Source organism: Episyrphus balteatus, chromosome 3 (assembly GCF_945859705.1).
Source record: "Episyrphus balteatus chromosome 3, idEpiBalt1.1, whole genome shotgun sequence".
Lineage (NCBI taxonomy): Eukaryota > Metazoa > Arthropoda > Insecta > Diptera > Syrphidae > Episyrphus > Episyrphus balteatus.
Window position 1 is genome coordinate 62,928,628 of NC_079136.1, and position 139,895 is coordinate 63,068,522.

General features: G+C 31.7%; 15 protein-coding genes across 20 annotated transcripts; 8 read left to right on the plus strand and 7 right to left on the minus strand.

Annotated features, from left to right (window-relative positions):
* The first annotated feature begins 936 nt into the window (after positions 1–936).
* LOC129915773 (probable oligoribonuclease) lies at positions 937–1,773 on the plus strand. The gene has a single exon (XM_055995449.1). The coding sequence runs from the start codon at positions 1,038–1,040 to the stop codon at positions 1,698–1,700; it is 663 nt and encodes a 220-aa protein (XP_055851424.1). The 5' UTR covers positions 937–1,037; the 3' UTR covers positions 1,701–1,773.
* Positions 1,774–3,396: 1,623 nt separating this feature from the next.
* LOC129915040 (uncharacterized) lies at positions 3,397–4,248 on the plus strand. Its single transcript, XM_055994495.1, has one exon. It carries the CDS (start codon positions 3,397–3,399, stop codon positions 4,246–4,248), a length of 852 nt encoding a protein of 283 aa, XP_055850470.1.
* Positions 4,249–10,227: 5,979 nt separating this feature from the next.
* LOC129915767 (gastrula zinc finger protein XlCGF46.1) lies at positions 10,228–31,912 on the plus strand. 3 transcript variants are annotated; one of them, XM_055995434.1, is made up of 5 exons: positions 10,228–10,735; positions 10,793–11,090; positions 14,140–14,307; positions 14,362–14,996; positions 31,669–31,912. In XM_055995434.1, the coding sequence occupies exons 1-4, from the start codon at positions 10,331–10,333 to the stop codon at positions 14,976–14,978; spliced, it is 1,488 nt and encodes a 495-aa protein (XP_055851409.1). In that variant the 5' UTR covers positions 10,228–10,330; the 3' UTR covers positions 14,979–14,996; positions 31,669–31,912. The 3 variants fall into 3 exon arrangements, with proteins under 3 accessions (XP_055851409.1, XP_055851410.1, XP_055851408.1); XM_055995435.1 differs by lacking the exon at positions 31,669–31,912 and adding an exon at positions 17,776–17,863; XM_055995433.1 differs by lacking the exon at positions 31,669–31,912 and adding an exon at positions 15,413–16,206.
* LOC129915774 (uncharacterized) lies at positions 17,880–18,701 on the plus strand. Its single transcript, XM_055995450.1, has 2 exons — positions 17,880–18,244; positions 18,301–18,701. Exons 1-2 carry the CDS (start codon positions 18,004–18,006, stop codon positions 18,666–18,668), a joined length of 609 nt encoding a protein of 202 aa, XP_055851425.1. The 5' UTR covers positions 17,880–18,003; the 3' UTR covers positions 18,669–18,701.
* Positions 18,744–25,244, minus strand: LOC129915776 (trafficking protein particle complex subunit 6b). Its single transcript, XM_055995452.1, has 3 exons — positions 25,089–25,244; positions 24,759–25,022; positions 18,744–18,907 (listed from the first exon to the last, which is right to left on the minus strand). The coding sequence occupies exons 1-3, from the start codon at positions 25,155–25,157 to the stop codon at positions 18,782–18,784; spliced, it is 459 nt and encodes a 152-aa protein (XP_055851427.1). The 5' UTR covers positions 25,158–25,244; the 3' UTR covers positions 18,744–18,781.
* Positions 27,498–29,771, plus strand: LOC129915763 (protein O-mannosyl-transferase TMTC4). Its single transcript, XM_055995429.1, has one exon. It carries the CDS (start codon positions 27,674–27,676, stop codon positions 29,696–29,698), a length of 2,025 nt encoding a protein of 674 aa, XP_055851404.1. The 5' UTR covers positions 27,498–27,673; the 3' UTR covers positions 29,699–29,771.
* A 333-nt stretch (positions 31,913–32,245) lies between the features above and the next one.
* Positions 32,246–39,730, minus strand: LOC129915762 (cysteine protease ATG4C). The gene is made up of 7 exons (XM_055995428.1): positions 39,584–39,730; positions 38,610–39,471; positions 36,924–37,119; positions 36,602–36,678; positions 36,247–36,534; positions 32,992–33,188; positions 32,246–32,923 (listed from the first exon to the last, which is right to left on the minus strand). The coding sequence occupies exons 2-7, from the start codon at positions 39,469–39,471 to the stop codon at positions 32,669–32,671; spliced, it is 1,875 nt and encodes a 624-aa protein (XP_055851403.1). The 5' UTR covers positions 39,584–39,730; the 3' UTR covers positions 32,246–32,668.
* A 3,430-nt stretch (positions 39,731–43,160) lies between these two features.
* On the plus strand, positions 43,161–44,386 carry LOC129915770 (COP9 signalosome complex subunit 6). The gene has a single exon (XM_055995443.1). It carries the CDS (start codon positions 43,296–43,298, stop codon positions 44,286–44,288), a length of 993 nt encoding a protein of 330 aa, XP_055851418.1. The 5' UTR covers positions 43,161–43,295; the 3' UTR covers positions 44,289–44,386.
* A 3,001-nt stretch (positions 44,387–47,387) lies between these two features.
* On the minus strand, positions 47,388–48,574 carry LOC129915772 (diphthine methyl ester synthase). Its single transcript, XM_055995447.1, has 2 exons — positions 48,299–48,574; positions 47,388–48,207 (listed from the first exon to the last, which is right to left on the minus strand). Exons 1-2 carry the CDS (start codon positions 48,431–48,433, stop codon positions 47,500–47,502), a joined length of 843 nt encoding a protein of 280 aa, XP_055851422.1. The 5' UTR covers positions 48,434–48,574; the 3' UTR covers positions 47,388–47,499.
* Positions 48,575–52,285: 3,711 nt separating this feature from the next.
* On the minus strand, positions 52,286–64,421 carry LOC129915771 (putative carbonic anhydrase 3). Of its 3 annotated transcripts, XM_055995445.1 has the most exons (8): positions 63,656–64,033; positions 60,539–60,772; positions 53,846–53,943; positions 53,423–53,513; positions 53,079–53,341; positions 52,859–53,006; positions 52,526–52,605; positions 52,286–52,447 (listed from the first exon to the last, which is right to left on the minus strand). In XM_055995445.1, the coding sequence occupies exons 2-8, from the start codon at positions 60,588–60,590 to the stop codon at positions 52,331–52,333; spliced, it is 849 nt and encodes a 282-aa protein (XP_055851420.1). In that variant the 5' UTR covers positions 60,591–60,772; positions 63,656–64,033; the 3' UTR covers positions 52,286–52,330. The 3 variants fall into 3 exon arrangements, with proteins under 3 accessions (XP_055851420.1, XP_055851419.1, XP_055851421.1); XM_055995444.1 differs by lacking the exons at positions 60,539–60,772; positions 63,656–64,033 and adding an exon at positions 64,265–64,421; XM_055995446.1 differs by lacking the exon at positions 60,539–60,772 and having other exon boundaries at positions 63,656–64,031.
* Positions 64,422–70,856: 6,435 nt separating this feature from the next.
* Positions 70,857–79,146, plus strand: LOC129915761 (ADAM 17-like protease). Of its 2 annotated transcripts, XM_055995426.1 has the most exons (14): positions 70,857–70,979; positions 71,047–71,286; positions 72,674–72,795; positions 72,857–72,995; positions 73,059–73,291; positions 73,352–73,411; positions 73,472–73,606; positions 73,751–73,889; positions 75,986–76,221; positions 76,280–76,746; positions 76,817–76,913; positions 76,973–77,078; positions 78,756–78,915; positions 78,976–79,146. In XM_055995426.1, exons 1-14 carry the CDS (start codon positions 70,901–70,903, stop codon positions 79,010–79,012), a joined length of 2,250 nt encoding a protein of 749 aa, XP_055851401.1. In that variant the 5' UTR covers positions 70,857–70,900; the 3' UTR covers positions 79,013–79,146. The 2 variants fall into 2 exon arrangements, with proteins under 2 accessions (XP_055851401.1, XP_055851402.1); XM_055995427.1 differs by lacking the exons at positions 73,751–73,889; positions 76,280–76,746; positions 76,817–76,913; ... (1 more) ...; positions 78,756–78,915; positions 78,976–79,146 and having other exon boundaries at positions 75,986–76,144.
* LOC129915777 (nucleoplasmin-like protein) lies at positions 79,138–87,077 on the minus strand. The gene is made up of 3 exons (XM_055995453.1): positions 86,885–87,077; positions 86,637–86,776; positions 79,138–79,659 (listed from the first exon to the last, which is right to left on the minus strand). Exons 1-3 carry the CDS (start codon positions 86,922–86,924, stop codon positions 79,387–79,389), a joined length of 453 nt encoding a protein of 150 aa, XP_055851428.1. The 5' UTR covers positions 86,925–87,077; the 3' UTR covers positions 79,138–79,386.
* Positions 87,078–90,609: 3,532 nt separating this feature from the next.
* LOC129915775 (nucleoplasmin-like protein) lies at positions 90,610–121,347 on the plus strand. Its single transcript, XM_055995451.1, has 3 exons — positions 90,610–90,768; positions 90,978–91,120; positions 120,215–121,347. Exons 1-3 carry the CDS (start codon positions 90,747–90,749, stop codon positions 120,524–120,526), a joined length of 477 nt encoding a protein of 158 aa, XP_055851426.1. The 5' UTR covers positions 90,610–90,746; the 3' UTR covers positions 120,527–121,347.
* Positions 98,384–103,946, minus strand: LOC129915766 (sodium-independent sulfate anion transporter). The gene is made up of 9 exons (XM_055995432.1): positions 103,647–103,946; positions 100,473–100,772; positions 100,182–100,406; positions 99,998–100,113; positions 99,596–99,899; positions 99,223–99,525; positions 99,013–99,158; positions 98,759–98,929; positions 98,384–98,690 (listed from the first exon to the last, which is right to left on the minus strand). The coding sequence occupies exons 1-9, from the start codon at positions 103,663–103,665 to the stop codon at positions 98,478–98,480; spliced, it is 1,797 nt and encodes a 598-aa protein (XP_055851407.1). The 5' UTR covers positions 103,666–103,946; the 3' UTR covers positions 98,384–98,477.
* Positions 121,348–127,950: 6,603 nt separating the features above from the next.
* Positions 127,951–138,646, minus strand: LOC129914386 (4-hydroxybutyrate coenzyme A transferase). Its single transcript, XM_055993599.1, has 5 exons — positions 138,267–138,646; positions 131,775–132,161; positions 131,293–131,697; positions 128,627–128,893; positions 127,951–128,559 (listed from the first exon to the last, which is right to left on the minus strand). Exons 1-5 carry the CDS (start codon positions 138,433–138,435, stop codon positions 128,375–128,377), a joined length of 1,413 nt encoding a protein of 470 aa, XP_055849574.1. The 5' UTR covers positions 138,436–138,646; the 3' UTR covers positions 127,951–128,374.
* Positions 138,647–139,895: the final 1,249 nt, after the last annotated feature.

Genomic DNA, 139,895 nt, shown 5'->3' on the forward strand with positions numbered 1-139,895 from the left:
CTTGCATTGACCCTTATGAAAGCTAAATTGTTACTTGGGATTTTCAGTAGTAACATCTCACATTTAATGCAAGATTATCAATTTTTTTTTCAAATATCTGACTTTCTCGCATCCTTTTTGCTTGTGAGAAATTTTGGCAGTTCAATCGAGAAATTTTCTCGATTATTTTCTTACAGACACAGTTTTATTCACATTTTTCCAGTCTGTCAAGCATTTTCATTCAGAAATGTTTCAAGGCGAGAAAATTTTGTTCATAGAAACAAACGAATGTGAGAAAATGATTTTTGTGTCGATTCACATTATTTTTGTTCCGATTTGCGTGTTTCATGCGAGAAATTTCTCGATGCGAGAGTTACAGAACGTAGGCACAGGGGTTGAACTACGGCATAGAGAGAGCAATAGTCAATACGTTAACGAATGTATGCCATAGTTCGACCCCAGAATTTTTCTATTAAGGCTTGGCCACACCGGAGGGTATGCGGTAGCGGTACGGGTAGAGTTAACGGTACTTGTATGAAAAAAATTCCAAACTGACATATCAACGTTCAGATGTGGAATTTTTTTCATACAAATATCGTTACCGCTACCCGTACCGCTACCGCCTACCCTCCGGTGTGGCCAAGCCTTTAGCTCAAGTTTTCGAGATATTCCAGTTATAAAATCTCAATAATCAATTTTTATCTACACACAAACTAGAGCTACTAGAACAAAAAACTCTAGGAAGATTTGAAATCAGAGCTGCCGAATTAGTAAAAAAAACAGTTAAGAAACTTCATAATACATAAAAAAGGTGCAATTTTGTTGACCACTGTTATTGAACAAATTTGAAACGAATTCGTTCCAATTCACAATTTTCTTATTATTATTTTTCTTATAACCTGGAACGCAATTTTTTATCTTGAACCTTGAACGCCCACCATAAATGTCGTATTTGACAAGTTTGACGTCTTTAAAAAAAACGTGCATATATTTGAAACTCTTTCAAACAGAGATTAGTTTATTAAATTATTTAATTATAAATAACTTTTCAATAACAAATGCTAAAATCAGTAATTCGCACCATATCGAAAAGTGCAAATCAAATCCCACTTGCACATCAAATTTTCAATCGAAATTCCCTCCGTTATCTAACTAAATTTGCTCCAACCACAACCACAATGGGCAAAGACACTTGGATTGTTTGGATGGATCTCGAAATGAGCGGGTTAGACGTAAGCCGGGACAAAATATTAGAACTTTCTTGCATAATAACCGATAAAGACCTTAATATAGTTGCCGAAGGTCCCAACATTGAGGTCCACCAACCCGATGAAGTATTAGAAAATATGAACGATTGGTGCATGAAGCACCATGCCGAAACAAAGCTAATTGACAAGTGTAGAAGTTCGAATATTAGTGAAGAAATGGCTCAAGAGATGTTGGTTGAATTTCTTAAAGCCAACATTCCCAAAGGCAAGTGTCCATTGGCAGGTAATTCAGTCTACATGGATAGATTGTTTATAAATCGATATATGCCGAAGGTCGACAATTATTTGCATTATAGAATAATTGATGTGTCGACTGTTAAAGAACTTTGTAGACGATGGAATCCGAGTGTTGCTGCTGGTGCACCGAAAAAGAAACTAGTTCATCGAAGTGAAGATGATATTAGAGAGAGTATTATTGAAATGAAATATTATAAGAAATTTCTTTTCAAATAATTTATATTAGATAGAATTTAGAACAATTAAAAGCATAATTGATTAAGAGAATAAACATGTTTTCTTTTGGATATTTCTTTCTTGATTTTATAAAAGATGTGGCGAACCAAATGAATGTTATTTTTTCTCTCTAGAAAATATTTGAAAAGAAACTAGGCCAAACATACGCCAGTATAACTAGTGGTCATGTGATTGCGCTGTATATCCCAAAATATTTTTCATATATTTAGCGGAGATTCATAATAAATAATTGGCATTTTTGAAAGAGTTTCATAAATAATATACCCCAAGTGCTAAAATCATGAAATTCTTTTTTTTAAGCATGCAAAACCATTAACCTACATCATATTTTAAACAATTTAATTTATATTTCAAAAATAAAGGGCGCTTTCATAAATGCATGGTTGCGCAAGTCTGACGAATGCAAAGCTTTCGTTAATGCAAATGACAAATGTCAGGTGTTCATAAATGCAAAACGCAAATATTTGCAGCGCAAATGTGCAAATGAAAAAATTCTCATGCGCAATGAATTTAAACTTAAAGAAAGAAGAAACATGACGTAAAAGATGATACAGCTTTTCTTTGTTTCTCAATTCTGTCAAAATATTAATTGGAAATTCGAAGTTCAAGTCAAAATAACAAAAATAGCCGCGAATTTCTTGGATATAATAAATTTGTAAATATTGACAGAAATGTTTTAAAAAAAGTTTTTTTTCTTAAAGGATGGAATAAGATAATATATTGTTATTTTGGAGAAGACGCTGAATTGCAACTTAAAAAATTTGACAAATGACGCAAATCAGAAAAAGTGTTCATAAATTACATGCGCAAATAGTTTTTCTGACATTAGTCTGATCGCAAATGACCGCATGTAAACAAAGCAACCATGCAATTATGAAAGCACCCAAACTGAATTTATTTTTTGATTTTGAAATTATCGATGTATTGTATTATCGATGAAGCAATCGAATTTTGTACATTAGACCACTACAAGTTAAATATCACTACTTGTTTTGTATTTACTTCTAGGTTAGTTCATGTTCATGGGACTTCAATGAAGTTCCTCAACAAATTTTTGATCTGGAGAATAATTCCCTTATAGCCTGTTTTCACTAGATCCCAAATGAGATAATTACTCACACTATCTCATTTCGAATGTCGAATTCTATAGAAAAAAAAATTGAATTTAAAATCTGAACTGACCTCATTTGAGAAATGATCTCATTTGGGCTCTAGTGAAAACAGGCTATTAAACGATTTATCAATAGGAGCGTCCCACAAAGAAAAAATTTCTTAGGGCTCAATGTCATACTTTTGTAGAACAAATTTCTCATTTAAATCCAATTTTTTTTTCTCAAATTCAACACTATACTAGATGTTTTGTTTATTCTTAGTACTATCATCTATACTCATGGTCTTCTTTCCGAGTAGACGGTGTGGCGATAGCCACTACATTTACTTTTTATTACTTGTTACTACTTTGTTTACGTTTTACTTTAAATTAATATTTCGATCGTTTCATCAAATTATTAGTTTTCAATTTTCATATTTTTCAATAATCAATTCTTGTTTATAATCAAATCAATAAAGACGTATTGAATAATTTCATAAGAAATAAAATATCTTTTATTTCCAAATTGGTGACCCCGACTTAGAATAAGTACCTACCAATCTTTAACAAGAATTCAAATATAAAATGAATGCAGAACAGGAAGCTGAACTTGCTGCTCTCCGAGAAGAAAATTCTCGACTTCTGCAGAATCAACAACAAAACGCAAGACCTCCAACACAACCAACAATCAACCGTGTGGCAGTGAAACTTCCACCGTTTTGGGCCGAACGGCCCAGCTTATGGTTTTCTCAAGCTGAGTCCCAATTTATTATCTCGGACATAACAAATGAAACCACTAAATTTCATTATGTTGTTTCACAGCTGGATACTCGTGTGGCTTCCGAAGTAGAAGATATCATAACCTCGATCCCAGAACAAAACCCCTTCACTGTTCTAAAAAAGAAGCTCATTGAACGCTTATCAGCATCAGAAGAGCAACGTGTCCGACAACTCATCAGTGATGAAGAACTTGGTGATCGAAAGCCTTCACAATTTCTTCGTCACCTTCGTTCTCTTGCTGGTCCATCAGTTCTGCAAGACAATTTGTTGCGACAACTTTGGTTGCGACGTTTACCATCGAACGTTCAAGCAATCCTTACATCGAGATCAGATCTTTCTCCTGATCAGCTGTCTGAGCTTGCTGATAAAATCGTTGAAGTTTCTTCACCACCAGTTCCTTTTGCCGTTCATGCAACATCAAATAATGAACCGAACCAAAATTCACAAGCCCTTTTCGAAGCCATTGACACTCTCACAAGACAAGTTGCAGAGCTATCTTCGAATAGAACTTTTCGAAATCGCTCTAAGGGTCGAGGAAGACAAAATTCAAGAAGCAGTTCTAAGTCTGCGAAGAGAGAAGGATGGTGTTGGTATCACTCCAGATACCAGCACAATGCACGTAAGTGTAATAAACCTTGTAGTTTTCAGGGAAACTAAAACAGCAGTCTATAATGACGGCGAATGACTGCAATGTTCCTGGAAGCCGTCTCTTTGTAACCGACCAAAATTCAAAACATCAATTCCTCATCGATACCGGATCTGACCTATCTTGCTTTCCAACCCGGCTTTTACCAAAACGACGTCCTTCCACTGATTACGATTTAAGCGCTGCAAATGATACCGTAATAAAAACATATGGATTTCTGCACCTCGATCTGAATTTGGGATTACGACGAAGTTTCATTTGGAGATTCGTTGTAGCTGACGTAAGCATTCCTATAATAGGGTCAGACTTCCTTGCCCACTATCATTTGCTACCTGACTGTCAATCGAAACGCCTAATCGACACATACACTGGACTTCAATCAACTGGAAAAACCACTTCAATTCAGCACAACAGTGTGAAAACAATTCAAATTTCATGGCCATGCACTGCTTTATTGACTGAATTTCAAGAAATTACTCGTCCTGCTGGTTTGCCTAGAGTTATTAAGCACAAAACTGTGCATCATATCCGCACAACACCAGGCCCTCCAATACAGTGTCGCCCTCGTCGATTGGCTCCAGAAAAACTAAAGATTGCCAAGAAGGAATTTGCTGACATGTTACTTGCTGGAACTATCCGACCTTCAGATAGCCCATGGTGTTCACCACTTCATCTAGCACCTAAAGGCGATAATGGTTGGCGTCCCTGTGGAGATTATCGTGCATTGAATGCCCGAACGATTCCAGATAAGTACTCTTCTCGTCATATCCATGATTTCACTTACAACATCAATGGAAGCAATGTGTTTTCAACTATTGATTTGTTGAAGGCATATCAACAAATTCCCATTAACCCTGATGAAGTATGCAAAACAGCCATTACAACTCCATTTGGTTCCTACGAGTTTATGTTTATGACTTTTGGACTGAGGAATGCTGGAAACACCTTCCAACGTTTGATGGATGAAATTCTATTTGGACTGGATTTTTGCTTCACATATGTAGACGATATTCTGGTTTATTCCAAGACCACAGAAGAACATATGAACCACTTGCGCCTAATTTTTGAACGACTTTCAAATTATGGTATGGTCATAAATCCATCAAAGTGCGTTTTTGTTGCTTCAGAAGTAAAGTTCCTTGGATACACGGTAAATTCTGAAGGAATCAAACCTCCCAAAGAACGTGTTAAGACTATTGAAGACTACCCGCTCCCGAAAACAGCAAAAGGCCTTCGTCGTTTTCTTGGAATGCTAGATTTCTACCGAAGATTCATCCCAAAAGCATCTGAGATTCAAGCTCCACTTCACAATGCCATCAGCAATCCTCAACTCAAAGGATCTCAACCAGTTCCATGGACACCAGAGTTAGAAGAAGTCTTCAAGAGTTGTAAAGCCGCTTTATCTTCCGCAACTCTTCTTGTCCATCCGCAGCAGAACTTGGTCTTTTTACTGATGCATCAAACCACTCAATTGGAGCCTGTATAATGCAGAAGATAAAAGGCAGTTGACAACCCTTGTCATTCTTTTCAAAGAAATTATCTGAGAGAGAGAACGCTTGGCCAACTTACCATCGAGAACTTCTAGCAATATATGAAGCAGTCCAACATTTTCGTCATATGTTGGAAGGTCAAGTATTTACAATTTATACTGACCACAAACCTTTGGTTCACGCTTTTAAACAAAAACGAGAAAAACTTTCACCTGTTCAACAAAATCATCTTACATTTATTGCTCAGTACTCTACCGACATTCAACATATTGGAGGAGAAGATAATATTGTTGCCGATGCTCTCTCCCGCATTGAAGCCATATCTTCCGTTGTCGATTATCAAACCCTCGCAGTTTCACAAGAAGAAGATGAAGAACTTCAAATCTTCTCGCGAACAACACCACATCCCTCATTTTAAAGAAAGTTTTGATGCCTAGAACATCGATGCATCTTTATTGTGACACATCGACAGGTAAGCCACGACCATATTTAACTAAGTCTTATCGTCGTCAGGTTTTTGAAACTCTGCACAACATGAGCCACCCAGGAGCCAAAACTTCAACAAAATTAATTGGTGACCGCTTTGTTTGGCCTTCAATGCGCAAAGATTGCCGTGTTTGGGCCCGATGTTGTATCTCTTGCCAACGCTCCAAAGTATCTCGACATGTTAAATCATCTTTAGGAAATTTCGCAACACCATCTACTCGATTTTCACATGTGCATGCCGACATAATTGGACCGTTACCACCAGTTAACTCCTACCGATATTGCCTTACAATCACCGATCGATTCACTCGGTGGTCAGAGGTATGTCCATTGCAAACTATTACAGCCGAGTCTGTCACTATGGGACTATTATCGTGTTGGATATCCCGTTTTGGATGCCCCGAAAAACTAACTGTAGATAGAGGATCTCAGTTTACCTCACATACCTTTAAAGATGTCGCAAAACAGTTTGGTATCGAACTCCGCCACACCATGGCTTGGCATCCTCAAGCGAACGGTATGATTGAACGCTTTCACCGGCAGTTAAAAGCTGCAATCATGGCTCATTCTAATGAAAATTGGATTGAAGCACTTCCACTTGTTTTGCTTGGAATAAGGTCTGCTTTCAAAGAAGATATTAAGGCAACGTCAGCAGAATTGGTTTATGGTGAACCACTGCGACTGCCAGGAGAATTTCTTGCAAAACCGACACAAAATGAAGTTATTGATCCTTCACATTTTCTTGATCGTCTTCGAAAATGCATTTCACGCCTACGACCTATACCAGCCTCAAGACATTCTCAACATGGGTCATTTGTGTTTAAAGAACTGTTGAACAACTGTAGTTATGTTTTTCTAAGGATTGGCCCCATTCGAAGATCCCTTCAACAACCATACAAAGGGCCATATGAAGTTACATCAAGAGATGAAAAGAATGTTTCTTTAAAAATCAATAATCAAATTATAAAAGTTTCAATCGATAGAGTAAAACCAGCCTTCGTCTTACAAGAAGATTTTACTAAAACATCAACATCAACATCTTTACCTCACTCAAAATTCAAAACAACTCGATCCGGAAGGCATGTACGACCACCGAACCGCTATAGATAAAACATTTTTTTTTTTTTTTCATTCCGTAGGGGAATAGTGTGGCGATAGCCACTACATTTACTTTTTATTACTTGTTACTACTTTGTTTACGTTTTACTTTAAATTAATATTTCGATCGTTTCATCAAATTATTAGTTTTCAATTTTCATATTTTTCAATAATCAATTCTTGTTTATAATCAAATCAATAAAGACGTATTGAATAATTTCATAAGAAATAAAATATCTTTTATTTCCAAAACGGCCACCTTTCTGAAAAATATTTATACCTAGTGATTTCGTAAGATTTTATTCCAAATTTTTGCTCTTATGCTGTTCTTTTAAATGTCTCTCCTAAAAATACCAGAGTTGTAAAAGATTGCAATCTTTTTTGAATGCAATCTTTAATGAGTTCAATCAAAAGATTGCATTCATTGACTTACACTTGGGACTTAGACTTCAAATTTTGCAATCACCAATCATGATTGCAATCTTTTTTTTTACCCAATCAATTGACTGCATTCAAATGATTGCAGTCTTTTGGGACTGCATGCAGTCTTTGCATTCTTTTTGCAATCTTTCCATTCCTTGGCAGTCTTTTGCATTCTCAAGTGTAAGTCAATGAATGCAATCTTTTGTTGGAATTGTGTAACTGAATGTTAAAGACTGCATTCACAAAAGATTGCATTCTTTTACAAGCCTGAAAAATACAATAGGGGTATTCACGATTCGATGCAAATGGTATTGTATCGTTGTAAAAGTGCAAAAGTGTAACATTTTCTTAAAATAAAACAACCAAACATACAGACTACAATTTTTTTTACACTTTTACACTTTTTCTATACCCCAACCCTATTGCAAAAATAAAATACAATGGTGCAAAATTTGTCTATTGTAGTTGTAGTAGTAAAAAACAAAATTTTGCATTTTTACACTTTTTTGCTGGCGGATGGAGTCGGATGCTAATGTCAATTGTTGTTGTTTTCCATAAGTTTTCATCCGTCGAGTGCGGTTGCGAGCGCATAGTTTTAATAATAGAGTTTAATAAACGACATGTTAAAATTTTTTCAATAATTTTTTTTTTCAAAAATCTGAGTTCAATTACCATTCTTTCAAAAGCCGTTCATTCAATTAACTTAATTTTAATTTTACATATATGACTAAGCTTCTAGCTTTTGAAAAATGTATATTTGAATATTGTAGGTGTTGTGTTCAAATATTTTTTTTTTGTGTTTGAAGTCAATTAATAAGAAAATTGCATCTATCGCTTGAACTATGGAAGATTGTCCCTCACTCTCATATATTTTTTTTCCTTGAATTTCCTAGACAATCTCTTGGCATCAATTAATTTATGAAATTTAAGAAAAATTTTTGAAAAAAATTTGTTTTTGTTCACAAAAATCTTCAATTAAATTTAAAAAATCAAAACGGCAACACCGGCAATTTTTAATCTATAAACTTTAAAGTATTTTTAATTATTATTTATTCTAAATTCTTAGATAACAAAAATTTAAATAAGAAACATTAGGGGTATTCACGATTCGATGCAAATGGTCTTGTTGTAAAAGTGCAAAAGTGTAACATTTTCTTAAAATAAAACAACCAAATATACAAACTACAATTTTTTTTACACTTTTACACTTTTGCAAAAATAAAATACAATGGTGCAAAATTTGATATTTGACGTTTTTGTGCTTCATTTTATAAGAAAAAAATCCTTTTTCGGCGGATTAGCAGTGGATCAACTCTGGTACAAGGATGGATTTAGGGCCAGTTGTACAAATATTTAATCCGTGGCTCAGCAATTTGTATCTTCTGAATTCGGTAGGAAAATTGATTTTTAGCACTGGTTATAGGTCCATATAGGTTGAAATTGCTAAATCCATCCTTGAACCAAAGTTGATCCACTGCTCATCCGGCGAAATCGGCGAGTTAAATTCCTGATCCGAGGCTGAAACACGTTTGTACAACTCACCTACAACCTGACTGGTTAAGCCTGGTACGCTGCTCGCGCTAAATTTTAGCTGAGATAAAATTCCCATACAAGTTATCGATAATTTGTATGGGATCCATTTTAGCTCAGATAAAATTTTTCGATAATTTGTATGGGAGCTACAACCTACAATTTAGCGCGAGCAGCGTACCAGGCTTTAAGCGATTGAAAAATCACCGTGTAGCCCGGCACAATCATCTACTCGTGAGTTCTACCACCTCCACAGGAACGCGGCTAACGTGATTGTTTTACGGAATTTTTTTTTATCAAGTCACCAAACACACCTATGGTCCGTTCTTTTATTGAACAATGTTAACTATTGTTGTTATGTCAAAAAAATCGTTGTATTTGTTTTTGTTACATTTTGTTACAAAATGTTAACTTTGATTTAGGAACGACTAAATGTTACATTTTGTTGATCTGTCAAAAGAAAAATTTTTGAGATTAATTTTATGAATGAATAAACAAGAAAAAATTAATTTGGTACTGAGATAATTCTTTTTAATTGAATTCTAAGCAAATTGAAACAAAAATATGCATTCAATAATTTCAAATATGGAAACAAACAAGAAATTCTCTTCTCACATCATCCCCTCTCTTCCCCATTTAGTTGTGTTTGACAGATTAACATTGAAACTCAAGTCCAGAAGCTGAGTTGGAAAAAGTAACAAAATGTAACTATTTGACACTTCAACACTGGATTTAGGAACGATGTTGTGACGTCACGATGTTACACTTTGTAACTTTTTTCTCATTTAGGAACGATGAAAGTTAACTATTGTTAACAATAGTTAACATTGTCGAGTAAAAGAACGCATCACTAATAAAGTGACTTTTTTTCTAGTGGTGGGTTAAATATCGATACTCAATAGAAAATATCGATAACTTTATTATATTTCCACAAAACGAACACGTCCAACCAAATACACTTGCTAAACAATGTCTAATATTTTGTTTACAAACAACACATCTAATTTTATTGTTCGTCCCTAAAAAACTTTATTATATTTATTTTTATATTGAAAACTTTTAAAAAATGACTGAATTAATGATTTGTCCTATTTGTAAAAAGCCACTTAATAATCAAAATCGTCTGATAACAGAAGATTGTGGCCATTCAAAATGTCGTCAATGTTTAATTTCCGAAGTAAATGGTTGCGAAAAATGCAAACAAAACACTACAATCCATTCAAATGAAGCAATACAAACAAATAGTAATGATGAATTGTTAAAAACTAATGAAAAACCTTTACAAAAAGCATCTAAAACTAAAAAATCAACAATTCCTTCACATATTGTAAAAACCCAAGGCGAAGACAATAAAACCATTTACCATTGCACAATCTGTGATAAACATTTCAAAAGTCGAACTCAACAATATTATCATTTATTTTGTAATAATTCATCAAATAAACCTTTTAAGTGTGATGAATGCTCTAAGGTAAGAACATTCTTTTAGTTTGTATTGATTTTTTTAAGACACAAAATGTCTCGTTAGTATTTTTCAACATCTGCCCATCTAAAATATCACAAAGCTGGACACTCGCAACAGTCTTTTGAATGCTCAGTTTGTAGTAAGCAATTTCCTAAAATTCAAATTCTAAAAAAACATGAAAAACTTCATAAAGCAATTGCTGAGCGATGCAACGAATGTGGGGTAACGTTAAGGAATAAAGAAGCATTGGATGCTCACATGAAGAGACACCAAAACATTTTGCCTTTTAAATGTAAAGATTGCGATAAAAAGTTCTCACTTCAAACATCGCTACGAATGCATCAACAAATTGTTCACATGGGTAAGTGATTGTATAAATTCATCGTAGAAAATGACCTAGTGTCTGATCCTTAATGCATCTTTAATTTTATCAACTAAAAAATGTGTGTGTTTCTAGCTTTATTTTCCCAATTTATAAAATAGGTCTCAAAAATGAAATCGTAAACTATTGACCGATAGCTAAACTGTCAAGCATTTTCAAAAACTTTGAAAATAACAACATCTTCGGTTGCAACGCTCGTCTATAATGACACTACTTTTGTTAGTTCTCTTGATAAAGCTAACCTTCTTATCAAGCAGTTTGCTGTCAATTCATCGTTCCCAAAATGTGTCATTATTCAACCCTCACTTGAGCGAGTAAATAGTTTTATGGGACTTATCTTTTTTCGCACTCGTGCAGTGGCAAGAGTTCGTAAAGATTTTGACATACACAAATCCGCTGGCCAAGATAGTATCCCTCCCATAGTTCTGAAGAGATGTTCTTCTACGCTGGCAAAACCACTGCGTAAGCTTTTTCATCTGTCCTACCCTATAGGTCTCGTTCCGTGTGGAGTGGATGGAAAACAGCATTTGTCCAGCCTGTCCCTAAAAACGGCGAATCTTCCTCACTATCGTCCTATTACACTTACGTCCCTTCTTTCCAAGGTCATGCAAACGCTGATTAATTTCCAGCTTAAGAAATATCTTGAAGAACGGAAGCTTCTTAATGACCGGCAGTATGGCTTTGTTAGCAATTGGTCCACTGGAGATTTGATGGTTTATCTCGAATCGTTTTGGAGAAAGTAAGATTATTGCGCTTGATATTTCAAAGGCATTTGATAGAGTTTGGCATCAAGCTCTCTTATCGAAAATGCTTGCATTCGGTATTGATGAATCTCTTTTTCGCTGGATTAAAAATTACCTTTGGAACCGTTCAATTCAAGCTGCATTAGGGAGATTCATACTGAAACTCACAATATAAAAGCTGGTGTGCCCCAGGGCTTTGTTTTGTCTCCGACTCTCTTCCTCATTTTCATTAATGATCTGCTCTCTGAAACTTCTAATCGATTAAATTATTGTTTCGCTGATGATAATACCCTCAGCTTTTCATATTCGTTTTTTCGAAACTCCAACGGAAAAATATGATAAGCTCATTAAATTCTGATCTCGAATGCATTGTCCAATGGGGAATAATAAACAGCGCAGAATTTAATTCTTATAAAACACAATGCTGCTTACTATCGTTAAAACGAAACCTTCCCCCTTTGCCACTATCAATGAGTGGTTCTTGCATCGAGGAAATTGATCAGCTTTCGATGCTAGGTATGTCCATTACAAACCACCTCATGTGTAATGAGCATATATTCGATGTAGCCAAAACTCTGCGAAATGCTTAGGTTTCCTCCGAAGATGTAAGAAATATTTCACCCCTTCTGATCTGGCTACAATTTATAAAGCATACATTCGTCCAAAGCTCGAGTATAATTCCCATATCTGGGCAGGTGCTCCTAAGACCCACTTGAGTTATTTGGACAGAATTCAAAATACAGCATTTAATGCTTTTATAAATAGAGCATTTAACATTCCAATGGACAAAACTGATTTTTATAATGAAATAAACATAATCAAATGTATAGCTTACAATAATGGATACAAAACAACAACAATAGACAAATTAATAAATAAAAAGAAAAAGAAAATAAACAACAACAAAATTGCAAACACAATAACAATAGAAAATCCAAAATACACATCAATAGCATATACTAACATAGTACCACAAATATTAACAAATCAATTTAAAAAACTAAACATAAACATAAGAAACAAAATTCTACTCCGGAGTCTGTAAATTAAAATGCAATGATTGCAACAAATTTTACATTGGACAAACGGGTAGAACCTTTGAAGAAAGATTTGAAGAATACAAACCCAAAAAAAACACCAGATCTACATATATGTATGCATTACATTTAATAGAACACAACCATAACTACACAGACATTGAAACTAACTTACAAACATTACATATATGCAGGAAAGGCAGAATTCTTGACGCGACGACAGAAGAATTTGAAATTTACAAATCTTACAGACAAGAACAGGACAATATACTAAACGACAAACTAACAATTAAACCAAACGCAAAACGCATGTATCATGCCACTCCTTATTTTATAATTATTATTTTTTTTAATGTTCTAATGAAATAGCAATTCAACCGTAATACTCGTACTTCAAGGAATGCCCATAACTTTACACTTGAGCCCAATTTCGGGCGTACCATCAGATACAGAGATTTTCTCTTAAGCTGTACTACTAGAATGTGGAATGCATTACCCGCCTCAGTTTTTCCCTCCCATTTTAATGTTTAGAAATTTAAAATTAATGTGCATCGGTATCGCCTTTTACATCCTTTCCTCTTTTCCTAAAGAGGAAAGGAAAACCTGAATTCCTACGAACTTTTGGTTTTTAGTTATGAATAGAGTCTAAAAAGTCCTTTCTTTTGATGTCTCATTCGATAGATTTGGAGTTTTCACCAAAATTTTCTAAAAGTCCGTTTTTTTAGACAGAGATTTTTTTTTTTAGGAATATTTTTTTTTTTCATTCAGAAGCAGATATTTTCGGATCAAAGTCCCGAAAAAGTTTTGGTTTGCAGATATGAGATCACATTGAACAGGCATATGCAATGCATTCAGTTAAAAAATATTACAAATTTGTTTTTTAAGAGTTTCGTAAATTATCCAAGGGGTAACCCTTGTCTTAAAAAACGGAATTTTAAAAAATCTTGTCCAAATCCATCGAATGAGACATCAAAAGAAAAGACTTTTTAGACTCTAGTCATAACCGAAAAAGTTTTCTCTAAATTAAGGTTTTTAGTTTGTTTTGTTTCCGTTAAGGAACTTTTATGTGGGTCTTAGGGCCAGGTATTAATACAACCTAAAGGAAAAACCTATAACAAGAACCAAAAAATAAATCTAAAAAAAATAGGTTTATTTAGACTAAGTTAGTTTTTAAGTCATAGCTTATTCTAAACTTAAATAAATAACTTCTAATGCTTTACAAAAATATATATTTTTATAATTTGTTAGGAGCCAAAAAATTCAAATGTGAAATCTGTGGAAAAGTATTCAACAGAAATTCATCCTTAAAGACCCACTCAATAAGTCATTCTGGTCAAAAAGAACACAGTTGTTCCAAATGCCCTAGATATTTTATTGATAAGAAATCTTTGATGAGGCATAGTAGAATTCACAATGGTGAGTGTTATGGAACATCAAAATCAATATTCTTACTATTTTTTGATTTTTCAGTTAAATCAAAGTATAAGTGTACTCTTTGTGACACATCAAGCATTCGAAAGGATAACATTCTTCGGCACATTCGAAACATGCATCCAAATGAAGACAAAACTTGTATGGAAGAAGTCACTGAAGAATATGAGTCTTCAGAAAATGAGAGTTCTGACAATGAGAAAGTTGTTTCCAAAAACGTTCCAGACGAAACATCACTCCTAACTACAGACTCGGGCAATCTTAATTATATACCTAAAATTATTGTAAATAGTTCTGTTATCAGATGCATTGGAAATGTTAAACCTGTAACAATTATCGATGAAAACCAATCGAAACCCAAGGCAGTCGAACAACAAACACCTGCTGCCGTAACTCATCCAATAGTTACGATACATAAAAAATTGAAAAAAGCATACGATCCACATGAGATTTATAGAAAAATTCTTTATGACGAAGATAGCACCCAGGACAATGATACTAATAGCAATGTTGAAGAAACTACAAATACAGTTAATGAACAAACGAAACAACTTGTACAGGAATCAACTGTAATTTGCAATGGACAACAATCGAATTTCTCTGAAACTCACTGGCGGAAGAATTTCAAACACAATTACCAAATTCAATTCGATTGATCTATATTTTTTTAAAAGGTAGGATAAGTTTTAAATAAAAAAATATTTTACTTATTTATAAATTTTGGAAAAGACATTATAGTTTTAGTAAAGTAATTATAACCTTTTCTCTGAACTGTTATGTCGATAAAAAAGACCTCAACTTTGATTTTTGATCCTAGGCTGCTTCTTGTACTTTTTTTTAGAGAAATACTTCTGCAATGCTGCTCATAACCCTTTGTTTTTACTTACTTTGCCATCTAATTAAGAAAAATCCACATAAGAATACTTTAACTCTCCCATCGAGCTGCTCTATGACATTTTCGCTATTAAAACCATTCACTAAATATAACTATTATTTTTTAAACATCAGTCAGCACACAAATCCTTATTCAAATTTAACACTTTGACGAGGGTGAAAACTAAGAAAAAAAATTCATGAATCAATTTCACAGATTCACGTATATTAAGACGTATATGAAAACCGTATATGAAGACCGATTTGAATAAATTGTGCTCAGTTTGTATACATGGATTACGCCTTCCAACTAATCGATTAAAACGGTGATAAGAAGCACCAGGTAAAAGATTCAGATAGGAACTTGACCACTTCCAGAAGATAAAACCATCAACCAAATCGACTATGTCTTAATTAACGCAAGGCATGCATTGATACGTCGATACTTTTCGAGAAGCGAACTTTCATTCTGACTATTCATTGCTACAGAGCTTTAATAACTTACGAAACGTATTACCGCAACTCAAGTATTTAGATTCTAAAGTTTCCTACTGACTAATTGACGATAAATAATATGGCATTTTGTCAATATCGAATATATCCGAGTGCTCCAAGGAAGAAACAAGACTATATTAAATAAGCTTATCCGGGATAAGCTTATTACCAAAATGAAAAAAAAAAATATTGTAAGGACATTTGACGTCGGCAACTTTTTATCATTAGACACTGAAGACTTTTACCTAATCGTATCTATCTTAATCTTTCGCAAGACTATCATCAGCAATTAATAAGAAAGTTCTAGAAAACAAAAATAGATAGGCTCATGCAGCGAGACAAGAGTCCTATGAATTAATAGAACTCCTTACCACTAGGAACTTAACGATATGGCAGACAGTCCCTCAGCTTAACTTGCAACACAGAATATTCGAACCCTTACTTCTCAGTCAATTTAGAGCAGCTATGACATATTCTACCTCAGAACAGAAGGCTTCCGAGATTAGAAAGTAGTTATTACTGAGTGTGGATTGAACATTTTAAAAGAATATTTTTCTAGAGGCAAATATTAGTTGTTAATAACAATGCATAGTTTCAACTGATGATCACGGTTAAAATATGCTCCCGTCCAACCTAGACTAATGTCGAATTCCTTTCAATTGAAAAATCGAATTTTCGGCGATCTCGAAGCGAATTTTTTCTGAAAATCATGTTCCATAGAAAAAAAAAATCGCCTCAAACGAAGCAGAATTCGAATTTTTTTTAATCCTTCTTTTTTGAGAGATTTACACGGATTTGCACACACACTTGGAACATTTGACATTTCTCAAACGTCAAGCTGAAAGTTTTCTTCGTGTTGTTTGTTTATTTGAGAACACCAACTTCAAAAAAAGATAAAATTTTAATTGAATGTCGTATTTTTATTGCGGAAAAATATGAAATAAATAAAAAAAAAAAACAATGTGCGATCAAAATATATTTTTTCCTGGCATAGTTCTTGTGAAAAAGTCAAATTACTGTGACTTTTCTTCTCGTAATTATCGTCAAAAAAATTTTTCTCTGTAAAACCACAGCATACGGCCAAAATAATAACCTTCTACTTCATCTTCACTCAGATCTTAATAATAACTGCAATTTCCCTTTGATTCTGATTAAAATAAATCTATATTACCGAAGAAAATAAACAAAATTATTGATCAAAGGAATCTCTGGTTTTATTTTGCAGAAATTGTTATGGTTTCAGCTTGACGTTTGTGTAAAAATTGTTGTCAAATGACACACATACAATCGCAAAAAGAATTCGGTCTGTTTTCATGTTCCTTTTTAACACCAAAAATTCGATTTTTTTTTAGGCGATTCAAAAAATTGAAAGAAATTCGACATAAGTTAGAAAAGCTATATTCAAACTTTATACACAAAGGAACTACCTGTTTATTCTGTTCTTATCCCAACGAAAAAAAAAATCCCAGTTGAATGAAAATTCAATACAGCGTGCTTAAAGAAAAAAGGCTTTTTTAACATTACCAGAAGATGCTATTAGCTAGCCCATTTTTACATTTGAACGAAAATTCGTTAAATTATTTTTAAGGTTGAATAAATTGATATTTAAAAATTTTTTTTTTTTTTAATTGATATTTTTTATAAAACAATGCAAAATGTATGTATACATGTATCACTTTTGAATATAACGACCCATACGCAGATTGTACGCTGGGAACAAAACAATCAAAATCTCATATTATCTCCTACCCTTCGGAGAGCGTATGTCGTCGAAATTGACGTCGAATTGCATATTCCAACATTTTTGTAAAAAAAATTATTAATAGAATCCCAATTTCTGTAAACTGCATTTATTTCTGAGGAAGCATTCTTTATGAATTGATTTCAAGATCAACAACAGGAAATACAAAACCTGATCTCTATCACCCTTGAACTTGAAACACTCTAAAAAAAAGTCTAAATTTAAATCAGCCATTTGCATCATACCAATTAAATTTAACATCTGAACAAAAAAAAAAAAAATAAATAAACAAATCTACCTTCGCAACATTCTCCAAATATTGCTTTTGAATAATTTATTTATAGAAATTTTTAATAACACGCGCCCCAATCGCCCCAAACACACAAAATCATCATCATCAAAACACACCTAACATAAGGGACACCAGAAGAAGAATATTTTATTTTTTATCAGAGAACCTGAACGAGAAATATCTTTTGGCAACAATCCATATGGTTTTATCGTAATTGCTTAATCGCAAACGGTAGGTGAATTTTTGTTTGCCAAATGGCTATGCCACTAGAAGCGAAACAATGTTCAAAGATTCATTTGAAGAGCAACTGCGTGTTCTAACAGACGAAAAGGATTGGGAGGGAGTTCTCAAATTGAGTGAAACTTTGCCTTTGGATAAGAAGAGTAAATATCTTTGGACATGGCCAACAGGAGAAGCTTTACAGATAATAAAATCCACCCTACATGAATTGGGAATTGGAAAACTATTGAGTGTCGGTTGTGGAACTGGATTACTTGAATGGATTATTAAAGAAAGCATAGGTAAGGGTAAAGTGATAAGTGGAAGTGTATTAAAAATATATATTTCCCGTCTAAAGGTGCGGCAGTGTATGGCCTTGAAGTAGACCGTTCATGGTGGGAAAGTAGCTACTCACCGATTAGTTACATAAAATTGAATTTCATTAATGACGTCCATATGGACCCATGTTTTCTGCAAGAATGCTGTGATACAAAAGATTGGGATTTTGGAATGGTCTTTTGCTATTTTAACAATGGAAAAGCTTTCCACGATTATCTTAGGCTTTATAAAGGATCAGTTGTGATAATTATTGGACCTGCTCCAGGAGTTGGAATACACACAGATCCGCCTCCACTTAAGGCTGATTTCTGCGATTCAGGATGGAAGATGCTAAAGTACTTTAACATATCCAAAGATGATATAATTTCATTCTATACTAAATCATAACTGAATGAGATATTCAGAATATTTTACTCAAGGTCATTCGTCTCATTTTGTGTCTGTAATTTATTGCAACAGTAGTGAAAATAACATTCGTACTTTTTTTTTTTTTTTTTTTCTTAATTTAATTTAACTTGAACATGGAATTTACAAGAAGGAATTGATTGCACTTCAGCAGTGACTGTACTGTTGATTCCTAAATTAGCCAAGGCACCTCGCACTAACCCGCAGGTGAAGGCAACAAACTGAAATTCAATAAAAAAAAAACTATTTAATTCAGAACTTGTTGAATTGTTTGGGGATAGTACGATAACTAAGGCGGTGAAAATTAATAATGAATTTTTGTAGAAGAGTCAAATACAAGCATTTTTTACTATGGGAGTGGGGTCTATCTCCTCGCGTTTAGAAGAGAGGGGTAATTTTCTAAAAAATGACTCAAAATTAAAAAAAATATTTAAAAATGACGGCAACACTTACAGTGTGAATGATACCTTTATCAAAAGCCAGAATTTCACACTTTATTTTAATTTTTAAATCAAGTTATTTCAATCAATACTTTTTGAAATAATCGATTTCAAAGTCAAAATTTGGGAAAAGAAGTTAAAAAAATTACATTAAATACAATTTTTGTAAGGATTGTGCATTTCAATACAAAATGTTCTAATAAAATAAACTGCCTAAATTGATTTCTTATCAAACGTTGAAAACCATTATGCCGTCTAGTTTTTGAGAAAAATACGTACATACATATGTACATAGTTTATTGAAAAATACGAAAACTACTTTTTTAAGAAGAAATTGTATTGCACGTGTTTTACCAATGTTATCGTTAAAGGGGGTTTAGTTCCTTTTCTGGTGAACGGGACCAGGCAAAATTTAATTTAAACACTGTTGACATTGGTGCCTGCTTGACGACTTTACATACCCTGAGCGGAGAAACGAAGTTGCGTGAGCGGGACAGAGGATCCAAAAAATAAAGTTAAAATTCTGAGAACCCGCGAAGCTGGCAAGGTACTTTTTAGATAATAAAATCTATTGACATTGGCTTCTGCCATGCGAGGTATCTAGTGTTTTTCCTGGAGATACACAAAGTACTTACCATACATAGAGTAAGGCCGTGTGTGAATTGCGTTAAATAGTTAACACCGTGTAAAATTTTTGACACTATTGAGGTAAATAAAAAAAATTTCAGCTCTATGGATTATCGTTTAAAATTTTTTCTGCCATGATACTCCTTTTTAATAAAAAAAAAAACAAAACAAAACCATCTGCAAAAAAAAATTAACTCAAATTTAACCCAGGTCCCAGAGCCCAATAAATTTTTAACAGCTGGAAATTTTTTATTCACCTCAATAGTGTCAACAATTTTACACAGTGTTAACTATTTAACGCAATTCACACACGGCCTAAATGTATAAAATATTAAAGACATTTTTAATGGTGGCACTGTAATGCCAAATTTATCGAAAAAAGTTAAAAAATTAAAAATCTGATAAAAAAGTAGTTTTCATGTTTTTTTCAATTTTCTCAAAAACTTTAAGGCATATAAACATATGGGTTTCATTGTTTGATCAGAAATCAATTGACGCAGTTTACTTCATCAATCAATTTTGTATTCAAGTTCAGTCTTAACAAAAATAGTATTCAATGTCGTCGCTTTCAAGGCAAAGTGGCATAAGTCGAAATTTGTCATTTTGAGTTTAGAGCACAGAACTGATTAAAAAAAACTCAATTTTTCTGTGTAATAAGCGCTTTCCTACTTCTTCTAGTTCCCAAGTTGTGAAAAAGTGCTGCTGTTAATTTTCACAAAAATCCCTGTAATTTTGTATATATTAATGGCATTTCTATAGTTATGCTGTTATCGTCGATAGGATTGGTTTTGTGTTTTCGAATAAAACGGAAAAACTAATAAAATGTCAAATAAAAGAGCAACCGGTAAGATTTTTTCATCATTTCGGCTTTTTTTTTCGTTTAAATTAAATTTTTCGGTAAACTAAGTCCGTTTCTGTAACTGAGTTTTTTGTATAAGCGAGAATAAGTGCATTTTTTTGTATCTTTTTCGTTATTAAATAAATAAAATTGAGTTAAAATGATATAATATTTTTATATTTTTAGTTTTGTCTTTTAATAATAATAAACGGCACTTTTTTCATAGCATCAGAAAAAAACTATTTCAAAAATAGTTCTATTTTTTCGAAAAACGGCACTCCAAACAATTTTTTTTTTTTTAATATTGCGTTTTTTATAAAAGTTAGTATATCATAGCAAAAAAAATGCAATTTTTCAGTGTATGTATATAACTTTTGAGTTTTGTTTTTTATTGACAACGAAAATCGTTTTTTAAATGTCTCTCCTGAAAATTAGCAAATTCCGACTTATGCCACTATGCCGTTAAAGCGACGATGTGTTTTTTAAAGCTTTTTTCACTATTTTTCAGCCTTATTGTGATTTACATATATCAATCGATAGTTTGGGATTTTTAAACCTAATTTATAGGAAAACTGGTCAACTATTTAATGGAATTTTGTATTTAGAATTCATTTAATAACGGTTAGGACCATTCTCTGCCTTCAAAACTTATCTTAATTAAGTAATAAGATATCGAAATTTATTATCGATTGATAGTTGCAAATCGCAATAAGGCTTTTTGACTTTGAATTCGATTATTTCAAAAACTATTCCTTGATTTGAAATTTAAAATTAATGTCGAATTCCTTTCAATTTTTTGAATCGCCTCAAAAAAATCGAATTTTTGGTGTTAAAAAGGAACATGAAAACAGATCGAATTCTTTTCGCGATTGTATGTGTGTCATTTGACAACAATTTTTACACAAACGTCAAGCTGAAACCAAAACAATTTCTGCAAAATAAAACCAGAGATTCCTTTGATTAATAATTTTGTTTATTTTCTTCGGTAATATAGATTTATTTTAATCAGAATCAAAGGGAAATTGCAGTTATTATTAAGATCTGAGTGAAGATGAAGTAGAAGGTTATTATTTTGGCCGTATGCTGTGGTTTTACAGAGAAAAATTTTTCTGACGATAATTACGAGAAGAAAAGTCACAGTAATTTGACTTTTTCACAAGAACTATGCCAGGAAAAAATATATTTTGATCGCACATTGTTTTTTTTTTTATTTATTTCATATTTTTCCGCAATAAAAATACGATATTTAATTAAAATTTTCTGTTTAGTCTAAGAGCCAGGAGCAGATTTCTTGCGTGAGAGGTAACCGATTCATATGAATGTCAGAGGTAGCGTGGGTCATGGTGATGACGAATACCTTAGTCTGCCTGCATTTATTTGGGCCGTTGTCAAGAAAAAGCGCATCAAAAGTACCATTTTTCTGAAAATCGATTTAGTGAGGGTAACCACTTAAAATTTATTGATAACCAACGCCACATACTCACTGATAACAAATATACCAATGGCAGACATTTTAAGTGTGGCCAAAGCCCCGGCAGACTGTCCCGAAAATGCGTTTTTTTTTGCGTTTTTAGACTTTGGGGTAACCACCTAAAATTAATCGCATCCTGTAGCGGTGGACTCCCTGATAACAAAAATACCCATGGCAGACATTTTGAGTGTGGCCAAACCCTCGGCAGACGGTTTTGAAAATGCAGTTTTTCTGAAAATTGATTTATTTAGGGTAACCACTTGAAATTAGTCGCAGCCTGTAGCGGTGGTCTCCCTGATAACAAAAATACCCATGGCAGACATTTTGAGTGTGGCCAAACCCTCGGCAGACGGTTTTGAAAATGCAGTTTTTCTGAAAATTGATTTATTTAGGGTAACCACTTAAAACTAGTCGCATCCTGTAGCGGTGGACTCCCTGATGACAAAAATACCCATGGCAGACATTTTGAGTGTGGCCAAACCCCCGGCAGACGCTCCCGAAAATGCAGTTTTTCTGAAAATTTATTTATTTTACTTTTTCACATAACTCGCGTATTATTGGACCTAGCAGAAACAATTGTATAGCAATCTTAAAGATAATTGAATTTCCTACAGAATATGTTAAATACGTTTTTTCGATTAAACCTTCGGTTTAAGAGTTAGGGTGGTTTTTTTGAAGCAAGTCAAAGGGTGATTTTCTTATTTTCGTCATATCTCTTTTATTTGAGCTTTTTTAAAAATTAATTTGAAGTAAAAGTTGTAGATCTTTTTATTACCTTCATTTATTACATTAACGGTTTTTCGATTTGACAGACCGTTTTCGATCTGTAGGAAAAAAACTTCAAAAAGTTTGCATTTTTTTATATAGCTTTTTCCTATATAAAAAATTGTAATCTTTTTACCCCTCCCCGCCTAAAACTATACAATTTTTTTCTTGCCTGAGTGCAACCTACACGCCTAGGTTTTTTGTTACATTTATTGCAAATTACCCTGTACTATGTAGAACCTTTTTCCTATATAAAAAATTGCAAACTTTTTGAAGTTTTTTTCCTACAGATCGAAAACGGTCTGTCAAATCGAAAAACCGTTAATGTAATAAATGAAGTTAATAAAAAGATCTACAACTTTTACTTCAAATTAATTTTTAAAAAAGCTCAAATAAAAGAGATATGACGAAAATAAGAAAATCACCCTTTGACTTGCTTCAAAAAAACCACCCTAACTCTTAAACCGAAGGTTTAATCGAAAAAACGTATTTAACATATTCTGTAGGAAATTCAATTATCTTTAAGATTGCTATACAATTGTTTCTGCTAGGTCCAATAATACGCGAGTTATGTGAAAAAGTAAAATAAATAAATTTTCAGAAAAACTGCATTTTCGGGAGCGTCTGCCGGGGGTTTGGCCACACTCAAAATGTCTGCCATGGGTATTTTTGTCATCAGGGAGTCCACCGCTACAGGATGCGACTAGTTTTAAGTGGTTACCCTAAATAAATCAATTTTCAGAAAAACTGCATTTTCAAAACCGTCTGCCGAGGGTTTGGCCACACTCAAAATGTCTGCCATGGGTATTTTTGTTATCAGGGAGACCACCGCTACAGGCTGCGACTAATTTCAAGTGGTTACCCTAAATAAATCAATTTTCAGAAAAACTGCATTTTCAAAACCGTCTGCCGAGGGTTTGGCCACACTCAAAATGTCTGCCATGGGTATTTTTGTTATCAGGGAGTCCACCGCTACAGGATGCGATTAATTTTAGGTGGTTACCCCAAAGTCTAAAAACGCAAAAAAAAACGCATTTTCGGGACAGTCTGCCGGGGCTTTGGCCACACTTAAAATGTCTGCCATTGGTATATTTGTTATCAGTGAGTATGTGGCGTTGGTTATCAATAAATTTTAAGTGGTTACCCTCACTAAATCGATTTTCAGAAAAATGGTACTTTTGATGCGCTTTTTCTTGACAACGGCCCAAATAAATGCAGGCAGACTAAGGTATTCGTCATCACCATGACCCACGCTACCTCTGACATTCATATGAATCGGTTACTTCTCACGCAAGAAATCTGCTCCCGGCTCTCGGTCTAGTTTATTTGAAGTTGATGTTCTCAAATAAACAAACAACACGAAGAAAACTTTCAGCTTGACGTTTGAGAAATGTCAAATGTTCCAAGTGTGTGTGCAAATCCGTGTAAATCTCTCAAAAAAGAAGGATTAAAAAAAATTCGAATTCTGCTTCGTTTGAGGCGATTTTTTTTTTCTATGGAACATGATTTTCAGAAAAAATTCGCTTCGAGATCGCCGAAAATTCGATTTTTCAATTGAAAGGAATTCGACATAAGTGTAAAATTCTGAATTTGAAAAGATATCTTTTAAAGTTGTAAGTGTTGCCATTAGCACAACATTTTAAACAATTTAGTAAATTGCGCAAGCCATTTAAGTGAAAAATCAGTCTGCTTTTTGGCTTTAGCAATTTACTTAATCGTTTTAAATTTTGCGCCATTGTTTTTAAATATTTTTTATTTTAATCATTTTTAGTTTTTTTTTTGAAAATTGCCCCTCCCTCCTAAATGGGGGGAGATAGACCCCTCCCTCACAAAGAAAAAAATGCTTGTATTTGACTGTTCTACAAAATTCCGTTGCTATTTTTCACTACCTTAGTTATCGTACTCTTGCCAATTGTTTTTTATGATTTTACCTTTGGTGCATGTTCCAGCTGCTTTGTACCTGGTGAGATCCGTGTGAGGAAACGAAAAGCTTTGTCTTGTAACACATAAACACCTTGATGATTTGTTCGTAGATTATCAACTTGTTTTTTGTAAATTAATGTCCAAAAATCTGTACAAATGAATTTCATTGTTTCCAATTCATCTTTGAAACGGGGCCATTCTCTGGTAAGTCGTTCGATTAGACGATAGCCAGTGGAATAGCCAATATATTCGAGGGTGGAGAAATCATTTTCCTAATAACGATAACTTAACAGTATAAAAGGATAGGATTTGGGTTTATTTGAGAAAATATAATTTACTTTATTATCCAGTAAGCAATAATTAACAATTTCTGAATGTAAGCAATCAAAAACAATTTCTTCCGACATGATTTTATTTTAATTTTCTTTTTTGTAAAAAGCAAAGAAAAGTTATCATCAAAAATGAAAACAAATATTTTTGACAAAACGTCAACACGAACGACAGCTAGTTTGACGTTTCAATAGTTTTGTTTGATTTTGCATTTTTTAGAGAAAATGTTTAAGTCCATGCCACAATAGTGCTGCTCCAAAACAAACATTTTTGTTTTCAATACAAACAAAATTTCTAGTGACAGCTGTTGCTATTTATTCGCTAGCATCGCGGTGTGATTCCGTGGAACCATCAAATTCATACGACTAGCAGTCCATGTATAATATGTCAATAGCTCTTTTTTTTGTGGCTTGCATTAGAAGAAGGACAGGTCTTATACAAATCATTTTGGCGCATTTTACCGAAATTGCATAGGACTTTCCTTCACAGGTAATCCACAAGCTAATAGCTTGTGACAAACAGCTTAGTAATGGCCTTACGGAGGTTTTCCTGCAGAGGGTTTATCTAATGCACAAACCGGACTATATAAGATGTTGAATTTATGCATACAAAAAAAGAATTACTTGAATTTTATTTCATTATTTTTGTTTTCTTTTGATTTTTTCTATTTTGCATTTTCTACTTTTTATTTTATTTTATTTATTTAGCTTTTTTTCTATTTTGTTTTTTCTCCGTTTTTATAAATACCACTGCTTTTTCTGTTGTTCTGAAATGATGAGAATATTATTTTAATTGAAAAAGAACACATTTTTTATTTTAACATGGCCCGGCCAGGAATTGATCCCACGTACCTCTGCATACCAAGCCAGTACCTTACCAGTAGACCATGCTCGAATGTTAAAGATGAGTGGAAAATAGGGAGCTAATTGAAACCTCACATTGAAATGCAATGTTTTTTTCCTGTGCGTTACAAACATTGCATATCTGCAAGATAAAAACTTTGCATACTTACAAGAACCTCTTGAAACAGGTCTTATGCACGCCTTCTGTCACTTGAAAATACAAGGCTTCTTTTAGAACGGTTCAAACAGGTCTTATAAAGGTCTTCTTTAACTGATATTTACAAGGCTTCTTCTAAACACTTCTAGATTAGATAGCCTTAGTGCCTGGCTACACGGTGATTTTTCAATCTCCTAAGCAGTGAGTTTGTAGGCAAGAAGGATGAGGAGTGAAGAAGATGCTCACGAAGGGAACTGAATTTTCTGAGGGTAGTACAGTTCCATTGCTAAATTTTTCCTCTTTTTGACGTTTGTTCCTAGAAAATGTAAAAGTGGAACGTGATTGTGCACAACAAATTGAAAAATCACTGTGTAGCCGGGCACTTAAGGAGACCTTCTTTTTTTTCGCGCTAAATTTTAGCCGAGATAAAATTCCCATACAAGTTATCGATAATTTGTATGGGATCCATTTTAGCTCTGATAAAATTTTTCGATAATTTGTATGGGAGCTAAAATTTAGCGTGAGCTGCGTACCAGGCTTAAGCCTTAAGCCTGGTACGCTGCTCGCGCTAAATTTTAGCTCCCATTCAAATTATCGAAAATTTTTAGCCGAGATAAAATGGATCCCATACAAGTTATCGATAACTTGTATGGGAATTTTATCTCAGCTAAAATTTAGCGCGAGCATCGTACCAGGCTTTAAACTAAACGTATACAAATTATAGCTTGTCGAATAGAAAAAAATGCACCCTATAGCCTGGTACGCTGCTCGCGCTAAAATTTAGCTGAGATAAAATTCCCATACAAGTTATCGATAACTTGTATGGGATCCATTTTATCTCGGCTAAAAATTTTCGATAATTTGTATGGGAGCTAAAATTTAGCGCGAGCAGCGTACCAGGCTTATAGCCTGGTACGCTGCTCGCGCTAAATTTTAGCTGAGATAAAATTCCCATACAAGTTATCGATAACTTGTATGGGATCCATTTTATCTCGGCTAAAAATTTTCGATAATTTGTATGGGAGCTAAAATTTAGCGCGAGCAGCGTACCAGGCTTATGCAAGCAAAATTGTTACTTGGGCTATCCGCAGGTTGGTTAAGCTTCTATTCTTATCGGCAGCAGCGTGTTGTTCTTGCAATAGCCTGGTACGCTGCTCGCGCTAAATTTTAGCTCCCATACAAATTATCGAAAATTTTTAGCCGAGATAAAATGGATCCCATACAAGTTATCGATAACTTGTATGGGAATTTTATCTCAGCTAAAATTTAGCGCGAACAGCGTACCAGGCTAATGCATATAAACGCCAACTGCGGGTACGGATAGCAATTTTCAACAAAAAAAACAGCTATTGATTCCTCAGAGATTTTTTCTTTGTGGGACGCGCCTAATGAATTCGACATTAACAAAATTCTAATCCAACAGTACCACAAACTGACATTTAACCGTCAAAATTTTTTCGTCCAAACCTGAAAAATTCCAAAAATTTTGTTTACCCTGGAACTTTTTCATAATAATTTATTTATGTTTACCTTTTATATTTTGTAAAATTAAAAAATCCACCCAAATTATTAAAATAAAAATTCCATCTTCAAAATGGATTGCAATTTAAAAACTTCCTCCATGGTGATTTTAATTTTTACCATCATCTCATACTATCATTCCCTTCCTGGAACATTTGTTTTCGACGATACAGTGGCCATAGTTAAAAACAAAGATGTTACAAAATCACCTATATCATTGCACTCACTACTCAATCATGATTTCTGGGGTGCTAATCTAACAGACACCGAAAGTCACAAATCCTACCGTCCACTGACAACTCTTCTATTCCATTTTGAATATAGTATTCTTCAATTAAGGAGTTATCATATGAAAACAATCAATTTGATAATGCATTTCTTGAATTGTCTTCTAGTTTTGTATTTGTTTTATAGAATAACTAGGAATAAGACAACTGCATTTATAGGAGCACTTTTATTTGCTGTGCATCCAATTCACACAGAAGCCGTGTGTGGAATTGTTGGAAGAGCAGAATTGCTTTTCTGCTTTTGCTTCTTAATATCGATTATTTTAATAGACTCAATTGATGATAATTGTTCATTGAATAGAATGAAATGTCTAGGAATAGTTGTCATCTCAGCAGTTGGTCTGCTGTGTAAGGAAAGCGCTATAACTATTCTCCCAACTTGTGTATTCTATGACCTCGTCAAAAGAGCAAAAAAGGAAGACCTAACTTGGAGTAATATCATTCGTAAAATCTATGTTATCTTTGCTTTGATAACTTCTCTACTTTTGTACCTTCGTTTATGGATTCAGAATTTTGAAAGTCCCAAATTCAATGCAATGGACAATCCAATTGCAGCCAACGAAGATCTCTTAACAAGAATTCTCTCTCAGAATTTTCTCTACTCTCTCAACTGTTGGATTCTTATTTGTCCCATTTGGCTGAGTTTTGATTGGGCTTTGGGTTCTGTAGAACTTGTTACTACTCCACAGGATATTCGTTTCTCTGGAATTGTACTTATGTATTTGATTATTGTCAAAATACTCCAAACAAAATCAAGAACATTGATAATTGGACTTGGATTTTTGATTATTCCATTTCTGCCAGCATGTGGAGTTATTAAAGTTGGTTTTGTCATAGCTGAGAGAGTCTTATATGTACCTTCGATTGGATTTTGTCTTGTAGTTGCTTGTTCATTTCAAAATCTGGCAGCAAAGATATCCGAACATAAGAAATTATTTTTCTTTGCATTTTTATCTGTGATATATCTCCTTACACTTCGGACTCGTGAAAGATCCACTGAATGGATGACAGAAGAGCTTTTATTCTCGTCAGCTCTCACAGTGTGTCCGAATAATGCAAAAGTTCATTATAACATTGCTCGTCTAGCAACTGATAAAGGAGAAAAGAAAAAAGCATTTTATCATTATCACAAAGCAATCGATCTGTATGGAAACTATGAAGCGGCATTGATGAATTTGGGTAATTTATATAGAGAAATTGGTGACTATCAAACTGCAGAATACTATATTAAGCAATCACTTGAAGTACTCGAGGAATTTCCAGCTGCTTGGATGAATTTGGGAATTGTTCAAGCAACGAGAAAGAAACACTCGGAAGCATTACAGAGTTATCGAAATGCTCTGAAATATCGTAAACACTATCCAGTGTGTTATTATAACATGGGCAATTTATTTTTAGAAATTCATGAATTCTCAGAAGCAATCAAACACTGGCAAGAGTCAGTAGCATTGAATCCTTATCAGCCTAAAGCATGGGCAAATATTTTAACGCTTTTAGACAATCAGCAACTATTTGATGATGCTTTGCGATTATCCAATCAGGCAATGAGATATCTTCCTAATGAAACATCAATAATGTTTATTAGAGCTAATGTGCTGGGGAAGATGAAAAATTATGTGGAAGCTGAAGAGTTGTATAAACGTGTGATACAAGCTGAACCGATGAATGCATTGTATCATAGCAATTTTGGAGTTCTCTATCATCGATGGGGAAATGTTGATTTAGCTACAAAGAGCTATTTAACTGCCATTAAATTAGATCCGAAATCAAAGACTGCACGAGATAATCTTAGTAAATTAAGAAAAAAATAATTAAAAAAATATATGTAGAAAAATTGTGTGTATGTATGTTTATTTTGTAAATAAAAAATTATTTATTATTATCTTATAGAGAAAAATGTTGTTTTTTTTTTTTTTTTTAATTTTGAACAAGAGCAGCAATGTGCTTAAAATGTTTCAAAAGCTAAGTTTGTAGAAGTTAGAGGACTCTTATTTGATAGTGGTTACGGCTGCATTAGCTACATCATCGACCGCAGCAGTGGACATTTTGTTTTATCTAAATAGAGCAAATATTCTAAAAAGTGCTTTAAGAAGTGCGTCGATGTCTAAACGTTTCACTCTTAAAAAAAATAATTGAAAAATCTTTTCGGTAGTTATAACTCCTATAATGAGAAAATAATGTATGGGAGAAAGAAAGATATGGAAGAAACAAAGATGTCCTATCAGAAAAGTCCTTACACATTTTCCAAATATTCTATTCTAGTATCGTGAATTTTGTTTCCCTCGGAATATTTTTTCCCCTCAGAATCTATTTTGCGATCGTGAAGTTCCCTCTGAATTTTTTTGTTCAGGGCACAAAATTGTTAAAATGACAAAAATTTCTCTGAAGATTAACTGTCGATACCAATACCAGACAGCTATAATACAAGTCTTGCTTATAAGATTTTTAATAAAATTGAATTGAATTGAAAAATAAATCAATTGTCTATCTATCTACATATCAATAAATTTCGAATGAAATTTCATGATCATTTTCTTTCCTGGGAAATTTTTATTCATGGTGACCATAGCTGACTCCGAAATATTTTCATTCGAATGGAATCAAAATTTGCCCATAAACTGGCTTGCTTGTAATTGTATTGTATATATACACAAAATTAAATATAAAGTAAAATAAAAAAAAAATTTAAGTTTTGAATGAAAATTTCTTAACGGTTTTTTAACAGTTCTTAAAATTCTTTTAAATAACTAAGCCTTGCAAAAATAACAAAAACTCACTCGTAGTGTTTTATTCAAAGGAGAATGGGCAAATTTGTATCGAACGCGGACGTTGCGTGGCCAAAAATGATTTTGTCATTTATTGATGCAGTTAAGTCATAAAAGTATTGTGCAAAAGTTTTCTCCCTGTGACGTGATGTGCCTAACAAATGGTTAAAATGAATTTTTGCATTTAACGCTTTTTATGGATTTTCTCAACTTAAAAGTGTATTTTAATTGCAAAATGCTGATGCTTTGTCATTTTTCCTGAGCATGAAGACTTTAACCTTTAATATCAGCCAAATAGAGACCAAAATATAACATTTTTAAAACTACACTTTCGAGTTTTTTGTTCAATATTTTGTTAGTTTGAATTACATGAAAACTCTCAAAAAAAGTTTCGATAATGTTGGTTTAAAAAGCTTATATTAAGAGTTCTATTGGTCGGATATTCAAGATTATGTCTTCAGGCTCAGGGAAAATGACAGAGCATCATATTTTATGTTCAAAACCAATATATTTTTCACTTTGTCCTTTTCGCATTGCACAATGCATTAACACTACGAATATTGGAATACCTTACATTCTTAGTGCTTTGCAGCAAAACTTCCATAGTAAAAGTTATTCCTAAGTTATAGTTCTTTTATTTGATACCAATTTCATTGATGGCCGCCGAACGTCCAAAATGCCCATTCTCCTTTATTCAAAAAAATTTACAAAAAAAGGCCTAAATTACTTAAAAATTATTTGTACCAAATTTCAAGAACATCCACGTACTCGTACAGTAGAACCACAGACGCACAGATTGAAGCACAGTGGTGCCTTTGGTGCATTGCACTACCATTTCTTGACAAAGTCATGAAATTTGGTACACTGAAGCATATGAGAAGGGAGAAAGCAAAAAATGTAAACGTTCAGAAGTAGAACTTTACTCATACAATTACACGTACCGCTACCGTATACTCTTTCGGTGTCATTCCTTAACTGTTAGTTGTCCAGTAATTTTTGTTTTTTTTTTTCAAAAGTCAATTTCAAGATTGTTTGCTGCTAAATATGACAATGCAGTCGAGGACAATCGAAGGGACCAAATAAGGGGAAGCCACTGCTTGATTGTATCGAGTTAACTAAATTGTATCAACTTACTTGCTGGCACCCAGGCTTCAGTAAATTGTGTGAAATCTTTAATTTTAACAAAAGCATCTACGAGTACAGGAAATCTCAAAATCATCAATAAATTTAACTACCAACGCTAAGCGCAGTAGTAGATTGTAGTGTAGTATAGTTTTAACTTTGTATTATTCTAGTTACTCTTCCAAAAATGAATACAAATTACAAGTGTATTAACATTAAAAACAAATAACGAAATTCTTTTGTTTAAATATTTGTTATATAAATATTTTATTATTTATGTATATTGTTAAACATTTTTCAGATCATTGTTTTGTTATAAGAATAATTTAATTAATTAAATTTTTTTAATGTACTGACGCCGAACATTTAGCAAAAATATGAATTATAATTAATTTATACAATTATGTAATTTTAAATAACGTTATTTGTTATTATTTTTTTTTAATATAAATGAAATGTATATAATTTATATATGTATGAACTTAGAATCTATAACATGCACATATGTAAATATTCGCAATGAAAATAAAAAGAAAAATATTTGGAAAATCGCATGTAAAAAAAAATTATTAATGTCATAAAAAAAAGGATCGCGCGGAATTGTTAAGATTAAACTTAAAAAATTAAAGAAAATATCCTTAAAGTCAAATTTTGTTTAAAAGAATGAGATGATTGAAATGAAACACTAGTTCTACACTTAACTAAGAATACTTTTTTCAAATGATTTTTTTACGAGAAAACCGTTAATAACATAAAATCAGAAATCGATGAGATTTGAGTTTTTTTTTTGAGTTTTTCTTTTGTTTCTATGACCGCACTTAACATAGGTAGGTAGATCAGTTTATATTAAGATGGGAGATAGTTGTAAACGCACACAATATAAGTTTTTTTCGATTACAGAATCACAAACTCTTCGGTTTCACCGTCATCGTCGTCGACAGCATGGTCACGGCTACCACATAGTTCGTGTTGAAGTTGAGCCAGTTGACGCTGCAATGGTTTGTAAACAGATTCATGGGGTTCGTCTTTTTCTTGGTCAACATAACTGCCCCGAGAGAATGTGAACATGGGATAATTCATTTCGGGACATTGTGAGGGACTTCCTTCGTGAGCTGTTTGAGCTGAAGCGAATCTTATTGGATGTAAGTACTGAAATAAAAAAAAAATCATAATTAAAACAAATATATTTATTATGTAGTTGAAAGCATTTTTGTTACCATTTTAACATTTTCGACAAAATTATCGAAATCTGTTTTGGTCTGGCAATAGAATCCAATGCAGCAGCTTGGATCCATTTTTGCGGTTTTCAATTTTCTTGGAGACTTGCAGTGGAAAGAATTTACACAGAAATTTTCTTGGTTTACATCAACCATTTCTTGACAGTAGTGAGGATCCAAGTGTATAAGTTTGTCCTCTGAAAGGTAAGAAAATAAGGTGTTTAATTTTTAAAATTTTATTTGAATGAAATGGAGAAGACATGAGGAAGATGAAAGCCTGCTATGTATATCTCTATATACAAGTACCAGTAGTAAACAGCTTCTATTTGATTGTGTTAAGGTTTTTCCGATTCAGATTGTTTAAGTCTTTCAGATTCAAATAAAATAACCGTCGCGGTTTATGGTTTAATTTAAATTCAACTCGAGTTTAAGAGACCAACCTGGAATTTCATTGACTTCCAAAATTAATTACTCTAGCTTACAATACCTTTTGCTTTGACATATTGAGTTGCATTCTGAAAGTTGGCACTGAGCGTGGGCCAAATTTAAAAACACTGCGATGATCTTAGTTGATAACCCAAAAGATGGAAATGTTCAATGAACGAAGGATGCATGTCAGTGAAAAAATTATGAAGATCCCAATCAATGGCATGTTTTGTCATTAAATTAACCTAATATATTCCTAAGTAGTATGAGGTCTAAAACTTTTAGAAGCTCTTCGCCAAAACCTATTAGCCATGCCATAAGAAAACCAATTATAGATTTTACTGTCTCTTCGAAAAAACACCCTTTCACCTAAATTTTTTTTATGAAAACTCTTTATTCTTGCTTTCTTTCCCAAATTCAATGTTTTTACCAAGTTTCATTAGGGTGGCCCATCATTTTTATTTTCACTCAAAAACACCCTTTTAACAATGATATTCTTATAGACACTTTAGATTCTTGTTTCTTATCGCAAAAGTAACATAGTTGCTGAATTTCAATAGGGTACCACTAGTATTACGCTAATATTACACACTTTTTCGAATATACCTATATTTTCTCTACACCTTAAAGAACACCCTTTCACTTTATTTTATTCGTAATTCCCATGGGAAAGACAACATTTTTAATAAATTTCCTAAGTGTAACTTTAATACCATTGATTTTATAGGACTTATCGAGGATTTTCCTTATTTAACAAGAAAAAAAAACACCCTTTCACCTAAAATATTTTTAAAGACTACTTAGATTCTTGGTTTCATTTTGTCCCAGTTTTTGTGGTACTGTACTAATTCCAAATTTTATCATTTAAAAAAAAAACATCCTTTCAAGATATTTTTGTAGACTCTGTTGATTCTTAGTTTTTATAACAGAAATAACTTTTTCACCAAGTTTAAAAAACTAAGAAAAAAGTATTTTTAAGAACTTTATGAATCCTTTGTCTCTGCTTTAACCTTCATCCCGAATTTCATAAATGTATCATGTTTTTCACATGGGTTTCGGTTATATTTTACCTGTTGAGGTCGAAAAACAAGCACCCTTGTTTTTAATCGGCTTTAACTTTTTTTAGAGCAATCGTATTGACTTTATTTTTATGTCATTAGATTCAGCATCAAAAAATACCTTAAACACATGTGTCATATTCCGCAAACAATTTTTTTCACTATATTTTGGACCTTCACCCCTCCCTCTTGTCCACGAAAAAAACACCCTTTCACCCCACTTTTTTTATAGACTTTTTTTTATACTTGGTTCTTATCCCAAAAGCAAACTTTTTGCCAAGTTTCCTGAGTGTAACAATTTTTTTTTTTAAACTTGTACTATAAAAGCTTTTGTGTGGACCTTAGGATGCGGTCTTAATAAAAAAAATTTTATAACAAGACAAAAAAAAATAGTTAAAGTACCTTGTAAGTCTTAATTAGCTTGTACTTATAAAATAATTTAAATTATAAAAATAAATTAATTAAACTTAACCTAAACACAGAACAAAATAAAAACTTTGTTATAAACAATATTTTAAAATAAAACACGAGCACACTTCCCTCAGTCCCATTTAATATATAAATTACCGAAAAGTCAAACCTTATCGTAATATGAAATAAATTACTATCAATTTCTCTATTTGCTCTCGAAAAATGTTTAAATTTGATGAAGCCCACACCCACTTCACCTCACAATGATGTCAAGGTCTTCTTTCAAATTTGCACTTAAACCTAAAACACATTTCACCTTGAGAATTTTCTCTAAACATGCTCGAAGGAGTTCCTCTTAAAAACAAACTATACACATCACCTTCATCTTAATTACTCATAAATTTCATTCAATCGTGATGTATACATATGTACATCATTTTAACTCAAGAACATAAACATTTTTTTTTTTTTCATTACGTATTAAATATTTTAAACAAACTAGAAGAAAATCAGATGATTTCTTATTCCCAATAATGTTTCTCGTCAAAATAAAAAACCATCACAGTTTAATTACACTTAATTACTCAACACAAAATCACGACCTAGCCAATTTTCTTTGCAACAATTTTTTTAATTTCCGTGAAGAGACTATCACGATTAATCTATTAACCAGAAATAAAAACCCCCATTCTTCTTGGAAGTATTTATTAGCAATATGTTTTGGCTATTTATGATAAACAACTATAAAACAATCTCAACATATAGGCTATAATCATATTGTAGCAGCAGCAGTGGTATGAGTCATTCCCACGCGCGCATTCTTATGGTAAATCCGTTGTCATTTTTTTTAAAGAATTTAAGTATATTCTGACCAATAAATTCATGTGAAGTAATTTTCCCAAAAAAAAAAAAAAAATACTTAATCTGGTTTGTCCCATTGATCATGAAAAAATGAAAAAAAAAATGATAATAAAAAACCTGAGTGAATTATTATTCCACTTTACACACAGCCACAAAAAACCCTCAGAAACAACAATTTAAAGAAAAATTAATTATTAATCAGCAGAAAAAAAATTGTAAACGAAAATAATAATAAATTCCAATGTGCAAACAAAAATACAAAAATGAAAAAAATAAAAAAAACAACCAAATTACATTACTCAATGTCAATATAAAGCTAAAAGCTGATTGTTATTGTTGTGTTGTTGGGTAGTCTTTGCATTAAAAATCATGTGACTAAATAAAAAAAAAGCAATGCACAATGCCCGCCCATTCCATTAAAAGAATTTAGCACTTCTCTTGGAGCATGAATTTGTTTTCTGATATGATTAGAATCTTTAGATGAATTGAGACAACTTACCTTGGAATCCAACAAAGTAAAGGGAATGTTTTGGTCTTCCACCAATAACTCCAATACAATACTCAGTACTAAGAAGGAGTTTGAGGCAATGGGCATAGGCGGGGTTAAGTTTTTCGGTTCCTAAACGCAATGGAATCAAAATGATTAGGGATTTCCAATAGACCTGCTGTTGTTGTGGAGGATGCACACCAGATGGATCCTCGGGCTGTTTTCGATTTGTCTGCCATGGAACGTATTTAGTTGTTCTGTCCGGGATGAAACATTCATCATGAATGTCTTGAATGTAAACTATACAAAAAAGAAAATTGATAAGCCTCTTTTCTCCTTATCGAGGGGAGTTTCAAATTAAACTTACTTGTGCAATCTTGCGCCACATAGATGACGATGTTATCGAAATCAGCATTTTCTTGTGCTGCATTCTTTACTGCTTGCCTAGAAACAACACAAAAATTTAAACTTGCTAAACTCATTCAACCTTACTCTGAATGAAAACTTCTCCCAAATCGAGTTCGGGAAGAGTGCTCCCAATCAAAAAGTTTATAGAAGTTTTGTCCTTTTTTTGCTTTTTCATCATTATCAACAGAAAAGGAATGCTATTCTTGGAAGTTTTCGATTGGGAGCCATTCTCCCGAACACAATTCATTCAGTATCGGGTTGATTAAAGTCTCTTTGCTTACCTAAGAAGATGAGACACAGAAGCTGGGCCATACCAGTCGCCTGGTTTCTTGCCCATTTCTTGTCCCAAGTTGACTAGAGCGTGAATAGAAAAAGGACTGTTCTTCGAAGAACTATCACCGAACCATTTGATTATCTTTCGGTGTAAGTTATCTTCATAAGTGGAATGCAGCTGCGTCTCAGGATCCCAACGCCAACCTGTATTAAACATTAAAAATCAATTCATTTTCATACACCCATGTTCCGCATTTCGATTTCACGTGAAATGAAATTTCATTTTCTACATTTCGATCGATTTCGAAAACTTCGAACTTTCAAATTTTCAATTTTTGATAGAAAAATTAAGCAGAAGATAACAGAAACTGCCAACCTGCCACGAACTTGACGTGTGGCCCAGTGGTTAAGGCATTGTATTGCTAATTCAACGTGCTCTGCACACGTGAGTTCTTTTCCTGGGGCGAAATCGGCTAACACGATAATCAATAATTCGTCGGCGGATAGCAAAAGTGTTGTTAATCCACTTTTTACCGAAAATAAGATAATGATGCAGTTTTACTAATTTGAGGGTGAATTTGAAAAACGTTTTTTGTTTAAAAAAATTTCTTCAGCAGATAATATAATTAAATGGAACATAGAACAATAAAAACAGGTAAGTAGCCTTCTGAAAATGACACCCGAGTATTCTTGATTGTTCTAAGTCCCATCATATTTTGTTTTGAGTTCACTTTTTATTTAAAGAAAGTGCGTACTTGTATAGGAATTGTTCTATGTCCAATTTTGGGTTTTAAGTTTTTAAAAATATTTAAAAACAGTATGTATTTACTAATGAAGTAAGTTTGTATGGTTTATTCAAAACAAAAGAGCAAACTTTAATAAAAAACATAACTTGAACGAGCAAAAAAATATCGCTTTCAATCAATTTAAAACTAAAAAACCGTCCCCTAGAAAATGACAGAGCAATCCTTGCTTTTTAATCAAATAATAATCAAAATCGAAGTTTTTTGGGTATCAACTATCGACTATCGTGTTAGCCTATTTCGCCCCTGTTCTCGTTATTTTTTTGGTTCAATCTAAAATGTATGTATTAATTTAATGTATTTTGTGCTGAATTAACAACAAATAAGCATCACTAAATAATGAAAATAAATAAGTTTTGATAATTTTTTGGCCAAAAATTGCAAATAATGCAACATTTCACAAACAGAAATAAATAGTGAATTCAATTCGATCAGAAAATGTAAATGAGTGAAATGCAAAACACCTAATTTTAATTTTGGGCCATTCCAAAGTAACGTAGATGACATATTGCCGCTTGTTTTCAGTATTATATCATTGAAGAAGCAATCTTTTTTTTTAAACTTGGGCTCATGATAAACTTGATGTTCTAGAAGTTTCACAAAAAACTAATAAAACTTAACCAAATTATTCCAAGATAAAGACATTCTCCGTTACTGTCTTTGTCTGTGTATAATTAAGCTACTGTTTTTTTAATTAGATTTTCCGGGAAACTTCTGGAACTTAAACTTTATTATGAGCCCTTGAGACCCACAAAGTTTTAAGAAAAAAAGATTGCTTCCTCAACAAGATATACTTTATAACAAGCGTCAAAATGTTCTAAAAGTTAAAATGGAATGGCCGTGAATTCGCAAAAAGATAGACTTAAAAAATCATTTAAAAAAAAAACTTACTTCTTCCTAGAAAATGACAGAGCAATCCTTGCGCCAGCAACATCTGTCCACTGCGCAACATACATCCCCAACCACAGTCAGAGGTATAATTTGAGCCATTCATAATTGGAAATTCTCGACGATATGTCATCCAAAGTCGACTATAAAAGTCCCTCTTGAAACCCTCAATCCCTTCCTCCCAGGGATTCTCAGCCGCTTGATTTTCAATGGCATCCATTCCGAGTTCTTGTGCTACCAAACTTTCATCAACTTGAATCTCAATCTGATGGACAGCTGTTAAGCCACCACCTTTAATTGGTTCTAAATTAGCTGTCAATTCAGCCGAACTTTCCATCGAAGTTGGTGGAGTGTATTTTCGATGGTAGCATCGACCAAGAAGCCAAACTGGCTGTTCTTTCGAAAAGTTGGAACGTATTTTACCACTCCAACCGTACTTGACATTGTGCCACATTGAGAGCAACTTTGATTCCATGCCTTTGGTTGGTGTCCGGCCAGCAGAATTACTTGGCGATGGATCGTCTTCAGGAGGAGCTGCAGCAGAAGAAGCAAATGGTGGAGTGGATATTGTTGTTGAGGGAATTGGAGCAGTTGCTTGTCCACTACTACAACCGCCAGCGTAAAATTGGCTAAAAGCGTTCATAAATCGTGAAGTTGATATTTTACGCTGGGGAGTTGAAGTTTCTGATTTGCTTCCTCCCCGATTTGTAACACTACTTGAATTGAGTGTAGCAACATCATGATGATGACCAACAATCTGTTGTGGAATTGCTGGTTGTTCTTCTTCCACTGCAGTTGTTGTTTGAGTGGGGTAAAAATTTAACTTTTCATCGGTTAACTTGGACAGTAATCCATCATAGCTCATCTACGCGAATTAGTAGGTAATAATAATAATTGTTTAAATTCATTATCCAATACTACTTTATAAGATAATAATAATTGTGAGTTGAAAAATATATATTCTTTTGTGGACTTACCGTTGAGTAATTTTGATAATGCTTATCTTTGTAATCAGTTTGCGCGATTGTTAATACAAATAGAATTCTTCTCAAAAAAGTACAATACAAAAAAAAATATAGCAAAAAGCAACTACGCCAAAAGAGAAAAATACATCTCAGCTGATTTTTTAATATATTTGACGTTTGATATAGAAGATATATCGGAAAAAATCGCATGAGAGAAATTTGAAAACTGAATAGAGGGTGTTTTAGTTTTTTTTATTTATGAGGTTTTTCATTCATTTTTGGTGAAATTTTTTTTATCGTTTTCCAAAATAATTTAAGTTAAGGCTTGACCACACTGAAGGCTTGGCCACACCGGAGGGTATGCGGTAGCGGTACGGGTAGCGGTAACGATATTTTTATGAAAAAAATTCCACATCTGAACGTTGATATGTCAGTTTGAAATTTTGTTCATACAAGTACCGTTACCTCTACCCATACCGCTACCGCATACCCTCCGGTGTGGCCAAGCCTTGAAGGGTATATGCGGTAGCGGTACGGGTAATTGTATGAAAAATATTCCACACCTAAACGTTGTTTGGAATTTTTTTCATACAATTACCCGTACCGCTACCGCATATACCCTATTCGGTGTGGTCAAGCCTTTAAGGTCCTTAAGGCTTGGCCACACCGGAGGGTATGCGGTAGAGGTACGGGTAGCGGTAACGATATTTGTATGAAAAAAATTCCACATCTGAACGTTGATATGTCAGTTTGGAATTTTTTTCATACAAGTACCGTTACCTCTACCCGTACCGCTACCGCATACCCTCCGGTGTGGCCAAGCCTTTATTGTGAGTAATGCCCACTTTTCACGAGTCGATTTTAGCCGCGCGATATGTCGGTCGATTAGGATTTTTCTATGGGGATGTCACTTAAGTCGCCTGCGACTTACGTTCACACGAGTCGAAAAGCTTCGCCGCACGGCAAAAATCGACTCGTGAAAAGTCCCCATAACATTCAACTTTCGATGCGATAAAAGTCGATGGAATCGATAAAAATATCTGTTTTGGTACCTTACCTATTGTGTATCTCTTTCCACAAAGATATTTGTTATTGTGAATTATGATTTGGATTTTAGTCGATAGCAAAATTGTAAACGAAAAGGATCCAACGATTAAACAAAAATATCGTACACAAAAGAGATTCACAATAGCCGTTTTTTATTATCACTTGATCCATATAGATCATTAATTAAAATGTATTACAACAACTACATGAGATCTTGCAAGATCACGATTCATGATCCTGATGAAAAGCAAGATCACGATTCGTGATCCTGATGAAAAGCAAGATCTCATATAGTTGTTGTAATACATTTTAATTAATGATCTATATGGATCAAGTGATAATAAAAAACGTCTAATGCCAAAGTACCTTTTTAGCTGATCGACAAAGGTCGTCTATCGACAGAGATTCACAATGGCTGCGTTCATTTGGGAACATTTTTCTACTGTTTAAAGCCTGGTACACAGCTGAAGCGAAAAGAAATTTTCCATACAAAATTTCGTTAACGAAATCCTGAACGGAAAATTTCGTTTTGCTTTTCGTTTTTCAGTACGCAGCTCTAGCGAAAAATTTGAGAGTTTTCACTCATTTGTCAATTACTTTTTACTGTCCTGTGCATTTTTCTTGACTCCAAGAGCAGTGTTGGCGGTTTTTTCACTTTTAATTCATTTATTTCTTGCTTTAAAATTTATTTTTTGTTGATTTTTCTTGATTTTAAACTAATTTTGAATTTTTTTTATTTTGACTTTGATAGAATAGGTACTCGATGATATTTTTTCGTTAGCATTTTCGTTGTCGACTTTGGAGACTTGAAAATTGTTCGTTTCGAATCAGCAGCGTACTAGGCTTAAAAGATAAAATCCATGATTTAAAATCAAAACCAATTAAAAAAGGAAATTCTTTGTTGTTTTTGTAGTTGTTTTTTAAATTTCGATAAGACATGTATAAAAGAGCTATACAAGCTATTCCGAAGCTATCTGTCAAATCTCAAAGCTACGGTAGAGCTTCGGTAAAGCTTCGTTTAAGTTTCTTATAGACCTTCTAAGCACATTCTTATAAAGGGTCAAACTTGTGTAACGTTCTCCTATTTCCATGCCCAACAACCTTCCTTAAGTTAAAGAGAAGTTGAAATATAGCTTCTGTAATACCTTTACCAAAGCTGAAATGTTAGTTAGGTCAGCTGCGTACTAGCATGAGTATCTATGTCTCCTATATATTTTTGAACAAATAAATTTGAAAATATAAGATAAAACAAAATGTGTGTATTATTCATTGTGTGAGTATTCAAGAGATATTTAAGCTTGAAGATGTGTACCGGCTTTGAATCCACAAATTGAATCGTTTATTTTCAAAACATGATAAAGCCAGAACCGGATGGAGTCGGAAGCTACTGTCAATTGTTGTTGTTTTCTTTGTATTTCCGACAAGCTTTCATCCGTCGAGTGCGGTTGCGAGCGCTGTTCCCCTCCGTTTTCATCCGACGATCCAAAAATTATAGTTCTGGCTTAAGTCCATTTTGAATATTTTTTCTTAAACCCACAAAAAGGTTAATATTATTAATTGTTATGAATTCAAATCTTGATCAGTAATTGATACATAAGGATAATATTTGCTCTGCGACCGACGAAATCAAATAAAGCAAAACAGCAAAAAAACAAGATCAAAGAGAAACGTCAAATGAGTCTCAAAATTTTCGACCGGAGACTCAGGGCCAGTTATACAAATATATAATCCGTGGTTCAGCAACTTTTATCTTCTGAAATCGGTGGTAAGGTTCCGGTTTGGCACTGGTGCAAGGTCCACACATGTAAAAATAGTCACATACATGCTTGAACCGAAGTTGACCCGCAGCTAATCCACCGAAATCGGTGGGTTAAATTACTGATCCGAAGCTGAACCACGTTTGTACAACTGCCCCTCAGTGCCAGTTGTATAATCGTGGATCAGCCTTGGTTCAGGAATTTAACCCACCGATTTTGGCGGATAAGCTGCGGGTCAACGTCGGTTCAAGCATGAATGTGTCTATTTATTCATATATGAACCTTGAACCACTGCTAAACTTCAGCCTTGCTACCGATTTCAGAAGATAAAAGTTGCTGATCCACGGATTAAATATTTGTACAACTGGCCCTCAGAGGGGTAAAAAATCTTCCTTCCCTTTTTATCAAACTTTCTTTCTCCTTTGCTCTTATGTGCATCTTGAACTTTGCGTCTTCGTGTAGAAGCAGGGGCGAACTACGGCATACGTTCGTTAACGTTTTAACTGTATTGCTCTCTCTATTTAGTAAGAAGAAAGTGATAGAGACATATAAAGCGTCAATACGTTAACGTACGTATGCCATAGTTCGACCCCAGACGTACTAGACTTTAACCGAATTCACAAGGCCTAAGTTTTACTCTCCATCTCCACTCCCAAAATTTCCTGTGCGCTCTCGGTCTAGTTGTACTCAACAATAACATGAATTGCATGAAAAATGAAACAGGCCTCTAGATATTTTGTTTGCCGTGTAAAACCTACATTGCGTTTTAACCTTAAATTCTTTATGATTTTTATTTCTGTCAAATTTTTAAAGTTTTGTGCAAAACTTTTGTTTTATCTCAAAAAATACATCAATTTTCACAAAAAATAATTTAATTTAATTTTACATCGCCCCAAATTAAATCAAATCAAACTAAGAAAATGGAAAGTATGGAAGTAGATTTTGGAGATATTCCAACAACATCAGAAAAGGCCACCAATAAAACACCATCAGCTGGTGGTGCTTCAAACATAATGGCCGGTCCTGGAACTGTCCCCTCAGTCACAATATCCTTGCATCCGTTAGTCATAATGAATATATCCGAACATTGGACTCGTATTCGTGCTCAAGCTGGCGAACATCGTCAAGTCTATGGTGCTTTGATAGGCAAACAAAAAGGCCGCAATATCGAAGTAATGAATTCCTTTGAATTGAAAACTGACGAAGTCGGTGAAGATGTCATCATCAATTTGGACTATTACAATACCAAGGAAGCTCAATACAAACAGGTATTCAGTGAATTAGATTTCATTGGTTGGTATACAACCGGCGAACAGCCCACCGAGAAGGAAATCAAAATTCAGAAACAAATTGCCGACATTAACGAGTGTCCAATTATGTTGCAACTGAATCCGGTTTCTCGGAATGTTGATCAGTTGCCATTAAAACTTTATGAATCTGTGATTGATATTGTCCAAGGTGAAGCGACTATGTTGCTTGTCCCACTCGTTTATACTTTGGCAACCGAGGAAGCTGAACGAATTGGCGTTGATCATGTTGCCAGAATGTCTACCAATGAAACGGGAGAAAAGTCAGTTGTAGCTGAGCATTTGGTAGCTCAAGATAGTGCAATTAAAATGTTGAATACTCGCATTAAAATTGTACTCAAATACATTAAAGATGTTGAAGCTGGAAAGTTAGAGCCGAATCAAGAGATTCTTAGAGAAGCATATTCGTTGAGTCATCGTTTGCCTGTGATGCAAGGCCCTGGATTTAAGGAGGAGTTTTACACACAATGCAATGATGTGGGTTTGATTACTTATTTGGGAGCTTTGACTAAAGGTTGCAATGATATGAATCATTTTGTTAATAAATTCAATGTATTGTATGATCGTCAAGGTTCAGGAAGGAGAATGCGAGGGCTTTTTTACTAAAAATGCGCTTTGGTCGAATTCTCTTGTAATCTGTTATATAAATATATGATTTACTTAGCTACTAAGCTTTCTCAATAAATTAAAAGAAAACAAAAATACATTCTCATTTTTAATTTTAATTATAATTTTATTTTTGAATGAAGAAAATCAAATATTGTTTAAAGTGTTATTATTTTTTGTTCTCTAAAAATATAATGGAACAATATTGTTTCGATGTTATGCATTTGCATCAGACATTTCATTTATTTTTAGTAGACAAGCTCAACACAAACATAATTGTTAAAAAATGAGCCAAGTTCCCATATATTCAATATAAATCTCGCTCGAAAGACAAAAGCAAGTTCTAAGTTTTGGTCTTTGAATTAATTAAATTTTGATTGTTTGGTTTAAGATTTTGCATTTTTTAAATTGTTTTGAAATTTACTCAATTAATATTTAAAACCAAATTTTAGAACTTGGTGCCCTTTAATATCTTAATACTTTTTAGCGAGACTTTTCCCTCTAGGACTCTGTGAAGAAGTCGGCCGTAAGATAATCAAAAGTGCTACCGATTTCGAGATTCGAGACTAATTTGAGTGCCTTCGATCTAATAAAACCATACTATTCACTTTGGATTAAAGTGAATTTTAAGTCAGAAATGAAGAAAATGGTTCTATGACGGGTACCGTTACTAACGGTTTAATTTTTTTTTAATTTCAAAAGTAGGAAGTATATTTCCGATATTCCAGCCGAATGGCATCTAGATTCATTAGTTTTTTTTTTTTTGTAATGTCTGTGAAAGCACGTACCACTTCTTTTTATAAATACATTTTAAATGTACTAAATTGTAATTTGTGTATGCAGAAAGTATGAAACATAAGAATATACTTATTTCAGGAAAAAAAGCACCCTAGTACTACCTACCTACGCTAGTTTCTTCTGTGAACTTTTGCCCATTAGATAAAGTGTTTTTATTTTGTGTCTTAAATTTGCAAACTGTTTTTTATTTATTTATTTGCGTTGTTGGAAAATGTTCACAAAAATAAACAATTGAAAGTGTATTTAATAAACTTTATTTCGAAAAACAGCAGCAAAAATTTCTTTCGTCGTCGAAAAAGGTGTCCGCCAAGAAAAAGGTGTCGTAAATCCATGCGAACGTAAAACAATAACACAAAACTTCAAATTCGCCTCCTAAAAGGTTCGACTTCGTATTCCATAATTAGGCCACCAGATCATAGACACCCTATTACGATTGTCAACTATCAATTGATAGTTGATAAATACTGATATTTGGTGTTTTAAAATCTAATTTGGGGGAAAACTGGTAATTTTTTAATGGAATTTTTCAATTACATTTCAAATAATAACGGTTTGCATCATTCTTTGTTTTTAACTTTTTTGCAAATTAGTTAATAAGAGATCGAAATTTATTTTTTAGCTGCGTTCCTTTGGAAATATTTATCTACTTTTTAATACTTAAAACTACTTTGATCTACTTTACTATACTGAAAAAGTAGTTCAAAGCAGCTTTAAGTACTAAAAAGTAGATAAATATTTCCAAAGGAACGCAGCTTTTATCACCTATCAATTGATAGTTGACAATCGTAATAGGGTGTCTATGATCTGGTGGGTTAAAAAAATGTATGAAGTATATGGAAGTAGGAAAAATCTATAAAACATGTAGCGAAATTTGGGTGTCAGCTTTTTCATGATGTTAGGTGCTTTTTCTTCAAATCGATAATTACTTTTGCAGTTTAATTCAAGAAAAGGAAGCAGTAAATACGTTACTTTATTCAAACGAAGTTTGGTTCCGGTTTTTGATAAATCACCGTGAGAAAAATTGGATTTATCAAGAGTAAACTCCAAGAACCCTATGAAAGATAGAATTCATTGGTTGAGAATGCATTCCCCTTATTTAAATGAGCTGGTCTGTATGTTTTCTCGATGTATACTTGATAAGAAGTCTTTGGAAAATCCTAGTGAGGAGAATTTTTGCGGTAAAAAGCCGTACAGTGATATCAAGGCTTAAAACATGTTCTCAAGACGGAATGGCTTTAAATTGAACCGCAACTTTTAAATATTTAATCCATTTCATGAGAAAGACAGCATTTGAATAGATTTCTCTCAAAATTTTTGAATGATTATAGTTTCACGTTTGTGCACATTTTGGTACATGGGATATAAAAATATAGAACGCTTATCAAGAAATTATTTTTTTCTATAAAATTTTCAAAATTGATTGTTTGCACTTGCTGTATGCTATGCGGGTCCAAACAAAAATCGTATTAAGTTGCCCCAACTCCCCTACATTCATAAGGTGTTATAAACTTCTATTACGATTGTCAATTACCAACTAAATGAACTACTAAAAGAACACCATATATAGGCTACTTCGACATATCCAAGCTAAGGCCATTAAGAAGCATTTCAACCGACCTCTAGTTCTTGGAGTTATAAAAGGACCTGGCTGTTTAGGTTGGGGATCCTATCGTCGGGGTAACTGCCCGGACAGGACATGTCTCGGATAGGAACGGATTTACTGATAATGAAACCTGTAAATGAAATTAGAATAACAAATAACATTAAGAGCAACAGATTTATGAATTGTTGCCGTTGGATTTCTTCCTTTAATTGGAAAATGGAAATTGCTTTGTGGACTGTTAAATTCTAGTCTATTGTCGAATCGAATGAATTATAGCCACTTTCCATGAGTGGCACCATTTTCATTAAAGAAACTAAACTCAGTATATTCCATGCTTTCTTCTGTTAAATAAAGAATTCAAGTCAACAAAGATGCTGCAGATATCAGCAACGCTTGTTTTGGCGCAAAACTCGAATACAATGCTTACTTTTGAAACCTAATTAAGCTCTTAAATACAATTTAAAATAGAGGTCTAAAATTGATGAATATTAGAGCAAAATTTAAATCTTTCGAACACTGACAAGGGCCTACTGTTATCATGTCCAAACACATCCTCAGACGTAATTTGACCTCAGATGTCCCTTTTATGACCTTACGATAGCCAATAACGCTCTAATAACAAATAGAATTGCTTGCAAGTTTTAAAAAGTGGACCGTAATCTAGAATAAAAAGTTATAAAAGTACTCAAAACCAAAAATTTCAATTTGCCTCCATGCGAATATAACATTCTGGCAATCTTTCTATTTTTTTTATAAAAATAATCATTATATATTTATTTCGGTGGAATTATTATAATTAATACACACTCGTCAGTTATTGTACTCTTCTAACTTGATTGTCGCATATTGTTGCAGGAATTCAACTTCCAGCGGATGCATATCCTTCGCAGGAATAACCATCGAATGCAGCGGTCCTCCCAAATCTGTACTACTCATTTGTCTCAAAGTACAAACAACAATTTGTTGATTATCATGACCAACACGAGCCAATCCAACACACAACGATTTCTCATTCAAAACTGTATTCTTCTCCAGAGCATCTTTCTTCTCAACAATTGTCAAAACTTGTGTGGCAGCTTCTTGAACACTCATAAACCTTGGTGGCAAATATTCTTTTCGTCTACGCATCAACGACTCCAAAGTTGGTTCTTTAACTTTGATATCCAACAAACAAAGCGTGTGCATATTATTCAAGCGATTTAACTTAATTTTATCATAGAAGCTATCTGGCTTCCAGGTTTCATCCCAATAAGGAATGGACACAGTCTCACCGAATTTGTACAGCTGCAAACCGCAGCAACCGATTGCATTCATGATGGATGCATTATGAATGACCTTGTAAGAGATTTTCTTCTCTTTGGCTCGCAAAATGAAATCGGTGTGTGTGGTTGCACCGAATGGATCACCAACGACGAGAAGGGCAACATCTTCTGTCTCGGCTCCAGCTAATATCTCATCGGCACCTTGTTCAACAAGATCCCGATCAGCTATTAATAATGGTCGTCCATAGAATTCTTCCTTTTAATTACAAAATGGACAAAAAAAATAATACAAAACAAAAGAATGTTTTAGTTTTTGTTTGTTCTTAATGCAAACTTGATTAACTTACCAGCTCTTCCTTTGGACAACCTAGAATTGATGTGTAAGATTCAAGAAATACTCTCTGGCATTTGCGAACTATTTCTAAGCCTTTGACTGTTATATCTTTTGGATCACCAAGACCGAGGCCAATTAAGTAAAACATTTCTCACAAAGTTAAGGACTGGAATTGGACGAGACTACAAAGAAAAAATAACCGAGAGACGAGCAGAGCGAGACCTAAAGCGACACGTGCTGTTGCGCTGTAATATAGAAGTAGATGATATTATATTTGCACTTTGTTGTTGTTTACCATTTGACATTTGTTGGCGGCATCGGATTTTTCATTTCAAGGCCACAGTAAATGACCTGTCAAATTTGAAATTTTTATTGAAGCCATCTATTGGTGAATAGTGGAAGTATTTAAACTTGTAGATTAATTTTCATTAAGGTGGATACAAAATGATGATGCAAGGAATTGGCACAACATTTAGCCACATACATTGCGAGATTGGGTGCATTCAAGAACCTAGTGACTTATGTAGTCGCTCCATGGTATAAAAAGACAAGGTATGATTATTAGAGCCGCCATCTTACAAAATGGGGTAATAAGGTTTTGACGTTTGGCATTTGGCAAAGTCAAAAGCAACAACAACTTAGAAGACAAATTTGTTTACAACAACAATTTCAATGGGCTGGGCTGTCAAAACCTTAAGTAGCCATAAGTTTTGACAGTTCTCGATACTGAGTTTTTTCTAATGACCATACCTTCTCTATTTAGACCATGTAGTCGCTCGACTCGTTTTGATTGGCTGAATACAACTAAAAAATTAGTTAAAATTTTTTTAACACTCTATGATAGTTTTAAAAGAAAGCGCATAAAAATATTGACAAACAAAAATTAAAGGTGATAAAATCGGATAACTTCAAAAATCTTAAAAATATCAAAATCTATTTTAGAGCACATTTTAACAGCCCTACTCTGGCAAACCTCACAAGTTATGAGAGCCTCACAAGCTGCGCCGAATTCGACTTTGTGAGGTTTTCGTATCACAAAACGTCTGTTCGTTGTTTTCCCGCTTCAGGGCACTCTGAACCATCTCAATCAATTGTCAAAAAAATCAGAGTTTCAAGGGTTTTATTTTACATCGAACACCTCAGAACTTTATAGTTTCATCAGCTGATTTCGGTTTTGACATTTTTTTCTTCTATTTGTTTCTTATTTCATGAATTTCGTGAAAAATCTCATATTTACTACAGAAATTTTGTATCCACAAACAACAAATCACTTTTCGCACTCCATACAATTTTTTTGTCTTAAGCCTAGTACACTGCTGAAGGGAAACAAAAAATTTTGAAGTCTCCAAAGTCAACAGCGAACATGTTAACAAAAAAATACCACCGGGTATTATATCAAAGTAAAAATAATAAAAATACAAATAAAATTATTGAAGAAAAAACATCAGAAAATAAGTTTAAAAGCAAAAACAAAACAAATTTTATTTCGTTCAAGATTTCGTTAACGAAATTTTGTATGGAAAATTTCATTTCGCATCAGCAGCGTACCAGGGGTCGAATTACGGCACATGATTAGATCATACGTTAACGTTTTGACTATTTCTGTCTCTATTTAATTATTAGAAAACGATAGGGACACATAGCAACCATTCGTTAACGAATGTATGCCGTAATTCGACCCCAGGCTTTCCAGACAAACAATTTTGGTTCTATAAAGCTTTACAGATGCAATTGTTGCTTCTGTAAAGCATTATAGAAGCAAAATTGTTAGTACGGTTTAAATGATTACAGCTGATTGGATTTTGATAACTCTGAATTCCGCGCTCTGACAAAATACCCAGAGTTGTTTAGGGTGCTTTCAGAGCGAACATCGAACACAGAGGAAATAACTCTGGTTGAAAAAGGAGCTACAAAAAACGCTTGACACCGAATTTGGAGCAACCCAGAGTGCCCTAGAGCTTACAACGAACAAACTTAAAAACTTTTGAATTTGTGATCTGCTCTGAAAGAGGTCACAACTCACAAGTTGGATTTCTGCTTGTAAGAAGTTTGTAAGAAATAAATCGTCATAAAATTGAGTTATGATCACCATGTGAGGTTTTTGTGACTTGTGAGGTTTGCCAGAATAAGAGGTAAACCACAGATAGACCAATGATATGAGTGTTAGATCTTTGCCGAAAACCACATGCTTGTGATATGCGAAACAAGACAACGAAATGCTTGGGAAAAATCTCTGTAAAAATATTCATGTATAGATCATCACACATTGCTAGCCTAATAGCCTGTTTTTTTAGAGCCCAAAATGCGATAATTTCGCAAATCGTATAGGAAATTAATTTAATTTTAAATTAGAAGCTATTCGCGAATTTATTTCATTTAGAGCCGTTTGCTGAATCAAAACTTAAGCATTTATGTTCAACATAAATCCTTATGTGACAGGTTACGCAGAGGAAAAAGTAGAGAATAAGAGGTAATGTTCAACATAAATTATTTAAGTTTTGAATCAGCAAATTGCCCTTAGGCTGTAGTGAAAACACGTTATAAAAGTAAAGTTTGTAATACCACAGAGAGGCATACAATAACAAATGAACCAAATATTATTATGAAAAAAAAAAAAAAATAGTGTTAGTTTTCTGCAGACAAATTTTATGTCCGCGGGCATCAGTTATTGCTTGCGTAAAACAGAAGACTTCTTTAAATAAACTATAGAAATAAACTAGTATTTCGCTCGTACACTAACGTGTTTGCAGAACCATAATTTTCGTTCAGCATTTTTGTATAGGAATTACGATGCTGATGCATCGTACATATGTAACTTAGCGTTTCTTAAGACAGTCTTCATAATTATCTTAAGGAGTAAAAATATCAGTATCCTTACCTTGTTATGGGTTCTTCTTATGTCTTTATTAATAGCAAATTATAACATTGCAAGTTAAGGGAAACACAAAATATCCTACAATTTTTACCAAACTATTTATTGCAAATGTTAAAACCAAAACAACTACTGGTGTTATATAATCTGGCCAAGAGTGACGGGAATGTTTTAAAAAAATAATTGAAAATAAATCAACAAAAAACAATTATTGTTTCACCTGGCAAAATAAAAAACTCATATTTCCTGTTGAAACTCAACGAATAGTCATTAAATATTTGAATAATAGATACATATTTGAACACATAAACATCCAAAATATTTGTATCACAATTATTATTTTTAAAAACATTTTTAACAACTGACACGTTTTCAAAAATGTACAAAATACAAAATATTTTGAAGAGCAATGAACTTAATACTTAAGGTCACTTTTTATCTCAAATATAAAATATTTAACATTACAACAAACAAAGTTATACTGGCTTAACATAAAGGTTGTTAGTAATGAGTAACGTGATAACTTAAAAATAATTGAACTTCCTAATTTTAGAATTTAGAGTTATTAAAATAAAACTAACTTAAAAAAAAAGGTAATCTTACAAAAACGGTTCACCAAAAGATAGACCTTTCTTAATAAGTACTAACCTATGTATAACTCTATACATTAATTTGATCATAAAAATCGTATGAGCCTTTTTTAACAAAATTAAACTTTTAACCTACCGTATTGTTATTTTATCTTTCGACGGTTCAGCACCCTGAACTGCTGAATCTTCTATATACGTATAATTGTCTTAAGTTGTTCATACTTGGCCTTTAAGATGAAATTGCAATCCATACACAACAGAGACTCAGACATAGATTTTTCTTTCATATAGCCGGCATTCATCAATTTATAAGACATTATCACGTCAAAAACGTTTTTTTTTATAAAAAATCAATTTTATATGTGTATAAATTAAAATTAAGTCGGTAACATAAGACATTTAAAAATAAAAACAAAAATTATTTATATTAAATCATTTTAATAAATTATTTTTTCGATTAACATTTTTCAGCTATACAACATTTTTTCAATAGATATAAAAAAATATACAACTATTTTCAGTACAAAACAAAATAAAAAAAACATTTAATTTACATATAAGCTGTGTAGCACTATTTTCGCATTTACTTCCTCTTAGCATTGCGTGAGAAAATTTTTCTATTGTTCAGCTGTTGCAGTGGTCTAAAATTGTTCACCAATGGCAAATCATCAGCGTCCCTTAATCTCCAAAATTGATGTAACTTAATAAAAAAAAAAAAAAATAGATCATTAATATTTGAATTACATTCTTGTATATTACGTTTTATTTTTAAACTTACCGAATTAGGTGGAATTTCTTGGATATGTTCAAAAACAAGCCATGTAACAGATTGAGAACATGGTGGAGTTGTCAAGGAACCTTTAAAACAAAGTATGATTATAAATAATTGTGTATATGAAATTTTTATCATCCTTATATTGCGATTAACAACTATCAATTTGATAGTTGACAAAAATTAAATTACACAATTAACAAAAGTTTTTTTTTTGGTTGAAAAAATCCATTAAAAAAAAAAGGTTTGAAAATACTAAATTTAAGAATTTATCAATCATCAATAAATTGATATTTGACAATCGCAATACAGGTAAATATGTTAATCTAGATAGATTACCTCTGTAGGTATAGAAATATTTGGGGTTCAAACGACTCAAAAGAGACGAAAGTTTTAAAGGTTGAGCGATTTGTGATACAGAACCGGCTTTTGTCAATGAGGGTAAAAGATCGATAATTGGTTTTAATGGATGTTCAAGGCTATTAGTCTATAAAATAGAAATTTGCATTTAATTAATATTTTGCATATACAAAGGTCTTTGAAAAGAGTAGTTACTTACATCAACTTCCTTGAAAAGAACACCCATAACAGCTATTCCGAATGGATCGTCACGAGCTTCTGCGAGAGATCCAAACTTAATGTTTTTGCATACAATGTGCATTTCTAAATCGTACTTTTGTCCACCAACAGCATGTTCAGATCCTCGGATTTGATTAGAACCCCAGTGGAAATGAACATTTTCTACCTGATAGACACCACTTAATCCACCACCAGTAATGAAAGGATGGAATCCATTTACGGTATTTTCAACATCCATTTCAACTAAAAGTTATTATTAAAACAAAAAACAAGAACAAAAAAAATATTGAAATGCTTTAAAAAATATATAAAATTTGAACTTACCTGCATTTCCATTATTAGTAACATGAACAGGTCCCTGAAGTTCGACATCAAAGTTGTGGAATGTTATAGGATATATAACCAAGGGGCTAGACTGAAACCACAATCATGTATTTAATTTATTAATTATCATCATACCTACAACATATTTGTAGTAATGCTCAGTGTACTGTTAAATATTTATGGAAATTAATAGTTAGGGCCAGTTGTACAAACATGGTTCAACCTTTTTTTTTGTCAAGTTTTTAACGCATCAATTTCGGCGAATAAGCTATGGTTAAACACTGGTTAATGCATGTTCTTTGATATTTTAACAAATATACTGCCTATTGCACAGAGAATACAAATTAATTAACCAATGTTTAAATACTTTTACATCTGGCCCCAAATACATGAACATTTATAAATGCATGAATATGAACTTACGATTTGTCTATCCAACGAAATCGGAGATTGCCTAAACCCAGAACATAATGGATTTTCTGAGATCCATTTAAGGGTATTATCATAATTAAATCCGTTTACTAAAAAAAAAATTGACAAAATTATAAAATTATTTTATTATTCAGTATAATTTGCGTGCATTTCATATGTTTTAAGATAATTAAAAGAAAAATGATGGCCCAAATGATGTTCAATACTTTTCGTCATAAAATTTCGTGGAATATTTTAAGCCTTGTTTATTCACTAAATAACAAAATTTATATCATTCGATTATCTTTTACAAAGTGAAAGTTATCCACCAATTTATAAACGTTGGGCCGTTTATGTGACAACCCCCCTTAATAGCAGGCTACAGCTTGAATCATTTCAGAAGCTTGCTTTAAACTTGGTTGTTGATAATTGATTATGTTTTTTTGACCACAGTTTATGAAGCCTGCCAACCAAACCAACCAACTTATTACTTTAAAATGTCTGCGTACTGTTAAAAATAGATTTGACGTCTTTGAAAGAAAATTTTTGTACACAAATGTTTTAGAAAAAATGTGTTGGTTAATAATTAAAAATAGTAAGAATAGCCGCTATTTCAGTTAATATCCATTTTTTAATTTGCAAAACAAAACAAATATGTACTTAATTTTTCAATTAAATTTTTTTTTTTAGGATTTGAAATTAATTTTTTCTTAACATTTTAAACTATTTTTAATTTGGTATGCAAAACAATAAATTTAATGACATACTTTATTTTCAAATCAACAATGGGCACGTTCAGGAAATATTAGGGACTAGATATATAGGCAACGTCATTTTCTGAACGGAAATTTGAGTAAATTGACTAAATTAGTTTGGATGTGATGCTATTGTCAAATTTCGAAATTTATTTAAGAATTTTACCGGTCGCATGGGTAAGACACCAAATTTCACTTAACTGTAATGAATAAATAAAATTAATTATAACCAATTTTTTAGTTGTTTTTCACACAAATAAATTTAATTTTGCTAAATTAATTCTTTAAATAAAAACAATCTGCTGTCATTTTGACAAAAAAAAACTTTCCTAAATTTTTAGGGAAAATTTTCTTGCCTAACAATCCAGTCAGCTTTCCAATAAAATTACCTAAATTGGAAGGATTTTTTTGACAGCTGACCAATCAGAGACCGAGAAATTACCTAAATATTTAGTCCCTAACGTTTCTGAACCTGCCCAATGTTTTTGTAGTTTCAAAACAAGTTTTATATATTTTTTTTTAAATTTCTTTTCAGACTTCTTAAAAAAATTATACGTATATAAAAAATACGTTACGCATACGCCACAGTAGCCCATTTTTTAAAGAAAAGATATAGGTAGCATTCCCCTTCAAAAAATTTGAATTACATATGTACACATCATATAAATATTTGAGCATAATGAACTTTAAAATATGCAATCAATTTTGTTGAATTGACTAGTTTAGATTATAGATATGCGCAGGTAGCTTCACTTAAGTTAGGCATAGATAGATGATATGTGTCGTGCTGATCTTTTGTGTACCGCAAGGAGCGATAGATTGAGTTTATGACTCACATCTGCAAGCAGCATCGCAGCATGTTGTGTGTATAAAGGATGCGCCGCTTCATACAGTCGTTATCACAATTAAACTAGAGATAAGGTCAGCAGAATTGCAATTTTTTTATGTTTTATGAAGTTTCTTATCTGTTTTGTAGTAATTTGGCATCGCTGATTTCAAATCTGCCCTCAGCTTTTTTCTAGCAACCAAGTTGGTTGATAAAGGTACCTACTAGGGAAATGCTTAATATGTAGCAAAAAATTGATAATTGAGATTTAATAACGGAAATATCTCAAAAAACGCGAGCTGATAGAAAAATTCTGATTTCAGGTTCGAAATCAACACATCCAAAACCTCTTGAAAAGTATTGTTTGCCTTCTGAAACAAAAACACAGTGAGCTAAAGAAATGCTAAGAAAGTAGCAAAAAATCGATAACTGAGCTGATTTTTCAAATATTTGTGTGCCTTTTAAACTTGACTAAATGCGATCATTCATTTAAGAATCGAATTGGCTTCTTTAACTATTATAACATAAAAGTTTTGATACACAAGCTATTACATAAATAATTGTATTCAATTAATCAATTCACAAAGTATAGGAAATCACATGCATACATGCGTATTATGTTTACAATTTATTTTAATTGAAATGCAAATTAAGTAATAGTTTATTGTTTTCACAAATGTTTGCTTTAGCTTGAGACATCATTTTTATTGTTAATGATATTCATTATTTTTTTTTTCTATTATTATAGATATATATAGATTTGAGGATTTTCCAGATCAAATAAATTAAACGGTATAGATAAAGATCTTTGATAGAAATAATAAAGCATTAAGAACATATTCTAGTGTTGTTATGAAGTATTTTGTTTTTTTGTCTGTCCTTCCCACAAAAGGGGCGGATTGGCAAACAAATCAGCAATAACAGTTCATCATGTCTACATGCCAAGCTCTTTTTTTTCCAATTTTCCAATTTTGTTCTGTGTGGAATGTGGAGTGGACAGATTTTTTCTTTTTTATATCACAAACAAAAAACATCATACATATTTCTCTCGATGCCGGCCGCTGGTGTTCTTTAATTTTTTTCCAGATATAATTGGTGGGTCAAAAAAATTTAAATTCTTTTTTTTTTTTTATTTTGTACTCCGAAAAATCGATTTCTAGACACCTCTAGAGTATACAGACCAAGTATGAGCTCTTTATATTAATGGGAAGGCCCTCCACTTCGCAATTTTCTATTTTTACATCAAGCTTCTAATAAATCGAATTTTTTGCAAATTTCTTTTGGGAAATTTCTTTACATATTCTTGTAGGAAATTAAACGCTCTACAAAAAAGGCCTCACACACTTTTTTCGTTTATCTAATCGTTTAATAGATATTTGATTTATTCCGTCACGTCTAGTTTTTAAGCTCTCATTTTTTTCGCTTTAAAGTCTCAAAAACTAATTTTGAATAAGATGCTTTTTGATATTTGGTCTAAAATATATATATTTTTCCGTATTATTTTGCTCTTTTTTATCCAAATCAGTAGTCAAAACTAGAATTTACTTCGAATCTACTTCAAAAAACATTAGTTACGTTAACCACTAAGATTTTTAGATGTCATAAATTTATATTTCGAATATCTTTTAGAAAAAAATAATTTTGTAAAAAGAATCACAACAAAAACATTGCTGTTAAAAAAGGAGCCAAGTTCTCCTATGTTGAAATTATGCTGGCACAAAAAGTACTGAGATGTAAAAGTGTACCAAGTTCTAAAGTTTGGGTTCAAATTCGTATCAATAAAATTTTGATTGTTCTCTTGACAATTTTTCTTTTAATTACCGATTTTTAAAGTTATTTCAAAAATTGCCAAGTAAACAATCAAAATTTTATTGATACGAATTTCAACCCAAACTTTAGAACTTGGTACACTTTTACATCTCAGTACTTTTTGTGCCAGCATAATTTCAACATAGGAGAACTTGGCTCCTTTTTTAACAGTAATGTTTTTGTTGTGATTTCACTACTTTTTGCAAGGTATGGCTGTAGAATTGAAAATCTCTATATTTGATGAAAATTCAGTGAAAATGGGCGGTTGCCACGCCCCCTGGCTGAAATTCTCAAATTTTAAATTTTTTCCTTTGTACAAACTACCAGCTCTACCATTCTACCAAATTTCAAGATTCTACGATAATCAGAAATGCTCTATTATATTTAATGAAAATTCAGCGGAAATGGGCGGTTGCCACGCCCCCTGGCTGAAATTCTCAAATTTTAAATTTTTTCCTTTGTACAAACTACCAGCTCTACCATTCTACCAAATTTCAAGATTCTACGATAATCAGAAGTGCTTTATTATATTTAATGAAAATTCAGCGGAAATGGGCGGATGCCACGCCCCCTGGCTGAAATTCTCAAATTCTAAATTTTTTTCTTTGTACAAACTACCAGCTCTACCATTCTATCAAATTTCAAGATTCTACGATAATCAGAAGTGCTTTATTATATTTAATGAAAATTCAGCGGAAATGGGCGGATGCCACGCCCCCTGGCTGAAATTCTCAAATTTTAAATTTTTTTCTTTGTACAAACTACCAGCTCTACCATTCTATCAAATTTCAAGATTCTACGATAATCAGAAGTGCTCTATAATATTTGGTGATAAATCAGCGGAAATGGGCGGATGCCACGCCCCCTGAATTGAAAATCTCAAATTTTCGATTTTTCCCTTTGTATACACCACAAGCCCTATCACCGTGTAAAATTTCAAGTTTCTACGTTAACGGGAAGTTCTCCATAATTTTGATGATCTGTCAGTGAGTGAGTGAGTGAGTGAGTGAGTGAGTCAGTCAGTCAGTCAGTCAGTTACGGTTTTTGCGATTTTTGAAGCCCTATATCTCAGAAACTACTCATCGTAAAAGGCTTAAATTTTGTGAGCTCAATAAATGTAGCGAGTTTGAAATTTCTAGCATCTTTGGTGTGGAAGTTAGAGGGGGGTCGAAAATGGCCTGAGTTGTTTCCTGTAAATAAGGGTGTAGTGCCAAAGTTGCTAGAGAACTTGGCTGGGCACTACCGTGCCCCTTGATAAACATATACATATGAGACGATAAATAATAGCTTTTTGAAATTGCATAAGTAGTTTTGCAATAAAAAATTTAATGGTGATGTAATTCGACGCCAAAAGTTCCAAAAAGCGCGTTTTTGACCTGTTAATATCACTGGTCAACAAAATTAAACTTTTTTTTTGTTACAGAAACCAAGGTATACTTTTCTATAGGATTTTGGTGTGCTAAGCTCGAATCCGAAGTCAAAAAAATTCTATCACATCACGTTTTTGAGATAGTCCCGTTAGAAAATCGAAAATTCCGCTTTTTACCAGTTTTCGAGATTATTTCTTAGCTTTTGGTTAGTTGTTTTAGATAAATTTGTAACGGTTTCTAGTAGAACTAAATCTTGTCTTTCTAAATCCGTTTAAATCTTTTAAAAATCTCTTTTCTTCTTTGAGAAATCTGAAGTTGAAATCAACGTGTTTGGTATATCTTATGTTTATTTACTTTTAATAGCGAATCTCGAAAAGTTCTTTGCCAATCGCTTTCAAATTTTGACACAACGTTTCGTTTACATTCCATTAAGTTCTTGTCTTGTTTTTAACAAGAAAAAAATTATATTTTTCTCACTAGTAATTATTTAGTATAACTTATCTGACACAGTCACGCTTTGATGTATCTCACCGCGATTCACCACTTTCGCAGATATAAAAACTTGCAAGATTCAAAATAGAACGTTGTGTCAAAATTTGAAAGCGATTGGCAAAGAACTTTTTGAGATTCGCTATTAAAAGTAAATAAACATAAGATATACCAAACACGTTGATTTCAACTTCAGATTTCTCAACGAAGAAAAGAAATTTTTAAAAGATTTAAACGGATTTAGAAAGACAAGATTTAGTTCTACTAGAAACCGTTACAAATTTATTTAAAACAAATAACCAAAAGCTAAGAAATAATCTCGAAAACTGGTAAAAAGCGGCATTTTCGATTTTCTAACGGGATTATCTCAAAAACGTGATGTGATAGAATTGTTCTGACTCCAGATTCGAGCTCAGCACCCAAAAAACCTATAGAAAAGTATGTCTTGATGTCTGTAACAAAAACCTTGTTGACCAGTGTATTTAAATATTTCAAAAATGTGACGTGCTTGTGAAATTTTGACTTCGGATTCGGAATCAGCACAATACAAATCCTTTAGAAAAGTATGGTTTGGTTGAAGCTCTATTTTTGTTGCCGAGTTTAACGACTGATTTTACTCATAATTTTATTTATTGCAAGATCGTTTATTTATTTGTTAGGTGGTGCTTTTCATGGGTAAGGGATGCAACAAATAATAAAATTCGCATTTCAGCCAGAAATAGACAAGAGTTTCACTCAAGTTTTTTCTGTTATTTTATTCATATATTTTGAAAACTTTTAAAATTTGATTTGCTTTAAGTATGTATCAGTTCTGGGGCGGGAGGCACGTGCCCCCCTTGGATCTGTCCTTGGCACTGATTAAAAAACGGCATGTAAAAATTCCGTAAAACCCCCAAAAGCTGGACTTGGGACGTTTTGTTTTTTACATTTTCATACATACATTTTTTTGGAATTGTGAATTTCCCGGAAAATTCTTCATCAATTTCATATTCGTTTTGTCTATTAAATATGAAGAATCTAAATTCGCACTCGTTTGCCTATCACGTCACAAAAAAGAGTTGTGTCTACAGAGGGTCAAGGCTCAAAATCCCTTTTTTGGGCCCTAAGTCCAGATTTTGGAGGTGTTATGGAATTTTTACATACCGTATAGCAATCAACAATAATGTTGGTCAAAGACAAAAAATCCAATTTTTCTACAAGAAAACTATCCAAAGCTACATGACATAATTGCTGGAGCTTAATTTGTTTTACGAATCCTTAACTTTGCAAATATTCATCGAAATCGAAGCGAAAAAAGTGATTTTCAAAGTCTTTTACTCAACAATTTTAAAACATTTACACGATCCATTGTTTACAAATTGTAGGTTTTAACTTAACAGAAATATTTTTTATACAAAATTAAAATTTAATTAAATAACACAAAGTATCACTTTTATATAACTGTTCTATAAATTACCTGCTATTGGTAAAAGGAAGAAGCCAGTTAATAAAATATTAACACCAATCATGGTTTGAATTTGAACTTCTTAACTCACACACGATACTCAAATGTTGAATTTGTCACAAGATATCAGTCATTTATAGCTGCCAAAAATCGCTCCAATTTGAATATAATAACAACAGCATTTATGTACATAGCTATCCATTGTTTATAAAATAAGAATTGTTGTTTTTTTTGTTTTTGTTTTTGCTAAGACGGACGAGATAAAAATAACTGTATAAATAATTTGATCAGTATATTTGAAACATTTGCAAACTGTTTTTTTTTATTCATATTGTTTTTAACGTGGTTAATACCATGATAAGAAATTATGTTATTTTTCAAGGTTTGAATGAGTTGTAAAAACATAAAATTTGTCAAACTTCTAATTCTAATTTGCTATTAGATAATCTACAACTTATTATTCGCTTTTTATTTGAGAAATTATTTTCTTAATTAACAATTTTTAGTTTTGTTAAAATGATAATAGATAATTGGCATATGGGTGATTCTTAGCTAAATGTGATTCTTTTCTAATTTGATATTATTTTTAAACGTTGTAAAATGAAATATTTTCCAGGATAATTGGATCCACCAAAATGAAAAATTTTGGCAAATTTAACGTGAAACCCAATAACATAAATCAGACTTAAGTGGTCCATAGACACCACACTTGTGTGCACACCGGTGTACTGAAAATGGTGTGGCATTTTGCCACACACGCCACACCAAATTGTACAAAGAAGAGATCTCAAAGAGGAAAAATGAGCAGAATTCGCAATCACAAATTGAAATTTTATTGAAAAAACTTCCGACGCTCGGCAGTCGGCACTCAACAACAATTTAAATGCAACAACATAGGAATTGTGTGCGCGCATCCCCATAGACATCACACCGATTGAGACACCGGCACAAAAAAATCAAAATGTTTTGATTTTACTCGCTCCGTGTCTGACACCGAAAATCGGTGTCCAATCCAGCCCACACACAGCACACATTTCTGCACACCGACACAAGTGTGCACACAAGTGTGGTGTCTATGGGCCGCTTTAGGCCCAATTTATTCACTCCCCATTAAATTTAAAGTCACAGTTAAAAATTGAAAATCTGTCAAATCGCATACGAATTTTAAAATGTCCCATTTCAAATGGCGACTTTTAATTTAATGGAGAGTGAATAAATTGGGCCTTAAATTTACGTAAAAAAAAATTAAAATCCCTGGGCTCTATTTCATAAAGACATTTACAAGTGGTGACAGTTTGTGAAATGGCTAGTTGACTTTAAAAAAATAACATCCTTGGCTCTTTGAAAAATAACAATTTCTACACTTATGGCGTTTTTAATTGGCAATCTGGAAGCAAAACAAAGCAATCTGAATGCGTTCAATTGGGCAAAACTGACAGTTCTGATTCTGAAAAAAGAGAATTTCTCTTCTGGTTTTAAAAACAGAATCAGAAGCAGAATCACTCACACATTCATAGATTTGTCAGATGTCACACTTGACCAATTTATACCAGCAGTGAAGTGATTTCTTGAAATTGAAATTAAAAATTATAGAAAATATAATCAAAATGGAAAATAATATTGAAAATGAAATTTGGCGCGAATCACATAAATATGGGACACATGTCGAACTCAACCAATACATTCACACTAAACTTCAGATTCTTCGGAATAAAAAAAAACTGTTCAATTGGGATTCCGATTCGAAGAACAATTCCGGATTGCCAATTAAAAACGCCATTAAGCGTTATAGTTTGGGTTAGTTAAATAATATAATCATTTTTATCAAAAAACAAAACCGACTTCCATGGACCAAAACTCGGTTTTAAGGTTTTTCTAATAGTTTCTATGGCCAGAACTGAACGAAATTGAAACGGGACCGCACTGGCATGCACCAGCTTTCCAATACAAAAAGAATTATCAAAATTGGTTCACTCAGTCCAAAGTTATAAAGTAACAAACATAAAAAAAAAAAAAAATACAGACGAATTGAATAATACCTCCTCCTTTTTGGAAGTCGGTAAAAATATTATACATACGAGTATATGTGCATTAGGGCGAGCGTTATTTAGTTTTTTTTTCGAGAATCAAGTTCCTAAGTGGAAACAATAATAAAAAAAAATCCCCTAATTTTTCCAGATTTTTATTTTGACGTTAGATGGCGGCGCCCCAAGAGTGTTAAAGTTTTTTTCTTTTTTTTAGATAAAGCCTTAAAGTAAATATTCATGAGATTCTTGTCTAAATTAAACACCGTTTTCAAAAAAAGGTATAAACCATTTTTCTAGGACTAGGGCTTTGTATATAAAATCTGTAGTACTATCATGAAGTGAAATTTTTTAGTTTGTTCGCTACCTGAGTGGTCGCGAGGGCGCTTAGATCGAATTCAATAATGGGAGTAAGGAGATGAGACATGAGATATACATTTCTGTTTGATATTTGACATAGTTTTTAGTTCGTTCATGAATGTATTCAGGGCATGAATGTATTTTTTTTGTTGGTTTATTAGAGCATGCATGTTTTATTAAAACAAGCATATTAGTAGCATGCAAAATAGATTAAAACCTAAAATTATGATGCATGTCCTGACTAAACCCATAGTCCTAGAAAAATGGTTTATACCTTTTTGAAAACGGTGTTTCATGTAGACAAGAACCCTATCAAAAAATTTGATTTTAAGGCTATATCTAAAAAAATGGCCTCATAATACAACATATACCTATTTCAAATGAGAAAAGTTAAAATTTTATAAAGTCAAAATAAAAATCTGAAAAAACAGGTGATTTTTTTTTTTTTTTGTAATTATTTAGAAACAGTTTTTCGAACTTGATCCAAAAATAACGAGTGCCCTAATGTTAATAGACATTCATTTATGATTTAGACATACATTATTTAAAACATATGTTATTTATGTACATATGTAATGTAATAACTGTGTTAATCCATCAATTTTGTTATGACTATGGCAGCTTCAAAATTGTGAAGACTTATTTGTCAAGATATATCAATAATAAATTTGTCTATAATTCTGATAATAACAAAATTGTCATGACGTCGATGTATTCAATAATTGAAAATTATTTATGTACCTACCCATCCTGTCAATATTTAACAAATTTTAAATTTTTCAGGTATAATTGCGTTCATTTTTTTCACTTTTGTAAATTTGTATAAAATAGGTTGTAAACACTTTTTACTCGCCTTCCGATTTTTTGTTTATTTGGAAAGTATTTTTAGAATTGAAAACAATTAATTTGCATTAAGCCCATTATATGCTATGCAATTTTTTTAAACTCATTTTCTGGTTAAAACATATTTAAAAACATTAAATGGAGTAACTTAACCAAATTAATTTGAAACCGGGCCAAACAACGCCAATTTGGTAGTTAAAAATATATACTTTAACCTCCATGGATTAAAAATTGATGCTATTAAGATGATTGATGTTTTAGTCAAAGGCCAAGATTTTGAGTATTAACGGAACGTTAACAAAAATTTAAAAAAACATGCATTTTTATATTATGAAATTTAAGTTAGTAAAGAACACCCTCCAATACCGTCTTCATGAAACGAATAGTTTTCGAACAAAATACAAAATGTCAAAAATTCGACAATTTTGTAAAGAATTTTTTTTATGTTTTTATGTTTTGTTTTCTTTTTTTTGGCAGGAAGAAAATAGTTAAAAATAAAACTTTGACTTACTCCCATTATCAAATGATGCAGATATCGGTCTTAATTGGGAAAAATAAGAAAAAACAACAAGATTTGATAAAATTTTGTTCAAGGTCATACGGTTTGTGGTTGTTTTCCTCCCATCTGTTTAGTTGTAAACAAAGCATTTTTTTTGTATGAAGAAGAATTTTATTACTTAGGGCCGGTTTGTTGACACTCGATTATCTTTTAATCAAGGATTTTTGTATGGAATAATTTTACAAGAACTTTGCAAATTAAATATTGCATTCAATATTCATATGCCAAATGGTTTTTGTGGTTTTTGTCTTGTCACCGTCTCAACCAAAAAAAAAAAATCAAGCTAATTATTTTTGTTTTTTAGTGACGAAAATTGTTTTTCAGGTAAACCGCACATGTGTTTATTAGATAAATATTCGCTTTCTTTTGTCAATTTGTTTAATTAATCAAATAAACTATGTCGATTGAGTTTGAAAAATTGGTCATGACGTTACGTATAGTCTGAAATTTAATTAAAAATATGATAACACTTGTTCAACTATATTTATAAAATAAAATAACGGCATTTCTTTAATAGTATTTTTTTTTAATTAAACCAATTATGTAATTTTAGAGTTTGTTGTCACTTTCATATACGCACAAAAAGCATTGTGAAGTTTTTAATATACCAATGTACATATGTATGTATGTATACATATACTTTGTTTATTCATATGTACAGTACATAAGCAAGAGTAAAATAGCCGGGTTCAAATTCTGAACTTTAAGTTCAAAGGTTCTGCTCAGGGTTGTAAAAGTATCCATTTAAAAAAATGCACTTTAAAATTATTAGAAAAAACTATATTTATTGCAACTAAAAATATTAAGCAAAGCAAAAAAATTGCATTTAAAATAAAATTTTTATTGAAAGTAAAAATATTTTGCATTAAAATAAAAATGTTATTGCAAATACAAAATTTTCTGCATTGCAAATCTATTGAAAAGAGTGCATTAAAAATGTATTTCTTTAAATATTATTAGCAATTCATTCATATTATAGTTAATTAAATGCACGACTGGGGTCGCACGTACTTGCTCTTATGGTAAAAGTAACTCTTATGTTAAAGTTTTTTACTGAACAAAATTAGAGAATATTTAAAATTTTATATTTTTAAGGAATTTCATAAATACTCGTTGTGTAAAAAAAAAATAAAATCTGTTTTTGTAATTAATAGCCCTGTTCCTTTGGGAGGTGGCAAAGTACTACTAGTAGTTTACTAGCGATTTTCAATGGAGCGCACTTTCAACGAATTCAATACAAATCGTAATAGGTACTCGGAAAGAAGAGCATGAGTAGATGATAGTACCCACATACTAGGTTAACCAAAACATCTATTATTAGTAGACACTGTTTTAAATGATCTTCTTCACAAAACCAATTATGCCGTTTGATTTCTTGCATAAAAAGGAGTTTTCAGAAAAAAAAATTTGAAAATCGTTAGAGCCGTTTTTTTTTTAATAATTTTTATATATAAAAATTTTCTTACATTTTTCAAAAAAAAAAGTTGGTATGCCATTTTTAAGAAAATATTATTTAACACATAAAACCGAAATTTCGATCAAATTCATCAACCCGTTTTCAAAAAATTGGTTTTTCAAACAAAAATGTTCAAATATTTTTTAAAAATACAAAAATTTGTTTTTTGAAAAATTTTAAAAATTATTATATAATGATTGTTTTAACGTTTCTGTATAAATTTTTTTGTCGAAATCTGTTTCGTCGTTTACGAGAAATTCATAAATCAAAAAAATAGATCTATAGCAGGTACCGATAATAAAGGTACAAAAAATATTTTTTTTATTTCCAAAGAAAGCTTTTATATGTTACACTACACACAAAAATTTTAATCAAAATCTTTAGAGCCGTTTTCGAAAAAAATTAACTTTTCTATTTCCGTTATATGACAGGTACCTACCGTTATTTTTGGTCCAAAAAAAAACTTCAGTTTGTCTTTTAGGGAATCACCCAAAACTGTTAACTACCAAGTTTAAAGAACATCGCTCCATTAGTTTATGCTGTGGCTCGAGGTACAGGCAGACAGAATTGCCGAACCCATTTTTTTGGCATTCTCCATCATTGTAACGTCATGTAAAATTGTTGTCTCGAGTTCGATTTTTTTTCCCGAATCTTAAACTTGCCCTATAGTAGGTAACCTAATGCAAAATCTAATGTTGAAAACTGGAAGAAATTCAAACAAAATCACTGGTTAGGCGATTGAAAAATCACCGTGTAGCAGGGGCGTATATGCCTTTGGGGCAAGTGGGGTGGTGCCCCTGACACGCCCGCCCAGGGCCCTGAATGGGGACAGTGCAGAGAACGAACGAGCAACGAAGCAAAAGATAAGATATTTAACAAGAATCACTTCGGACACAAGAGAGACAAATTATATTCTTCAGTGTAATGCATAATAAATTGGTAGCCAGTTACATATTATCATAAAAAAAAAATATTACTGAGGGCCCCAAAAAAATAAATTGCTTTTTTGAAAGAAAAATTATTATAAAAGCCTCAAAAAATATTAATTAATAATATTAGCGACGGAAGAATGATACATCAGGGGCTCCAAAAAAAAAAGAGTAGGGCGTATACGTACTTTTTTATTTGTTCATAAATTTTATATCAATTGGGCCCCCAAACATCAAAGGGGACTCAAAATGTAGTCTTACCGTGGAGCCCCGGTAACTCAACGTACGTCAATGTCGTGTAACCAACACATATTGAATTTCGAAAAGAGTCAATACTACACTGCGCGTCACTTGAATAGAAACAACATTTTTTCTTTAGAAATTAGCGATTGGCGCTTTGGTGAGGTAACTTAGTAGATTTTTGGTTTTGTATTTTCAAAAAGGAACTTTTAACAAACAATGTTGGAAAAACAAAAAACCCAAAACAGAAACCGTATGGCTACCAGTTGCGTTTTTTTACATTACCTCACAAAAAACAGTGTTTTTTTTGCGTCACTTGAATAGAAACAAGCTCTTAAATTTGATAAAAATAATGAAAAATCATGGACAACACTAATTTTAGTAAAGCAGTATTAAACTTTGACATTATTTGCACATTATAACCAATTATGGGTTACGAGCTACCAATAGGCACCACAGAAAATGCATAAATAGCTGCTAACATTGGAAATGCACTTGCACTATGCTAAATCGCGAAAGATATTGGAAAAGTTGCCAAATTTGGATGAGAATATTTTTAACATATCGTAAACTAGTGATTGAATAAAAAAAATAAGACAGGCGAGACCCAAATCAAGAGCAGAGAAAAAATATTTTAAAAACTAGCTGCAATTTCCTTCACTTTGCCGCTAAAATCGGTCAAAAACGTGGTGTTAGTGCGATGAAAATGTGTTGGATTGTTCCATCATGGAAGTTATAAAAGGTGCACAACATTAAAAAAGCCTCAAAATGCAAAATAACAACATTTTAAGTTCTACTAAGATTACAAAAAAGTTAACTATTTTATAGTTGCATTCGAACTGAAAAGAAGTGAGGTAAAGAGTGGTTTTTCAAAGGATAACATACCAGCTCGGATGGACCACTTTAATATTAGTCCTATTTTATTGGTTTATAAAAGAATAACTTTTATCGCATCGCCACCAAAGGCCACTAAAATGTGTTATAGTAATACGCTTTGTTTTTATGATGTGCAATAGCAAAATTGAAGCTTCACGCTTCGAAAAAAGATGCAAACTTTTACAAAGAAATAATGGTAGAAGCTCTTGGGAAGTTTAGGAACGTGGAAAAACAACAGTCTTAGAGATTGCACAAGGATAGTTCCAGAAAAAACAACGCAAAAGAAAGAAAACAGATGCATTCCGGACGAAAACGAAAGTTTATTTCACTTATTCAATCCTTAAATTGTAGAAAATGTCATTTTCTTAATTTGTAAGAAGTTACCAAACACTTTTATCACTTTCTCCAATTAGGTCCACGATTGTGTACAGTACAAGTGCATTTTCAATATAAAATTTTATTTATGCATTTTCTGTGGTGCCTAATGGTAGCTTGTAGTCCACAATTGAATATAATGTGCAAATAATGTCAATGTTTAATACTGCTTTACTAAAATTAGTGTTGTCCATGATTTTTCATCATTTTTATCTAATTTAAGAGCTTGTTTCTATTCAAGTGACGCAAAAAAAACAATGTTTTTTGTGAAGTTATGCGAAAAAACGCAACTAGTAGCCATACGGTTTCTGTTTTGGTTTTTTTTGTTTTTACAACATTGTTTGTTAAAAGTTCCTCTTTGAAAATGCAAAACCAAAAATCAACTAAGTTACCTCACCAAAGCGCCAATCGCTAATTTCTAAAGAAAAAATGTTGTTTCTATTCAAGTGACGCGCAGTGTATGTGTGTAATAGCTGACTATGCGAAACAAACTCCCAATAACTTTCTGACCTGAACGCTGCGCTGGAAGAATAACGCTTTAAGAGGACTCTCTTTTTCATCATTTGCGACGGTTCATTATTCTTGACATGTTATTACGTGAGAATATTGCGTAAAAGTGTTGTACAAAACAAAATTTAATGTACAAATTTCAACATCATTGATTTCAATTGAAACTGATACCTTCACCAACTATTTTTCAAAAACTTACTTATCTAAGAAAATTGCATTTTTTGAACTAAAACATAACATACATAATGGAGGGCTTAGAGCTGAAGTGAACCAAGTTACAAAAAGTAAATTCGGAGTTATAACGAGTTAAAGTAAATACGTTTCCATTGAATCTTATGGTGATTATTTTTTTCGAACAAATGACAATTTGAATAGAAACAAGGATCAAATAGGATCAAACTAATAAAAGACATTATTAGAGTCAAACTTTGCTAAGATTTTGGCACTAGATTTGGATTTTTTTCTTTTTTTGACTTGGTCCGTTTCAGCTGCGAAACCTCCATATTATATAATCACCAATTCTAAAAAACCAGATCAAACTAATTCTCCAGCATTTAAATCCCGGCTGCGTATAAGAAATGAGTTACTCTGGATTGAACTTCAATCATTGAAATGAAACAAATATGTATTTTCTTGACGTGTATTAAGTCTAAATAAACAACGACTGTACCTATGTTTACCAACAAATGTTTTAATTTTTTTTAAATTTAAACAGTTGAATTAAATGCTTGCTGTCAATTTAGCTTTTAATCCCATCAAATGTTTGTTTTTAATGTCTGTTGCTGTTGGATTTAATATTTGCAATGTTTAAACGCGCACGGTTTCTTAGTTATTCAGGGATCTTTTATTATTTACACATATTTTTCGAAATGTTGGTTTCAAATATACAAACAATTCAGTTGCTATAGAGAGAAAAAGAACAAAATATTCCCTCAAAACGGATTAAATATTAGTTTTATTTCAATGATGGTATGTAGGTCGTTTCAAACTGCGTATGTAGTATTAATAATCGCTATTCGAAGAAAATCAAACAATCCTACTTTTATGCCGACTTTTCACAAGTCTATTTTTCCCATGCGGCGAAGCTTTTCGACTCGTGTGAACGTAAGCTGCTGGTGACTAAATTTACAATCCCCATAGAAAAATCCTAGTCGACTCGTGCAAAGTCGGCATTAGAGTATAGCTGCGTTTCTTTGGGAACATTTATCTACGGGCTTAACTGGACAAAAAAAAAAAAAGGCATCGGGGCTTAACTTGAAATCTTTTCAGCACTGTATATTAAATGCTTCGAAAACACAAGACACAACAAAATTAAGAGTTTTCATATTCTTCGCTTTCGAGTTTTTCTTGTATTTTTCAAAGAGATACAAAAATGTATGCTATCAAAACTAGTTTAATACATTTTGTCATTCCAAACGTCAGTTTTCACGTTTGTAAACAAATTCTAAACAATTTATGAAAAAATTAGTTTGTTAGCACAGATTTTAAGCTGTTCAAAAAGTTAAGCCCAGATAAATCTCCGGGCTAAACAACTAAGCCCACGGGGCTAAGGTGTTGTTGTATTTAACATGTAAATTGCTTAGCCTCGACTGCGTTTTTGTTTGTCCAGTTATGCCCGAGGGCAATAAAAAATACACTATAATGGGAACAAAAAGTTTAGATCGCGCTAAATTTTAGCAGAGATAAAATTCCCATATTACAAGTTATTGATAGTTTGAATGGGATACAATTTAGCTCGGCTAATTTTTTTTCGATGATTTGTATGGGAGCTAAAAAATTTAGCGCGATCTGCGTACTCCCTACTAATAAATTTACTTCTATAAAGCTTTACAGGTGGTAATATAACTCCTGTAAAGCTTTTAAGAAAGGATATTGTTTATTGGGCTAGGCTTACATGTGGCAACAACAATTTCAATAGGAAAGCTGTCAAAAACTTAGGAAGCCATCTTTTTTTCTTTCATCTGACAGTTCTCGATACAGACTTTCTTCACGTGATAGTACCTTCTTTTCTTATACCATGTGTGTGGAACTTTTTCATTAGGTACCCGTACAGCTACCGCATTTCTTCATTGTGTTTTAACCCCAAGAATCTCTTTTGCTTACAACCTGGAACGCACTCAATCTGTCAGCTGTCACCGAAAAAATCAACAAACCTCCCCCACCAAAAATAAAAAATCAATACAGTTGTCAAAATTCACAAAAATGAAAACAAAGTTTTCATTTACTCTAAATAATTGCATTATTTTATTAGTTTTATTGAATTTTTCAATTCAAAAAGCATGTAAATAAACAATTTAATATCTTCTTAATATTTTCCAAATAAATTTATTTCATAAATACATCCACAGCAACGCTACAGCGAACATTGAAAAAATATGATACCCTTCACATAGACGATGTATCACATAAAGTTGTTAAAAGAGGCTCAAAGCATAGTTCAAATCCGTACAATGTTATAAAAGAAGTTGAATTTAAATCTTTGGGCAAACATTTCCGCTTAATATTACATCCGCACAAAGAAGTTTTGCATAGTAAATTTAAAGCTTATACAGTGGACGGCGATGGCAAGGAAGATATTGTTCATATGGGTAAGTACCTATTATAGTCCAAGCAGATTAGCTTAAAAAGAAGCAAATAGCTAAAATAATAAGGTAAATAGCTGAAAATTCGTAGAGACGTAAATTAAGGCATATTATTCAATATAGTAAAAGTCCTGACTTCAATCGCCAGGGTCGGATCGCCAATTTTGACAAAAAGAGGCGCCAATCTAGTTTTTTGACCATAATCTCTTATTTGCAATCCGATTGCCATGATGAGCTTATCAAATTCTCTACAAAAAAGGTTTGAATAGTTTTTTTTCATTATCTTGTAGTTTTTTTTTTTTTTGTAATATACCGGTAAGCAAAAATAATTATTTCTTGAACTTTCTGACCATGCACAGTGCGGTATTTTGTTCTTAATTTTCTGCACATTTTTCACGTCAAATAAAAGTTCAATAAACGAAGCTAAAAACAAGGCTGTTACCCTACAAAAGGTCCGGTAGATCTAAATTTTTAGGTTAGGTTGCTAGATAGAAAATCCAAATTTACACAATTTAAGCTTAATGTTGGAAAAAAGCATCACGAGATATACTTGCGGCGATGGGTAAAGATTCACACTTTTGTAATGTCATGCCTAGGCTCGGAGGTTTTCAGTTTCACCATTTAATAGCGTTTTTCGACTGCATCGGTTTCATTATGGCAGCTAGGGGCTTACAAGATTTATTAAAGTGTGATTATGCATCACCGTCGGTCGAAAAAATGCTCATGGTTATGCTCAAGCTATTGCACTTATTAGTCCAATTAGTCAGTTTTCAGAGCCCGATTTGTGAGATTAGTTTGGTATTTTCATTTAACTTGAAATGGTTTAATTGAACGTTGGAATGTGGAACAAATGTATAGTCTTAGTTTAAAAAAATAAAAAGTCACTCCTCAGTTATTTTTGCTGCAAAAACTTACTTTGCAATATTTCCACATGATGACAATGGCCAAGCAATTTATACAATCGTTAGTTGGTAACTCGTTTGCAGACTATACAAAATATGCTTCCACAGATTTTTTTTGACCGCTCGAACTTTTTATCATTCTTCAACGTTTCCATAAATTATTATTATTTAAAAAAACTAAAGACATACAAAAAAATTAACTTGAACTTTTTTGTAGATAGTAGTAGTGTAGAGTAGATTAGGCTTTATTTTATAATTTGAAATCCTTGTAATCGGATTGCAAATATAAGAGATATGATCAATAATATTATTAATTGGCGCCCCTTTTTAGCAAGTAAATTTGGTCCTGAAGGTAGAATTCAGGACTTATTTCTCCACCAATTTTTAGCTTTCACCTAATTAACTAAGCTATTTTTGCTAATTTGACTGGATTATCCTAATGAGCTCTGAGGGAGTATTAAAAATGACAAACAAATATTTTCAATCCCTAGATCATGATCATTTCTATTCGGGTCGAGTATTTGGTGAAATGGAATCAAATGTACGAGCTCACATAACTGACGGTCTAATGACCATGGTTATTCATCTTCCAGACGAAGCATATCATATTGAAGTAAATACTCTCAAAATAAATAAATGTTTTTCTACTTAAAAATAATCTTTCTCTTAAATAGCCCTCTTGGAGACATTTAAAAGACCATGACAACAACACAATGGTTGTTTACCGAGCTTCTGATGTTAAACTTGATTGGTTAAAAAAGAAAGGCGAACTTGGTGCTCCAATGACTTGTGGCTATGTTAAAGAGGGTTTAGGTATATGTCACCTTGGTGAAATATTGATGAAATCGATGTTAAAATTTTTTTCTCATTCTCAAGAATTGGAAGAAAAAGACGAAGACGAAACAGAAAATGAAATTGATCATTTTTTTCATCAAGCTGATAATGATGATGAGGAAGTTTCAAGAAAAGGTTCAAATCGTCAGAAAAGACAAGCCGATCAGTATGAATACACACCAACAAAAACACGTTGTCCGTTACTTTTAGTAGCGGATTATAGATTTTTTCAAGAAATGGGCGGTGGTAATACAAAAACTACGATTAATTACTTGGTAACTAGTTATTCCCTACGAATTTTTTAAATAGCTTGATTTATCTATTTTTTTCCTCAGATAAGCTTGATTGATCGAGTTCACAAGATTTACAACGACACTGTATGGCAAGATCGTTCGGTAAGTTCAAATTCAAATTTTTAATAAACTTATTCTTTTACAATTTCATTAATTTTTCAGGACCAAGAAGGATTCAAAGGAATGGGATTTGTCATAAAGAAAATTGTTGTTCATTCAGAACCGACAAGATTACGTGGCGGCGAGGCGCATTACAATATGATACGTGAGAAATGGGATGTTAGAAATTTACTTGAGGTAAGTTATATTTCCACAATTTTGTTTATATTTCAACCATTTCTCATCATCTTAGCGAGTGACCTCTAAAATAATTTTAACAAAAAAAAAAATCATTTATCTTATCTATTCCCAATATTTGTTTGCAATCCAATCACAATAAAGGTCTTTTCGCGGGAATACAGCCATAAAGATTTCTGTTTAGCTCATTTGTTTACAGATTTAAAATTCGAAGGCGGAATTCTTGGTTTGGCTTATGTGGGTTCGCCGAGAAGAAATTCCGTTGGTGGAATATGCACTCCAGGTCTAAACCATATAAATAATTCAATTTATTTTTTTTTTAGTTTCTTGTTTTATTTGAATGTTTTTCTTTTAAAAACACAAGCAATATTTTTTTAAATGCACGATTTTTGTGAGATTATTTTTAATCATATTGATACGTATTTTGAGTTTTAAATTGTGAAAAAAGGGTTTTCCATTATTGTTTTTTAGTTTGAATGAAAATAGTTAAGAATATTTTTTTTCCAAGACTGTTTTACACAATCAATGAGAGTATCATTTAAATGAACTTGATTTGTGCCAAAGTGGCGACTTTTGTACTTCGTAGAAGCTTGTATCGGAACGGCTAAGACTTCTTTCCCTTTACTAATACGGTCAATCTCAAGAAAGAAAAAAATCATGCCGATTGTTTAAATTTTTTTTTTTTAAATAAAAAGAGAAAAAGACAAAGATGCATACTAATTTATATAAGACGGACAAGGGCATATAAACGGACGGTAGCAATAAAAGTGAAGAGACATGAGATTTTCTCTAAGGATGATCAACAGTATTTTTGATCCAAAATAATTTTCTGTATGAAAAAATTAGGTAGTTCACTTGGATTAACCTTCCCAAAATTCAGTCCAGGTTCCATTGGAGTTGTTTTGTCGTTGCGAAATTCTAGACAACTTTATTATAGTCGGTCACGAGTGCAAAGTGTGTTACCAAATTTTATAGAAGAGCAAAACAAACTTCCTAATTTTCATTAATCAATCAGTTTACAAATTTTCATCTCATTCAGCCTAGTAAAAACTTGTTCCTCTGATGTGAAATGAATAACGTTCTTTCCGATACCGAAATTCATTTTCCTCAATTACATTTAAAAGCGTTACAAAGCCTTCGGCCGGTTCTCTTTCAAAGGGAATACCATTCGCAACCACCGCTTCCCATTTTTAAGGGATCCTAGCTTTAATTGAAGTTCTTGTAAAGTAAAACTCGCATCAGAATTTCGGGTTGAATCCATTTTTTTTAAATTATGAATAAAAAGTAAATTCCTGATTTGAGCGAAAAAACAAAACATTGATCGCACAAGAATTAAACTGGTTGAACTTAGCATTCCATCAGCCTTATACTTTTAGTTTTCGTTATTCGCTTCAATTTGAACACTATTTTTTAAATTATAAGGACGATGAGTCATTGTCATCCATTATTTCTTCGTTTACTCTGTTATGATTATCGACAATCCCATCCAAATCGGTTGTGTTCTCAATATCGTTCGCTTTTAAATCGGCACGTCAAATGATGATTCTAAAATTTTAGTATTTATCTTATTCGTCGATGATACATTACATTCTGTTTGTAATGTTTTGTAATGACACTCAATGAAAGGACTGCTTCATTTGATGGCATCGCATTGACTCTACTCCTATTCGTTACTTATTTCCATAAAAAAAAATCTTCAAATATTTGTATTCTTCTGGTTGAATTCTGATTTAAGGTGATCCGCTTGATCGCAACCATACAAGATTAATTAGAAACTCTCAATCTTCTTTGGAGCAAATCTGAGACAGTTAATATCCAAGGAAGTCAAACGTTCTTAAAATAAATCAATTCTAGCCCTCCCTGGGATAACTTCTTACTGTGATGATTGTATTGTCAATCCATTTGGAGTTCATTAAGATCTAGAAAGTGCTTTCTTCTAATGATTAGCACGTATTTATTAAGTAAAATTAGCACGCAGATTAAATGAATAACGTTCTTGACATGCACTCATGGTTCCCATATAAGATGATATTAGTTGTAAGTGGAAGTGGATAGTTTTGACCACAAATATAGTTGGAGGTGGATCAATTATGATCATTTCAAATAAAATTGAACACTAAAATTTTCGCATTCGCAACGTTTTTGTGGTACAAAGGCATGACCATACATTTTAGCAACTGCAGTGTCTGAACCACACAAAATTCTCCAACACATACAAAATAATATAATTTTTCAATTCGTTTTATTTTGATGAATTTCTTTATTTAAAATGTTACCTTCAATTTCATTTAATTTTTTCCATTATGATTTATATTTATCAATTAGCGTGAAAAATTAGAGAGAAAATAAACTTAAAAAATAAAATCCTTTAAAATCTAGAATACTTCAAAAACGGTTACACTCTCTATTTGAATTCGGGTTTGAGTAGCTCACGCAACCATTATGGCCAACGTGTTATCACCCGTGAGGCTGATTTGGTCACTGCTCATGAATTTGGTCATAATTGGGGCTCAGAACACGATCCAGATATTCCTGAATGCTCACCAAGCGCTTCACAAGGTGGAAGTTTTCTTATGTACACGTATTCTGTTAGTGGATATGATGTCAATAATAAGGTAGATAATTTTTATTTGTACTTCTTAAATAATTGTATATATACTTTTCTTATAATAGAAATTCTCACCCTGCTCCTTGCGATCAATAAGAAAAGTTTTACAAGCTAAATCGGGAAGATGTTTCTCCGAACCAGAAGAATCGTTTTGTGGAAATCTCCGAGTCGAAGGCGATGAACAATGTGACGCTGGTTTATTGGGTACAGAAGACAACGATGGTTGTTGTGATAAAATCTGTAAACTACGACGCAATCAAGGTGCCGTTTGTAGTGATAAGAATTCTCCATGCTGCCAAAACTGCCAATACATGCCATCTGGCATGAAATGTCGCGATGCACAATATGCTACATGTGAACAAGAGGCACGATGTACTGGCAATCATGCAGAATGTCCCAAATCACCGCCCATGGCGGATGGAACAATATGTCAGGAACGTGGACAATGCCGCAATGGCAAGTGTATACCATATTGTGAGACGCAAGGATTGCAGAGTTGCATGTGTGATATTATTTTGGATGCATGTAAAAGGTTGAAACTATATCAAATTTAGACTTACATATATGAATTTGTTGTTTAATTTGTTTGATTTTTTTTTAAGATGTTGCCGTATGAGTATAAATGAAACTTGCTTTCCTGTAGAACCACCAGATGTTCTACCTGATGGTACACCATGTATTCAAGGATTTTGTAATAAGGTATTTTTATGAATTTAAAAAAATTGAGACACTGACAAATAATTTAAAATTTACTTTAGGGAATGTGTGAGAAAACCATTCAAGACGTTGTCGAACGATTTTGGGATATTATTGAAGAAATCAATATTAATCGGGTCTTAAGGTTTCTAAAGGATAACATTGTCAGTAAGTATTTTTTTTTTTTCATATTTTGAAGTGGAGTTTTTCTATTGACGTATTTAATGCCTATTTATGATAAAAAAGCGAATAAGAAAATCTCAACAGTTCTGTTTCAAATTTATATTTGATTTTTTATTCAATGAACCTAATTAAAACCGATATCGGGTATCTCTTTTTTTCCTGGAGTGGTGCATTCAACATTTTTGAAAATTCCTAGCCCCTTAAAGAAATTAGTTTTGTTTTTATTTAATTTTGTTTTGGCTTAATTGAAAGAAATTTGTATGTTCCAAAAGCATTTTGAGTTGTTCCTATTCATGCAATATTATTTGAGGCAATTGGCAAATAAATTTTATGTATTTCTGGAGCAATTTGATTGAATGTTAGCAAGCTTACTAATGTCTCATTTAGAAAAAAATAACATTTCAATTTCTAAAATATGAAAAATTTGAGAAAAACAAGTTTTTCGAACAACCAAAATTTAATATGTACATATGTTAAACTGCAATAGCAAGTTTTTAAAATAATGAATGTACTAGTTTTAAAATAGGAGTTTTAAGTAATTTCTGCATCGAAAACCGTAAAAATTCGCTTACTAAATTCTGGGAGCCCTTAAATTGGTACTTACTTACGTACTTACTCTTGTAGTTCAAAAGTTATTAATTCAAATGTATTTTTTTAAGGCTAATAGTATAGGTATATCCTTTATAACTTTTAAAAAAATTGATAGCTAAAATTTGTAGATGAGTACCGCTAATAATGATTTTTGAAAAAAAAATCCCAAAAGATAGACCTTGCCCAAAAACTAATATTTGAATTTTTTTAACAAAATCGTTGGAGTCGTTTTCGAGAAAATTAAACTTAAATTTGTATAATGACAGCACCGTTATTTTTAATCCAAAAAAATTAATTCCAAAAAACCCCTCTGGAGAGTTTGTACAATTCATAACTTGTTATACAGTACATACCTACATACATATGTATATCGCAATTAACAATATTGGATATTACGAACAAACCATCCGCACCTTCGAAGGCACCGACGGGCGTCATGACGAAAACCACTTTTTTTTTACTTCTCTATATTCGTAATGTTAGTTTTTATTACTTATACTTACTTGAGGTGAACTGCGTCATAAGGCGGCATTATGGATTTGGGCCTCAACCAACAAGCTAATCCAGCCACCTTAGCTCGCTGCTTCCAGTTTTGATCGCCAAGTTCATTGAAGTGATTAAGAATGTTAGACCTGAAGCAGGGTCTTACATTCTTAATCACGAATTCAACTCGCATCGAAAATTTGCTACGTATCCAAAAAAAAAAAACAAAAAAAAAACAGAATCCGTTCGTTTTGTATGAAATTTTCCATTACAAACGGATTCTTTGATTGGTTTTTACCAATTCTCCGATACAAATGGAATTCTTGACGAGGCCAGCCGCATAATTTATGTTTCTACTTGTATTTTATAGTCAGCCTTATCCCGAGTTTCACGTGAGTTTCGACCAAAGTGAATTATACTTTTCGCCCCCAACTCACAATAGGGGAAAAGTGAAATTCAATTTTTCTGGGTGGAATTTTGTTCACGTGAAACTCACGATAGGGCTGAGTAATGATTACATTTTTAGAAATACCTATGTGAAAAATAAACATTGAATTTAATTTTTTTTTTTTGTATCTACTTTTTCAGTGACAGTTGTTGTTTTAACTTCAATATTTTGGATACCAGCTAGCTGTGTCATCTCATACTTTGATCGAAAAAAACGAAGACACGAGCTTAAAGAACTCGATTGGAGTCAAAAATTAGATCTAATACATCCAAGTGATCGCAGACGTGTAATTCATATAAGGTTTAAAAATAAATATACACATAATTTCCTTTGATAACAATTTTTTAAATATCCTTTTAGAGTCCCAAGACAGAAAATATCTGTTGCCCGAATGTGAGCGGAACTTTAGCAATAAAAAAATAATGTCTTCAACAAAAATTTACTTATTTCATCTTCAAAACATGAACCATTTTGTATTCATTAATTTGTAAAACGTTGAAAAAAAATAAAATAAAAAATAGATTTACTGTATTTTTTTGTTTCGTTACTTTATTTATATAAGTTTTTTTTTTTATATTTTGTTTTGATAAAACAAATGATTTCTAAAGGAATCACTCATCTTACCAATGCCTGTCTGTCTGTGTGTTGTGCAAAATTCTCTCGAATTAGTGTGTGTCCTTAAAATTACAAGAATGTACTCTAACCGCTTTTGACCAATTGTTTATATCCTCAATGGTCATCATCTACTAACAGGCTTGCAGCCTGTTGTCCTCACCACTTCTTCTTGGCCTTGCCATTTGTTTGTGGTGGTGCTTCATCGTCCATGTCACCGGTCTCTTCCTCCTCGTAATAGACTTCTTCGGCATCGGTTTCATTCACAATATGTTGACCATGAATGTATACTGGACCAGTACCTTGAATAAGTTTGAATGTCACTGAAGCCGATGGGAATTCTAGATTTGGCCTTAGCACGCGTGTCTCGCCAACTTTCAAAACAGCGATGGGGATTTTCAGATCTTTTTTATCTGAAACTTTTGTTTCAACCTAAAAATATGAAAGAATGAGAATTTTCGTTGTTTATTTATTCGGGAAGAGATCATTTTGTCGTCTCAAGTCGGTTTACAGTGGCGGATTTACAAATTTTTAAGGAAATTTTTGTCGCCTCTATACAATTGCCATAAACTTACATTATAAGATTGAAATCGATAAAATTAGTTATTCACCAATTTATTCAAAAAAATGAAATGCACGAAAATGCATATAAAAAAAAAAACAACAAATTCAACATCTGAAAACAAATTGAGATCCAAAACAAGTATGCAATTTGATGTTTTTTATTAAGATGCATTTTTTCATCCAAAAGCCAAACTTTGAATGAAATAAACATATAATTTATTTAAAACAAAAGTTTTAATGATATCAACAGATTAACTATTGACAGAGTTTGAGTAATCAAAACAAAAAAATGTTATACATAGTAAAACAAACATTTTTGTTGTGGTCTTACTTTACTTTTACCATTGAATAATTATATATAGAAGTGACACCGATAGTTTCTAGCGCCACAGAATTTTATTATTTTCGGCAATCAGATGTCCTAAAAAATGTCCAGAGAGAATGGGGCTTGTCCTAGAAAATTATATTTCCAAAATTTTGTTTTTAAAAAAGAAAATTTCACTAATACAAACATTAGAAAACAAATATCAAATAAAAATAAAACGTATCGACATGTCGACATCCTAAATTAGAAAAAAAAAATTAGGAAATTTTACTCACACATAAAACATAAAACAAATATCAAACAAAAATAAATCTTATCGACACATCGACATCCTATAAATGAAAAAAGAAAATATGGAAATTTTACTCACACATACAAAATTACACAAATATCAAACAAAAATATTGAAAAGTTATTTGACATTATAAATGTATCCATAGTAACTCGAAACTAAAAACAAAACATTTTTATTAACGACGAGAATTTGAACAAAATTAAATAATTATTGTTGTATATCCTAGGCACGTTATAGCTTATAGGGCATGAAAGTTACACTTATTTCAATAGTCCTATTAGCGTAGGTGACAAGGTGATTGCTCTTTACTTTTGCTCTTTGAGTTCGTATCCCCACAGAGATTGCTATTTTTTTATATTATATTTTTTTTGGCAATATTATAAAATGCGTAACAACTAGCGCCTTTTTTTGCTGAATCGAAACTCCACCTGATAACTTTACTTCATGACAAATAAATTTGTGCCAAAGAAATCTGAATAAGAAGTTTTATTCACCAAAACTTATAATTAGTAAATTTTATTTTCTACGGGCCTTACCAATAATCAAATTTAAGGCTGACTTAAATATTTAACTGAATTATATATATTTCACCCTACCAATAAACAATTTAATACTCAGGTACAAGGCTAACGCTCGGCTAAATTTAATAGTTGAGTTTCATAACGAGTGCAGCTTTTAACCTGAGTTGTTTTTATACACTAGTCCAAAAAGTTAAAGGAACAAAGCAGAATTCGTGATAGCTCCAACAAGTACCTATTCAATTTGATTTCTTCTACTAAGAAAGATTTGTAGAAAAAAAATTTCAAAATCGTTGGAACCTTATAAATAAATTAAAACAAAAAAAATCAAAAATAAAATTGGTATGCAATTTCGTAGAAATCACTATTCAACATTCAAAACTAAAATGTCAAAAAAAATTAATTTTCGGTTTTCGAAAATTTGATTTTTCAAAAAAAAAGTGTTCAATTTTTTTTATCCAAAAACTATTATTTTTCCAAATTGTCTTACTGTTTTATATTTAAACTATATAAATATTTAAACTATATAAAAATTCTTTAAAATTGAATTGGCAGTTTGGCAGAAAATCAGATTTGAAAAAAACGGTTCTACGGTAGGTTAATAATAATTTTTAAAAATTTCCATGATTGCCCAAAAACTATTTTATAATTTTTTTAAACAAAATTACTGGTACCGTTTTCGAGATATGGCAGGTATCGTTATTTCTGGTAAAAAAAATTAGTTCTAAAAACCCCTTTGGAGAGTCTCCAAAAAATACTTCATACCAAGTTTGATGTTAATCGGTAGATCCGTTTAGCTATAGACAGACAGACTGACAGATGAACAAAAAAATCTACTATTAGTATTCTCCAATGGAACAGGGCTATAGTAATGCAATGTCTGATTGTTATCTCAACTTTTTTTTTGTGAGAATGCATAGCTTGACTATATAGTATCATGACAAAATAAAGAGCATGTAAAAGCTACATTCTTCTAGTTTTAGGATATTAGAACCAAATATTTTATTTCAAATGGTGAAATAGGAAAATCATTGGAACTATCCAAAACCACATTTTCATACAATTGCGATCAAAATAGACCTTTTTACAGTTTTTTTTTTTCAAATAAACTCAAATTCTTGTGAGTTTATTTCAACATTTTATTAATTATTATCGTTTAAATTTTAGATTAAAAAAAATTAAAAACAGAGAAAAGTATCCAAAAATGGTACGAAAAGATTTTTTTTCCAAAATTTAACATTTTGTAAAAACTGCAAATTTGAACAAAGCCGTAAATCCAAAGTTCTTGTTCGCATACATAAATCATTTTAAGCAAATAATCGAGATAGTTTCGTATTGTATTAAAATATTTGAAATATGCATTAAAATACTTTAAAATAATGTATAATATGGCCATATTGTATGAACTTGATCCTTACCTACTCTTGCATATGGGGTTTAAGAAAATAGTAATTATATGCTACAGTGCATGCAGACAACATTTAAATAATGTGAACTACACCTAGATATTATTACAAAAAGCACCCTAGTCAAAATTAAATAAACTCTCTATAGTTGAAGAAAAATCTTCTTGTCGTTAATAAAAACAGAAAAACAAAATCCTTTCAAATATACATAAGAATCAAACATTCAAAAATAAATGTTCAATTCAAAATATTACAAAAATTAAAAATAAATTCAATTTGAATATTACAGAAACAAAAATAAACAAACACACTTCTAACACAAAACAAAACTAATACAAATACACCAAATATAAATAATATAGTAGTTGTGGTTACTTAGTAACCAAAAGTCCTTTTAAGGAATTTTTCGGCCATCGAATACACAATCCTAAAACGATTGTGGCGCCACTCTTGTAACGATTGTAGCGCCACCCCTCAAACAAAGCGGATGTTTTTTCCGGTGTCACTTCTATATATAATTATTCAATGCTTTTACTTGAGTAAAACAAAAAATTGGAAAATAAAGATAGGTTCGAATGGTCATTCTTCGGTTAATTTTCAATGAAAAAACTTTTTGAGCCCAGCATATTGAGAGAAATTTAATCTTCTATTTTTATTAATCACTTTTCTTGACTTTTTTCATGTTTTTTTGGACTATTTTGGTATTGAATTTTTTTTTTATTTAAAAAAAAACATTTTTCCGATATTAAATTTGATTATCTACAACATTTAAAATCAATTTATCAAAATTATGCTTTGTTTGCGAGATCTATATTGAAAAAACCGAAAAGGGGGCTTTTGCACCTCTATCTTCCATTTCGACCCTCTTATCTTTTATCTTCTCCTAATAACCCATTCAACGTTTAAACCCCTAAACGCCTTAGTAAAGACATAGTCAGGATGTGGAGTCCATTTTTTTTGCGGAAAAAAACTTACAACAACTGTCATCTGTTTACCACAGATATTTTTTTTTCTTCACCACTTATTTTTTTTATCAAAAAGAACTGTATACTAGGCTTTAGAAGATTTGTGTAGGCCTAAAAGATAACATTTGCATCAAACAGTCAAATTCGAAAAAAGTGGACTTATTTCGTTCTTAAAACTGACGATTCATTTTCTCATTATTATTATAAGGATTAGGTATATCACCCATAAAATTCAGCCCAATGTACACCTTGGGTCTTGAATAAAAAAAAAAATGATAGTAAATAAGAGAATCAAAGTATCAGGACGAGAACATTTTTACCATTGCTGTTCTTCTTGTCCTTTTGTTTATATAAATTTTTTTTATAAAAATTCAAGTTCTTTTTTTTTTGCGGCCCATACAAATTAAGATCCCACTCTTTTAGCCCCACGCACAGTGCGGCACTACTTGGACAAAAAGAAAAAAAAATATGTGCTATTTTTACAAAAGTAACGGTTACATATATAGTTACGTATATAGTCTAATAAATTGGAAAACAAAACTTTTTTCCTAGGGCAGAATAGTTTTTCGGCAAAGTCTGCTGCAACTATGCATTGGCAACAAGAAAAAATTCTTTTGTCAGCCTTGTTTGGTAAGTCCGAACGATTACTTTTCTTAACAAGTACTGGTAACGGTTAAACCAAATTTTTTTTTTGATTTATCAAGAGGGTATAATGTTTTATTATATACAATGTTTTGGTAAGTCCGAACGATTACTTTTCTTAACAAGTACGGGTAACGGTTAAACAAAATTTTTTTTTTGGGTTATCAAGAGGGTATAATGTTTTATTATATACAATGTTTTGGAAATCAATTGGAGGTTTTTAAAATTTTGTTTTTTAATTCTGAAAATAACCATTTAATTTCCTTTTTTTGGAAAAGTTCAGGAACTTTGAATAGACGTAAAAAATTAGCGGCTCAAAATATCCTGTAATTTGTACAGAAACGCATAGACTGTATGTTTGGCTATATGCCTGTGTATAAATTTACTGAACCATAAAAAATATTTTTGTTTAAATAAGTTTTTTAAATTTTTTTATTTTAATTTAATTTTTGGACAGCTGTCCCATAAGTACAATTTAAGGGGTGATTCTTGGGTTTATTCTAAGAAAAAATTGTTTTGCAGTAACACTCTATCTGCAAAGTTAATACCACGTTACGATGATTTAAGAAAACGCTTACTTTTGTATACCTTTTCTCATGTTAATGAAGATTTCTCTGTTAAAACAATTGGTAAAAACAGAGTTAATATTTTAGTTTTTAGAAAATATGTTATTGTTTTAACTGCGTTTAAGAAATTTTGATATCTTTTTTGGTTGCTCGGATATTAATTTTTAAAGTCTGTTCATTTTTTCTTGCCCATGATAATTTTTGACTGAGCCCAATTTTCTTCGAGAAATGTGTTTTATTAATTTATTTTTATGAAGGAAGCAATAAAAAACAGTACATTTTATAATACTTAGGAAAACCTGCACCAGGAAAAATCTTAAAAGGATTTGTATTTTTTTTTTATTAAGTCTTAAAAGGTTAAGAAATAAAATGCACGACTGGATCGCAGTTAAAGTTGCTTAAATTTTTAGGACTTTTTATATAGAAATTTGGGAAATTTAGGTACCTACTAGGTATAGAGGTACAAAACAAAAAAAAACTTTAAAAAAATAAAATTCGTTTTTTAAAAAAATAAAATAAAATCTGAAATCAAATTGCCCTCCAAAACAAGTATGCAGTTTTGATTGATATATTAAGATGCATTTTTAGAAAAAAAAATTTCAAAATCGTTAGAGCCGTTTTTTAAAAAACTAATTTTTTATAAATAATTTTTTGGAAAAAAAGTTTTAAAATAAAATTGGTATGCCATTTTGTAGAAATCACTAATCAACATCTAAAACCAAAATTTCAAAAAAATTCAATGTCCCGTTTTCGAAAATTTGATTTTTCAAAAAAAAAAATTATCAAATTTTTTTTAAAAATCCAAAAATTAAAAAATTTGTTTCAAAATTTTATTTTTGGCTTATATTAAAATTATATAAATGATTCTTCACAAAAAGTTTCGTTGAAATCGAATAAGCATTTTCAGAGATAATCGGATTTAAAAAAAACGGTTCTATGGTAGGTACCGTTTATAATGATTTTCAAAAAATTTGTTTTTCATTAGAAGATAGACCTTGTTCTAAAACTTACATTTGAATTTTTTAAACAAAATCTTTGTAGCCATTTTTGAGCAATTTCAACTTTACTAAAATCGGTATACCTATGACAAGTACCGTTATTCTTGGTCCAAAAAAATTAATTCCAAAAACCCCTCTGGAGAGTCTCCAAAAAATGCTACATACCAAGTTTGAAGTCAATCGGTCCATCCGTTTAGGCTGTAGCTCCTTATACAGACAGACAGACACACGGACTTCCGGGACCCACTTTTTTTGCATTCTCTACCATCGTAATGTCATGGAAAAATGTTATCTCAACTTTTTTTTTAACGAATGCACAACTTGATATATAGTACCTATATCGCAAGTAAAAAAAAATGTTTTTTTGTTGTTTGAGATAATTTTTTTTTTTAAGTGCAGTTACAAAAAATATTTAAAGTCCCTTCCTTGATTTGGTAAAAGTTAGATCTAAGCATTGCATTTATAAGTTGCCATTAGAGAGTTTTCAAATTCTGAGAGCCTTATTCATAACTACTCTTTGAATATAATACTTCAGGGTAAAAGTATAGACTATATAACCACACGATTTTTGAGGTATGTAGATATGCAGCATAATGTTATTCTACATATATTGCAAGAACTTGAGTCAGTATACATTTTTAAAGATATTCAATTAATCAAGAAACATGTTTTTTTTGCGGCATCCTTTGGACAAAAGTAGCGGCTTTTTTGCTCTAGCAACCAAACCAAACCAAAAAAAAAAAAAAAAAAACACGAACCAAACGGTACTGGCAAAAAATCAACTGCAACTGCATAAGTCAAACAAAAGGAAAATAATAACTTAGGTTATCCCTCATCAGAGAAGAATTTCCAAATTTTAAAAATATTTATGAAATCAGAAAGTCATTGGCAAAATTAAATAAAAAGTTAATACAGCAGAAAACCGTCATCGAAAATCTTTTTGATTGCTGAGGTATTAAAAAAAAAATCGGTCCCCAAATTTGTCGCCCTAGCCATCAAGCCTTCTAATAAATCCGCCACTGAGTCGGTATGTGTGGCAACTGTACTTTTTTTTCCTTCCCACCCCGACGGCACCGACGACAGACAAAAAAAAAATACTATAAACACGATGTTGGTACTAAATAACTAACCTGAACGACATTAAATTCACCCTCTTTGGCTTCAGCACCCAAACAGATTTGTTTGATGACCAGCTTTTGTTCCATTTCAAATTTGTCGGTCTCAGCAACAACAAATTGTTGAAGAGGTTCCTTTTCGCTGAGTGTAACTCCTAAATAAAATAAAAATATACATTTTTTTAAGTTTGATTGATTTACAAAAAGAAACCCGCGTGAGTTTCGTAAAAATGTGATTTAATTAAAATTTATATTTTATTTACCATAGAAGTTTTCTCCTTCTAAATTAGCTGGGGCAGACATTGTGTTGAATATATTTTTTTGTTTTTAAATTAGTTAAATAACAAATTAGTTGCACGTGTAATTCGTTTTTAAAATTGAAACGAAAGCAAATGGTAGCGAAAAAATATTCAGAGGAAAGGAAGTTTTACCGCACAAAAAATGACACTTTGCTAAAATGAAAATGAATGAATCAAAATGAATTAAAAGTGAAGGATGAACATAAAGACGGCTAGTAGCTTATGGCTAAATTTTATTGAATTCGCCTTTCTTAAAGCTGAGTTTAAATTTCTAAAGTTGTTCTGTTGTTAATTAATATCCTCTTCACACTAGACATTTTTAAGGCTCTCACACAATAATAGGTTTTTTTTTATAAACTGGACAAAAAAAAGGCATCGGTTGGACAAAAATATGAATGTTCCGAAAACAGCAGACACAACAAAAATTTAAAGTTGTCATATTTTTCGCTTTCGAGTTTTTTCTTGCATTTTTTTTTTTGTATGTTTTACAAAGAGATACAAAAATGTATTCTAGCAAATGTAGTAAAATACATTTTGTCATTCCAAATGCCAGTTTTCACGTATGTTAACAAATTCTAAACAATTTATGAAAAAAATAGTTTGGTATCACAGATTTAAAACAACTGTTCAAAAAGTTAAGCCCAAGTAAAGGCTTAACTACATTGGCTCAAAAAGTGAAAAAGTACAAAAGTGAAAATTTTCAAACACATTTTTCTATAGTTTTTCGGGATGAAAAATTAAAACAAATGATGAAGAAAGCTTATTTTTTGGTCTAATAAACAATTTGTATACTCTTTTCCACAAAACAATTGCGCTAGCCAGAAAAAAAATATTTTCACTTTTGTACTTTTTCAAAAAGTGGTGTATGTAGTTAAGCCTTAACACTTTGGCTTGCATAAGGTCCAATTTTTTTGATTCGACAAGCTATAGATTGTATAGGTTTAGTTTAAGGCTTCATTACGTAAGTGCCTGGCTACACGGTGATTTTTCAATCGCCTAAGCAGTGAGTTTGTAGGCAAGAGGGATGAGGAGTGAAGGGGGAAGATGCTCACGAAGGGAACTGAATTTTCTGAGGGTAGTACAGTTCCATTGCTAAATTTTTCCTATTTTTGACGTTTGTTCCTAGAAAATGTAAAAGTGGAACGTGATTGGGCACAACAGTGTGTAGCGCACCGCATGTGATTTTTCAATCGATTGAAAAATCACTGTGTAGCCAGGCACTAAGTCAACCATTTTAAAAAGAAAGGAGGTCTACTAAAGACTTCCTAGAAGTGTTTAGAGGAAGCCTTGTAAATTTTAGTTAAAGGCCCTTTTAATATCTTTTTGAACCGTTCCACAGTGGGTCCCGCCATAGGTCAAAAATAAAAAAAGTAAATGTCAATTTTTTAAAATCCAATGATTAAACAACGTTCTACAATCTCCCATCGAACCAAAACCAAAAAAAATTTGACGGTTACCCTTTTTTTCATTTCTTAATAGCCATTCAAAGTCGGTATATAAAAAAAGGTACAGTTTTTTAATCGCTGCAGTTATAAGGTGTGAACTTGCGATAGTGATAGCGGGTGTTAAAAATTGTGAACAGTATTAAATTGTTATGGATATTAAACGAGAAGGTTAATACTTTCTAAAAACATAAATTATATTGTTAAATAACATTAAGGCTAATTGTAATGGGGCTCGTTAGCGAAGCAATTTTAACCATTTTTATTTAGCTCAATTTTCATTAAATTAGAGATTTAGTTGGTTTGCCTTCGAGTGCCCTCTACAATTTAAGTTCTCAAATGAAGAATACCGTCCTACCTTTCGAAATAATAGCTCCGTTTTTTCCCCTTTTCGAGTAATACGAGTTTAAATGACGATACACGGAGAAAAAAAATTACAACGTAAAACTAAAAAAATTCCTTTTTGGCACTATTATTTTTATAAAAGACTGAACTAGAGGGTAAGGGTAAAGTGCTCGACTGACAAGCAGGTCCATTTCCGGCATTAACCATTTTTTTTTATATTTTCAAAACAAAAATTTTTTTGCCTTTTTTTATTTTTCTTGAAAATAACCAAAATTTTAAAAAACTGACTTGATGCATTTTTTTGCAATAATAAATCATATAAAATGATAATACAGGTGTTTCATTAAAAAAAAATGGTCATTATATTTTTGACCGCACTTTGTATGGGAGGTGACCCACTGTGCGTTCTAATGAAAGCCTCGTATTTTTAAGTGACAGAGGTTCTTTTAAGTATGCACTGTTTTTATCTTTTAAGTAAATTTTAGTTAAATGCCTTTTTAGTTTTTAAGATCTGTTTGAACCGTTCTAAGGAACCCTCGTATTTTTAAGTGACAGAAAGCCTCTATACCCGACAGACAATTTTGGTTCTATAAAGCTTTACAGGTGCAATTTTTGCTTCTGTAAAGCATTATAAAAGCAAAATTGTTAGTAGGGTAAGACCTGTTCCAAGAGGTTCTTTTAAGTATGCAATGTTTTTATCTTTTAAGTATGCAATATTTTCATCTTGTAAGTATGCAATATTTTCGTTAAAAAAACATTGCAATTCAATCAATATCAATCATCTTTGTTGTTCAAGCATGGTCTATTGGTAAAGTGCTGCGCTGGTAATTGGAGGTAAGTGGGAACGATTCCTGGACGGGCCATTTGTGAAATTAAAAAAATGTGTTCTTTTTCAATTAAAATAAAATTCGTCCGATTTCAGAACAAAAGCAAAAGCATTGAAATGGCCAAAAAAAGAAGAAAAAATTAATTAAATTAAAATTAAAAAAAAGAAAATAAAATTTTATAAAACTTTTTTTTATTCATGTATTCAACTTCTAATAATAACCTCTATAAGGCCTTATTATAACATACAATGCAAATGGTAATGTAATGTGCACCAAAATGATTTGCATATAAGACCTGCCCTACTAACAATTTTGCTTCTATAATACTTTACAGAAGCAACAATTGCATCTGTAAAGCTTTATAGAACCAAAATTGTTTGTCGGGTGTCCTTCTTCTTTACACAAGTCAAAAAATAGTTTGCATTGAACCTTATACAAGTTAAATTGCTACGTTGGAAGGTATGCGGTAGCGTTAAGGAAAGACCACACCGGAAGGTATTCGGTAGCGGTACGGGTAGCGATAACCGTACTTGTATAAAAAAAAAAATCCAAACTGACACATTAAAGGTTTAACTACAATCGCCACTTTTTGCAAAAAGTCAAACAGTGAAAATTTTCAAACTGATTTTGTGACAGTTTTTCCGAACACAAAATTAAAAATAATGATGCAGAAAGCTTATTTTTTGGTTTAAAAAACATATTTTGTAGTTTTTTCCCAAAAACAAATAGCGCTAGAAAGAAATAAAAAATTTTTACTTTTGTAAAATTCCCACTTTTTCACTTTTTAGGTCATTGTAGTTATGGCTTAAGGTTTAAATGTGGAATTTTTTAATACAAGTACCGTTAACGCTACCCATACCACTAACGCATACCTTCCAGTGAATTCAAACCTTTAATTGCGTCCCAATTCCATCAGATGCGGTTTTTTTGTTGTACAAAAAAATTCATGTCCACTTTGCATAAACTTTTTGAAAAATGTAATCTCACCATAATAAAATTGAATTCGCCCTAAATTCCACCATTTTTGTTTTAAAAAAATTTGACAACTCTCGTTCGCTCAAAAAAAGTTCATCGGTTCATCCACGAGTTTTTTTTTTGCACTTACCGGCTTGGCGGCTTTTCTTCTATACCAAGTATCCGAAGAGTTTCATATATTTGATTTTTCATCGTGTAAAATAAAGTTTTAAATCCTTAAATTTTAACACAATCATAATGGCTGAGGAATCATTTTATGGTAAATAATATAGTTTAATATTTAAATTATTAATTTGTGCATTTATTTTATTAAATAATGAAATATATATGTATTTTTTTTTTGCAAGAAAATGGCGTCGATTATTTTTTTTCTTGTATTCATTTTTGGGATAATCTTTGCATGTCAATAATATAGATTATATTTTTTCTTTACAATCTAAAATTAATTAATTTATAACTAAATTATAGGAGTAACTCTTTCCGGACAAGACAGCACAGTCGAATGGGATGTCATCTCGAATGACGAAGACTTCCCCAGAGGACAGAAGCTGATTATCAAACAAATTTTGCTTGGCGCCGAGGCGAAAGAGGATGAATACAATGTTGTTGAGGTGAGGAATTCTTTTTTCAATTAATAGTTTATAATTTGTGTACATATTTTTTTAATTTTAACTGGCGAAAAAAAAAAACAATTTATGAGTTTTGTTTTGTGACAGGAATAAATTAAAGACAAACAAACATTGACCACAAATGGAGGATGTTTTTGTCTTCTCTGTTATCGATTGGATAAAACTTATGAAATGCAATATAAATACATGCGAATGTTTATGTAAAGATACTAAGTTCAGTGGCGCAATAATTGCTTAAGCTCTCGGGTGCGTTACAACAATGATTTTAACGTTTTGCTCCTTTTATTGATTTAATTATTATCAAGGTCAATAGCAGGTAGTTCGTAGTTGTTTGGAATTGTTGAAGAATGACCTATGTATTAGGGTGGGTCAAAAAAATCGAAAATTTTTTTTTTGATTTGGTACTTCGAAAAATCGATTGCTAGACCCCTCTAGAATATACACACCAAATATGAGCTCTTTATATTAATGGGAAGGTCCTCCGCTTTGCAATTTTCCATTTTTACATCAAGCTTCTACTAAAAAAAAATAATTTTTTTATTAATTGAGTTTTTAGCAAATTTCTTTTCATATTCTTGTAGGAAATTGAACGCTCTACAAAAAATGCCTTATACACTTTTTTCGTTTATCTAACCGTTGAATAGATATTTGAGGTCCAAAAATCGAGAAAATCTTTAAAAATTCGTTTTTTGTTCTTAATTTTGTAACAAATTGAAAAATTATAATGATCAAACGCGCAAGACATATTCTTGTTGAAAATTGATTGCTCCACAAAAAAGGTCTTATTAACTTTTTTCATTTATCTAACCATTCTAAAGATATTCGAGGTCAAAGTTAAAAAAAAATATAAAAACATTTTATATTTTTAAAAAATTTCTAATTCACTGAAACTTCATTATTTTCAAATTAGCAAGATATATTCTTGTAGGGGCTTAAACGTTCTACAAAAAATTCCTTGGAATGAAGTTGATTGCTTTAACCGTTTAGAAGATATTCATATCCAAACCAATGCTCAATGATTTCAATAGTTTTCTAATGACCCGTATGCATTGCGATTTGGATACGAATATTTTCTAAACGGTTAAAGCAATCAATTTGATTCCAAGGAATTTTTTGTAGAACGTTTAAGCCCCTACAAGAATATATCTTGCTAATTTGAAAATAATGAAGTTTCAGTGAATTAGAAATTTTTTAAAAATATAAAATGTTTTTATATTTTTTTTTAACTTTGACCTCGAATATCTTTAGAATGGTTAGATTAATGAAAAAAGTTAATAAGACCTTTTTTGTGGAGTAATCAATTTTCAACAAGAATATGTCTTGCGCGTTTGATCCTTATAATTTTTCAATTTGTTACAAAATTAAGAACAAAAAACGAATTTTTAAAGATTTTCTCGATTTTTGGACCTCAAATATCTATTCAACGGTTAGATAAACGAAAAAAGTGTATAAGGCATTTTTTGTAGAGCGTTCAATTTCCTACAAGAATATGAAAAGAAATTTGCTAAAAACTCAATTAATAAAAAAATTATTTTTTTTTAGTAGAAGCTTGATGTAAAAATGGAAAATTGCAAAGCGGAGGACCTTCCCATTAATATAAAGAGCTCATATTTGGTGTGTATATTCTAGAGGGGTCTAGCAATCGATTTTTCGGAGTACCAAATCAAAAAAAAAAATTTCGACTTTTTTGACCCACCCTACTATGTATACATTTGGAATGATAATATTTTCAACGAACAAATCGTTGAGATTCAGAAAGCATTGTCGTTAGAATGTTTTCTGTTGACTAGATTTACAGAAGGTCTATACTGCCCATAATCTCGTAAAGGCCCTAACTACAAAATGTTCTATTTTGATTTTTTTTTCATTTTTATACTATGCAAATTGCTATATTAGATTTATTATTTTCCTCTATAACTCAGAAGTAAGAAAAATGTAGTTAGAGCCTTTACGAGATTATGGGCAGTATACGGTATAGACTATACCTAAAAAAAATAAATATTTTAAAGAAACATGATAATTTCCTTGTTTTTTTTATGGCTACGGATAAAAGTTGAGAACAGTCGTCAGACAGAGATAAATCTGAAATGATTTTTCTATCACTTTTGGTCATCGTAAATAAAGCTAACATAAAGGAATAAAAACTCATAAAATTGGTCACAAGATCAGTAAATAAATTTTAATAGATTAAACTATATTCTAATTCTTCAGATATAACAACGCAAAAAGTACAATAGTCGTTACTATAGTGACCGCTACTCCCATAGAACATTTTTTTTTTTCAAAAATCTCTGTTTTTCACTGTTTTGCGAAGAAAATTAGATCTAGCTCCCAAACAGATGGAGCCATTTTCACTATTTATATATCAAATTAAAGGTATTGTTTTCGCACATAATTCAGATGCTAAATTTGTTTAGTCTTACTTTAAAAAGATTTTTTGTGTTTAATTTAAATTTTCAGTACTGAGCTCAAATAAGAGCTGAAGTGCAAACTCTGTTAACAATGAAACTTTCTATGTAATAGATTGATGTAAGGTATCTGATCGTAATGCTAATGCTGCTCGTATAATTTTAATAACAATAGAAGCATTAGGGCAGAGTAAAATTGGCTTTGAAATTTAAAAATCAGGCTTACATTCAAGACAAAAAAAAAGAAAAAAAAAACGCCTACAATTTGAAAAACTTCTCCTTTTTGGAAGGTACTAAAAAAGGTTTCAAAATTAATGGTCCAAAATAGATTCTTAAATATAAAACAAGGATATCAGTAAAAAAAAATGTTAATAAGCACCAAACACTTGATGTAATAACCCAGATTACAGGAGAATTAAAGGCAATACATGATAAATCCAACTGCGGATACGGATAGCAATGCTTAAAAAAACAGATCTAATGTTTATGAATAGTAAGTTTTTCTTAGAAACGACAAAATCACAGTTTATGAAAGAACTATGGATTTAGTCCATTACTTTTACAACATGTGAAACTGCTCATTGTTCCAGAATATCAAATAAATATCTTGTAGGTATATAAGACTGATTTTGAAACTACAAAGTCAAATGGATTCTGCGCTAGTGCTTCTATTGTTATTAAAATTATACGAGAAGCATTACGATCAGATACCTTACATCAATCTATTACATAGAAAGTTTAATTGTTAACAGAGTTCGCACCTCAGCTCTTTTTTGAGATCAGCACTGAAAATTTAAATTAAACACAAAAAATCTTTTTTAAGTAAGACTAAACAAATTTAGCATATGAACTATGTGTAAAAACAATACCTTTAATTTGATATATAAATAGTGAAAATAGCTCCATCTGTTTGGGAGCTAGAGCTAATTTTCTCCGCAAAACAGTGAGTGAAAAAACAGAAATTTTTGATACTTTGAGCGCGTGTCGGCACCATTTAGACTTATCGAATGGAGCTTAAATTTTGGCTATCTAAAAATCTGCAAAGGCTGAAAATTTTATGGGGTTCCCCCGACCAAATTTCGAAAATCAATTTCTTGCGGTCACTCTATTCCTTACACTAGAATTTCAATGGAACGATAATTTAACCTGGCTTTTGATCGGTATGAAAATACGGCCAATTTCTACACAGAGTCCTGGGACAACAAAATGGATTTTACTCTCTTAGAGATATCTGACAGATTTTAATTCTTGGGTATTTTTTCGCTTGATAAGTGCATTTTTTTAAAACTAATGATTTGAATGAATATTTAAAATTTGCAATGCTGTAACGGGAAGAATGCACAAATGAACACTTCTTGACGAAAAAGAACTAAAAAAGTATATCGACTTTATTCCCTATTTCCAAAAGTGACAACCAAGTTCAGCATTTGCTTTTGCATTTCTCGACTTCCGACAATTCTGGAAGCTGATTATGAGTAAAGTTACACTTAACCTGGAAAGGAGAAAAAAATTGAAAAAAAAACGTTAAATTTTTGTAATTAATTTTTTTTTACAAAATTCCGACTTTGAGGACCATTTTTTTTTTAAGAACACCTCCTTCAGTTTACTTAATTTTAGTTTTACAGATATGAAGAAATAAAACTCTTGGCGTATGTATACATAATCTTTACAATGTATGCCGTTGTGTTGTAATTATATATTTTTTAAGAAAATTGTTTCTACCGCACCGCCTAACTGATCAAATCTTGTCCCTAACTTCCATATAATTTGTTTTACTTGCTCTATAGGGCAATTACTTGCTCTGTAGAGCAAGTATTGGTTTCGTTTCGAAAAAATGTGAGGTTTTGATAAAAACCAACATTACCAACAAAAAAAAGGTACGAAAAAGTGGGTATCGCAATTCCGTTCGTCCGTCTGTGCGTCCATCTGTACACATTTCCACGGCCTAAATGGGTGAACGGATTTTCTAAAAATTTGGTAAAGATGATTTTTATGGAAAACTTACGTTATTTAACCCCCCTTTTTTCACTTTTGACTAGTACATTGAGAGTTTCGGAGTTAGATAACTTCTACAATATGATGGTTAAAATAACGATTGTGGGCTCATTATTTTATAGATAATTATAAGTACTATAATTCATTCTTAGAGAATTACCCAGAAAAATCAAAAGTTCGTCAGATATATAAAAAAATGTCATTTTGCCCCAACCTTGCGTCACAAACCCGAACTTTAACCAACTATAAAATTTTATTTAATAAACTCAAGGAATTGTTTTGTATATCATTTTTTAGATAATTTTATTGTTAATAAGTCTTACCTTTGTCATTTTTTGTTAAAATGAATAACAATGGAGCTATTTAATAAAAACGATACCAATCTCTTTTCCAAGATGGCGGCTGTTCCCAACCTCCATCCAAGATGGCGGCTGTTCCCAACCTCCAATCATCCAAACAAATTGACTTTCATGATAAAGACAACCCCCCGAATACATTCCATGAAAAAAAAATTTGTCCCGCGAAAAATGCTATTTAATTTAGGTACTAATTTCCTTGGGCTAGTAGGAGATCGAGCTTTTTATTTCTAAAAAGAGACGCTGGACTCTGCACGTGCACACTTTCATGCTTACTCCGATACGTGTGAGCTATTGTCTTCATCTTCAATGCTTGAAGGTGCTGATGCCCAATTTTTCCCAAAAATAAGCTTTGATATAAGCCTACACTTCGACATCACTTTTAACTTGCTCTATAGAGAAATTATGAAGTGTATTGAAGGAACACCCTGCACCAAACTAATCTGTCATCTTGTTATTCCTAATGTTTTTCGGTCTGTTCTAGGATTTATTTTTTCTATATTCCGATTGGACTATTTCCTTTCTTACTTATTTTTACTTATGTTTATTGTTTTTTTTTTTTTTACTTTCTTCTGTTGTTGAAATTATATACATAATGTTATTTTTCTTTCTCTCAATGGCATATCAATTTTTTTCCCCGATTATATTCATTTTTAGTTGGTAAATACTAAGAATTTTGTACTTTCAATTCACGTTATAATATGTAAGTAAAAAGCGTTTCAATTGCAGTAAAAATCAAGTTTTAAGGAACAGCAGTTTTTTTGAAAACTTAAAAAAAAAAAACAAAGTAAAGCAGAATTTGGCCATCCAAATAAGTTTTGAAACCAATTTCACGGAATTAATCAAGTGAAATTTTAGATTCACGTGAATCGAATATCAGAATAAGTTTACAAAAAGCGTGGCAGCTTCGTAATCCACCGATTCGTTTTTTAACTGTGGAAGTTGCTGTATCAACAAAGAACATTTACGATAAGATTTTATTAACAAACTATAAATGGATTATGGTAATGATAACAAAACAAGTTTTATTTAATTCGTCACGTAATTAGAATTGCTTGTTATAAATTTCTTTGTAATAAAGAATTAAACAGGGGGGTTTTCCTCTACTTGACTTGATTTATTTTCCTAAAAGCTTCCAGTTTTTATACACAAACATTGTTCAAGTGCTTTAAATGAAAGGTAAAACCTGTCAATACACGTTGATAAGTAATATTTATTTCTTTTTATCATTTTTATGATGAAACTGATTAACCTATTATTTTAACTCTTTTTACTTTTAATAGTAATTAATTAATTAATTTTTAGATTTATTTTTAGATTATTTGTAAACCTTGCACACGCATTCTATTAAAAATTTGTACAAAACTCTTAAAATTATTATCAAAGCTCAAAAATAACTCCTTAATAAATCAATTTAGGTACCAGGAACAATTAAGATAACATTTTTTTTATAACTCCCATGCAAGGGTCATGAACAGAAAATAGTTAAAAACGTCATAGAAGTTTTAATCAGTAAACCAGTTAAATTTCCTTGGTAATAAATGTGTCTAAAGTCTTAAAGTGTGTTTTATGTGTTCAAATCTTAAAGTGTGATTACACAACATAAAATGTGTATTTCTATTCAACACAATATTTATTATAAAAATAAATTTGCTTACTTTATAGAAGTGTTTATAACTTTGCAAATAAGGTTCGTTTTAGAAAAGTGCCGATTTTACAACCCGCAAAGTTTCTATGACTGAAATTTACAAATCCCTCTTGTTTTAACTCGTTTTCTCATTGCTCATCTGTAAGATGTTAGGGAGTCATCTATTTTCGGACGTTTGTTGCTTCTATATGAAATTTGGTGTAACTTTCCAAGTGCTATATCCGTATAGCAGTACGGATTAAACATTTGAGCGGTACAGTTGAGCTCATGTGTTGGCTATCAATTTTTTATGAGGTCTTTCATGATCTTCATCTAGGCGTTTTGTAGTCATCTTAGCCGCTGTATTTCCATCTTTCTCACCATGCCATTGTCGTTTTAACAACATAGGTAATTTTTCCATATTATTTAAGTTTTTTTATTCTGAAAAGTTCTGAAAGGGTACAAAACTTGAATAGTATGGAAAAATTACCTAATAAAAAAGTCGAATTTCTTTTATCTCGGAATATTCTAAACACACCAACTTTTAAGGTAACTTCCCGAAACATCGTAGTGCATTTTTCTTACACTACGGTTCATTGAATTAGAGTCATGTAAAATTGTTTAGTACTTAGTTGGGCAAAAAAGTGATATTTGCTTTAAAACTGATGCAGCTGAGTTAAAATTTTTGAATGCATTTGGTAGCAGGGTTATTTAAGGTTGCGTAGCAAAAGAAAAAAATGATAAAACTTAAGATTTGTAGTCACGGCACATGAAAAACCGTAACTGTCACCACCTATTCTATCTGACGTTATCGTTTCGACGTTAACTTTTGGGACACCCTGTATAATGGCACATTTTTTTTTTTTTCATTTATTAAATTTATTTTTATAAAATAACTTAAATACCACCATCAACAATATTTACAGTCTTTTTTAAAGCTATTTTTTTGTTTTTTAAGGAACTTGATTTGTTGCTATTGCTGTACTATTACCATTTTGTGATCTCATTTGATCAAGAATAACTTCTTCTTTTGTTTCTGTAAACTTAAACATACTCTGAGCTTCTGGCTTTAAACGACAAACAACTCCAGCTGCACAATAATTCCATTTCCAACAAATTAATTCACAACCAATCATTGATAACTCTTCTTTCATAGAAAGAATATTCTACAGTAAAATAAAAAAAGAAATACTGTCACTCAATCATAGAAAAATGTGAAAAATATTAATCTTACCACAGCTACTGTTGAATCAATAGAAAAAATCTCCTCACCACTAATTATGACAACAGCCACACGACCAAATTGTTCATTCACAAATTTTATCACTTTGGATCGTAAGTACTCGGCCGATGAATACTTGAGATTTGAAAATACCTGTACAACAGCCACTTCAACACCGCTTATCTATGAAATACACATGGAATTGGTTGATTGGAAATGTGTTGTTAGTTTTTTTTACTTAGTTAATTTATAATTTTTTTCATTACCTTTTGAACAGAAATTGTAATTTTTGGTCTAGCACTTGCATACAAAACAAATACAAGATTCAATGCAACACCACAAAGTATTCCATATTCAAGACTCCAAAATAAACAACACAACAATGTTACCAAAAATGGTATAAAATCGATTTCTGTTTTGAAAAGAGAAATAATTTAAAAATCAAATAAAAAAAAATTTCATTCAATATTACATACTTTTAGCCTTCCAAAGATCATGTATCTTTTCAACTTCCACCATGAATATCATAGCTGCTATTATAATAGCAGCTAGTGTTGCTTTTGGAATATAGTAAAATGTTGTTGTAAGGAATGCCAATGCCATTAGGACCAAACCACCAGTTATAGCACCTCCAAGAGTTGTCTTCACCCCAGAAGCATTATTTATAGCTGTTCTGGTAAATGATCCAGTTGTTGGCATTGACGAAACAAATGATCCCATTACATTGCACAATCCAAGTGCAATCATTTCCTGAGAAGCATCAATTGTTTTTCCTTTACCTAAAACAAAATTACAAAATTAATATATTTATACGTTCTCAAGAGCAAAGAATTATTGATTGAAGCTTACTAAATGTCTTTGCAATAGCAATACTCTCCAAAATAGCAATCAACGGAATCGATCCAACCGATGAACCCAATTCAACAATCATTTCAGTAAACGAATATGCTGTTCCATTGACATTTGTACTAAATGGTGGCAATTGAAATGGTGGTAATCCAGGTGTTATTTGTCCTGATAATTTAAATGGTGTATAACCATCATGAGTCAGACAATAGGCCAAGACGGCGCCAATGATAACAGCCAATGCATTTCGAGACAGTGACACGTATTTTGTAACGAACTTGTTGAGACTCTTTATGTCTTTTACTTTCTATTTAAAAGTAAATATACAAATAAAATAAGTTGTTATAAATACATTGTGAATATTGTAGAGTAGTCTGTGTTTGTTCAAGAACTATGTACACTTACCCTCATGCATAGAAGTAAGATAAGTGTTCCTACTCCAAGTAAACTATCATACAATCTAGCATGTGAAATATTTGTAAAGAAATTTTGCCACGATGCTAAAAAGGCATTTGAGGAATCTAAAAAAAAAATATAGAAATTAGTAAAAAAAAAATTCAAAAGATTCAAATGGGAGAATTTATCTTACTTTTAATTCCAAATAAATTATTAACTTGACCACTTCCAATTGTTAATGCTGCTGCTGTACTAAATCCAATTGTCACTGGCATCGATATAAACTGTATGAGAAAGCCCATATTTAATATGCCCATTAAAAGTATCACACATCCTGACAAAAAACATGCTAAAACTACAAAATCTGCACTTGCAGTTGCATGTTGTTGAACCATTAATGCCATTATTGCTGTTGGTCCTAGGAATTTTCAAAACATTTTTAAAAATATTTAAGTTTTGGATTTTTTGTTTAATTTATTCTTACCAACTGTTATATCTTTACATGTTCCAAAAAATATATAAACAAAACAACCCATAAATGCTGAATACAATCCATATTGTGGTGGTAAACCAGCTACAACTCCATATGCTATAGCTTGTGGTATTGTTGTTAGACCGACTGTTAGGCCAGCAACAAAATCTTGAAGAAGAAATTTTAGCTTGTATTTGGGAAGCCATCGCAATAATGGAAATGTGTTTAATAGGGTTTCCTTTCGAGCGAGTTTTTGGGTTTTAATTTTTAATAATTCACACACATCGGGTAGGTCCTCTTGATAGAGGTTGGCTAGAAAAGAAAAAAAAGAATACAATTTAGAGTAAATATCACCAATAGACGTGACAATGCACACTTTGGGATTAAATTCTAGCGATTGCAACATTAGTACATTTCGAAATTCATGATTTTTTTTTTTGTCATTTTGACTTCATATGAAAACTTAAAGCAAAGTATCAAATGAATTGTAACAACTGTAACGATTACTTGTCACACCCGTAACGGCGCTTACAAGATTTTTTTCATAGAAATTTGGTTTCTTTTCCGGATGTCATGTTTTTTTTAACTGTTATTTCCGTAATTGGATATTGAATTTAAGTCAAATACATATGTTCATGTGTAACTGATGAATGAGAAGTTCATAAATTTATTAATCAACGTGTCACACCTGTTACGATAGAAACACCCATTTTAGTTACATATATCATTTACGTTATAAACACGGAATCGGTGTGAATGATGTAAGAATTAAGGTTCTTCTTTATGGAGAAACCATTTTACCAATCAATCATTGAACATCTTTTTTGTATGTAAGTTTATTATCTTTCTAATTGACCTTAGATCTACTATTTTCAAAACGTTGCATTATTTGCTAGTTTTTCTGTCAACATGTTTTTTTTTTTTTTTTTTTAATTTTATAAGTCTGAGCTTTACTTTAAAAATGCAGATACATACAATATCATCTTTCAATACATATTTTGTTGTAAGCTTCACTAATAAATTTAAAGATGGAAATATCATTTTTTTAAATAATCGTTTAAACGTTATCATTTTTTCCCATTGGGGGAAAACCCATTCTTCAAGAAATATTCTAAATTACTATGACTTTGCTGATCAAAATCTTAAGTGTCCAAGAAAAGACAATATAGGATTAACTTTAACGTCGTCATATTTTAAAAAAGAATGAAGACCTTTATCAAAATTGAATTGAATCATTTTAACAATCTGTTATTGCATCTAATCAGTTGAAATAAGCATAATCTTTTGAAACAGATATAAATATAGCAATAATCAATAATTTGGAATTAAAAACTTCCAAAATAATGTTAAGTTATTTTTCAGACTCTATTGTTGATAATGTTAGAAAATTTCTTTCTTGATATCATTCCGAAGACTGTGTCTTTTTGATATGTTTCTGCCCTTTAGTTTTTGTGTTTTTTGTAATTAAAAGCCGAGAAGTATACATAGAACCATCCTCCGAGGTATTAATTTTGGCTTATATTTTCATGTTTAATACAATTGGAGCGAATTCAATGAACAAGCTAATTAGAAAACCAAAATAATAGAGTACTTCGCGTTATCGTAAAAAACCCTCAAAATTTTGCATAGAATTTTGTCATAAAACAATGAATTGTGATGAATACAAAGGAAAAATTCAAATGCATGGTAACCATCCATTCTTGTTTATTGATTGCCAAACATTATGAAGTCCAGTTCTGACTATCATAGAAACATTTGAAGAATCTTAGGATTGTTAGTTTATACAAATATCCGATCGATCATTTTGATATTTTCATATTTCGTAAAAAGGAGCAAAATCTCAACAAAAACATTAATGGAAGCTAAGTTTTTCTATGTTTGATTGAAGTCTTGTACAAAAAGCACTGACTTATAAAAGGGCACCAAGCTCTAAGATTTAATTTTATATTTGTATCGACTGTTTTAATTTGCAAGTTTTCAAACAATTTGAAAGAAATATTAATTTAAATCCTGATCTTGGAATTAGTTCACTTTTCTAACTTTTTTGCTTTGTGTGCCAGGATGGAATTCAAACTATGTACATATAAATAACATTTATACAAGAAGTATTTCATATGCATATCCGAAATTTTGTTTTAAAGTAAAGCTCCTCGTAGTGAATATTCTCTGAACAAAAAGTCCAATTTAATCAAGGTTGAATTTTTTTGGAAGTTGTGTTTCCGATGCCAAGAAAATCACATGAACAAATTTGGAGCATTATTCCCGTCACAAAACGACTTGATGAATTATTTTAAAAAATTTGTCACCAGATCAGTTCAAACTATTTTTATTTGCAGCTTCTTTTTTTTTATAATTGAAAATTATTATCACATCTATTATAGAATAACAATGAATTGTAATTAGCAACGTGATAGACAAGCGTGAGATTTATTTTAAACAAAATAATTTTAACTTCCTGATACGAATGTATCTACTCGTATGTAATTTCAAAAGAAACAATGAAGTAAGAAAAAATCACATGAGGAGAAGAATAGGGGAAAACTTTGAAAGACAAATTGTACAAATTTGTTCACAAAAACTTTAATTTTTCATTTCATTCAACTGTATAAAGTTGTTTATTAATTTTTATTGCGGTGCCGGTCATTTTTGCTGGTGCCAACAAATATGGCGATGTTTTAATTTTATTTGCAAAGTGCATAGCTTTTGTTTAGAGTTTATCTTTCTAGATAAGCCGGACACTTGTGGTTAAAAAAAAAATGCAATGTTACCTTGATACATTGTACAACTGATTGTAAAATTAATAACCGATAACAACATTTGCTTAGTATAACTTTAAATTAATCCTTTTTTTTATTCATTCATTGCTATTTTACAATAACGTAAATTTCACGACATATAATTTATTAGTTTAGTTAGTTAGTTTTCATTGAAAACTCAATTAAATAAACATAACTTTGAATTTTTATGGCAAAAAGTATCCGATTGTTGGGTTTATTAACCTTATTTTGTTTAAGTCGCGGTTTTAGGGTTTAAATTACATAATTTTTTGTGTTGGTTGTCAAAAACACAAGTTTGTTGATCATTCAGTTTATATTTTTTTTTGTAACATAATACCACAGGTAAATAATAATTTTCTTTTTTTATTTCTCTCTCTCTTGTAAAACATGTAAATACACAATCACACACCTGTTGGTTCAGTTGTCATTGTAAGACAAGCTTTTCTTTACAAATAAATTCCGTTTAATTCTCTCTTAACTCTAAATAGTCAGCAAAAACGTATTTGCTAACTTGGTGGGATTTTTCTTGTTGCTGTTTGATTTGTTGGTTGTATATTACTTTTTTTCCAGACCTACGTTCTTGCCATGCCGACTGTTCACTTTAAAATGATTCTAGTCACGCTCGTACATTAATAAAACCAACTTAAGCGGTTATTTGTTGTTCCACACACAACAAACTTCATTTACTCCTCAGATTATGATAGTGTACAAATAAATGAACAAAAAAAAATTATTTTATTCATTTATAAGCTCTCGATTGTTAAACAAAACAAAAAAAAGAAGAGAAAACCGATAATGATGCAGAGCTGTATTGTATTGAGTGTTTGACAATAATTATAATTATTAAGGAGTGTGTGCTTATCACATAACTTGAGGTACAAAAATTAAGAGTATTCAATATTAGAATAGTTAATAATACAAAAAATTGGGTATTATACATCAAGTAAGCAAAATTCTATCAATTTTTAACAATTAATCTTTTAATCAGAAAATTGTATAAATTTTGGTGGCCTTCCCTTGATGAAGATCCATATTAGTACTTTTTTCAAAATAAATCAATTAAATTGATTAAAATCTTTATTTCGATTTTCTTTTTTTCTCTTAGTTACAGTTTTTTTTAAGCACACAGTACATACCTCCATCAATTTAATTGATTATTTTTGGAAGAGAAAATTGTATCTTTATTGTTTTATTATGTGTAGTTATTTTTTCTTATTTATTCCTGGTAGTAATCATAATCAAAGGGATGCAATAAAGATAGAATTTCATCTAATCTACTAGTATGTTGATTAAATTATAATTTATTAGAATTTTAGTTGTTGTGATTAAAAAGGAGGCTAAAACGTGGTTTGAAATCGTGACAAACTTTCACTTTTCATTATTATGTCATCATTTAATCAGTAAAATTTCATTAATACACATTATAAATGTAGTGTTTTTCGATTTGAAATTTTCTTTTGAGATGGAGTTTGTGCAAATTTAAAATAAAAAGAGGTTCAGCCTGTAAGTTTCAACTAGCTTTGGTATTTTTATAAAAAAAATAGGTACTCCAAGTTAAATCGTTTCCTATAATCCAAGCGACGACCTCCGAGTTACTTAGCTCATAAGGTAAGAGGTTAAAATTGATATCAAATGAAAGATAAGTTGATACTGAAAGTGAAAAATAAGGTTGCCACTTTTAAAAAAGGACCTCTTATTAAGCTATTTAGGCTTTTGTTTGCCATTTTAAAAATTTTTCTACTTAACCAATCAACAAAGATATCACTGTATTAGTTATGTGACAGTTTTTCGTTTAAAATTGGATGCCACATTGAAGTTCCCATTTTAAAAGTGGCAATCCCATTTTTTAACTTTCAGTATCAACTTATCTTTCGTTTGACACCAATTTTAACCTTTTACCTTATGAGTTTAGTAACTCGACGGTCGCCTTTCTGAGTATTATGGAAATGACTATGAAGAGAGTTTAAGTCAATTACTTAAGATAACCACAGTATGTTTTCGACCAGAATTAAAAAAAAGATATGGGAAAGATTTAAACCAGGTCGTGAATGAAAGAAAACAGTTCTTATAGAAACCGAATTATGTTTAAATAATTTGCCTTACCGTTTTGTTTTGGCATATTAGAATAGTAATATTTCAAAAACGGGAGCTGATCAATTCGAGTTCAGCAAACCAAAACTTTCTGAAGTTTTTTTGTTTTGACCACTAAACCCTTTTAAACTAATGTTATCAGTCTTAAATAATATTTTATTTAAAAAAAATATTCTAATATTAATTTTTAAATCATTTTGTATACAAAGTCAATTGATTAAATTGCCGAAATAGCATTAATTATAAATATAAAATCGATCAGACAGACGGCTACGCCGCCCCGTCAAACAAAAATTATGTATATTTAATTAAATTTTGCGATTTATTTAGTTACCTATCTTATATTTATCATCTATCTATTTATTTATCTGTTAAAATTTAAAATAATTATAATGAACAAAAAACAAACTTATCATTTATATGAAAGAAAAAGAAATTCTTTCTTTATCACAAAATGTTTAAAAACTCAATTATTAAAAAAAAAAAAAAACAAATCTAAACAATATGTTCAGTATCTAAATTTTTCTGACAAAATGCAAAGCTAACTGTATGGAATTTTGTAAAATGGTGGCATATTGAATTTCGATGTGAAAAAACAGCATTGAGTTTTCGAAACGTTGAATGCTACTCGGTTTTCACATCCCCATTTCACAGCTTTCTAGATCAGAATTCAATAAACTTAATCATACGCAAACGTTGCAGCTCTACATCCGAATAGCAGGGACGTGATATGTTGAGGGCTGAGTCGTCGGAAAAACAATTCAGGGGTCGAATCACGGCATACGTTCGTTAAGGTATGGTCGCTATATGTCCCTAATTTTTTCTACTGATTAAATAGAGACAGCAATAGGAAAAACAAAAACGTATGATGCTAATCATGTGCCGTGATTCGACGCCAGTTTTAGATAAGAGGTCATTTATAAATATAAAATATAAAGTCGATTTTAAATTGTCTTTAAATTCGCTACAAATAGTAAAAACAATGTACTTACGAATGTCAAGCATGTTGGAATTGAATGTCCCTTTTGTAATTAGTGAGTAAAATGGTTGCTAGTGTAAGATTTGTAATCAATTTTATTTTTTATATTTAAAACTTGTTCAATGCAACGCTCAAACTTTTCACGAGTGTTTTTTGCATATAAAATTTAAAATTTGAAAACTTAGTAAGACTTTGTATCTATTTATTATATTGACTATCGTATCGTTCACATTTCATTCTTACACGTGTAAATTTTGTTAAATTTTGCATTTGATTTTAAAAGTCACATTTTTATTCTTTTTAATAACTGCCACTTAATATCATTCAAAGTTGGAATAAGGTTTTCCTACACTCCCCATCGAAGTTTAGTTTTATGTCTTGAAAAAATGCTTTAGAAAATAAAAATAGGTTAACAATTCTTTCCAGGGGCCCAATTCCGCAAGAGTGAGTATTTCTGTGTGAGTTTTTCTCTGCCTTGTTTCTAAGGCAATTTACACGTTTTTTCTTGTACACAGAGGAATTCACTCTAACGGAACTGTGCCCCAGAACAAAATTCATAACGTTGACATTCACGTTCATTTTTGTATTGAAAAAAAAAAAAAATCAAATGTTGACACTAAACTTTTAAACAGTAGTGTTTTTTCATATAATCATTTTCCCAGGTTTAATCTTTCTTTGATGTAAATAATTTTTCTTTTAAATCAGAAAACTTGAATTTATGGTATGCTACTCATGCAGCTGTTTTCGAAAATAAATTCATTTAACCAAATGACTAAACGTTTCTGCTAGCTATCAAAAACAAAAAAATTATATTTATAATTATAAATTATACCAATAATATAAAAAAAAAATATTGTTAATTTTTTTAAACGTATGATTTCTAACAAAGCGCCAATCTGATATTTTTCTGTTTGAAGAATATTGTTATAATCAATACTATGCTACTGAAAAAGAATGCTTATCAGGACAAAAATTATGACGTTCACGGTTTATGTGGGGTATCTTTACTATTTTCGATTCTACTATCTCTGAACTCTAAGAGGAAGGTCACATCTTCCATTTTATGCGTTTATATAATGCATACATTTCTTAGTGATTATTTCTTATCTTTTCTTCCATGCCCTTGTTAATTGATTTTGCGTTCTGATTTAAACACATTTGATATACATGGTATTATTTAAAATTATGCTGTTATGTGATCTTATAGTTTTCAACTATTTTAGTTAGGCTTTGCTAGAAATAACATAATTGACGTTTCTCTTGCTTCTGCCATAGACGATAAAGGAAAGCGTTTTGTTCCTTATAAAGCTCATGTGCTATTTTTTTTAAATTTATTTTTTCTAAAATATTTATATGACATGCAATCGATATTATGTGTTTTTAAACACTACTTGTTTTAACTATTTAATAAACGAACAACAAACTTACAAAGGGATTTCACTCTTGTGTCCGAACAACTCAGTAATGGCGTGGATACATTTAGATAATTAATTGTTTTAGGTTCTAGATCCTTATAAGCTTTGTTAACAATAGTTTCGTTTGATAGCATGTTAAAAACAATTTTGACAAGACTAATACTAAATATCTTACAAACTGTCTGTCACGCTATGAATAAAATTAGTTACTAAATTAATTTTGTTCGCTTGGTTTAGTTTATTCATACAAAAATAAAACATTCTATCAAACCAGCTTTTTGAAACGTGTTTGCTTTAGCATAATAAACCTTGTTTATATTTGAAATTGTTTTTTTAAAAAAGATTTCGATCTGCATATTTTTTTATAATTAAAACAAATCAATCAAGAACGTCAATTACTTTTAATGTTTAAAAAAAATCTAAACAAAGGAATTTATTTAGTACTCTTTAACTTTTTGTTACTTTCATTTTAGAAATGACGTTTTTTAACAGGGTGACCAAAGAACTGAAATGATTTTTGTTCAAATCATTACTAAATCTCATGAGTTATATTTTTCAAGACTGTTGGCAGTTAGCAAACTGTCGTCGTTAATGAAAATAAAACTTCACACGTGATTTCTGAACATTTTAGAAAAGATGAATGATGTAAGAAGCGATGCTAAAAAAAACCCACCAAAGCAAACACATTTATAGATCCAATTTTAATGCGACTCAATTAAGTAATAAAGACATAGGTAATATATTTTACGTTTGAAATAAACAATTTCGACTTAAAGCTGTTGAGCGCCATTTATCTGTAAACGTCTACATAGTAACAACCTTTTGTTAACTGAATCGTGCAGAAATACTTAGAAGTTTCTTTCCAGAAAAATACGCGGAATCCAACTCTCCACTACTCACTTGTGTACACCCTCACTTTTTGTTGCGAATGCGTATTAAACTTGCTTACATTAAAAATTAACTTGTAGGTGTTGAAGAAATTGCAGATTTTTTCAGTACCTAAAAATAAATTTGTATAAAATAATGTTTGATAACACTGGTCAACAATATTTAACTTTTTTTTTGCCACAAGAACCAAAATATACTTTCCTAGTAGTTTTTGGGGTGCTGAATCCGAATCTGAAGTCAGAAAAATTTGATTGGCCTCCGTTTTTTAAATAATATCGTTATGAAATGCTAAAAAACGTCATTTTGGCTGTTTTCGAGATTCTGTTATTATGTGGGGTAATTCATAATAAACAAATTTGTAACGGTTATTATAGCAATATATATTCTTCTTTCAAAAACTGTTTCAAATTTCCCGATATCTCTTTTATTGCTCGAGATATCTTAAGTTTCATTTAATAAGCCAAAGAGAAACTAAACTTAATCTAAAGTATAAGTCACTGGTCACAGAATTTTTGCCACAAGAACCAAAATATACTTTTCTGAAGATTTTCGAGTTGCTGAACTCAAATCCGCAATCGGAAAAAATCTATTAGCCTCCGTTCTTGAAATATTACCGTTATAAAAAAAAACCTTTTTTTGCATTTTATAACGGTAATATTTCAAGAACGAAGGCTAATAGAATTTTTCTGATTGTGGATTCGAGTTCAGCAACCCAAAAACCTTTAGTATATTTTGATTCTTGTGGCAAAAAAAGTTTAATTTGGTTGGCCAGTGTTGTTTCTGATTCAAAGACCGCTACTTAAATTTTAAATATCTCGGGCAATAAAAGAGATATCGGGAAAATTTAAACAGTTTTTGAAAGAAGAATATATGTTGCTATAATAACCGTTTCAAATTTATTCATAATGAATTACTCCACATAAAGACATAACCTCGAAAACAGCCAATATTATGTTTTTTGACATTTTCTAACGGTAATATTTCAAAAACGAAGGCCAATCAAACTTTTCTGTCTTTAGATTCGGATTCAGCACCCCGAAAATTACTAGAAAAGTATATTTTGGTTCTTGTGGCAAAAACCTTGTTGACCAGTGTAATTTAAATAATAACAAACAAGTAAAAGTGCCAAAAGTTGTGTTCTTATAATTTCACAACTTTCCACATTTTTTCTTAATAAGTAATCGTCTTGTTGGCATATCGAGTGCGAGACACAGCTTAAAATAAAAGACTTAATTTTTTTTTGCTTAAATAATCCGAAAAAGAGAGTATTTAAGTTAATATTGGATTTGATAATTAACACAATGGTAATCAGTTTAGCTATTTGCCCAGACATAATTGTCAAGTCTTTTGCCAAAATAATTAGAAGAACAAATAATATCTAGTTATTTGTGCGATAATTAACCAAAATTGAAAAAAAGCTGTGGCATAATTTTTTTTAAGTATTCTTATTGTTTTTTTTTTTTTTTATATTTGATAATAATAAAGCTGTTATAATATAACCAATTACTTAAATTTTTGCAAGTGGTTTTCTTGTGCTGGATTCTTTCCCGGTTGTTGCCTGTTCAATTTTTTTGTTTTATTTCTAATAATTAAAACGCATAACAGCTATTGCTCGATGAATTCATCAACTCAGAAAAAAATATTTATTTATAAATTTCAGTTTTTGTGACGACAGTATTCTAAATTTTTCAAAAATAAATTGGTGTTGAAAATGATGAATGATAGATTGTTCAATCTATAGAATGTTAAAATATGTTTTCATCGATAGGAAATCAGATTGTTTTTTATTGGAATTTTTATTTTTAAGGTTTTTGTACTGAAAAATGCGTTTTTATTTTTGCAAAATGAGCTAAAAAATGTACTAATATAATTTAATTACATTTTTCATAATTACTTTGTGGATTCGAGCCTCAATCAACAAGCTTCTTCAACCAGCTCTACCCATAGCTAGCTGCTTCCACTCTGCCTTGTTGATTGAGGTCCCCTTCCACTTGCGTGCGCCGTTTTCGAAGATGTCTTCCTCTATTGCACCGCGCCGTCCCTCTGGTTTTGAGGTCGAAAACTTTTCTAGCCATCTAAGGCTCTGCACTTTATTCACTTTACTATGTGCCGAAAGTTAAGTCTTTTAGTCTCCATTTTATATTCCGTTTTCCAAAGTCCTTTCACTGGTGGTTTGTATTCTAAACCTCTGTGGGTCTTTTGAGTCCTACTTTGTTCTTTTAAAATAATTTTATCGCATTTTTCGATTTGAACAAAAAAAAAAACGCACTTTACTCCTTGCTCTGAACGTGACAACTTTACAAATAAACAAAAACGCGTGGCGCTTTTTACAAGCTTATCATTTTTGTAAAAGCGGTTGTTAATTTTATTCTGATTCATCTTCGGTTAATTTTGTACAATTGATTGTTGATAAATTTTTTTTTTCTGATAGCAGACTTGTTTGGCCATTTCGTGTGTTCAATAAACCCAAGTTTTTTTTTTCTTCTTTGTTTATTCCATCATGATAACTGTTGTTAATTAAACAGATTATTATTATTATTATTATTATTATTATTATCAATTATTGACTTAACATTAATCTTATTTAGTAGTATTCAAAATAAAAAAAAAAAACTTTTAATTGACATTCTTTATTGTACATGAATAAATCATAATGCAAATTTATTGTAATTATTTATCTTGAAAACTTTGTTACAAATTTTTAAAATGTTTTGGATGTTCGGTTATAACAAAAACAAAATAAGTTTTTATTTATCACTAGCTAACCCCCACCCGCTTCGCTGAGTGTACTTTTTAAAAAAATAGAACCTGTTTGAAAATACATTTAAACCGAAAAAAACTGGTTAATTGTAATGAACATTAACCAATTTATTGTAATTTATGCAGTTATTGGACATTGTTAATGGAATAGCGGCACTTGATTCGGAAGGCCGAATTACACTTCAAAACAATTTTTTCAATGTAAATTCAAAAAATGAATTGATTCAAAGTGTTTTTCCAAGTATAAAGACAAATTACAAAAATCATACTTGGCTGAGTGAACGTGCAATAATGGCTGTTACAAATAAAAATGTTTCTGAAATCAATGCAACAATTTTAAACTATATAAATGCACAATGTTTTGCCTACAAATCGGTTGACTCTATCACAAATGAAAGCAATGTATCAAATTACCAAACGGAGTTTTTGAATTTATTGGATATACCAGGACTATAATGTATCAAAAAGCCTTGCCATGAAATGTCTTTAATTTTTTTTATCCCATTTACCTGCGCTTATCATGTAGATACGGATTGCCTTAAAAAAAGTCAAAGAATTCATACTTTTTGATACAAAATAACGTACATAAGGGGATAAACTCCAAAAGAAGTTTCCTATGGAATTCTTGCCGGGAGAATTATCAGACCGGTCCAATACTTGAATTTGTATATCGAGGAATAACGTGACATTCTTAACTTTATGGCAAGGACCCAGTCTTGCATAGATATAGATGCTTCGAGTCTCGAGCCTATTCTGAAATCGTAAAATCGAAACGTTCCCAAGCTCCTTTTGTTTTGGTCTGGAGCTATGGCGTTTTCCTTTCCCTGAAATAGCAGCACAGCGAATAATGATCAGAGGATGTTTTTTTATTTGATTAACGTACTTGTCTGGTCTTATACGAAAAAAAACTACTCCAAATCTAAGAAAATTACGTACTATCCAGACGATCAGAGTTTCTATGTTTATGCGAAATGCGATCCTTGCCATTAAAGTTAAGCATGTCACGTTATTCCTCGGTACAAAAAAATTAAGTATTGGACCGGTCTGGTAATTATCCGGGCGTGAATTCCATAGGAAACGTCTTTTAGAGCTTATCTCCTATTGTACGTTATTTTGTATCAAAAAGTATGAATTCTTTGACTTTTTTAAGTCAATCCGTATCTACATGATAAGTTCAAGTAAATGGGACAAAATTCAAGATATTTCGACAAAAACTTTGAAAATTCGGCAACATGAACCAAAAAATTGTATTTTTTTCGCTTGGCCCTAATAATATGGCAAGGTACTGTAGGTGTTTCATTAACCTGCATATTCAAAGGCAATTTAAGAACCGAGTGTGCTGTACGGCCACCATCTAATAACATGGCTGCAATTTTCAGAGCCAATGCTATTTTATTTTCAGATCGTATTTATGCTAAAAGTAATGATATCAAAAATGTTTTTCCCGTACCATCGGGTGCATCTAAGAAATACAAACCACAACTCTGATTGATGACACCTTGCATAAGAGTGTCATACTTCGGGAATTGGTTTGCACATATATTCTTAATTCAACGCAATTGTATTGCCTTCCGCGTAGTATTTCTTGATCAAGAACATCTTGCTCTTCACGATTTGGAGCAACCAATCCTAATTGTGCTAATGCTTTATTCGCAATCATCACAAAACACGTGTCCTAAATAAAGATCACAACTTGATTATACATTTTTTCATTTGTGTAATCCAAATGTGGATTTAATGTCACACGGCGCATTCGGTGTATCTAATCCTAATCACATCTAATCCTAATCTAAAGTTCGAGTGGATTTGAAGAATAAGATGTGATTATATTTACTGAGAACAATATGATGTGGCGAAGACAAAACAGATGCACCAGGAAGCGTTGAGTCCCAATGAGTGTCTGCTTCAAGCAAATTCAAACGTTGACAGGCATCACAGATTATAAACAATAATTATTATTTTGAAAGCCTGTCTTAATATATTTTTTTACAAATAAAACTTAGTTAAACTTTTTAAAAAGCAAGAGTGTTTTTTAACTCGTACAAATTGACAGCTATGTGAAAGTGGGAAAAAAGGTATTATTTTTTTTTTATACAAACCATCTACATATTAATACCTTTCAAACAAACAAAAAATTACCAAAATCGGGCCAGCCAAACGCGAGTTTATCGGCCACACACACTTAACGAACTCATTTTTATATATAAGAAGAAGATTATTAACTCAAATAACATAAAAAAACTATTTGTTGCTTAAAAAATTATAAATTTGTTTATTCAAAATTGTTTATTCAATATCTACCTACAAAAAATATAAGCAACGATCAATTAATTCATCTAATTGCTGCTTGTGTCATTACATATTCAAAATACAATGTAAACATTTTAATGTTGGGGATTCACAATTTGTATGGTTATTTATTTTTAATATTATTTTGTTTATAATTGAATAGCAACACAATCAATTTAATGAGATTGTACGTGAATATATGTATGTATTTTTACATTCTGATCATTAATCTTTTGAACTACCGTAAAAATTGTTCTGTTTACTTAGTCAAGAATGACTCAATACAGAAATTAGCATGTGGTACATGTGATAATGTTTGATAAATAATACATATGTATTACAGTTATGAGAGATCTGCTGTGTGGTACAACTAAAGTGATAATGATTGTCACATTGTTGGCAATTTTCAAAATAAGACTAGACTGTATGTATATCTCCATTGTCTAGATTAAATTGTCTGGTATCCGGATTTGCTTAAAGCGTAAGAGGGGTTTTCCTAACCTTCGCGATGGGATTTGAAGAAGTTGAATGAAAACTCTGCTAATCTGCTTATCGACCAACACTCGGCGCCATAAATTAGTATTACCAGCATTTGAGTTTTGAAGAGCAATCACTCTAAAATTTCTGATAATATTTCCGGATTAACACAGGCTTGGCTCACTAATGGCTTCAACGAGCTATTTCTCAGTTGCACCTTGTCACGCAATATACATATTTAAGTCAGTTTTTCTGCGATACCGAGCTCAGTGTTCGCTGTTAATATTTCCTGATGCATGGGCATAATATGCGTCTTTGAAGTTATTAGCAGAGACGAATTAAAACACGTAATGTTTTCTCGATAATTAATTAAGAAGTAATAATAAAATATTTATTTGATTAACAAATCAAATATACATAAAACATTTATGAATATAACACAGTACTATTTTAGTACAGTGGATTTAGAACAACGTCTTAGTAGAGTAATTCTAACACTCCTCCTTAAGACGATGGTTCTTATTTCACTCCCATTGCCGTTCTGAATTCTGCATGTTTAATTTTGTTTAAAGGTTTAGTAAGCACATCTGCAACTTGCTCATTGGTGCTTACGTAATCGACTTTTATTTGATCTTGGTTTAGAATATCTTGAATAAAGTGATGGCGTATATCGATATGTTTGGTTCTGGGATAGAACCCTGCATTTGAAGCAATCGCTATCGTGCTTTGGTTGTCACAAAGGATTTGAAGTGGGCGTTCCTTTTGACCAAGTTGAGTGACAAGTCCGTTCCACCAAAGTGCCTCTTGTAAAGTAGCTGAGAGTGCCATATACTCGGCTTCACATGACGATAGTGCCACTGTATGCTGTTTTTAGAACTCCAAGATATAGCTCCTCCTTGAGCAGTAAATATGAATCCAGTAGTAGACCTACGATCATCAACGTTAGCTGCCCAATCAGCATCGGTGTAACCAATTATGTCATTTCCTTTTCTTTGGAACTCAAGCTTCATTGAAGATGTGCCACGAAGATAACGAAGTAAATGCTTCACAGCATTCCAGTGTCGTGGCCCTGGGTTGGAGTTGTATCGGCTAAGCAAATTCACCGTAAAGCAAATGTCGGGTCGTGTACACTGCGCCAGGTACATAAGACAACCAATCGCTTCCTGGTACGGGACATTCTTCATGAATTCAATATCCTCTTCTTTGTATGAACGGTCTTTAAGAGATAATTTCTCACTTGTATTCATGGGTGTCATCGTTGGTTTTGCTTTTTCCATTCCAAACTTTTGGAGGACCTTCTCAATATATTTTTCTTGATCTATAGCAATTGAAGAATCAGACATTGTAATACGCATTCCAAGAATTTGTTTTGCAGTTCCAAGGTCTTTCATCTTGAATTGCTGATGGAGTTTAGTTTTGATGACTTAAATCCAATTGTTGTTATTTGAAAAGATTAAAAAATCATCAACGTAAACAGCTATGATCAGTATGTTTTCTTTTTTTGATTTTACGTATATGCACGGATCGTGCTTAGATCTTTCTAATCCAAAAGATTTTAAAGATTTGTCCAGTTCTTGATTCCAGACCCTACTGGACTGCTTTAGTCCATATAAGGCCTTCTTCAAACAACATACCATCGATGGATTTTCTTTACTTTTGTAATATGCAGGCTGTTCCATGTAAATCTCTTCTGAAAGATTTCCTTGAAGAAAAGCTGAAACAGCATCCATCTGTTCCACCTTAAGTTTTAATCGGGCTGCAGTTGCGAAAAGATATCGCAAGGAACTGTGACGGACAACAGGTGAGTATGTGTCCTCGTAGTCTACCCCCTTTCGCTGCGAGTATCCTTTTATGACCAACCTGGCCTTGTAGCGATCAACTTCTCCGGTGTGATTACGTTTGATGCGGAAAACCCATTTGCATTTAATTGCTTTTCGATTTTTTGGTAACTCTTGAAGTGTCCAGGTATTATTTGCATGTAGAGACTGAATTTCTTCTTCCATAGCCAGCTTCCATTCGTTCGCATCAGGTCTAGATAATGCTTGTTCTGGCGTCGCCGGGTCATCTTGAAAGTAGTTCTCGTACGATTCGGGTACTATAACCCCTGAAAAACCTTGTAACGGTTCCATTTCGTCCAGAGAATTTTGTCTCAACATATCTGGATCATCATTGGAAGTTGAACCTTGAGAAGTTAAACAAGAGGAAGAATCATCGTTTTCTATGATAAAATCATTATACTTGCCTGGTAGTTTGCGCTCCCTTTCGCTGCGCCTCAACGACTGCTGTTGTAGCGGTTTAGAGTAAGATTGCTCAGGGAGCGCCGAGGTATTTGATTCGAGTGATGTGTTTGCATCTTGAAAACTATCTTCGTTCATTTCATCTTCTTGTTCATTTCTAACTTCGTCATCGCTGACCTCATCGTTGACTTCATCGTTGACTTCATCGCTTTGATTTAATACAATTTCAGTTTGATTATTAACCTCAGGTACATGGATTTCGTCTTGGATGTCATTCTGGTAGTTGAGTTTAACTTTACTAACAATTGACCTCTTAGTTGTTGAGGATGCACAAGATGTTGAAGGTTCAGAGTCTTCATTAATAAGGGATACATCTCGGCTTTTAAAAACACAGTCCTTAACTGGATTGTAAAGACGGTAGCCTTTGGTATTTTCATCATATCCGACCATTATACATTCGTGAGCTTTGGGATCCCATTTCTTTCGGTTAGCTTTCGGAATATGTGCCATTGCCGTGGTTCCAAACACTCTGATATGCGATAGATCGGGTATTTTCTGACTCCATGCTTCCACTGGTGTTTTGCCAGTACCTTTCGATGGCGAACGGTTCAGAAGGTATACTGAGTATGCAACTGCCTCTGCCCAAAATTTTTTTGACATGTTCGAGTCGGAGAGCATACATCTTGCCTTCTCAACTATAGAGCGATTGTTACGTTCGGCCATACCGTTTTGCTCTGGGGTGTGCACATTGGTGGTTTGGTGGTGAATCCCATTTCTTCGAAGTGTGTCTTGAAATTTTCGGTTCAAAAACTCCTTACCATTATCAGAACGTAGTGTTTTGAGCCTTTGACCACTTTGCTTTTCGGCGAATGTCAGAAAATTTTCGAAGCATGTTAACACTTCCCAATCCATTTTTGTTTTTAAAAAATATACAAAAATGTGTCTAGATTTGTCGTCGATAAATGTTATAAAATATCGACTTCCACCAATTGAATTGTGTTCCATCGGCCCACATATATCAGTATGCACTAATTCAAGCAGCTCATTAGCTCTATTGCCACACTTGTTGAATGCCAATCGTTTTTGTTTTCCAATAGCACAAACCTTACAGTCTCTTTCAATTCTGTTAGTAAAATGTATTCCAGTTGCCAGTCCACTGCAGAGTTTATCCAAGCTTTCATTATTCAGGTGGCCCATTCTTCGATGCATTGCTCTTTACTGCATTTTGAACTACACGCAAGTGCAACATTTTTTAACGGTTTCGTGTTCAATTTGAACAAACCATCAACATTTGTACCCGTTGCAATTACTTCTTTTTCCGAGTTCACAATTTTTACACATTTGCTGTTGAACTCTACGGTGTGACCTTGTTTAACTATGCAACCGACAGACAAAAGATTTACTGATAAATCAGGAATCAACTTGACGTCATTGACTTTAACAACTGTTAAACTGCAGTTCCGCACCCTTTTACTTGCATTTTGCCTTTGTTTGCAGCAACCACTGTTCCAACATCCTGAGAAATGGAATCAAACATGTTCTCGTTGAAACTCATATGTGATGTGGCCCCTGAGTCAAAGTACCATGCGTCATCACTTCGTGGATTATTATCTATTGTTGATAAAACACAGGTGAACGCATCAAAACTCTTATTTTGATTTGTTTTGCTTTGACTTTTCGACCGGCAATTCTTCGCAATATGACCAAAGTTGTTACATGCTCTGCACTTGGGACCTTTTTTGTGATTTTTAAACGACGTTGGACGTGTATCAGTATGAAAAGCTGAGCTTTCACTGCCTGGTCTTACGTCTTGCAGAAGCTTTGTTTTGATGATATCACCATTTATTTTTGTGCCTGAATTTTCCAAAGCCATTATCATTGGACGATAGTCTTCTGGAAGTCCAGCGAGCAACAAAGAACCAACCCACTCCTCGTTTATTGCAAATCCAATTCCATTCAGAGCTTGAGCTGTTGTCATTATTTCTTTAATATATATGTCCATTGAACCGCAATTTGCAAGTGCCGTTGTAATCAGCTTACGCAGAAGAGCTACTCGACGTGTTAATCCACTATCTTCGTATGCACTTGCTAGCTGTTGCCACAACTCCTTAGCTGTTTTTGCACCCTGTATATGGACATAGCACATAGGATCAATCATTAAGGTTAACTTACTTCTTGCTCTTCGATCCTTATCTGGATCTACAGCAGTTTTGGGGTTTCCAGATGCATCGAGTTCATAATCAATTGTTGTTTTCCAAAGATTATCCAAATCTAAAAATGCCAGGGCAGCAATTTTCCATGTTGGATAATTTTCACGACCAAGAAGTCGATCAATCGAAGTACTATTATCGGACTTATACATTTTTTATTTTATTAAATTAAAGACCAAAATCTTATTTATATATTTTAAAAATGTTTTGCGATAGGCCCATAACCTATTAGCAGAGACGAATTAAAACACGTAATGTTTTCTCGATAATTAATTAAGAAGTAATAATAAAATATTTATTTGATTAACAAATCAAATATACATAAAACATTTATGAATATAACACAGTACTATTTTAGTACAGTGGATTTAGAACAACGTCTTAGTAGAGTAATTCTAACAGAAGTCGATGATGATAATTCTCTACATGATTTACATTAAAGCAACTGCCAGAAATGTTCCTTGAATTTTGAATCTACTATTCCCTGTTCTTCGGTAACTATTGGGAGTATAACTTAATTTCATAGTTCATAATTTACATAGTATTATTTTCCATTGGATTTAAAATTCCCAAACTATGTCAAGGGGCCATAAAAACCAATATGTTTCATTTGGTCAAATTGAAAACAACACCGATTTTTATTGCGTCGAAAATGTCCGAGTTCATCCCGAAAAAAAAACTTCATTTGCGGGAATCTTCAGGACCTCTACCGAACACAATTGATCCGTGTGAAGAGAGCTATCGCCGAAGAACGGCCAAAATATGCGAACAGACTCGATGGCAGAATCTTTCATCATGACAACGCTCGGCCACATGTTGCAAAGCCTGATAATAACTATTTGGTAAACAGAGGCTGGGATACTCACCCGCCTTATATCTCTGACCTTGCCTCGTCTGCCTACCATCTGTTTCGGGAATCCAAAATTTATTTGAATCATTCTTTGCCTCAAGAAATGAGCTGTTTTTTGGGACGGAATAAATTATTATTTTATAAATTGCTAGAAATATGGAAAAAAAAGTAGTGGCTAGCGATGGACAATACTTTGAATAAAATGAAATTTACACTTTTTATTAAAAAAACCTTCATTATTTATTTATTCTCAAGTTTTGGTATTCTAAAAACAAATATTTCACTTTTTGTAAGCTTGATGTTGCTACAATAATTTACTTTTAACACAGTTGTTACATCTTAAGTTTATGGCTTCATTTATTTATCAGAACAGAATTTATTTATGTTCTGTAACTGATAGATCTCTGTGCTTTGCAAGAATTACAAAGTGTGCGAATTTCTTGTGAAAGACCACACATCTCCGTTGTGACAACCCATTGCTCTTAAAAAAAACTACACGGCTATTTAAATCGTTCAAAAATCCTGATGTTATAAAAGTTAAAACATTTGGTTAAACAACATTCCCAACTGGGAGTGAAAACTGTGATTATTTTATTGTTTCAAATATTCAAGGCCCTCTACTTCCATAAAAGCTGAACCCTTCCACTCTGTCTATGAGTGATACATGTTTTAAGTTTATTTGAATTTCATAAGAATTTTTTATATATTTTTTCTATACCTTTTATCGCCACTTTATTCCAAATTTCTTTAATAAAATTTTCGTATTTTTATTTCCTTGCAGGTTTTCACAGTCAAAGATTCCCTGAGAATTCCAATTGCCGTATTGAAAGCCGGTGAAACACGTGCCCTCAATCCCGATGTTGAATTCTATGACACTTCAGTCACATTCAAACTAATCAAGGGCAACGGACCAGTGTACATTCTTGGCCAGAACCTCAAGGATGATGTTGAAGTTGTTGACATGGAAGACGAAGATACCGACGAAGAAGATGATGGTGAGGAGGAGGAAGATGAGGCCCACCCACCAAAGAAGAAGCAAAAGGTTGAAAACAACAGTGATGCCAAAAATACTAAAAACAACAAGAAGAAATAAATAACCCAAGCAAATGGGTTTTATTTTTTCTAGTTTCCCCAATCCAACACCTCTAAACAAAAAAAAACAACAACTTTCCCTTTTGCAGTTTAAATTAGGTTAAAATTTTAATTTTTAAACATAAACTATAAAAAAAATAAACAAAAAAAAAAGAAAATAATGTAAACAGACCAACAAAAAAAAAGTCATCTATATCAGCTGCAATTGATATATCTTTGTTTTCAGTTAAAAAAAAACTCTGCAGCTCTTCCTTTTGTCGGGAGACTCGTTTTTAGTAAAGACACACTTCGAGTGTCTAATTCCAAGACAACAACAAGCAACATCTTGTTTTATAATTTAAGTGACAATTATAAAGAAACTAATAAAAAACAAAAAAAAAAAACTTTTTTTTTGCTCGGATAGAAATAATCAAATTGAACTTTGAAAAATAAGAAAACGTTCTTCTTCCAAAAATAAATTCAAAGAAATGGCTTTTAACTTTTTAGCAATATATGTATTTCCACCTCTTTTGCCTAGCACAATCTAAAAATCGGGAATATATTGCAATTTGTTAAAATGTTATCTTCAAAAGTTCTATTAAAAATTAATTTAAAAAAAGAACTTATCTAAGATTGTACAGTGAAGAAATTGTAATTCATATCTACAATACATACTTTTGATTGCATTACAAAAAAAATAAAACATTTATTGTAAAAGTGTGACGAACAACATCTCAGACACACAGGAAGAACACACTCAAAAACCTTGAACTAAAATACATTTTGAATTTCTTTTGAATCCAATTGTATATACAAAAAATTAAATTAAAAAAAAAAAAAAACAACAAAAAAAATGATAACTGAAAACAAATAAAGTTTGTTTACCATTTTTAAACAAAAGAATTGATTTTTTTTTACTTTAATTTAATTGAGTTTATATCTTGTGTGAAGTACATAACGCCACTTTTAAAGATGCATCGTTATATCATTTTTCTTTATATATATAAAGATTAGTTTTTTCAAGTAGAATTGATTTATTTTATCAAAAAACATTTATTTTTAAACAGAATTGAATTTAAAAGAATTGATTTTAATCCATATAACTTGAAAATTTTTATTGAACTTCGGCCATGAGAATTTTGCCACACACGAAAGTAAAAAGTTTCTTTCTAGCAAAAAATACACTGTTGATAGGAGAGAAGGTTTTTTTTTTTTTTTGGTTCAAAAAATTTAAAGCACTTTGGATGCGTCTGGCAGAGGGAAGGCTGAAAAATAGCTGGCTAAAAATTATATTTTCTAGACCTGAAATAGACATAGAATATTAATCATACGGTTATATTTATTTATTTATTTAGCTACAAATTTACAAATTAATTAGCTTTAATGTTGCAAAATTCTATATAGTTCTTGTTTTACACAATTCTTTGATATATTAAAATCAATTACATTAAAATAATTATTAAAAGCTGTACAAGCAGCAAACAAAGGTTCATGAATTCCATAATTTGTTCTGTTAAATCTTTGATTTAGGAAATCAATTGATCTTAATGATCTTGGATAAATATTTATGTTCAGTTGTGACAAAAGATACTGTGAGTCGATCGTTCCAATTAAAACATCATACACAAATAAGATTTTTGTAATAGTTCTTCTGTCAGCTAGTGATGGTAAATTAATTAAGGCTAGGCGTTGGGTATAAGGTGGTAGATTTGTGTTGTTATTCCATGGTAGATGTCGAAGGGCATAAAGTAAAAATTGTTTTTGTACGGACTCTAGTCGGTTAATATTAGATTGGTAACATGGGCTCCAAACACAGCTGCAGTATTCTATACTTGACCGCACAAGAGAACAGTACAAGGTCTTTAAGATGTATGGGTCTCGAAATTCTTTTGAAAAACGGCACACAAACCCTAACCTGCATTTCGATTTATTTATGATGTGATCAATATGTTTATTAAAGTCTAGTTTTTGGTCCATTACAACGCCAAGATCACAGAAGCTATCAACTCTTTCAAGTGGTTGATTACACAACATATAAACATTTAAGAAGGGTAACCGTTTACGAGTAAAAGTCATGCACTTACATTTAGATACATTTAGTTCCATATCATTAACACTACACCAATTGGAAACATTAATTAAATCTCTTTGTAACAGTTCACATTCGTTGTTATTTTTGTACGATAGTCGAAGCTTGGCATCATCGGCGAACAAAAGAAGATGCGAAAATTTTACCGTGTTATGCAAGTCGTTTATAAACAATACAAAAAGAAATGGTCCAATATGGCTTCCTTGGGGAACACCGGAATGTACAATTATCTTTTTTGATGTTTTATTTTTAAAATTAACATTTTGTGTTCTTGAACTTAGGTACGACTCCAGCCAAACTAAAAACCAAGAAGGAAGTCCAATGATCTGTAGTTTTTTCAGAAGTAAATCATGGTTGACACGATCAAACGCTTTCGAAAAATCCAAATATGCAACATCAGTTTGATATCCATTTTGATTCTTCACAATAACATCTGAGCAAAACTCCATCAGGTTTGTTGCAGTTGATTTACCCTTCATGAAACCGTGTTGATGTGGCGAGATAACATTTTTGTATTTTTTCTCAATAGTAGTTAAGATAATCTTTTCAAATAATTTAGGTATACATGACAACTTGGCAATCCCTCTGTAGTTTGAAATATTACATTTGTTTCCGCTCTTAAATAGAGGTAAAATAGTTGAAGACTTCCAGAGGCTTGGAAAAATACCCGTGCGAATCGATAAGTTAAACAGATAACACAGTGGACGAGCTAAAACAGATATAAAACGTTTTACAATAAAAGGTGGTAATTCATCTGGACCGACAGATAATGAATCTTTTAGTTCAGAGACATGGTTTATTAATTCGATTTCGGTAATTTCTGGTTTAGCAACGTCGAGTTGAGAAAAGGTTGATATGGACTTTAAATAAATCTCTCTTATATCACAGTTTTTATCACAGTAGTTATTGTAGGTATTATCACAGGTATTGTAGTTATTATCACAGGTATTATCACAGTTTTTAGGTTTCTTATAAACGCTTTGGAAGAAGTTTGAAAACATATCACATATAGTTGCAGGATCATTAGAAGAACAGTCTTTGTAAGTCATCACAGCTGGAAAATGGTTTGCCTTTCTTTTAACGTTGACAAACTGCCAAAATTTTTTGGGGTTAACTAATAATTCATTTTTCACTTTATTAATGTAATCTTGGTAGCTCGATCTTGTTTTAGCATGAAGTTTTCTCCTTACTGAAGAGTACTTAGTATAGTCCACGGCTAATTTCGATTGTAAATATTTTCTGTAAAGTTTGGTTTTAGTATTTCTCAGTTTTTTAATGTCACTAGTAAACCATTTTGGACTCATAGTCTCCGACTGACATTTTTTAAATGGAACACATAAAGACAAAAAGTTTTTTAAAACTGAATAAAATACAGCACAACAGCGTTCAACATCAGTTTCTTCACAAAAATTTGTCCAGTTATGATTTTCCACAAGGGTTTTAAATCGGATGCAATCAATTCTTTTAAAATCGGGAACTCTTTCAACGCAAAAATTTTGTTTTGATGGCTCATCAATAGAGAATTTTATGTCAACAGCAGAATGATGAACAGAATTTTCAAACAAAAAATTATCGGCTGCAGAAATTGAAACAAGTTCGGGTACATCCGTAAAGATCAAGTCCAAGATTTTACCTTTCGAGTTGACGACATTATTAATCTGGTAACATCCAATACTGGCACATTCATCAGTAAAGTAACTCTCAGTTTCCGAAGCAACTTCTCTTAAATCCAGAGGAAAAAGAGGTGACATGAAGGATCCGCCTTCTGGATCGGACATCCAATTAACATTTGATAAATTAAAATCCCCAAGAATAAAACAATTGGCTGTAGGAAATCTCGCATTCGCACGAACTATAGCATCAGCGTGTAGTTTATAAACAGATTTTTGGGAAAGGGGAGGGATATACGAACATGTGAATATAAATTGGCGTTTCATAATTATTGCTTCAACACATATAAATTCGATAGAATTAATGTTTTCAATTTTAATACAGTTAGAATGAAATGAGGAACGAATGGCAATTAGGACTCCACCTCCAATAGACGAGCCACTATTACATGGATTTCTATCACAACGATAAACATTAAAGTCACTACACAGTATTTCACTATCAAAAACAGAATCATTTAGCCAAGTTTCAGATAAAACAATTACATCATAGTCAGTACAAAAAGATTTTTTATATAAATCATTAAGTTTCGATTTCATTCCACTAGTGTTATGGTAAAATAAATTTAAAGTATTATTGTAATTTAATCGTTTTTTGGATGAACTGAATTATTGACCACAACATGATTTAGTTGCGCAAGTCTTAGGGGTTTTCGAGGGCGATGTTCAAACTCGCGCACAAAAACATATTCAGGCCAAAACTTTGGGTTTATTAAAATGTTGAACAAATAGTTTGGTACAGTTAATTTAAAGGAGGAGATCTCTCTAACACTTTGAAATTCATATTTAAATATGTTAATTCCTACTATGTTGTCATGACCTGAGGTTTTTTGAATGTAAGACAAGACATCACCAACAGTAGTTGAAGATTCTAAGCGAGTTAAAAATAACACTTTAGGTGGAGGTATAGCTTTAAGTTGCAGGGTTTGGTTAGAAGATTTATATTGTAACTCAGTTGGACCAGAATTATTTTCACTTATATTAGGACTAGGATTTAGAATTTCGTTTAAACGAGTCGATTGGGAAGCATTTTCTACTTCCATATCCATAGATTCCGGAGAAGTTTTACTTTTATCACCAATGGTTTTTTGGTTTGCATCAGTTTCCATTAAAGTTGGTTGATGGGTAATAGGTGAGTTTTGGGAAATTTCTTTAATCGCCGCCTTTTCCGCAAGGTGAAGCTTTTTATTAATTGCTTCTGATGACTGCTCAGCTTTTCTTTTGTTACCTAACAGAAAATAAGTAATTAGGTTTTTTATTAGAAAAATGCACTTAAAAATGCTTTAAAGCGGTCTGGCGGGGGGAAAGCTGAAAAAAAAACTTGCGGTACCCACAGATTCGAAATCAGGGGATTTTTTATGATTTTTTGGTGTATCATTTATTCGGTTATACCAAAACGCCAAAAATTGATTTTTTGCTGCACTTTGGATGCGTCTGGCAAGGGAAAGCTGAAAAAGATCACTGCCAGACTTGTTCCGTTGACATACTGTGGTGCATATCTAGATATGTGCACACTCGAATTTCGGTTATATCAAAACTGCCAAAATATGCTGCCGGCTCTTAGACTAATATGAATAACTCCAAAAAACAATACAAAATTGTTTCCTCTAAAAAAAAAAATATAAAATAACTTTCTTTTTAGCGAAAGTAAATCGAATGAAGCTATTCTAATGTTATGGAAAAAAAAACTAATTTATTTGACTACTACAAAATCATCTCTGGAAACACCGTTAACTTAAAAAAAAGGTTAAACTTTTGTAAATCACAGTACAAATTTTTTTAAAAGATTTTTGAAAATTATGCAGGGGTCTTGTCTAAAAAAAAGAAACTTTCAAAAATTTTCTCCAAACCCATCGAATGAAATATCAAAAGAAAGGACCCTTTAGAGACTACTCATAATTTAAAATCAAAAGTTTGTAGGAGTTCGGGTTGCTGAATTATTTGCGAACGAAATATTTTTGATTATTTCGAATCAAAGCCCCGAAACAAGTTTTAATTTACAGATATGAGATCACAGTGAGAAGGCCTATGCATTCAGCTAAAAAAATTTATAAATTTATTTTTTTAAGATTTTTGAAAATTATGCAAGGGATACCCCTTGTCTAAAAAAAAGAAATTTTCAAAAATTTTCTCCAAATCCATCGAATGAAATATCAAAAGAAAGAACTCTTTAGACCCTATTCATAACTGCTAACCAAAAGTTTGTGGGATTTCGGGTTGCTGAATTATTTGCAATCGAAATATTTTTTTATCCTTCATTCGAAAGCAGATATTTTTGGATCAAAGTCCCGAAACAAGTTTGGTTTACAGATATGAGATCACAGTGAACAGGCCTATGCATACGCATTCAGCTAAAAAAGGGGCCCTATTTTTTAAAACGATTATCGTTGAAACTCCTTCTTTCTCGACGTTCTCGTTCAAATGCGATTACGTATTACGATAATCGTTTTATTTAAACGCTACTCGTTAATCTTAAAGGCTTGGCCACACCGGAGGGTACATGCGGTAGCGGTACGGGTATTTGTATGAAAAAAATTCCACACCTGAACGTTGATGTGTCATTTTGGAATTTTTTTCATACAAGTACCCTCACCGCTACCCGTACCGCTACCGCATACCCTCCAGTGTGGCCAAGCCTTAAGACTGCAATTTGCTTATCGTTTGACTTTTGTTTTCGTTTATCTGTAATAATAGCTGTTTTATTTTCCTCGTGATGCAGATCAGATCATTAATTTATTTGCGAAACAATAACAAAACAAAATCCTGCTTTTGATGTAAAGCTGATCTGGATCACGAGGAAAATAAAATACAGCTAATATTGTTACGTCTGCTGATAGAATGCATGTGAGCTCGTAATTTGGGCTCTAAACACGCTGTGAACGATTTCTAAACAAAAAAGATAGAAAAGTTTTTCCGTTTATAAGATGCTATGAAATTAAAAAGAAAGTAGGCATTTTAATTAAAAAATTGTTAATATTTTATGACCAATTTCGTACAACAAAATATGCCCCCTTATCTTTTCAAGCAAGATAAGTGCTTAAATAATTGCATACTTTTAGGAATTTGACTGTAAAATAAACGTTAAAAAATTTAAACTAAATAAATTGCTTTTTCTTGTTCGTTTAAATACAAGAAACTCAATCGAAGGTTTTCATGCAGAACAGTCGCTTGAACTTTTTTTTTATGAATTTTTATTTTCAATTAAAAATTATTCATCAAACATTAGTCATATGTATATGTAGCTATCGGGAGTTATTTTTTTAATTTGTATGCATTCGATTCCAAGGATTTAACTGTTGTATCTATTTTTGAATTAGCCTGCATTAAAAAAATCCTATTCATTCGAAACAAGTGATACCATTTTTAACGTAGTACGAATTTCGTAACACTTTTAGTCCGTCGCGACCGACCGACGGGACCTATGATTTATATTTTCGGGATTCGTAGTACGAATCTAGTACGTTGGGGCCTGTTATATCGGTTAATTATTAAACGAAAAATACGCCCCTACTACTAATATTAATGAAGTCAGCCACTCTGGTGTATGTGTATCATTTTTTGTGTTGAACAAATTTCAGTGGTTATAGATTGAAAATTGTCTAGTTCTTAAAGGGGGATAATGTGAATTTGCCAACTCAACTATTAATTTGTATTTTAAAATACATAAAATGAGAAATAAGACATCAGTTTCGATCATTATTATTTTATTTTTGTTAACTTAAAGAGAAATTAAATTTTCTTTGCAGAAAATATATAACAATTTCAATTTCTATGCAAACGAAATTATTTAAAAAAAACATCGCTTTATTTATTTATGTGCTAGTTGCTGAATAAAATTTAATTTACATATCTTTACGATACATAATTTTTCCTATTAATATAATATTTTTTTTTTCTATCCAGCAAAACGAGATGCTTTTTGTTACTATTTTTTTTTATAATTATCAATCCTTATCACGATGTCGTCTGTACAAATGCAAAAATAAAAACCTAATTTTTTTTTACAAAATACACAAAAAACTTTGGGAAAAAACGTTACGCGTGCCAAAGCTTATAAAATGGAAAACAAAATATTTATCAAAAAATAAAATTATTTTTTTTTTAAGAGAATTTAAGGCGATGGCATTTGCTTCAATCGTTCAAATGCAGCTTTCTCTAAATTTTGACGGTGATCGGGATGTGCGATTTGAATGAGTGCATGCGCCCTTTGGCGCATTGTCTTTCCAAACAACGATGCAATACCAAATTCAGTGACAACATAATGAACATGAGCACGGGATGTTACAACACCAGCACCTAAAAACAGAAAGAAACAAAAATTAATAAATCTTTGTTGTTAAGAAATGTTGGCTTTAATTTTTACCTGGCTTCAACATAGGTGTGATTTTGCTCTCTCCCTTGTTTGTTGTCGATGGCATTGCAATAATTGGTTTACCCCGTCCATCTGTACCTTCGGCGGCACCTCGAATGAAATCCACTTGGCCACCAAACCCAGAGAAGAAGCGGGTTCCGATTGAATCAGAGCAAACCTGTCCAGTTAAATCGACTTCAATGCAGGAATTAATGGCAGTCATCTTTGGTAGTTGACGAATAACGCTGGTGCTGTTGACATAGTCAATTGTCAGCATTTCTAAAGAATACAAAAATAACTGTTACAAACAACCCCACTCCAGTCAGACAATTATAGTTGTTTTCATAAACGTCTGCCTAACTTAGGCCTGCGTTAGACGTGTTCGGCAGCAAACATTAATTAGGGTGGTTAAAAAATGATTCTTTTTTCATTTTTCGAAAAAAATTGGATTTTAATACATAGAAAATTTCTAAATCGTTTTTTTTGAAATTATGAGTTTAAATTAATTTTTTTCGTATTAGGGTGGCTCAAAAAAATGTTATTTTCTACAGTTGCTTGTGAAATTCCAAAACAAAAATCAAGGTGGATAATATTATTTGACGAAATTATCGAAGAAAAAAAAAATTTGCCATTGGGGGGTTTAATTTTTTTTTAACTAATTGAAAAATTAAATTGATTTTCACTATAAAGAAAGTTTGTAAAACATGGTTTATGAAATATTAAGTAAATTGGGTATTTTCGCATTAGGGGGCTTAGAAAATGCTATATTTTACATTTACTCTTGAATTTCAACCAAAATCGATTTAATTAATTTGATATGAATTTAATATTACTGTAGCAAATAACAAACTTTCTGTGCACAAACTCATTTTTTTTTTTCAAACGCAAAAAAAAGCTTTTTTGAACATCCTTATTAACAATATTTTTTTTTTTCATCGATAACATTGGTATGCAAAATTTATCTTTTTTTCTCCTTTAAATAAATCTGGGGTCGAATTACGGCATACGTTCGTTAACGAATGGTTGCTATGTGTCCCTATCGTTTTCTAATAATAAAATAGAGACAGAAATAGTCAAAACGTTAACGTATGATCGAAATCGTGTGCCGTAATTCGACCCCTGGTTTCAGAAAAATTCTAGCAAATACCATTTTTTTTAATGATTTTCAAAAAATATGAGTAGTTTGTAGAAAATTACCCTCTTAGATTCGGTTGCCTTTGTGCAGAAATAAAATTATTATTCGTATATAGCTCAAATTTGGAGTACTTATTTCTCATAACATGATCTATCATATTATGACACCAAATGTGTATTGAAATCCTGCAGTTTTTAGTATACGAATATAGTATAAGAATATGTCTTGCGCGTTTGATTATTATAATTTTTCAATTTGTTACAAAATTAAAAACAAATAACGAATTTTTAAAGATCGTTATATCGAGACATATTTGGACCTCAAATATCTATTAAACGGTTAGATAAACGATAAAGTGTATACGGCCTTTTTTGTAGAGCGTTCAATTTCCTACAAGAATATGTAAAGAAATTTGTTAAAAAGTCGATTTATAAAAAAATTATTTTTTTTTTTAGTAGAAGCTTGATGTAAAAATGGAAAATTGCAAAATTGCCAAGCGGAAGACCTTCCTATTAATATAAAGAGCTCATATTTGGTGAGTATATTCTAGAGGTGTTTAGCAATCGATTTTTCGGAGTACAAAATCAAAAAATAGGATTTTGATTTTATTGACCCACACTATCCCACATGAACAAAAACACCTTAGATAAAATCTCAAGGCCCGTTTTATTTAAAAAGTCAAATATGTAAATGTATATAATAAAATACATTAAAACAAATTTATACGTGTTTTGTAATTTTATAAACTATTTTTCTATTTAGAAATATCTTATTTGTGATAAATCATTCGATAAACTGCCTTGTAAAGCTTTAGATTTGTTTCTCCTAGGTACAAAAGTATGCTTTTCTTATGGTTTTTGCTGTGCTGAGTTCGAATCCGAAGTCAAAAAACTTCTATCACGTCAGGATAGATATACGCATAAAGAATCACAAAATGAAGTTTTTTTTTAGAAAATCTAAAAAAAACTACTATATATCAAAAACGAGAGCTGACCGAAATTTTTTGAATTCGGATTCAAAATCAGCACACTCAAATCCATTATAATAGTATACTTTTGTTCTTGGAAGAAAAAAATATGAATTTTTAAAGATCAGTTTCTTTATGGTTAGATAAGCCAAACCTACTTAACTTGCTTAAGTTTAGATATATCGGAGAAGAAAAGAGATATTCAGCCTTATTCTATTTATTTATGCCAAAATATTTCTTTGAAAACAGCAAAAAAATGGGTTTTTGAAATTTTCTGGAATATCTAAAAAACGTGACATGCTAGGCCAATTCTGACTTAAGATTCGGAATCAGCATACAAAGGATTTCCTTGCAGACCAGTGTAATCTTTTATTGTTGAGGAGTCAAAAATGTATGTTTAAAAAAAAAATTTCTCTGTAAACCAACAAATAAAAAACTTGTGTCTATCCTTAGCAATCAATTAGAGTTACCAATAACACGCGGCGACTTTTAGCAATTCGCAGACGCAGGTCGCATATCCATATGAATGGCACTTTAGGCAGACACGTTTATGAAAACACCCTATTTCTTACTTACCGATAAATGGATTGTTATCCACAAAATCGTACAATTTTTGATCGCCAATCAAAAATGATCCCACAATTCTACCCTTATGTGTTGTCTTTTGCGAATTGGTAACACAACCCTTGGCTACCAAATCAACAACACCGTTGGCAAACATTTCCGAATGAATACCCAAGTCTTTGTGATTGTGTAGAGCATTGAGGACAGCATCTGGAATGCTTCCAATACCCATTTGCAGTGTTGCTCCATCTTCAACTAAATTCTCGGCAATAATTTTGCCAATTTTAGTTTCAACATCTGTTGGTGCTTTGCCACCGTGAGCTGGCAAAGGTTCGTCAATTTCTACGGCAAAATCAAAATGCGATGAATGGACAATCGAGTCACCAAAAGTTCTGGGCATTTTTTTGTTCATTTGTGCTGTTTTCATAGAAAGAAATTCAGTCAGTTATTATTTCAAATCTTGAAAAATATCCTAAATTTAGTTTCAAGCTAACCTACGATAATTTTCGAGTGCTGTAATGCAGCTCGAACACAATCCACACTAGTACCCAGGGAACAGTAACCATGCTGATCTGGTGGTGAAACATGAACAAAGGCAACATCAGGTTGATAGATCTTCCTAAAGAATAGTTGAGGAATATCTTGTAGGAAAATGGACATATTATCGCCACGTCCTTCTGCGACAGCTTTGCGAACATTGCCGCCCATGAAAAACGAAGCTGAACGGAAAATATCAGCATTCTCGGGCTGAGCATAGCCAGCTGGTCCTTCGGTATGCATATGGCAGACGGTTACATCTTTAAGGTTGGAGGCATTTTCAACCATTGCAGAGATGAGAGCATTTGGAGTTGCAGCTGCACCACTGCAAAAGACTAGGTTACCTGTTGATTAAAATTAAAAAAAAAAATTAAATTAATTATAAATTGAAAACAAACAAGTGCAAGTTTTTTTTTGTTTTCGTCGGTCAATTTGACCATCCTTGAACTGAGAGTAAGTGTAAAAAAATAGAAAAACAAATTAAAATAGATTTATTGGCACTAAATACTGTCTATAGAAAATGAATGTGATGATCGAATTTGGCGGACAATTTTATTTATTTTTTTTAACTATTGGCAGAGTTTTCAAAGAAAACAGATGCACTATTTCCCATAAATAAGAAAGTCCTGCATTTAGAAAAGACAGATGGTAGAGTTAAAAAATAACAAGAGTTTTTTTTTTGTCAATTAATAGTTCTAAGTTGGCAAGAAAACGCGAAACATACCACAAACAAGATGGTAAAAAGTATTTGAAAACAATAACAAGTCAAGTCGTGTTAGCTATTTGAGGTCACATTTTTATAATTGCTACAATTTTCTATTCGGCATTTCATAACTGCTTTCGTCGAGAATTGAATTGAAATCTGTGTTTGATCCCTAATTACGGAGCCTAAAGGATGGACAGACTTGTTTAAAATTTAATAGAGATGATTTTACAGAAAATCTATTTTTTTTTTATTTGAATATGTACTACTGTTAGGACTGATTCCTCGCATGTAACAGTTTTGAGTCGTTAAGTATTTCGTTTTAGTGACCCCGAAATTAGTTTTTTTCTAACGATTGTAATTTTGAAAATGACTAAGTTTCCAAATAACCATACAAATGTTGCTGCTGGTGATATTTTTACATGGGTTACATATTTTTCTCACAGAGATTGTGGTAAATGTACTAAAATCTGACCCTCACGAAAACCTACACCGCGCAACACTCACAGTTCAGTGCCCTCATTCGCACGAGAGACTTCGGACATATAACAACTGAAAGACAAAGTTTATCAAGTGAGGAATAATTTCCATTGGTTCAGCAGTTAAGTTGTGTGTGTGGAATTGAGACAAACAATTTTTTTTTGCTTAGCTTTGGCCTCTTCAACGCAGACGACTTTAATTTAAGTTTAAATTTTTACAATCAGTTAGATGTCATGAAAAGTTTGGTCACATTTGGTTCTGAAGAAGTGATTAGTTTTATCACGTCATTCAATTCTTGATCTGCGAAAAAATGAAAACAAACGTTAAAATCTGTTCATATGATAAATTTTGTATCACAGTCATAGGGTACGTTCAAACAGCTAACATAAAGCTATCGGATAGCTTTTTGTTGTTGTAAAAAATGTTAAAAATTAGCAAAGAAACGAACCATTTTCTGTGAAAAAATAATCTGAAGGTATTCGAGAATTTCTGGTATTTCAGGTATCCGAGTGATCAGCTGATAAATATTATTGCTTTTTTTAAATGTTTGTTGCTTTTCGCGCGATTGTTCGGCTTGAAAATAAAATAAATTCGCAAAAAATAAAGTAAAATGTACAAGTAAAATCCAACAATACATAAATGTAATTTGCTCAAAAGAAACAATTTTCTCTCTCAATATTTACATTTTTGTAGCTGCTTGGGTAAGCTATCTGGATAGCTTTTCGTTTAAAAAGATATTCCAGATACGGGTATCCCTATCCGATTGGTGTTTGACCATGCCCATATTCTTCTGTAACAAGTAAACAATGGCACTTTGTTATGACATGGAATCGTATTTGTTCATATTTTAAATCTAGTTCCATGAAAGAAAACACTTTTTAAGTGCAAAATATAATTAAGGTCAAATTTATTCACCCTCTATTAAATTTAAAGTCGCCATTTAAAATGGAAAATTTTAAAATTAGTATGTGATTTGACAGATTACCAATTTTTAATGGCGACTTTAAATATAATGGAGAGTGAATAAATTGGGCCTTAGCGTATTTTCATTCAACAAACACAATAATTTGATTTGTTTTTTTTTTTTTTATGGTGTTTTCGTTTGGTACAAAAATCAATTTATTTTTTTGATCTAAATCTGTCAAAAAAACCATTTTTGATCTGTTCAACTACAATTAAGTAGTCGCAACAACAGTTTTTTGACAGATTTAGATCAAAAAATAAATTGATTTTTTACCAAAAAAAAAAGAGGAAGTTCGGAGAAAGCTATTAACTTAAAGGTTTTACATCTGCACCAACTAGCGCTCTTACAGCGCGTCGTTTTGATTTAGTTTAAGTATCAAGGACATTCCTAACATGCCACCTAATAAAAATGCACTCGTATATGTATCGTAAGTAAAACGATGATATATCTTTTGGACTTTTCAACTCAGCGTCATAACGCTTGATAATACTCGTGAAATTCTTGCACGAAACTCATATACATTTTTAAATAAGTACTTATTATTTATTTCAATGAATTATTGATTTAATTTTTTTCATTCTAAAATATACTTTTTGATAAAAGAAAATATATTTAAAACTTTGATGACTAGTGTAAGGGGACCTTAATATGTATAATAAATAACACTAAACAAAACTAAAACAAACAAAAATCACATGGTACCCACACTAAGTAAGCAATAAGAACAGACATTCTTTTTATTAGTTTGCTTTTCATATTTTCATTCAAGTACATACAATATACTATGTAATTTTTGTTTGTGCTAATGCCAACAGCCAAGCCCACTTCTGTTTTGCGAACCTGCTGGCTGTTGGGGGTATATCATTTATAATAATCTAATTTTGGCTCCAATGGACTATGGAGTTTGACCGACAAGTCATATTCACCAAATCTTAATAAATTTGTTTACGCGTGCACAGAATTATTTAAAATCAAACTTTTTTAATAAATTTATAAAGCTTTTTTGAAAAGCCTTATTTAATTATAATGTTGATGGATGCGCCGAGGACAAACAATAGCATGATAAAAAAATTGGATTACGTTCATAATTACTTTGTATTTTTCTTTACTTAGTACATTGTAATACTTAATGTATGCTACGATGAAGAAAAACCTTTAAATAGATTTATTGAAAGTGAAAAGTGAAAATGCAAAATGTTAACATTTATGCAAGCAATTTATTTTCTCATCCACATATCTTTTGACTGTGCTATAAACCAACCAAAGTTTAAAATTGTTTTGATTCATTAGATTGTTTTGTATTGACGTAAATACAAAAATATTTTAAATTTTAACACTCATTCAAAAATATGCATTTTTAAATATATATGCAGGTACAGACAAAACATAATAGATGTTAACTGCTCTAATTAAAGTCTAATTGTAACAAAAAATATTCATTATCACAATTGGGGTTGTCTTCGCTTTTAAAATTTGTATATATGTATGTACATAAATGCGGTGGTATTTTCTTTTTTGTTCGTTTAAACATGACGTCGAAGCATTATATTGTTTAAGCTTTTTATGTTTGTTTTCGATTTATTAACAAATGTTTTTTAAACTATTTACTTTTTGGGATAATTTCGGCGTTTATTTTTTTTTATTTGTATATTTGTTTTCATCGACAGATAATTAAATGGGATATAGCTCGATACAAATTTAAATTATTTAAAAACATGAGTATAATGTACAAACGTGTGTGTACCAAACAATGATATAACATAGCAACGATTTGAAGGTGAAGATGCTAAAAGACCGGTCGCAGCGATCTGTAAAAATTCAGTATTTTTTTTAAATTTCAACTCTTACTTATGCTGACTGCAAGGTGTAGTCAGTGACTATGACATATTTGAAGAAAGATAGGTTGATACATTTATTTTGTTGTAGGGCCTAATCGTCCATCAGTTAAATCAACGACTTCTCGAAGCACTTTCATGGACATTTGCACAATTTAACCATTACAAGTACCTATTTGCTGATGTAGTTGAAGAATTTATATCGCTTCGGATTCATAAACTTTTGGCCAAAAATATGGATAAATCTAATAGAACCATTTCAAAACTGTTTCAGAAGCATCTGCACACTTTACAATTCAGAAAGACAGATTCTTCCAAAAGACTCTGTTGTTTCTGCACAAAAAAAAAGACCTCAGGGGTTAGAGAAATAAAGTTAAAAAAAAAATAAAAAAATTCTTTTGGCCACTAAGTATAAAGGTTTCCCTTAAAGCTTAGAACATATATTTCGCGTAACATAGTTTTTTCTGTGAACAATATCATGACCAAATGTATTTTACACAATAGACTTGCATAAAAAGCAGTAACATTTTAAAGAGCCGAGAACATTTTCTGAAAAAAGAGCAGTGAAGTTACAAATTTCAACAACAAACAAAATTGCTCTCTACTCTTTGTAGAGGGCAATTTTGTTTATAAAAATAGAAAAATCTTTAAGAGCTTCGATTTTTGACTGTTCTCCATGTTCACTTGATCGCTTTATGTTTATCATAGTAAGATAAAAACGAATTCAGCAAATTTGATTGGTTTAGGTTGAACGGGGTGACAATCCGACAAGTCGAATCATCCCACTCGGATCTCGATGGATTCATTGTGATCCCCAGGGTTAGGGTGGGAAGGAAACTGGATGGGTAAGGGAAGAATATATTGGGAATTAGGTGTTGGGATTTGTGTTTGATTTAGATTTTTGTAAGGCAGAGGACTGAGCTGAGCAATGAGAAGAGTGATTGAGAGCAGCTATCGCAATAACAGACTCAGGGCGAAATTCATAGTCGCCACTCATGTTGAGAAATATCTTAATTTTTTCTCAAGTGAACGTCTGAGGAGGCTTTTTTACCTGAGGAAACGCTCAAGTTTGTTTCAGTCATTTGACATTAAAACGAGCGTTTGTTTTACTGTTGTTTAGCAGTTAAAATTTGACATAGGACATTTTAAATAGTTTGTATTTATTTATTTTTAAATATTGTTAAATCGCGACAAACCAAACCGATGGCGAATTATTTAAAAAATGATGACGGTTAATTCAAATCAGTCAAATTTTCGAGTTTGAGAAAAAATTTTCCTCAATACAAGATTTTTCTTTACTCAAGTGACGTGGCAGCCCTATTTTCAATTCCCTTAGGCCAATTTCACACATAGCCGGGAACCGGGTAAACGGCTCTGATAGCCGATTGCTAAATAGACGTTCTTATGGGCGCCTTCATGCGAAAAGATTGAAAACTTATGAAGAAAAACTGGCCACCCGGGCCTTTAGCGATTGCTTAAAATATTTCTCAACTTACTTGAGTCGAGAAAAATCTTAACTCGAGTAACGACTATGAATTCCGCTCTCAATTCTACAGAAGAGTATGAGCTTAACTCAATAATCTTTATGTTTTGACCATGCCGCTCGACTATAAGTAAGATAACACAACATGTAGTCGCTCATCAAAAAGAGAAACTGTCAAGTTAATTCCCAAATTCCTTATAGAAGTAACATTTGTACGAATAATTGATTTAATGATAAATGTTATCATCTGCTCAATAATTAGCAGTTTTTTTTTTTTTTTAATTTATCAATTAAACAAATACAAAAAAAAACGAATTTTAAATGTGTGAAAAGTAATAGAAAAAAGATGGTAGAGTATTACATAAAACTTAACCCATGAAAAAGACAAAAGCGATAACTAAAAAAAATTTGATAAATATCTATTAAAACAAACAAAACAAGGTAAATAAGTAAACTATCTTAGTTAAAGAAAAAAATATAAATAGTTAACAAATTTATCTACATTCTCCAATATCATTTTAGAATGATAACATAAATGAAAATCATTTCACTTTAAAACCAAAAAAACAAGAAAGACAGAAAAAATGGAAAAAAAAATAGTCTCTTGACAAAGTGCATCTATAAATAATCCAACTGCCAACAACTTGTTTTCCGATGGATGATAATTTAATGTAAATCAAATGAGTTGAACGAATACAAATTATTTGTAGCAGATGCAAATGAGAGAGAATTAAGAATATTTTTTTTTTTGGAAAAAAAAAGTCAAGTAAGGAAAAAGTTTAAAAATAAAAAATACAATAAATTTATGGAGTTTTTTTACGTGGCTTCTAAATGAAAATAATAAAAGAAAAAAATTACATAATCATAACTAAGTTATTTCTTATTTGTTTTTTAATTAAAATTCATGGTCAATTAAAGTTTGAAGTAAAAAAGAAAACAAGAAAGATGAAATTTTCAATTAAAATTAAATTTTTATATTTATACCTGGTTTAACGCATGCAACTGCTTCTTTAGCTGAAACAATTGGTGCCTTCCTGTCCAGCGGATGAGCCAACTCATTGGTGTAGGTAAAGTAATTATTACTAAATTTTTGTAGCGCCGAAATACCAGAACGATTGATTCGTACAAAATTATTTGATAGCATAGACGCCATTTTTTTAAAATGTATGAACAAATAAAATATTAAAGATGTGAAACAATAATAAAAAAAAGGTTTTTACAAGTCTAGACAAAGTATAGACTTTTGATGAGAATTTTAATTGAAGAATAGAGTTTATTTTGGGTAGAAGAATTTTGTTCCCAAACAGAAGAGTAGAAGATTTTGTTTGTAGAACTGCACCAACGAACCGACTTTGAAAAACTGAAAAAAAGCTTTTGGATTTTTTTTTGGTGTGCTTTTGTTCGATTTGAAATGTGTCAAAGTGAAAAAGTGACAGCAGTTGTCATTTGATGGTGGAGTACGTTCAAGGTTTTTAATAATGAATGTGTTCAGTGTTATTTAATAAACTTCAATAATGGCGGCATTCAAGTCAATTTTGCAGTAGCTACTTAAGGCCAAAGAAACACAGCTAATAATGGACTAAATTCATCTAATTTCTACACAACTAAACTTTAATGATATATACTACAGTGCAGAAAACAAGACAATATAGTTATGATAGCGTGTTAAAATATTAGGGGTAGGTATTCACGATTCGATGCAAATGGTCTTGTATCGTTGTAATAGCCTTTTCACACCAAGCCAAAAACGCGGTTTTTGCGAAAAAACCTAAAAACCTATATCAAAAACACAAGTTTTTCCATACATTTTCCATAAACCACAAGTTTTCGTAAAACACAAGTTTTTGATTAAACTCGCCAAAAACCTGAAAATGAAAACATTCAACTCCAAACGAAATAACCAAACAAACCTTTTGAAGAATTCAGCACAAATTCAGCAGACAAAAAAAAAATGAGAGCAGACAAAAAAAAAAAAGAACTGACAGAATCAGCTGTTTTACAAATGCAGTTTGTTGATTTTTGCAACTATTAAGAAATATTTTTGTATTCATTAACAAAATATTCTGTATAATTAATCAAATTTCTTTTCATTAATTGTAGAAAATGGCAGAGCAGAAAAAAAAACAAAAAAAAAGATGTCCAAACGATCTTCTTCATCAAAAATCTCTTCTCAACTTTACTAATTAAGCTATCTGGATGCTACTTCAAAGTCGTTTTTTTTCCTTGTATTTGGTGTCTCAAAGAGGAAGAAACTTTGCAAAACTTTTATATATTCCTCTGTTTTATGTTAATGAATTAAAATTATTTATTTAAATTGTCAGAGTTCCTTTTATTTGATTAATTTTGTGAGCTCAAGCTGATTTAAGCAATAAAAATTAAATCCCATCGAAAACTTGACATTTGGATGTCAAAATATTTTAAACGTCAAACAAAAACCTGTAAACTTGTAGTGTGAACGCTTTTCAGGTTTTTGAAAACTTTTTGCCATAAACCGCGTTTTTGGGTTTGGTGTGAAAAGGCTATAAAAGTGCAAAAGTGTGACATTTTCTTACACTAAAATAACCAAATATACACACTATAATTTTTGTACACTTTTACACAAAAACCTCAGCC

Excerpts from the sequence above, each read along its gene's own strand:
- LOC129915775 (XM_055995451.1), top strand. The coding sequence starts at position 90,747 with ATGGCTGAGGAATCATTTTATG. Across the intron at positions 90,769-90,977 it reads GGCTGAGGAATCATTTTATG|GAGTAACTCTTTCCGGACAA; the intron begins GTAAATAATATA and ends ACTAAATTATAG. Across the intron at positions 91,121-120,214 it reads ATGAATACAATGTTGTTGAG|GTTTTCACAGTCAAAGATTC; the intron begins GTGAGGAATTCT and ends ATTTCCTTGCAG.
- LOC129915040 (XM_055994495.1), top strand. The coding sequence starts at position 3,397 with ATGAATGCAGAACAGGAAGCTGAACTTGCTGCTCTCCGAGAAGAAAAT.
- LOC129915772 (XM_055995447.1), bottom strand. The coding sequence starts at position 48,433 with ATGTTTTACTTAATTGGCCTCGGTCTTGGTGATCCAAAAGATATAACA. Across the intron at positions 48,208-48,298 it reads GTTGTCCAAAGGAAGAGCTG|GAAGAATTCTATGGACGACC; the intron begins GTAAGTTAATCA and ends TGTAATTAAAAG.
- LOC129915774 (XM_055995450.1), top strand. The coding sequence starts at position 18,004 with ATGTTCAAAGATTCATTTGAAGAGCAACTGCGTGTTCTAACAGACGAA. Across the intron at positions 18,245-18,300 it reads GATTATTAAAGAAAGCATAG|GTGCGGCAGTGTATGGCCTT; the intron begins GTAAGGGTAAAG and ends TCCCGTCTAAAG.
- LOC129915771 (XM_055995444.1), bottom strand. The coding sequence starts at position 64,352 with ATGACCTTGAACAAAATTTTATCAAATCTTGTTGTTTTTTCTTATTTT. Across the intron at positions 53,514-53,845 it reads TTTCGTTGGATAGACAAATC|TCTAGCCCCTTGGTTATATA; the intron begins GTAAGTTCATAT and ends TTGTGGTTTCAG. Across the intron at positions 53,007-53,078 it reads TTCTTTTCAAGGAAGTTGAT|ACTAATAGCCTTGAACATCC; the intron begins GTAAGTAACTAC and ends TCTATTTTATAG.
- LOC129915762 (XM_055995428.1), bottom strand. The coding sequence starts at position 39,471 with ATGAGCTATGATGGATTACTGTCCAAGTTAACCGATGAAAAGTTAAAT. Across the intron at positions 36,679-36,923 it reads TCTGTGTCTCATCTTCTTAG|GCAAGCAGTAAAGAATGCAG; the intron begins GTAAGCAAAGAG and ends TGTTGTTTCTAG. Across the intron at positions 32,924-32,991 it reads TTGTCGAAAATGTTAAAATG|TACTTACATCCAATAAGATT; the intron begins GTAACAAAAATG and ends TTTTTATTTCAG.
- LOC129915777 (XM_055995453.1), bottom strand. The coding sequence starts at position 86,924 with ATGTCTGCCCCAGCTAATTTAGAAGGAGAAAACTTCTATG. Across the intron at positions 86,777-86,884 it reads AGAAGGAGAAAACTTCTATG|GAGTTACACTCAGCGAAAAG; the intron begins GTAAATAAAATA and ends TATTTTATTTAG. Across the intron at positions 79,660-86,636 it reads GTGAATTTAATGTCGTTCAG|GTTGAAACAAAAGTTTCAGA; the intron begins GTTAGTTATTTA and ends TCATATTTTTAG.
- LOC129915776 (XM_055995452.1), bottom strand. The coding sequence starts at position 25,157 with ATGTCGGAAGAAATTGTTTTTGATTGCTTACATTCAGAAATTGTTAAT. Across the intron at positions 25,023-25,088 it reads ATTGCTTACTGGATAATAAA|GAAAATGATTTCTCCACCCT; the intron begins GTAAATTATATT and ends TATCGTTATTAG. Across the intron at positions 18,908-24,758 it reads AGCTGGAACATGCACCAAAG|TTTGTTGCCTTCACCTGCGG; the intron begins GTAAAATCATAA and ends ATTGAATTTCAG.
- LOC129915761 (XM_055995426.1), top strand. The coding sequence starts at position 70,901 with ATGAAAACAAAGTTTTCATTTACTCTAAATAATTGCATTATTTTATTA. Across the intron at positions 76,914-76,972 it reads TTCAAGGATTTTGTAATAAG|GGAATGTGTGAGAAAACCAT; the intron begins GTATTTTTATGA and ends AATTTACTTTAG. Across the intron at positions 77,079-78,755 it reads TCTAAAGGATAACATTGTCA|TGACAGTTGTTGTTTTAACT; the intron begins GTAAGTATTTTT and ends CTACTTTTTCAG.
- LOC129914386 (XM_055993599.1), bottom strand. The coding sequence starts at position 138,435 with ATGGCGTCTATGCTATCAAATAATTTTGTACGAATCAATCGTTCTGGT. Across the intron at positions 128,894-131,292 it reads GGATAACAATCCATTTATCG|AAATGCTGACAATTGACTAT; the intron begins GTAAGTAAGAAA and ends TGTATTCTTTAG. Across the intron at positions 128,560-128,626 it reads CACACCTATGTTGAAGCCAG|GTGCTGGTGTTGTAACATCC; the intron begins GTAAAAATTAAA and ends TTCTGTTTTTAG.
- LOC129915767 (XM_055995434.1), top strand. The coding sequence starts at position 10,331 with ATGACTGAATTAATGATTTGTCCTATTTGTAAAAAGCCACTTAATAAT. Across the intron at positions 10,736-10,792 it reads AGTGTGATGAATGCTCTAAG|TATTTTTCAACATCTGCCCA; the intron begins GTAAGAACATTC and ends ATGTCTCGTTAG. Across the intron at positions 14,308-14,361 it reads GCATAGTAGAATTCACAATG|TTAAATCAAAGTATAAGTGT; the intron begins GTGAGTGTTATG and ends TTGATTTTTCAG.
- LOC129915770 (XM_055995443.1), top strand. The coding sequence starts at position 43,296 with ATGGAAAGTATGGAAGTAGATTTTGGAGATATTCCAACAACATCAGAA.
- LOC129915773 (XM_055995449.1), top strand. The coding sequence starts at position 1,038 with ATGCTAAAATCAGTAATTCGCACCATATCGAAAAGTGCAAATCAAATC.
- LOC129915763 (XM_055995429.1), top strand. The coding sequence starts at position 27,674 with ATGGATTGCAATTTAAAAACTTCCTCCATGGTGATTTTAATTTTTACC.
- LOC129915766 (XM_055995432.1), bottom strand. Across the intron at positions 99,526-99,595 it reads TGCTATTGCAAAGACATTTA|GTAAAGGAAAAACAATTGAT; the intron begins GTAAGCTTCAAT and ends ATTTTGTTTTAG. Across the intron at positions 98,930-99,012 it reads TTACAATTTCTGTTCAAAAG|ATAAGCGGTGTTGAAGTGGC; the intron begins GTAATGAAAAAA and ends TGTATTTCATAG.